At 50.0% G+C, this 144,179-nt stretch overlaps 1 long non-coding RNA gene across 1 annotated transcript; it reads right to left on the reverse strand.

Moving 5' to 3' along the window:
• Nucleotides 1–16,202: 16,202 nt before the first annotated feature.
• On the reverse strand, nt 16,203–93,303 carry LOC145543431 (uncharacterized). The gene is made up of 5 exons (XR_014080712.1): nt 93,227–93,303; nt 49,914–50,178; nt 48,486–48,578; nt 33,610–33,744; nt 16,203–16,734 (listed from the first exon to the last, which is right to left on the reverse strand). It is a non-coding gene; the product is annotated as an uncharacterized LOC145543431 (long non-coding RNA).
• Nucleotides 93,304–144,179: the final 50,876 nt, after the last annotated feature.

Genomic DNA, 144,179 nt, shown 5'->3' on the forward strand with positions numbered 1-144,179 from the left:
CCTGCTGGAGCTGAGAAGAAAATCACGCATTCACTGTTTTTCATTCATTCACTTATTCTCTCCCTCAAAGCCAGGGCCCAGATCGCACAGAAAGGAAGCTGTGGGGTGTCTGGAGGGGATGGGGTGGGGGCTCTCTGGCTCCTTTTCTGGATTGGGCCTTCTTCCACCGGGTGGCGATGGGGAAAGAGCACTGGAAGGTGAGTCCAGACGTCTGGATTCGAGTTCTGGTTTGCCAATAGCTCCTGATATTCCCTTGGGTGAGCGGCCCTTTCTGGGGCTCAGTTCTTTATAATGGGGGCCCCTGGGTCAGGTAGGGTGGGGAGCCTGACAGGCACTCCCACTTCCTCCCACCCTGGAGTCTACCGCACATCATGGGATAACACTCGCTGATGTGGCTCCCCCAGTGACCCCATTTCCCCAAGTTGTGACATCATGCTGTGCCCCCAACTCCCTGATTCTGTGGGAGGCCCCAAGGGTGGGCAGCTGCTGCTCATGTGCCCCCTTCATCCCAGGGATGCCACTGAGGCCAAGGGCGCCCCTCTCATCCTAGCCTGAGGGCAGAGACTCTTGGAAATACCCCCCGCCCTCCATCCAGTAGAAGTTCTTCTTCCATTCAAAGAGACCCAAACACAGAAGCCACCTTCTGGGGCTTATGTCCACCTCTGACCCAGGCAGGGCTACCCAAACCAGGCTGCATCCTCACGGCTCTAGCAGGAACCCGGGAGCTTCTGAGAGGTCCGGGCCTGGGTGTCTCCTTGGCCCAGTCCCAGTAGCAGGCAGACACCAGGCTGTCTGCCTGTATCGGGGCCCCAGGGAGCAGAAAGAAGAGTGGGTGAAGAAATGACCCACATGAGGGACACCCATGGCAGAGTCCATACACGCTTAATGGGTTGAATGCCACCAGTGTGGCAGTGGGCTGTGGGCAGTGCTTGGCCTCATAGATAACAAAGACGAAGCCACATTCAGAGAGCCAAGTACTGCCCTAAGCACTTTACCCCTAACAGCTCTTTTAATCATCACAACAACCCTAAAAAAGCATGTGCTACCACTCCAGTATTTTTGCCTGGGAAATCCCATGGCCAGAGGAGCCTGGCCGCTACAGTCCATGGGATTGTGAGGAAACAGACACTACTATCCCCAACTTACAGGTAGGAAATGAAGCTCAAAGGGGTTGAAGTACTTAGCCGAGGTAAGAGCACAGGGCCAGGTTAGCACCCCAGGGGTCTTGCTCTGACACCTGACCCCTACCCACCACCCTGAGCATCAGAGTGGGAGGCACCTTTGCTCTCCTCCTTTTATGGGAAACAGAGGCCCAGAGATAGGAGAAAAATCCCCCCAAATCACACAGCAAGGCAGAAGCAATCTTGTTGCTCAAACTGGTTCCCCAAGGGCCTGCCCTGAGCTCTCGGCCATATTCAGCCAGTCCTGGGGAAGCCCCGAGCAGAGAGGTCCCTACCACCCAGAAAACCCTTCTCCACCCCACCCTCTCCTTAGCAGAGAAGAAGATAGGTCTCCCAGATGCATGGGGCTGCTCCATGGCTGTTGGTCAGTGATTCGTAAGCCTCTTCCCAAAACACAAATCCCAAGGCTCAGATCATAAAACCTAGTGTGTCGTTTTTATTTATTTATTTTTATATTTTTATTTATTTATTTATGGTTGTGCTGGGTCTTTGCTGTTCTGCATGGGCTTTCTCTAGTTGCGGCGAGCAAGGGTTACCCTCTAGCTGTGGTGAGCAGACTTCTCACCGGGGTGGCTCCTCTTGTTGCAGAGCACAGGCTCTAGGTGTGTGGGCTTCAGTAGAGGTAGCTTGCAGGCTCAGTAGTTGCGGCACATGCATTTTTATTTTTATATCAGCTCGAGTTCTTAGGCATGAGTCTTGCCCTCCTGGAATTCAGCTCGGTTATTGGTGAAACCCTCTATCTGCCCTGAGACCCCCCCACCTGCCTGCCCAGATACCGGTAAACAGGATCCAAACCCAGCTGAACCAAGCTCTGAGTCGTTTTTGCCAGCCAAAAATTTTTTTTCAAGGTCTATAGTCCCCCAGTGCAAGATCTGTGTCTCTATCAAACTGGAAGGGTCCAAGGCAGAGCTATGTCTCCCCCATCTCACTGGGGATTCTCCCAGGAGAGTGTCGCCCCCATCAGACTGAGGGCTTTCCCGGGCCAGAGTTGTGACTCCCTTGTTAGACTGGTTTATTCTCCAAAGACAGCAATGTGTCTGCCCCATCAGTCTAGTTACTCCCTGAGAAGAACGCAGTCTCCCCCATCAGACGGAGAAGGGTCTGGGGCTCCCTCCATCAAGTCCCCATCCTGGGCACAACTGAACCTATACCATATGGCACGAGACCGTTTCTCCCAGAATGAAATTTTGGATGACAGAAAAGCCCCCGTATCCCTCCCACCCCCACCTCAGGGAGCCAAGCCAGAGAGGCCGCTGAAAGGAGTCACAGGGGGGCCTGTCCTGGGCCAGCAGGGCCCAGCTAGGCCCACAGGCTCCTCTCCTTGCCTGCCACCCCCACTGGGCAGCCCGGCGCCCCCTGACCCCATGGCCTTCCATCATGGGAGATCTATAACATTTACAATCCCAAAACAAAAGGCCCCGAGAGCCGAGGACAGAATTCATCTTCCCAGCTGACAAGCCCCGTTAATTAACGACTTAGAAATCGATGACGAGAAGGGACAGGCGGCAAATGACACCTCATCGTGGCCAGGAGGAGGAAGAAAACGTCCGGGGACTGGCGGACACGCACCACGGGGCTGGCGGGGTGCCTGGGAGAGCCACCACACCCATCTGTCACTGTCACTTCAAACGCGGTCAACTACCCCCCAGCCCAGAAATTCTCATTTCCCACTGCAGCAGACCCTCGAGGAAAGGAGGGTAAGGCCCAAAGGTGCAGGGAAGGAAGCAGTGGAGCACCTACTGTGTGCCAGGCACTGTGCTGCTGCTGTTCATTCATTATAACCTCCACCAGCATCCGTGAGAGGTAGGTTTTATGATTCCCGTTTTAGGGATGAGAACATTAAGGGGCGGGAGGAGAGTCAACCTAAGGCTGGCGTTGTGTTTTTAAATATCTGTTAAAAACTTCTTTTAATTAAAAAAAATAAAAATAAGTCAATAATTAAAAAAAAATTTTCCCCCGCTGGTGGTCTAGTGGTTGAGACTCTGCACTTCCACTGCAGGGGGCACAGGTTTGGACCCTAATCAGCACAACTGGATCCCACATGCTGTGCAGCATGGCCAAGAAAAAATAATATAAAATGAAGAAAAATAATTAAAATGTCTGTTAGAGGTTGTTGAAACCGGCCCTTGCATCTAAAGAGGAAACTTGAAGAAAAGAGCTTTGGATGTGAGAGGGCAAAAGATCTGAAACTGAGGCGGCCTCCATCCCCACTGCCTGTGTGATATCAGACAAGCGCCTGGTTCCTCTAAGCCTCAGTTTCCTCATCTGTTACAGAGGAAGAAATAATCTCCACCCGACTCAGAAGACAGAGGGCTCACTAACCCTTATGGATGAGCTTGGGACACACTACACTTAGAGAAGGAGTCGAACAGCATCTTCTCATTGCCAGGGCTGTTGATCACCCTCATTCAAATCTGGAACATGACAGATGTGGCGTGAAATGCTACAAGAGCCAGAAGGACTGTGCCAAAGAAGGGAAGGTTTGCGAGGTCCGAAGGGTGGCCATCACAGAGGCAAAGGCAATAAGAAGCAGGCCCCTTTGTGCCCACCTGTGAGGGGCACCTTTTTCTGAAGAAGGATGTAATAAGGGTACCTACCTTTTGAGGTCACTGTGAACTGGAGACAGATGATCTAAGAGCCCAGCATGGCCTGGGATATAGTAAGTGCTCAATAAATGTTGGAACCTGTGAATGTTCTCTCATTCCCTACACTTCCTCGAAACAAACGCTTGCTGCGACGAGGTGCAGAAGGAGAAAATACAGCACATGGAGCCCCCGCGTGCTCCGGGACTCCAAGCTGAGGGCCCAGGGGAGGGGCATGGCTCCCGCTCTTAGAGGAAATCCCTAAATGTGGACCTAAACCATCACTTAACTTCCGCCATGAGGAGCTCAGTGTCAAGACGAGGACAGAGGTTTCTAAGAGCCCAGAGGGGAATGCTGAGCCCTGCCTGGAGGAGGTGATGTCTGGGCTGGAAGCACAGGCAGGGAGTCGTCACGGAGGGACGTGAGGGCAGGGCACTCAGGCCAGGGGAAGGAGTCCGGCCTAGGGCTGGCACACAGCAGACACCTCTCCTTTCCTCTCCACCTGCAGCTCAGCAGAGTCCCAGCGGTGTCTGTGGAACATGGGAATCCTCTGTGGTTGCTGGGGATATGAGGCTGGCGAACCTGGAGGGGCTGGGACCAAATATGAACAGGCCCAGAATGCCACCCCACACAGTTAGACCTCAGCTTACTTTTCTATAAAATGGAATCAAGTTCCAAAGAAGACATTCAAATGGCAGAGAACCACATGGAAAGATGCTCAATATCATCTGTCATTAGGGAAATAGAGATACAATTTCAGTCTCCTAAGATGACCACCTTAGACAACATATTAAAAAGCAAAGACATTATTTTGTCAACAAAGGTCTGTCTAATCAAAGCTATGGTCTTTCCAGTAGTCATGTATGGATGTGAGAGTTGGACCATAAAGCAAGCTGAGTGCCAAAGAATTGATGCTTTGGAACTGCGGTGTTGGAGAACTCTTGAGAGTCCCTCGGACAGGAAAGAGATCAAACCAGTTCATCCCAAAGGAAATCAACCCTGAATATTCATCGGAAGGACTGATGCTGAAGCTGAAGCTCCAATACTTTGGCCACCTGATGCGAAGAACTGACTCCTTGGAAAAGACCCTGATGCTGGGAAAGATTGAAGGCGGGAGGAGAAGGGGGTGACAGAGGATGAGATGGTTGGATGACATCACTGACTTGATGGACATGAGTTTGAGCAAGCTCTCTAGGAGTGAGTGATGGACAGGGAGGCCTGGTGTGCTGCAGTCCATGGGGTCGCAAAGCATCGAACATGACTGAGCAACTGAATTGAACTGAAGATGGCTATAACAAACCAAACAAAAGGAAACACAGAAAATAAATGTTGGTGAGGAATTTCCTGGTGCTCCATTGGTTATGACTCCAGGCTTCCATTGCAAGTGGCACAGCTTTAAACCCTGGTAGAGGAATTAAGATCCTATAAGCCTCGTAGCACAGGCCCCCCTCCCTCAAAAAAGAGAGAGAAATAAAGAAAGAAAACAAAGGGTGGTGGGATGTGTAGACACTGGAGCCCTCATGCGTTGCTGGTAGAAGTGTAGAATGGTGCAGCTGTTGAGGAAAATAGTTTGGAGGGTTCTCAAAAATTACCCATAAAATTACCATGAAAGTGAAAAGTGTTAATTGCTCAGTTGTGTCTGACTCTTTGCAACCCCTTGGACTGTATCTTGCCAGGCTCCTCTGTCCACGGAATTCTCCAGGCAAGAATACTGGAGTGGGTAGCCATTCCCTTCTCCAAGGGATCTTCCCAACCCAGGGATCAAACCCAGCTCTCCTGCATTGCAGGCAGATTCTTTACCATCTGAGCCACCAGGGAAGGTCAGCAATTCTAGTCCTAGGTGTATATCCAAAAAAGAATTGAAAATAGGCCCCCTCAAACAGATACTAATATACCAATGTTTCATAGCAGCATTATTCACAACAGCCATAGAGGTGGAAACAACTCAAGTGTCCATCAACAGATAAATAGATAATTAAAATTTGGTGCGGATATACAATGGACTATTATTATTCAGCTACAAATAGGAATGAAGTTATGCTACATGCTATAAGACAGATGAACCTTGAAGACATTATGCTAAGTGGGAAAAACTGGACACAAAAGGATAACCATCATATGATTCTGCTAATATGAAATATCTAGATAGGCAAAGTCATAGAGACAGAAAGTATATTAGTGGTTACCAGGGGCTGAAGGGACTGGAAAATGGGAGGTCATAGCTTCACGGGTACAGAGATTCTGTTTGAGGCAATTAAAAAGTTTTGGATATAGACAGTGGGGATGGTTGTATGACACTGTAAATGTAACTAATGCCACTGAACTTAGAAAAAGATTTAAATGGCTAAGTTTATCGTGCATATATTTTACCATAGTTAAAAAACTTTTTTAATCCAACAGGAAAACACATTGGGCCAAGACCCTCTTTGGCAAGAACTCTGCTCTGTCTTTTCGGAATTAAGGGAGCCCTGTGTAGGGTGGACCCTCTATAAAGTGAGAGTGGGAGACCAATTGTACTGTCCCTCTTTCTCTTTGTCAGCTGCCCCCAAGTCCCCAAACTGCCCCCTCTTCTAGCCCAAGGCACGGGGGGCAAGTTGGCCAGAAAGGGGCCAACCTGGGCCTCCTCCGAGAGCAGATGGCTTCTCTCGCCTCCTCTCTCCCCACCCCCGGCCCCCTAAAGAAGAAGAGACCTTTCCAGAATACATCATCTCACTGGTGCTGTACATGTTGAATTTAAATTCATACTTTGTACCACCTTTGATTTCAAAGCGGATTACACCTCTGCGGTGAAAGGCAACCCCAGCGCAGGGCCTGAGCCGGCCTCCTGGGCCGCTGCTGGGCCCTGAAGCATTGTTAACTCCTTCCAATTCATTAGGTCTAATCCTGGTGGCGCTGAGTAAGGGGCCCTGGGCCGCACCCGGCACTCGGGACCATATGTGCCCATTGTATCTCTCAGCTGCTAATCTTGCGCCATTGTGGGCACCAGTGCACTGGACAAGGGCTCTGGTCCCCTACACTCAGCCAAGAGAGGGTCCTGACCCTCAGTGGGAGGGCAGTCGGGGTCTGGCTCAGCTCCACCCCCAACCCACAAGCCTTTTAGAGAGTGGCCCCAGGGAGCACAGGGTGGGAGTCAGAGAGGGGTGGAAAGATGGACACTTGCCTGCCCTGCTAAGGTTCTCTCCACCAACATACACTTGCTTACTAAACACCCAATGTGAATGCACACTCATGTGCACACTTATTCCACACCCACACTCACTCTGCAATACACTTGTGCAACATGTCCACATGCTCACAACACCCAGCAGCATACCTGTGCACCAAGCACATGCGCCACCAGACACAACCACTCTTGTGCACACTCACACAATCACCCTGTGCTCATGACAGTCAACCTCCAGGGGTATCCCCATGTGCCCTACATACTCTTACACCTCACACAGGCAGACATGTACACACCCATGTACCCTCAATATACCTGATCACTCAAGTATGCCCACCCACACACCTGTATCTACCCACTCACATCTACCTGGTCCATTTTACAGAACTTTCCTAGTTTGTTTTTTTAAAAAAAGAGTCCTGGGTATATATTTGGAGAAAACCATATTTCCAAAAGATACATGCATACCAATGTTCATAGCATCACTGTTTATGATAGCCAGGACACAGAAGCAACCTAAGTGTCCATCCACAGAGGAATGGATAAAGAAGATGTGGTATATATACACAATGGAATATTACTCAGCGATGAAAAAGAACAAAATAATGCCATTTGCAGTAACATGGATGGACCTAAAGATTGTTCTACTGAGTAAAGTAAGTCAGACAAAGACAAGTATCATATGATATCACTTATATGTGGAATCTAAAAAAAAGTGTACAAATGAACTTACCTACAAAACAGAAATAGAGTTACAGATGTAGAACACAGACTTATAACACAGGTTACTAGAGGGTAAGGGGGGTAGGGATAAACTGGATATAGGGATTAACATATACACACTACTATATATAAAATAGATAAGTAATAAGGACCTACTGTATAGCACAGGGAACTCTACTCAACTCTGTAATGGCCTATATGGGAAAAGGATCTAAAAAAAGAGGAATAAAAACACATATGTAAAACTGACCCACATTACTGCACAGCAGAAGCCAACACAACATTGTAAATCAACTACACTCCAATAAAAAATTTTTTAAAAGAGCCCCCTCACTCCCACCCCTGTCCCCCACCTATTGCAATGCCCAGGATGTTAGTCCTGGAAGGGGCTTGAATGTGAATTGAGTCCATCTGTCTCATTTACAGATGGGCAGACACCGGACAGCAGAGTGACAAGGCCCAGCAGGCAAAGTGGAAGCCTGGGAGGAGCGGGACCTGCCGTGAGCAGCTCTGCCCCATCTTGCTGGTTGACTTTGAGAAATTCTCTTAAGACCCTAGAGCTCCCTGCTTCCTCATCTAACTAAAAAGAAAATGGCACTTACTTATTTATTTTTGGCTGCGCTGGGTCCTTGTTGCCGCTCATGGGCTTTCTCTACTTGCAGTGCATGGGCTTCTCCTTGCAGTGGCTCCTCCTGTCATGGAATACAGGCTCTAGGTGCCCATAGCTGTGGCACAAGGGCTCAGTAGTAGTTACGACCTCCCGGGTTCTAGAGTGCTCAGTAGGTATGGCTTGTGGGTTTAGTTGCTTCACGGCTTGTGGAATCTTCCTCAGCCAGAGATCAAACCAAAGTCTCCTGCACTAGGTGGCAGATTCCTATCCACTGTACCCCCAGGGAAGTCTAGAAAAAGATATTTGTAAGAGCAGCGGACCCACAGGACTGCGGTGAGGATAAGACAAAACAATCTGTGTCCAAGTGCTTTGTGAACGCAAAAGTGCCCCACACCAGTGTGTGTCCCAAATGGGCTTCCAGGGTGACTCATGAAACAGCAACAATGGGAAGACCAGAACCCAGAGCTCTGGACTCTGCCCAGGCTCCCCACTGCCCAGGGCTTTTCGGGAGAGAAAGAATGCCTTCCCAGACCCCGGGTCCGGCAGGAAGGAGCCAAACAGCCCACAGCTGGGCCGGTCCTTGCTCAGGACGCCCCCACATGGGACCTGAATCTTGAGAGAAAGCAGGTTTTCCAGGTGAAAAGAGTGAACAGGGCATGTCTGGCCACTGATGACTCCACGCCTGGGCTCCGAGGCTGGCGCTCAGGTCTCTGAGAGCTCCCTGAAATGCAGGCTGGCTGCAGGTGACACTCCGCTGGGAGAGGGGGCAGAGGCCACCATGTCACCGCTGCTGTCCCCACACGGAGCCCCTAAGGCCTACCAAATGCAGAGGCCCCGGCCCAGCACCACCTGTCTACCTGCCATCAGTCTTTCTGGCCACCTGTCCACACTTAGGGCTGCCGAGGGAGAGGGCTGAGGGGAAGGTTGGTCGGGGGAGGGGCCGGTTCTGTTTCATCTGATGATTTTCTCAAACCAAGAAAAGGAACCGGCACACACTGGAGTCAGCTCCTACCTCACAAGAGCCGAGCATGTACACACATACACACACACACACACTCTACTTTCCAACTCTGTGTTCAGGGACACCAGAGTTGACAGCTTGAAACCAGCTATGATGGAAGGATTTATCCTACAGAAATGGGTGAATGCTACCAGCCGGGACTTTTTCCCCAGAGAGCCAGTTGATAAACATTCAGCAGCATCCCAGGAAGCATCAGCCTGGAGTCCTGTCTCCTTCATCATCACCGGCAGACCCCCAGCCCCTGTTCACAGTGCTGATCCCAGATCCAGAACGCCAAGGGAGCTCGGGACTCCCAGAGCCACAGAGCCACTTGTTAATTAATTGCACTAATTATCAGGGATGAGGTCGGACATCTGGACCCTGCCCCGGGTGAGTTCAGACCCTCAGCACACTCTGGCTGAGGACAGTTGCCCACAGGGACATCATCTCCAGTGTGTCAGACCTGGACTCCCTCCCTCGAGAGGCACAGAGCTCCCCCCACACTCTGAGCATCCCAAAGGGAGGGGACGCCAGATCAGGCTGGGGTCAGGAGCCCTAAACTACATCCCCACCAAAGGCTATTCGCCCCATCCTAGTCACCTCTGGAGTGAAGAAGGGTCGTGGGGAGGATGCCCTGCCTAGGGCTGGAAGGAGCCCTTTGAGCTGGGAGAGCCACTGGGTCCCTCCTCGGAGCCCTGCTCGTCTCCCCTGGAGCCCATGGACCGCTTGGTCCCCTTCATCCTCAGCACCCAGGGCCACTTACTGGCGTCTCCATTTGAATATTCCTCTAGGTTCTCAGAGGTAATGTTTCTCAGACAAAAGCAAAACCATAAAGATCTATCATCCCTGCTATTCATTCATTCATTCAAAAAACTACTGATCAAACACTGACTTTGAGTCATGCACTATGCCAGGCATTGAGCCTGCAGCTCTAATCAACACATGATATATACATACAATGGATAGTATACAGTCATGAAAAGGAATGAGATTCTGATACATGCTACAACACATGTGGACCTTGAAAATGTTGTGCTAAGTCAAATAAGTCAGACACAGCAAGACCAAAATTGAACAATTCCACTCACATGAGGTATAGGCAAATTCAGGGACAGAAAGTAGAATAGGGGTTACCAGGATTTTTGGGGAGGAGGGAATGGGGAGTGATTGTTTAAGGGGGATGGAGTCTGTGTTGGAGATGACGAAAAAGTATAGGATACAGACAGTGGTGATGGTTACATAACATTGCAAATGTTCCTGATGTCACTGAACTGTGTACACTTACAAATAATTTAAATAAATATTGTTTTATATATATCACACAGTAAAAACACAAAACAGAAATCTTTATCTTCATGGAGCTTAGATTCTAATGGAAAGAGAGAGCAAAAAAAAAATAAGTAAAAATATATGAAAGATAGTGACAAGTGCTATGGAGAGAAATTAAGTCAGAGAAGGGAGTGCCGGGGGAGGGCTATGGAAATAAACAGGATGGTCAGGAAGACCCCACAGAGAGAGAGGACCTTCCAGCGAAGGCATGAAGTGGGTGAGAGTACATGGACGTCTGGGGGGACATAGACAAAGGCCCAGAGGTGGGAGCAGGTCTGGGGCCCACGAGGTACAACAACAGGGCAGTGGAGGGAGCAGAGGGCAGGGGGTGGGAGAGGAGGTGGAGAGGAGAAGGGCTGATGGGATACAGGCCGGAGCACACCTGGAGGACTCATCACACACCCAGCTCACATCCATGAAGCCCTGCTGCACCCCAGGACCTCCTAGGCCCCTCTCCCCAACCCAGACCTGCCCCTCACACACCCAACCCACCTCTCGGGTCCATCCGTCCATGGACCCTCCTCCCATCTCTAAACTCAGCCCCCTCTGTGTTCCCCCCTCAGGTATCTGGATACCCTCCTGAACCCCCTCCTCCCAGTCTCACTGCAACTACACTCAGATGCACACTCTAGTTCCCATCTATATGGCCCTCAGCCAGGCCCCCAGCCCGGGGCTCTCCCACAAACTTTGTCCCCACTTCTCAGATGGGTACATCAAGGCTCAAACAGAAGGACACCAGCTACTTGACCTAAGGTTTCCTAATTCTGCTTCAGCAGGAGGAGGAAGGCTTGAGTCCCATCCCAGAAAACAGTATCTTAAAGCTCCTGGAGGTAGCCCGCACGTGTGTGTATGTGTGCGTGCGTGCGCATGCCTCCCCGAGGCTCATACTCCAGAAGAAATGCCTGCCACAGACCTCAGCGGGCAGAAAAGGAAAGGTGATTGGAGGAGGGAAGCTCCAGCTCGGCATAGCAGCCCAAAGATGTTCTTAGCAGAAGAAAACTACCAGTGCATGTTGAACGTGCTCAGGACCACCCACCCCAGCCCCTCTGGCCTTATCACCCTCTCTGGCTCCCACCTTCCTTCCCCTACAGTCTACTGTCAACCCAGCAGCCACAGGGACCCCATTAAGCCTAAGTTAGATTACGTCTCCCCCGACTCAAACTCTGCAACGGCTCCCTGCTTCCTGCAGAGCCCTCCAGTGACCCACCAGGACCACTCTATCCATAACCAGTGCCCTTCCCTCTCAGCGCCCCCCTCCCACCATGCTCTCCCCTTCTCATTCCACTGGCTTCATTCATTGACTCTCCTCCAGTGCCCCAGGCCCTGTCCTGTTTCGGGGCTTTTGCACTAGCTGTTCCCTCTGCCCAGAAGTCTCTTCCCCCAGAATTCTGCACGGCCCCTCTAGACCAGGTCTTTGCTCAGCTGTCATCTTCTCCGGGAAGCCCTCCTTGACGACCCTACTTAAAACCTATTCCACTCCCACAATTGCCTCCACACCCCTTTTGTCTCTTTCACTCACCAGCTGATGTTATTTACCGTCTCCTTCAGCTTGGATGTAAACTCCCTGAGGGCAGTCATTTCTGTCTCTTCATTGCTTGTCCCCAGTGCTTAGAACCATCCCTGCACCTAGTCTGTTTTCCATCAAATGAATGAATCTACCAGGAACTCCAATGGAGAGTGAAGCTCCCAGGGAAGGCGCGAGGAAAAGGGAAAAAGAAGAAAACTGGCATTTGTCTTAGCCTTTGGGTAGCTCAGATGATAAAGAATCTGCCTGTAGTGCAAGAGACCTGGGTTTGATCCCTGGGTCTGGAAGATCCCCTGGAGGAGGAAATGGCAACCCACTCTAGTATTCTCGCCTGGAGAATCCCATGGGCAGAGGAGCCTGGTGGGTTTCAGTCCATGGAGTTGGAAAGAGGACTGAGCAACTAACACTTTCACTTTTCACTTTCTGTAAAATGAACACCTCACATTCAGGAGATTGATGGTCAGAGAGGTGAAGTAACTCGCCCAGGGTCACACAGCTTAGAAAGCGGGGGAGAGTGAGGCGTCTCTGCTTCAAAACCCATTTACTTGACCCTGTGCTGCCTCCACAATGTCGGCTCTTGACCTCCTGGATACAATCCCTCTGCCCTTCCTCTCTGCCCTCTTTGTTCCACTAAATGCTGTTTCCAACAGTTCTCCCTCCGCTCCTACATCAGGCAACAATCCCATTCCTCACCCCTCCCTTCCCCTCACATCATTCCCACTGGGAATCCTGTTCTGAAAAACCCTGGCCCGAATTCTGAGTTCTATTACCAAGAACCCATGTGACCTTAGGCAAGGTCCTGCCCTCTGCACCCTGTGCTTTCTCACTGGTAAGCTCAGGGGCTGCATTAGAAGACATCTAGGTCCCTTTGCGCCTGCTTGAGATGGGATGACCGCCTCCACGTGCCCCCAGTCCACACGCCCCTCCCCTTTCCCCCCACCCAGAGGACCTGCGCATGCTTCAGTGTTCCTGGGGGCGGGGCGGGGCAGGATGGAGGGGGGCGGGGCAGGGGGAACGAATGAAGTGAACACCCTTGAACCACTCCAAGCTTCAGCGGGTGAGGGCTGCAGCTGGGACCAGGTCGAGGGACCCCACCCAGAGGAAGGGGCCGGAGAGGAGCTGCTAAGGAGAACAGAATTGAGGGAAGACCCTAGGTGGGCATGGGGATGAGTGTGGTCTTATAGCCCTCTCAGAACCCATCAGTTGCAGGGTGATCGCCGCCACCATTATTGAGCGCGTGCTGTGTAACCTGTACCACGTTAACAGCTTCACACACATTAATCTCCTTTCAATCTCCCAGCTATCCTGGGAGGTTGGTCCTATTACTAGCCCCCATTTTATAGGTGAGAACACTGAGGCTCAGGGAGGCCAAGTGACCCGACCATGATCCCACGGACAGAAAGAGGCAGAGTCGGGATTAGAACTCAGTCCTTTCTGAGCCCAAAACCCCTGCCCTGTTTTGCAGCCTTTAGGTGGGGCACCCACCACCCCGCCTCTCCCAGAATGCCCCAGTTCCCTCAGTCTCATATTTAGGGTCATCGATTGATTATTGATGGATGCATTTGTGGTCTGGCTCTGGGGCCTCTCAGTCAGGCCCTGGGCAAGGACAGGAACAGGGGTGGGGGCGGGGGTCCTCCAACCCCAGGAAAGGCCCTCGGGCTGCCCCCACCCCAGCGCCTGCTTCTGGCGGCCAGCACTGCCAACTCAACTCACCTTCCCTCCGCCTCTGGATTTAAAGGCACAGTGACAATTAATCACCCAACGACGTGGAGGGCAGGCTGCAGAGGAGTTAATTAATTAGGGAAATTTCTCCCAGCCCTTTGAAGGTGAAATGTGTGGGGAGGGGACAGGGCCAGAAATCGTTATTATTCAAGCTGAACAAGCTGACTCTGAGAGAAGTCTTCAGGAGTGGCTCCAGGGGGGGCTTTGGTAGGGTGGGGGCAGCTTTTACCATCACCACGCCCCCATTTAGGAAAAGGGGGCTTTTACCAGGAAAGCTCTGGGCATGCCCAAGATGGCCCTCCTCAGCCCAGCTCTAGGCCTCCAGCCTCCAAGGCCAGGGTCTCCCTCCTTTGTCAATGGGATGTGTGTGCATGTTAGTCAGTCAGGCGTGTCTGACCCTTTGCATCCCCATGAGCTGTAGCCCACTAGGCTCCTCTGTCTATGGGATTTCCCAAGCAAGAATAGTGGAGCGGGTTTCCATTCCCTTCTCCAGAGGATCTTCCCATCGCAGGAATCAAACCCAGGTCTCCTACATTGCAGGCAGATTCTTTACCATCTGAGCCACCAGGAAGCCCTGCCAATGGGATGGGGCATCCCTAGAGGCAGATGAGTCTCTAAGAAGCAGAAGAAGAAAGGCAAAGCTGATTCTGGCACCTCTTCACCAAATAAAAGCAGCCAATGATATTGCATGTGCCAAAGCCCCCACCCCTACCCCGTGGAATGACCTGAGTGTTGTTTTCATAGCTTGGATGCTCCAGACACACAGATGCCTGGCAGGGAGCTCCATCAGCCCAGGCTCAGGGAGGAAAACTGGGCAGGGGTGAGCTTGGTCATAGAAGTGGGGGCAGGAGGGTCATAAGCCCCCTTCCCCTCTGCCACTGTGGCCTTGAGGGGTTGATTCTCTTGTGCTGGAGGGGGCTCTGTGCTTTCTGCCAGGCTGGGCAGCTGGCCCTGGGGACACACTCTCACCCACTGATGGAGCAGGTGGGCGGTTGACATGGTCATGAGAGTAAGGGCAGCAGGAAACCCCGTCCCCCCAACCGCACATTAACTATCACCCTCTGCGGCATCAAGACTCAGAAGCTAGAGAGACACTGTGCTAAGAGAGATGCTTGAGACCTGGTCCCTACCTCGAAGGCCCCCACGATGGGGTCAGACCGTCTTATGCCATTGGCAGACAAGCCAAAGTTGAAGTCAACACAGGCCCCGATTCAGAATGATCAGGGGTATCAGGAAAGACTCGATCAGGGCAAACACCTGAAAAACAGTAAAAATCTCAACAGGCAAAGGAATGGATGGAGGTGGCACTCACATGGTGCCTCTGGGGAAGGGTGAGATGGTGAGCAGCCAGCCGCTCTGTGGAGTGGATGATGGGACATGGGGAGGAGAGCAGGTGGGCCCCAGCGGCAGATGGTCTTATATGCTGGGACTGGACAGGATTCAGACAGTGGGAGGGCTTTAAGGCAGAGTTGCCATGACTGGAGAGCTCTGGGCTTGAGAAAGAATCCCCTGGCAGCTGGGGGGGTCAGTGAGTTCACTGGGGAGGGGTGAGGCAAGATGGGAAACCACTGAGGATGCAGGTCTCACAGTCCAGGAGAGAGATGATGTTGGCTTCAGCCAGGAGGTAAAGCACAGGGGAAGCGACTATGGTTTATTGTTCACCTACTATGTCCCAAACATTGCACTGGACACTTTCATCATCTTCTCCCTCCATCTTGGGATTTGTATTATGTCCAGGAGTTGGGGGCAGCTAGGGATCTAATAGAGAAGGAAATGACAACCCACTCTGGTATTCTTGCCTGGGAAATCCCATGGACAGAGGAGCCTGGCGGGCTACAGACCATGCGGTCGCAAAGTCAGACACAACTTAGCAACTGAGCAACAGCAAGGGAGCTAGTAAAGCTGAGGTGAGTAGGTTCTGCACACCTGAGCAGGTGTCTTTTCTCCATTCTCTACTCTCCCCTCCCCCTGGAAACCTCCTTCCCACCCTGCAGGAGGGTCAGGGGCCTGGGAACCCTGCTGGTGCCCAGCTCAGGGACCCCCACGCAGAAATCGTGAAAAGCAATGTCATGCAGCCGACACCACCCCCTACCCCCCCATCCCCACCCCCTCCAATCATTTGTACGACAGGAAAAGGACCTAATCCCGAATCTGAAAAACTATGTGATGGAGGATTTACAGTATTAGAAGGCAAACAGTGGCAGGTGTAATTAGGAGAAAAATTTGTCATGCTCTCGACTTGGGGAAGGGAAGGGAAGGTCTGGCATCACAATCTCCCCGGTGTTTACCCAGTGTGTGCACACACGCGGGGGAGCGGGCGCTGGCCACGGGCAGATTAATATTTGATGCAAGGAAGAGAAACGCATGCTGTTCATGTTTATTTAGGATATTGTGAAATACAGTGAAATTTGCAATTTTATTGGATTTGGGGGGGACGGTGTTTTGGAGAAGTCTTAAGCTGCATGGTAGGACACGCACATGTCTCTGGAGCATACCAGCTTCGGCTTTGGCGGTGAGCCCTCTCGACCCCCCTTCCCAAATCCAAACTTCTAGTTCCATTCCCCCTCCTGAAATGAGAGACGATTGGCCCCAGGGGTATGGGGGGAATAAGAGAAATCTCAGCTGGGCCTCTTAATCTGGAGTTTAGTGGCATGTGGTGGCACAGAGAGAGGCCGTCTCAGGGAGTGGGGGTTCTTGCCGATTACAGTAGGGCTGGAAGCCACGCTTGGGCAGCTTTAGGCACTGGTGTCCGTGGCTGGTGTTAGTGGGGGGTGCCTGGGAGGGGTAGGGAGAAAGGGCAGAGTGAAATAGAGAGTCTTTCTCTTTGTATTCAGGAAACTGGGTGATGGGAATTCCCTGGTGGTCCAGTGGTTAGCCATCAGCACCAAATTTTTTAGAACTGTGAAAACAAAAGAAAGAAACTGGCTGATGGATAGAGCCTTAAAAGGCGGGAGTCTAAACAACTTCTTTCATTCAAGGGTTCAACTTTCCCATTTCCTTTTTCCACATGGTCATCTAGCCTGCGCTTCCACGTCTCCAGTGTTGGGGAATCTCATGAACTCATTCCACTGATGAACACTCCCCATGGAAAACTTTCCCTTAGAAACAGTTTCCAAGGTACACAGTCAGGTTGGTGGCCGGAGGAGGGGCAAGGGTGAGGTCATACATGCTCTCTTTTGTGTTAAAATAAAGGATTTGGATGATAGATAGATAGATGGAAAAATAGATTGATCGATCAATAGATAGATACATATCTGTGATGCACAGTCCATTTCTGAAAAAAAACATAAACATTGGTAATAGTGATTGTTTCCGGAGAGGGAAACTGGATGACTGGGAAGCTGGGAAGTCTGGGAAGGGAGCGAGACCTCCTTTTCACTGTATATATTTGACCAGTTTGAACTTTTCATCATATGCACATAGTACTTTTTGTGAACAAAAACACTATTTACTTTTTAAAAGAGAATATTTTCTACTCAGAGAATAGGGTGAGAAAAAGAGAAAACAGTGTGGTATAAAAAAAGAAATATGGGGACTTCCCTGGCAGCCCAGTGGTTAAGGCTTGCCTGCCAAAGCAAGGGATACAGGTTCGATCCCTGGTCGAGGACCTAAAATACCATTCGAGGTCAAGAAGCCAAAACATAAAACAGAAGCAATACTACAATAAATTCAAAAAAAGACTTTGAAAATGGTTCATATGAAAATCTTCCTTAAAAGAAAGAAATAGGAGAAATAGGGGAGCAGTTGAGATAAAGGACTACGAGGACACTAAAAACGCAAGAGCAGAACACACGCACACAGAGAAATTACACCAATCGTTACACTGAACCAAGGTCCGTCTGTCTCCTTGGAGCTTCTGCCCACTTTCCCGTTGCGCTAGTTCTATCAACTGGGTCACATAGAAATCCCTTCCCTCTGCCTACAGCAGCTCTAATGGTATTTGAAGATAGAATGAAATTCCACAAGAGTGGGTCTGGTACCTATAACCATCTGAGCTGGACTGGATCGAGTCCACGCCCCCACCCAAGCTTCTCTCCTTCACCACATTCACTGCTCTTTTCCTCAAGGGTGTGCTCTGGTGAGGTTGCCACTTCTGGTCTTGCCCCCAGGCTCACGCTCCTCTTAGGCTAGGAGCTCAAAGCTGGGCTGAGCCGTCCCCCATTCAGGGCTGTCTCTGCTGTTGGCTCGCACTCCATGACCTGGACAGAGGCCCAACCTGCTTCAGCAACAAAAACTGTGGACCTCTGCAGCCTGGTGGCCTCGGCGACAATCCAATCGCCACATTTTAAGAATGGGTGACCTGAGGTGTCACAGGATGGGGGACTGGCCTGAGATCATAAAAGCAAGTTTGGCTTTGGTTGTCCTCCTCCCTCGGTGGCAAGCCCTCTGGAAATCCCGCCAGGATGGAACCTTGGGCCAGGTAACTGGGAGAAGTGGGAGCAGTGGGAGGCAGCCTAGCATTAGAAGTGCCTCTGTTTCCAGTATAAACCACCACTAAACCCAAAGAACTGGGCAAGCCAGACAGGGTATGAGGGTGACTCAGGCTTGTGGAAAGGCCAGAGGCCGGGAAGGCATCAGTGTGCAGCAGTGAGAGTGGGAAGGTACGTATACTGATGCTTAGGGTACCCATTTGTGTGCGTGTGTGTGTGTATGTGTACATCTGATACAGCCCCCAGCACCCTCTCTGTCTTGCCTTTATTCAAAAGGTTACCTCTTCCTCTGAACTGTGACCTGAGGTCTCATCTCTTTTAAAAAATTTCACCATTCCCAGTGCCAAGAACCATCGAAGGCATATAGTAGGTGCTCAGTAAACACTTGCTGGACTGAACTGGACTGAATTGAATTTTCCCAGTGTACCAGGGGGGCACAGGTGCCAAGGGTGAAGCCTGGAGACAGTGTGCACATGCGTGTCTGGGGCAAGGCTCCGAGTTTGCATTTGGGTCCATCTACTTGTTGTGAACCCGCCCTAGTGCGAGTGAACGCAAACCACAAGGAGGGAACATGCATTCACCTGTGCGCATATGTGGGTACACACACACGTGTGCCAGTTCCAAAGGCCCTCACAGGCATGCAGAAAGTCCAGTGGCTCCTGGCTTTAGTTGAGCCAGGCTTCTTCCCGGTAAACCTGGAGCAGCTAAAATTAGTATGAAAATGGTACTGTTCAGTTAAAAGGAAGGGGGGTGGGAAGAGATGAGGGTGCCCGTGAGTGCTATTTTATTTCTCAGTGAGAGGATAAAGTGATTTTTCCTACATAATTTTTGATGTAGAGGCTAAATTAGGCCAGAGGAGAGGGACAAAGCAACTTTCGCCCTCATTAGTATTCTGGCCGCGTTGGCCCAGCCACGGCAGTTATGTATTTTTGCAAGTATGCATATAATTTATTGTGGAGAACACAATTTACATGGTAGTCGATGCCTGTTTTATAGCCTCACAAATAGATGTATGAACTCAAGCATATAATGGCCCAACCAGCAGGCGCAAATACGTTCTAAATCTTCTAAATGTGCTTCACAAAAATGTAACTGAGGAATATAAAACAGATCAATTCTTGCATGTTATATATTGGTTTTTGATTTACAAATCTAATCTGGGACATTTCTTCAGAAATGAGGGGATTTTTTCCCTCCTCCTCCTCTTCTTCCACCAACTTCTCTGTGCACAGACCTGGCCTGTTGGTCAGGGGCCTGTAGGTGTTGCCCCCTCCAGAGTGTGCCCACGTTGTGTGCCCACGTGTGGCACATGCTTTTGCCTGGTTGCCCATATGTGCACTCATAAGTGTTAGGAAGCTGCAGACCTTGGGCGGGAGGCATGGAGTTATCTTTGATCCACCTATGTGATGTTCCCCATTTGAGGCTAAAAATTGGGACAGAGGGCTGATAAGAGAGCTCTCTTTGGCTTGCGGCATCTCTCAGATCTAGTCTCTCTGGGCTCGGACCTAAGTGACCTGTTTCCTGAGACCCAGATTGGCTTTGTGACTGACTGGAGCAGAAAAAGAAAGTGGTGAAGGTATTAGAAACGAACGTTGAAATAACATTCTCTGAGTTCCATCTTCAATTTGTATTAACTGTAAATATTTTTATCAATTTATTTTCATGTCTTTTAACTTTTTTTTCAAAGCTCATTCCATCAGTAGTTGAATGGACACATAAACAGTGATAGACTTATAAAACGGAATACGACATAGCAAAGAAAAGGGAAACTCTTGTATTCAAGAGTATGGGTGAATCTCACGCACATGATGTTAAATGCAAGAAGCCAGATCCAAAGGAGGACCTGCTGTAGTGTGGTTTGATTTATATGAAGTCCAAAACACTAACTGAACCAAAATACATTTAGAGATGGCAAAACTATCAAGGAAAGTAAAGAAATACTTCCCATAAAAGTAAGGATGGTTGTTATCTTTAGGGAAGAGAAGCTGGGGGAGTGTTTAAGGGGGCATCTGGGCAGCCGGCAACATTCTAATTCTTGGCTGGGTGGTAGTTCCAAGGGTGTTCCACTGGTGATAAATTTCTGAGCTGGGTATTTGTTTTTACTCACTTTTCCGTACATGTGTTTTATTTCACAATGAAAACATTTACAAAAACAGCCTATAAGGGCTTGTAATTAAAAGCAAATGGCCTTCCCTCCCCTTCTTACTCCCTGAAAACAGTGATGACTAGTGTCTGTTTCTGGTTGTTCTCTTCACAACTCTAGAAATGTTGTGGAACTTCTCTGGAGCCTCTGTACTAATAAAATTTTATAATCCTTTTTATTTCTGTAAGGTCAGTAGTGATATCTCCACTTCTATTTCTGATTTTAGTAATTTGAGTCTTCTCTTTTTTTTTTCTTGGTCAGTCTAGCTAAAAATTTGTCAATTTTGTTGATCTTTTCAGAGAACCAACTTTTGGTTTTGTCGATTCTCCTTTGCAGTTGTTGCTTTTTTTACTCCCCATTTCATTTATCTCTAACCTTTATGAGGTCCTTCCTTCTGCTGGCTTTGGGTCAAGTTTAGTCTTCTTTTTCTAGTAAAGTGAAGTGAAAGTCACTCAGTCATGTCCGACTCTTTGCGACCCCATGGACTATACAGTTCATGGAATTCTCCAGGCCAGAATACTGGAGTGGGGTAGCTTTTCCCTTCTCTGGGGGGAATCTTCCCAACCCAGGGTTCGAACCCTGGTCTCGTGCATTGCAGGCAGATTCTTTACCAGCTGAGCCACAAGGGAAACCCAAGAACACTGGAGTGGGTATCCTACCCCTCCTCCAGCGGATCTTCCCGACCCAGGAATCGAACCAGGGTCTGCAGGCAGATTCTTTACCAACTGAGCTATCAGGGAAGCCCTTTTCTAGTAAGGTGAGGGGTTACTGACTAGAGACATTTCTTCTATTTTAATGTTGATATTTCAGCTATAAATTTCCCTCTGAGCATTGCTTTTGCTGCATCTCATACATTTTGGTATGTAGCATCCTTGTTTTCATTCATCTCAAAGTATTCTCAAATTTCCCTTGTGATTTCTTCTTTGACCCATTAGTTATTTAAGAGTGTGTTGTTTCATCTCCACATATATGTGACTTTTCCAAATTTCCTTCTGTTCTTGACTTTTTAATTACATTCCACTGTCATCAGAGAGCATGCTTTGTATGACTTCAATCTTTTACAACTTAGAGAGGCTTATTTTGTAGCCTAAGATGTGTTCTCTCCTGAAGAACGTTCCGTGAACACTTGAGAATGTGCATTCTGCAATTGTTGGGTGGAATATTCTATTAGGTTAGAAAATAGTGGGACTTCCCTAGTGGTCCAGTGGGTAAGACTCCTCTCTCCCAATGCAGGGAGCCTGGGTTCGATCCCTGGTCAGGGAACTAGATACCACATGCTGCACCTAAGAGTTCGAATGCCACAACTACAGACCCCGTAAGCCGCAATGAAGATGGAAGATTCCGCATGCTGCAACTAAGATCGAGCGCAGCCAAATAAAGAAATAAGTATTTTTTAAAAAAGAAAGAAAATAGTGTCTAGGCCTAGTGGTTTATAGTACTTTTCAAGTCTTCTATGTCCTTGTTGATCTTCTGTCTAGTTGTTCTAGCCATTACATCAATGGGATTTTGCTTCTCACCTGTGTGGTATTCATGATATGCAAATCTCAGCCCCAGTTTCAAGGGCTTACAATCTGGGAAGAAGATGGAGCTTCGGTTCTACTGAGCTGGGCCACCTCATCCCTGCTACCCGAAAAAGGATGTGCTCTCTCACCCTCACACAGTGCTGTAGCCTGGGAGACTACTGGAAACCCCCATCAGCCTTCAATATCCCCCTCATTCCCAGGGTTAGTAACCCTGGGAGGGAGCAAAGCAGAACCGGGAGAGTCTTTGAGACCATGTAGTAGCAGTCAATGTGCCCCTGGTACCAAGGCGGAAACTGAGGCTTGGGAGGGGAGGATCTTGTTTAAGGTCTTTTGGAGCCAGGCCCACTGATGTCTTATCATCTGCTCTGCCCACTGAACCATGACTGACACTCTGGTTATCAAAGAAAAAGGGGGGACCTATTGTTGTCAGCGCTGGGTGGCTCAGCGGTAAAAGAATCCCCCTGCAACGCAGAAGATCAGGAGAGGCCACAGATTCGATCCCTGGGTCGAGAAGATCCCCTGGAGGAGGGCATGGCAATCCACTCCAGTATTCTTGCCTTGGAGAATCCTATGGACAGAAGAGCCTGGCGGGCTACAGTCCACACTGTCGCACAGAGTCGGACACAACTGAAGTGACTGAGCAGGCACACACAGGATGGTGGAGATGAACAGGGGTAAGACAGGTCAGGAGATACATTGAATGGCCATCCCAGCAAACTTAGAAGACTTTCATCCCAGCCTCACTCTGAGCAGTGTAACCTTGGGTAAGTCATTCTCCAAAGTTCATTTTCCTCTGGAAGTATCGCAATCATTGCCATCATTTTCTGAGTCTCTGCCATGCTCCTGGTATGGTACATATAGAATCTCATTCAATCCTCCCTCTAGCCTTGGAAGAGGTCAATACCTTAGGTGTAGAAGAAAACTTGGACTCCCTAAAGCAAAATAACTTCCCCAAAGCCACAGCAATCACCCATCACTTCTCTGGAGGTCCCAAAGCTACAGCCCAGACAGTTTGCTATTTGGCTTCCGTTCACCCTCGGATTATGAGTCTACATACTTAAAGGCAGATTTAAAGCCAGACCGAGAATTAGATGATATTCATCACTGAGATTACTGTTCATTTGGTTAGGTGTGATCACTGCGTGGTCAGTTATCAGGGGGAGATATTGAAGTGTTTCCAGATGAAATGGCCTGCTATCTGCTGATTTGCTTTCAACTACCCCAGCCAAAAAATAAAAAAGAAAGTGAGAGAGAGGGAGTAGATGGAACAAGACGGGCAAAGCTGACGATTGTTGTAACTGAATGATGAGTACCTGGGACTCAAACCACTCTCTCCAGTTTTTACTGTTTGAACATTTTCATAATGAAATACTCACAAAACCCCTCAGGGATTCTGACTCCAGATAGACCCCCATCTAGGAGAGCTGCTGGTTCTCAGATAAAGTGGACACTATTTGAGAACAAGTTCCAGGCCCCTCGGCGTCCCCAGGGTCAGCAAGAGTCTGGTCTCCTGGGGGACTCGGCTGTGTCGTCTGGAACACGCGTGTGGCTGGGTGACTCCCTGTGTTTCTCTTCCTGCCCTGGCCACCTGCCAGCAAAGCCCTGGGGAGGCAGGAGGCCAGCCCCTGGACACTGAGACCCACGGTCCCCAGGACGATGGAGACTTCTCCCTTTGACCCAGGAAAGCCCTCCTGAGGGGCAATGGGAGGAACGGAGGCCTTTGCTTTAAATAACAGAGAGGTAGATGGGCCGGCCCTCCAGTCCAGTTTCCCAGACAAACACACCCCGGCTGGGGGTCTCCACCTGCCAGGAAGGGGAGGGGTTGGAAGGCTCAAGTTGAACTTCCAAGCCTGTATTCACAGCCAGCATCCCCATGGCAACAAGCTAGTTAGAGGGTCCTCAGCACAGCACCCTGGGGCCACTCACCTGCATCCCCCAGGAGGGCAGTATAAATGGGCTACCCTGCCCTCCTCCCACCTCCCAGCTCTCAGGCCTTCCCAAGCAACCCCCACCCCCTCCAACCATCTCCCTGGTGTACAGAGCCCAGCAGACAAAGGCTCCCTACCCCTGGCCCATACAGACACACGTGTGCACAGACGTACACACACACCCATCTGGCTCTCCCACATACACGTCCTTCTCTCTCACACACATACACACTTCTCTCTCATGCATATATCTCCCCGTCCTTGACCTCGCTCTCCCCTCCCACACAGAGAAACTGCTCTACATTCAAGGGAAAAAAGGAGCAAACATTTGCTCCCACGCTCAGACACACACTCACAGTCACACAGACGTTCTCACAGTCACACATGACCTGGCAGGTGTCAGCGGCCAGGCCTGCACCCCCTCCACACACAGAGGAAGGGAAGGTGCAGTGTGGGAAAATTCCAGCCTGAGGAGGTTCTGGCTCTGTTCAGTTCAGTCCAGTCGCTCAGTCGTGTCCGATTCTTTGCGACCCCATGAACCGCAGCACGCCAGGCCTCCCTGTCCATCACCAGCTCCCGGAGTCCACCCAAACCCATGTCCATTGAGTCGGTGATGCCATCCAACCATCTCATCCTCTGTCGTCCCTTTCTCCTCCTGCCTTCAATCTTTCCTAGCATCAGGGTCTTTTCAAATGAGTCAGGTCTTCGCATCAGGTAGCCAAAGTATTGGAGTTTCAGCTTCAACATCAGTCCTTTCAATGAATATTAAGGACTGATCTCCTTTAGGATGGACTGGTTGGATCTCCTTGCAGTCCAAGGGACTCTCAAGAGTCTTCTCCAACACCACAGTTCCAAAGCATCAATTCTTTGGCGCTCAGCTTTCTTTATAGTCCAACTCTCACATCCATACATGACTACTGGAAAAACCATAGCCTTAACTAGACGGACTTTTGTTGGCAAAGTGATGTCTCTGCTAACTTTTAATATGCTGTCTAGGTTGGTCATAATTTTCCTTCCAAGGAGTAAGCATCTTTTAATTTCATGGCTGCAATCACCATATGCAGTGATTTTGGAGCTCAAAAAAATAAAGTCAGCCACTGTTTCCACTGTTTCCCCATCTATTTGCCATGAAGTGATGGGACCGGATGCCATGATCTTAGTTTTCTGAAGGATGAGCTTTAAGCCAACTTTTTCACTCTCTCAGGTATAAGCACACCAGCTCAGCAAGCCCTGCTCCACCACCCAGCAATAGGGAAGTTGCTCTTTGAGCCTCAGTTACCCCATCTCTACATTGGGAATAATCAGACCAACCACCTATGCTGGCTGTAAAGATTAAATCTGAACAGGAGAACACAGTAGGTGTTCAGTAAACGCTTCCTCCTTCTACTCCTGGACCCAGGGCAGTCTCTGCCTCTGGGAGGCTGTGCTGGGTTCTGGGGAGGTAGGATCTGGGAGTCAGACAGCTTGGCAGGTGACTTTGGCCTCTGCCACCAACCAGATGCTTGACCTAAATGGTCATGTAATCTCTCAGAGCCCCAATCTCCTCCTTTCTGGGTGTCTGTGAGGATTAGACGAGTTAACACAGCATTTAGAACAATGCTTGCTATGTTGTTGTAGTAATAATACCACCATTGCTTTTCGGGTGAGTCAAGGGTAAAGAACCCTCCTGCCAATGCAGGAGATGCAGGTTCAATCCCTGAGCCAGGGAAGATCCCTTAGAGAAGGAAATGGCAACCCACTCCAGTATTCTTGCCTGGAGAATCCCACGGACAGAGGAGCCTGAGGGGCTACAGTCCATGGGGTCACAAAAGAGTCAGACACAACTTAGCAACTTAACAACAATAATAATACTATTAATAAAGTGTGTGTGTGTGTTCAGTCGCTCAGTCATGTCTGATTCTTTGTGACTCCATGGGCTATTAATAATAATTAGCAATACTATTACTATTATTACAAAAACTATTACAACTATTTTTACAACAAAACCTGATGCTGATGACAACAAACACTGCCAACAGAGAGTTTACCATGTCCCCAGCTCTCCGTCGATACATGAGCCCAGCTAGTCCCCGCAAACTCTAAGAGGGAAATACAGCCATCATTTCCATTTCACAGATGGGAAAACTGGGGTATAGAAACATTAACAAACTCATTCAGACCACAGAGATGGAAAGTGGTGGCATGGAGCTTACACCCCAGGCAGCTTGACTCTACTTGCCCTGCTTGGCCACACTACAGTGTTGGGAGATGCCACTGTCATTTTTAGAGAGAGGTCACGGATCACAGACTTGCTTAGCTTGAGTGAGGGCTGGACCCCTCACTTGACAGAAGGGAGAAGTGAGTTTTCGAGAGGTCGCCCCTGTCGCATCACGTACCTGACGCCACCTCCCTTCTAGGGGGCTCCACGCTGACCCAGGGCTGCGGAGAATTGGGCAGCAACAACTGGCTGGAGCCTCAGTGGGGCTCTTGTTGGCAGAGACCCCCAAATCTTGCCATAAATCCCTCCTCTACCTCGTTTTTCATCCTTCACTCCTTCCTTCCTTTTCCCTTGCACGAGTCTGACTGAGTCTCAGTTCCTTGGGAGCAATCTTTCATGCTCAGCAAGACTGCCCTCCCCAATCCCATCCACCAAGCTATACAGCACACAGTGGGGCTTCTCTGTTTCCAGATTCCTTGACCTTGGGCGACCCTGCAACCGCTTGGTTTTCTGTCTGTAAGATGGGGGTATCACACTATCATTCCCAGGGCTGTTGTAACAAGTACTTGAGAGAACCTGGAGAAGCTCAGAGCAAGCCCTGGCGTGTGATGCACGCTCAAGAAAATGCTTTACTTCCAGGGCTTCCCTGGTGGTCCAGTGGCTAAGACTCTACGCGTCCACTACGGGGGCATGGGTTCAAACTCTGGTTGAGGGAGGTCCCACATGCCACATGGCATAGCCAAAAAATAAATAAATAAAAATGAAAAATGCTAAAATCTTTAAGAAAGAAGGAAATGCCTTCTATTCTGTACAGTTCTCAGCAGCAGCGGGACCACTGGCAGATCCCTTGCTCCTCTCTCACCCCTCCCCCTCAGGCTTGGCACCGCTGGGGCCCAGGCTCATGCATTTCTTCCCCCCTCCAATGACCCAGGGCAGAGAACCATTTGAGGCTCTATTTGATAAGGCCCTGGCTTCAGAGGACCCCACACATGGCAGGAGACAGAAGCAAGCATCCTAGTAAGTGAGGGAGACCACTCCACACAGAGTGACAAGGAGACAGCCAGCTCCAATGGTCCTCATCGTGGGATGCATGTCAGAATCTTCTGGGATTCCTATGCCTGGGCTATACACCACTTCGTGGGGTTGGAGTGGGCCACAGGGTCTCCTAGGACCCTTGGTCAGAGTGTGGGTGGTGGAGAGGAGGCAGAGCACAGAATCACCACAAGGAAAGGGTCTGACACTCACCCCTTCTATCACCAACTTCTGGAAACAGCAAAGGCTTTAAAAAAAGGACTTTTAGATACATGGACTCTCCAGGAAGTTCCCCTGGAGGAGGAAATGGCAACCCACTCCAGTATTCTTGTCTGCGGAAGCTCATGGACAGAGGAACCTGGCAGGCTACAGTCCATGGGGTCACAAAGAGTTGGACACGACTGAGCATGCACACATGCATGCATGCATGCACGCACTCCACTCCAAGCTAGAAAGTGTCTTAGAAATCAACTTGTTCAACTCCCCATACAGATGGGGAAACTGAGGCCCAGAGAAGAGCATGCAGGGAGTCACCAGCATCTGGGGGGCAGTGTTGCATGTGAGAGTTCCCTGCACAGTCCCTGAGGGGAGAGGCAAGGATGGGGGATGTCCCCTCGCTGTTCTCGAGGCTGCCAAAACCTCACACTGGAGGCCGGTGAACCGATTTTAAGGGGCTGTATTCATCTCCTAGGGCTGCCACAAAAGTACCTTACTCTTGGTGAAACAACAAATATATTGTCTTATAGTTCTCCAGACCAGAAGGCTGAAAGCAGCAGGGTTGGTCCTCCTGGAGATTCTGAAGGAAAATCTACGCCCTGCCTCTCTCCTTACTTTCTGACGCCTGCCAGCATCCCTTGGCTTGTAGCTGCATCACTCCAGTCTCTGCCTCCGTCTCCACATGGCCCTCTCTGTGGGTCTCAAATCTCCTTCTTTCTCTTAAAAGGACATGAGTCATTGATGTAGTTGTTGTGGTTTAGTCGCTAAGTCATGTTCGATTCTTTGCAACCTCATGGACTGTAGCCTGCTCAGCTCCTCTGTCCATGGGATTTCCCAGGCAAAAATACTGAAATGGGTTGCCATTTCCTTCTCCAGGGGGTTTTCCCAACTCAAGGATCAAACCTATGTCTCCTGCTTGGCAGGCAGATTCTTTACCACTGAGCCACCAGGGAAACCCTGTAGGGCCCACCCTAAATGCAGGATGACCTCATCTCAGTTCAGTTCAGTTCAGTTCAGTCGCTCAGTCATGTCCAACTCTTTGCAACCCCATGAGCTGCAGCACACCAGGCCTCCCTGTCCAATACCAGCTCCCGGAGCCCACCCAAACTCATGTCCATTGAGTCGGTGATGCCATCCAACCATCTCATCCCCTGTTGTCCCCTTCTCCTCCTGCCCTCAATCTTTCTCAGCATCAGGGTCTTTTCAAATGAGTCAGCTCTTTGCATGAGGTGGCCAAAGTATTGGTCTCATCTCAAGATCCTTAAATTAATTATATTGACAAAGATTGTATTTCCAAATAATGTCACATTCACAGGTACTGGGGGTTAGGTTTTGGACACATCTTTTGGGGGGAAGACAATTCAGCTCACTAATAAGGGCCTCTCTGGGTCACCATGGAAGAGGGGGGAGCAGCAGGGTGTCCTCACCTGACTCTCTCAGCCCTGCACTGTCCTGGGTCCAGCAGGCTCGAGTGTGCCCTCCTTGCTCATCAGCACCCCAGCATGAGCCCAGGTGTGTGCTGGAGCACCAAGTCCCAGAGGGAGCAGGACACTGTCTGCATGCTTCCCACGTACTGGGGACTGTGTTGGGTGCTGGTGGGAAGCCAGAGGGGGAACTGAGTCCCAGACTCCTGAGCAGAGGGGCCTGGGAGTGCTGGCTCGGGCTGACAGTGCTGTGGGGCAGGGACTGACCGGGGCAGCCTGCCAGGAGGACCAGGAGGAGGTGAGGGAGGGTCAGGAGAGGATGCTGGGTTTAGCCTTGAAGGATGCGGAGGACTTCAAAGGAGAGAGGTGGGGAGGAGGTTCTAACTGTGGGAGTGGGTGCAGGGAGGGTCCTCCCTGAAGCTCCCCAGGCTGGGCCCAGGAGACTCGTGCTACACATGGTGTCCTTGGTTTGTCCTCTGCTGACCCCTCCACCTGGCACTGAGCTCCTGAGAGCAGAGGTGTTTCATACAGCACCTGCAGACAGCGAGGGCTCAACACCTTCGCTGACCGAGCGATGGACAAAGGACTGCTTCCAAAGGGAGCCCCTAAGGGGAAGCCCCTGAGAATCTTGAGGTAAGGGCTCCCCCACTTCATCTTCAACTCATGCCACCATCATCACCATCAGTGATTGACTCTTAGGGTCCTTTATGTACCAGGCAACACACACAGACACACGCACACACACTGTCAAGGATTTGATGCAGCGGGTAAAAACAACATACAAATAGGTAAAGCAAAATTTAAATATGTGAAGATGAAATTGAGACCAAAGAAAAATGTAGTCAGAGGTATTAGCATTGGCCTCATCCATTGAGTACCTATTGTATGCCTTCACAGAGGGGTGACTCCAGCTTCTCAGTTGGACCTGGCCGGGGAAGAGGCTGGTCATTTTAGAATTCCAGGGTTTTCAATCTGGAAAAGCCCCTAGAAGTGCCTGAATTCAATCTCCTACACAAAGAGGAGTGCCCTAGATTTCATTCGTTCACTCATTCATGTGTTTATTCCACAAGTTCTTTATTGAGCACCTACTGTGTACCCACTGATAGGCAGAGACAGGCAGTCTGGACAGAATGGCAGCCGTGTGTTCCTGCTCCATCAATCTCTGCTCTTTACAAAGTGCTCTCCAGGGTCTCTCTCTCTCTCTGGTGGCTCCATGCTGTGACACAGAGCCACCCCTACAGGGAAGCGGGACACAGATGCTGGGATCCAGCCTGCCAGGGCCACTGAATATGAGAGAGGGTGGAGGACAGGCCCGATCCAGGCTTTCTGGAATGGGAACAGGACTGATGTCAGGCATTCAATAGGCTTTTCATGTAGTGTACTTCATTTTATGTATCATAATGCAGCGTGACCTTGGGCTAGATACTCAGCTTCTCTGGGCCTCCCTAAGCTCATCTGTAAAGGTGAGACGATTAAAAACTCAAGGACCTAAATGTGCCAATGTTGGTTTTGACAAATGTACAGTGGTACATAAGATGTTAACAATAGGGGAAGCTGGGTGAGGGGTTTACGGGAACTTTCCACTATTTGGCAACTTTCCTGTAAATTTTAAATTACTCCAAATGTAAAAGTTTAGTAAAAAAATATTAAAAGGCTGTCTCCAAAGTTTGTTGTGAGGAGGACTAACTATGTAATAAAACACATTTTAAGTACTGATTATGACTTAATCCTCACAAAATAGTGATGGAGACTTATGATTTCCATTTTCCAAAGGCCTCAGAGAAGTTCAGGGAGTTGCCTGAGGTCACACAGACAGCATCAGGCAACATCTGGATTCAAACCCAGGCCTGAAGTGCTCCAAAGGCTACACTCTACCACACTCAGCTCCCTCTAACATTTTAGAACTTTCAGTGACAAGGAAATGACCACTTCGCTGGGGGCAGTTCTGCTAACTGGAGCCTGATCACTGTAATGACAAATGATTGCATGTCCTCTCCTTGCTCAGGCCTCGATGCTGAATGACTGGTCACCGCCTCCCCCACCGCATCTCACACGAGCTGACCCATCTCAGCTGGTCTTCGTCCCCCTTTACCTTAAGTGAGAGGCTCAGAACAGGCTCAGGGCTCTGGGTGTGGCCCCTCAGAGCTCAGCCATCCTCTTCCTCCAGGGATCTGGGCAGCACGGTGCAGCTCATGCAACCTGGGAGGAAGGAAGCCTCGTCCTGCTGCTGAAGGAGCCAGGGAGAGCACCACCCTGGCTGCTCGGATGTCGCCAAATAAAAAGACGGCGTTCAGTCCTGGCCATTCTGTGTGTCGGTGTGGTTGTGGGCAGTCCATTAACCCTTCTAAGACTCAGTTACCTTACCTGTTACACAAGACTAATAACAATACTTCCTATCCCCACCTGCCTCCCAGGCAGAGTTTCAGGTGAGATATAATACCCCAGCCCTGCCCATCAGCCCACCACAGTCCCTATACTTCCCAATGGCATAGCCTATGGGACTGCAGCACAGCCTACATAGCATATGTAGCACAGCATAGCCTATGGGACAATAGCATAGCCTATGGGACCTTGGGCTTCCCTGATGGCTCAGATCGTAAAGAATCCACCTGCAATCTGGGAGACCTGGGTTCAATCCCTGAGTTGGGAAGATCCCCTGAAGCCGGGGAAGGGTAACCCACTCCAGTATTCTTACCTGGAGAATCCCCATGGACAGAGGATTCTGGCGGGCTACAGTCCACAGGGTTGCAAAGAGTCAGACACGACTGAGCGACTAAGCACATGGGACTGTGACACCACTTTTCTTGTATCTCTTCCCCCCAGAAATCTGTCATTCCTTCTGGCAGCAGCAACTGTGTTTTATTTATCTTGGGGGTGCTCAATGTCTAATAAGATTGACAGTAGAAAACTTTCTATAGCACTTCCTCTGGGTTGGGCTCAACCCTGTGAGGTAGACACTTTTTTTTTTTAAGAAGATCACTCTGATACATATTTATTCATCCAACAAGCACTTACTGAACACCTACTATGTGCCAGCCATGGGCCTGTAACATGATCCCAACTCTAGCAATAGCTGCCCTCCTGGAGTTGACCTCTTGTGGGAAGAGAAAGGCAGATGGGCGATGGGGCAAGCAAGACCACAGAAGAAAGGAGAGGCCACGGGGGTTCTGAGACAGAGAGAGAGGAACAGTGGAGCAGAAGGGGATGCGGAGGGGAGAGGAGAGAAAAGGAGCAGGCCGGGAGATGCAGGAGGAAGCGTCCGCAGGCATCCAGGTGAGTCAGCAGTGGCCCAGGGGAGGGTGGTTGTGGTGGGGATGGAGAGAAGAGCCCGGGGTCAGGCCTCCTCAGCTCAAGCTGAGAGCTCTGCAGCCAGGGCACCCGGCCCGCATCTCTTCCACCGCCTGGAGGAGTCTCATGGGTGCACCACACCTGCTTGCCCAGGCTTCTCTGACTCTCTGTGCATCCTGCCTTGGGCTCCACCCCTTACCACCCAGGCTTCTGAGACCAGTAGATCCTATTTTTATCCCTATTTTACAGATGAGGAACCTGAAGCACAGAGAAATGTCTGGAACTGTACCTGGCACACAGTGTCCAACATCTGCTCTTGTTAGAGAGATAGAAGCATGGATAGGTGAGTTAATGAGTGGCTCGATGGATGGATGGTTGGGAGGATGGATACATGGGTAGATGAATGAGTGTATGAAGGAACGGGTGGATGGGTGCATATGGAGGGCAGATGGCTTGGTAAATAGGTGGGCATAGGGGTGAGTAGCTCCAGTACTCTTGCCTGGAAACTCCCATGGATGGAGGAGCCTGGTGGGCTGCAGTCTACGGGGTCTCAGAGTCGGACACTACTGAGCGACTTCACTTTCCCTTTTCACTTTCATGCATTGGAGAAGGAAATGGCAACCCACTCCAGTGTTCTTGCCTGGAGAATCTCAGGGATAGGGGAGCCTGGTGGGCTACCGTCTATAGGGTCACACAGAGTTGGACTGAAGCGACTTAGCAGCAGCAGCAGCAGGGGTGAGTAGACGGGGTGGGTGGGCATATGGAAGGATGACTGGATGAGTGGGAAGATGGATGGGTGGATGGGTGGGTGAGTGGGTAGATGGATAGACAGTGGATGTGTGGGTGAGTCAGGAAGTGGATGAAGGAGTGAGTGAACAGATGGATACCTGGACAAGTGCTCCGAGGGTGATTGGGAAAGCGCCTGTGTTATCAAGTCCTGAGAGTGAGGAAATAACCTTGCAACCATTTAAAGGGTGGAGGCATTTAGAAATAGCAAAGGAAACCTCTGCACTAATCGTGGAAAGCCGCTGGAACAGGAGACCGTCTCCCTCCACCCCCGACTCCAGATCCTTGGGCAGGTGGCCACCCCCACACCTGTTATCTCTCTCCTCCCCCGCCCCTGACACCGCCCCCACCCCCCACACCTGAGGATGAAAGGTGGGCAGAGGCAGCGGGTGGGAGGGCGGCTTGCTCCCTCATTGTCGGCGGTAACCTTCCTCCCGGCTGCTTGTTCTGCGTAATGTTACACTTGTCTTCCTGCAACACTTGGATACCCGAGCCAATTTTGTCATGCAAATTAATTCAGCCCATTGTAAATCCCGCGGAGGGAGCGGGTCTCCGAGCCAGCGGGGGCGGGGCTGCGCCAAGAGCCGAGCGGTGCCCCTGGCACCCCCTCCTCAGCCATGGAGGACAGGGGTTACAGAGCTTTGCCGCGGATCCCTGGCCCTTCCCCGCCCCCCAGAATCCCAGACCGTTCAAGCCGGAACAGGCTTCACAGATGATCATCTCCGATGACAGGTTAATAATCTGAGGCCCAGAGAGGGTCAGTGACTTGACTTAGACACACAGCCATCATTAACAGTTAGGGCTCACCTGCTTCTCAGTCAGAATTCCCTCCACCGCGGTTGAGCTGCCCCTGCTATGTCTTCATTGTCTTCATCTTCATTGTCTGCATATGTCTTCATCCACTGGCCACCAGGATGACCCAAATCTCCTCCTCCATCCGATCTAAATTGCAGGGTGACAGTAGGACCTTCCAGGGGCAGGGACCTCCCAGGAGCTAGTCCTGCTACAGGAGGCAAGACGGAAATGGGGACTAGGGACAGGTCTGACTCAGAGAAGCAGGAGGGTCTAGGGAACTGTCCACCGGTCTAGGCAGGTGAAGGCCATGTCCAGGGATGCTGGACATGGCAGGCAGGGCTGCGCTGACAGGTGTTAGTGGTGAATTTGGGGGCTGGAGTGCAAATGCCAGGGGTTTTGCCAAGGAGGGCAGGCTGGCATGAATGCCAGGATGTCACCATCAGCAAAGGCAGGAAAGGGTGGGAGGAGTGCTTGGCCCCTGGGAGACGAGGTGTGACTAAACCCACATAGCTATCTGGAGCCTTGAGGAGGGTGAGCACTCCGTGTGAGCTGCTCTGGGGAGGGCAGGCTGCCTTGTCCCGCTGCAGTGCTGACAGCAGGCAGGGTAGGAGGCGAGGACGGGAGAACTGGCTTTTAGTTCAAGGCTGCAACACTCCAGCCACTTGACATGATCCTGAGCTAATTCTTGCAGCAACTCTGTGAGACAGATGTTGTCCCCACTTTACAGATTAGAAAACTGAGTCCAGGGAGGTGACCTTCTGACTCCCAAGGCCACAGAGCCTGGAGATCTGATTCACAGTTCACTAGATTCGGGCATTCCAGAGGCAGTGATCCTCTCACTCCACATTCTGCCACTCCTGCCAAACTCTGCTACGGGGAATCAGTCCCACAGTGAGCTGCAACCTGGGAGGTTGCAACCTGAGGAACATGGGGTTGATGAGGGTGGTAGTTAACAGCAGAGCCCAACTTCCCCGGAAAGGAGAGTTTCAGGGGCTCCATCAAGGCACAGGATCAAGTCCTGTCTCCTTCCCTGTCACTGAAAACCCTTTCCACCCTGCCCCCCTCACACCCCCAACTCCTGCCTGTTCCTCAGCCTTCATCCCACACTCTGCCTTGCCTCCAGGTCCTTGTGCAGGCTGTTCCCTCTGCCTGGAATGCCCTTCCCCATGTTGTCCACCTTCTGACCTTGAAGGTTTGATTGCGTTGTCCCCTTGACCCTCCTTTCCCCACCCTGGACAGTGTGGCCTCTCCTCCTCTGCGCTCCTGCAGTTCTCACGCTGGCACCTATTACACTCCTTGTTTGTAGGAATTTATATTGTATCAGTCTTCATACTAGTCCTAGAGGGTCAGAGGGGTATACTACCTCCCAACACGTGCCAAGGGCATGATAGAAGCGTGATAAGCATTGCATAATAGAAAGAAGGAAAGAAGGGAGAGAGGAAGGACACGGGATGAAGGAGGAAGGAGGGAAATGGGGGAGGGGAGGGGAGAAGTGGGAAGAGAAGGGAAAGGAAGGAGGAACTGGAAGCCAGTTGGCCCTATTAAGGACGACACGGAGCAGACATAGAGTGAATAAATCCCAGACTTTGGAGTCCGAGAGTTCAGAGTCTTACGGCCTGTTACTTGGTCTCTCTGGGGCACTTCCCTGGCAGTCCAGGGGTTAGGACTTTGCCCTCTCACTGCCGAGGGCCCAGGTTCAGTCCCTGGTTGAGGAACTAAGATCCCACAAGCTGCACAGTGGGGCCGAAAAAGAGAGAGAGAGAAGACGCTTCATCTCTCTGGTCTGTGTTTTCCCCTGTAAACTGAGCATGGGAATGGCTTCCCCTTAGGTAGTTGTGAGGATAACAGAAAAGAAGTAAAAAAAGTTGTGACATGTAAGAAATGCTCAACAGATGCTGAGTCCCTTAACTATCCCCTGCCCAGGGCTGGGCTCTTGCCGAGGGCCCAAGCAGGTGTGTGGGTGAGTCATGTATCAGGAAAGGCTGTGTCTAAGGGCTCCCCCACCATCCACACCGCAGACTGCATGACCAGTGACCTTCTATACTCATTGCATCTGTCTGGGGCCCCTCCTCTTGCCCTGCTTGCATCCCCCTGCCCCATCCCATCACTACATCCCTCTGCTGATGACCCTGTCTGTTTCTCAGCTGGCCTGAGCCAAACCAGATGCAGAGGAGCAATCAACTGCTAGAAGCACTCCCATTTTGGAGTCTGACTCGGGTCGTTCTGAGCAAGCTGCAGACCGGAACAGCGTCAGATACGGGCTCAGGGCCCTGGGGCCAGTGGCAGGGACTTGGGTCCCCTCTGCCTCCCATGGCTGCAAGCACCAGTGCTCTCTCCTGCCTGGCTAGCCTGATGGCGGAAGCAGCCCAGAAGGCAGGATGCGGCGAAGGAGAGGAACGCCCCACCACCCGGGAGAGCTGTGAAACCTGGGCCTTTGTCCAGCTCTGCCTCGGACCTACCATGTGCCCCGGGCCAGCCCCTTCGTTCTCTGGGCCTCAATATCCCATCTGCCAACCGAGAGGAATGGACTCAGGAAATGCCAAGGCCTCAGCTTTATGGGAGCAGGACCCGAGGATAAGGCATTCACTTACAGCTCAGAAACCTCTCTCCTGAACCCCACTTCCCCTCACTGGCCCGGATAAAGGAGGAAGCGCTGAGCTGTACACAGGCCTTAAGGCCATCAAGGAACAGCAACCACACAGGAAAAAAACAGGCTTACTGAGCACACGGCAGGTGCAGGCATTGTGCTGACGTGGACGTGCTTGTGCTCAAGTCGCCTCAGTCGTGTCCGACTCTTTGCGACCCCATGAACTGTAGCCTACCGGATTCTTCTGTCCATGGGATTCTCCAGGCAAGAATACTGGAGTGGGTTGCCATGCCCTCCTCCAGGGGATCTTCCCAACCCAGGGATCGAACCAGCATCTCCTGTGTCTGCTGCATGGCAGGTGGATTCCTTACTGCTGAGCCATCGCGGGAAGCCCCATGGTGCTGACAGGCCTTCTTAATTCATCTCCTCAGTCCTTTTGACCACTCTACAGGGCGGCCCCCATTATTATCCCCATGTCTAAGGAGGGAAAGGGCAAGAGGAGGGCCCCTGTCCCAAGCTCCCCAGAGCCCGGTTCTGCCCACCCCAGTCTCCACTTCAGCATCTGGTTTGGACCCCGCCTGGCTTCAGGGCTTGGCTTGGGGACTTTTGTGAGCCTCTCTGCCCAGACGTGCCCACTCCTCTCCGCTGACTTTGAAGAAGGGTGGCCCATGGTAGACAGAAGGAGGAGTTTACAGGCAAAAGGTGCTCGAGGTGCCCCCACAGCGCCTGGCTCCTCCGAGACACTGGTGCTGGAGGAAAGGCAGGTAAGGAAGGGAGAGGCCCACAGCCCCCAGACGTTCAGGCGACATCCGCCCTCCACATCGCACCCGGACAGCAGTCCAGGTTACAGGAGGCTCACCTTTTTCAACCAAGCCACATGGAGGGCGTGGGCCAAGGTGGAAGTCTCTAGAACTACAAGAACCTGCAAGAGGTCTCAGGCACACCCTTCCCTTCTCTGATCCTCATCCCTGCCAGACGTGGACTTGAACCCCAGGACCATCTCCACCACCAACCGGCTTCACCGCACTCCCCCAGCCCCTGGCAGCTCAGCGAGCCTCCCCCATCCCCCGGCACCTCTGCCCACCCCCCCACCCCCCACACCCCGCTGATGAATACACTAGGCCCAGGGGGTCCCCATGCTGGAGCTCCTCCGGGCCATCCACCGCACCCACGGGGTGCGCCTGGCCGCCCGCAAGCCGGACGCCGCCTTTTGCCAACGTAATGTATGGCCCGCGCCACCGCCGCCCCGTCACTGGGTCCCAGCCGGTCTGCGGAGGCAGAGATAGTCCTTAATGAGAAGGGCCCCGGCTTTATCTGCTTTCTACTTCAGCCATTATCTCCCCCAGTCTATAGACACGCAGTTACCTCTGACAATAATGCTCAGAGGCAACAAATGCTGATGAGTTTTCTATGCAGTCCGTACAATAAGTCTATCAAAACAACCTCGGAAAATTATGAACCCCCGTGACAGACAAATACAACCAGCTCCGGCATGAATTTAGAGCCCCCAACGCTACGTTTCTTTTAATTCTTCAGGCCTCTCTTATCTCTGCTGTTCCTCTTCTGGTAGGGAGATAACAGTAATTCTTCTCCGTGCTGGGTTTTTTTTTTTTTCTCTCTCTCCCCCTCCCCCCTCCCTTTTTTTTTTTCCACCCACTGAGTGAGATGTTTTCCATGTCTTTCTGCTTGCTAAAGATAAAGGGTTAAAGACCAACTTATGTTGGGTGCTGGGAAGGGGGGAGGGGGCACGGGAGGAGGGGGCAAAAGTAATCAGCATTCAAGAGATTGCTATCAGAGAATCGGCAGAGAACAGTAATTTTGCTGGCTTCGGCGAGGGCTCTCTCTGCTCCCCCCCTCCTTTTTTTATGAATGCACATAATGCCTGGAGTGTTGGGGCCAGATAAAAGAATTAGCGGCAGGCAGGGGGACGGAGGCCCGGAGAACAGGGGAGAATTAGAATGTCTATCTTTGTCTCTTCCGGCTCATCCAGCCAGCCGAGGCTCCCGGCTCGTAAACAATTTAATCTTTTTGCTACAGTTAAAATACAAAGACAGCAAGCCTCCTTCTTCCAAATGGAAACGGGAGGAGGAGCAGGAGGAGGAGGATGGGGCTGGGGGGCTAAGGGGGTCCGCAGGGTGAGGGCGAGGCAGATAGGAAAGGGCTGAGGCCAGAAACTTGGCTCCTGGGGGCTTAACCCCTTGGCCTTGAGACCTCAAGAACTGACCCCCTCCCACCCACTCTGCCCCCCACTGGGGACACAGCCTAGACCTGGTTTGGCCCAGCCACTGGAGGAAGGGGACCAGGCAGGGGCTGCAGCAGGGCGGGGGCGGGCTGGAGGCAGTCTTGCTTCTTCAGAGGGTCCCTGGTCCCTTGTCTTTCAGGGAGGTGACAGCTGAGACCATTCATCCCATGCTTCCTCCCTTGGAAAGTAAGGAAAGCCAAGGCCTTTCTTTATTCCTCCTCCACCTCCTGCCTCTCCTCCCCTGGCTCCTTCTAAGCTCTGCTGAGAGTTCTCAAGTCTTGCAAAATGACTTGCTTGCCAGGCTGCAAGCTCCCTGAGGCTCAGGGGGTTAGAGCGGGCACTGTGCCACCGTGTTCCCTGCAGGGGGCAAGAATGGGGCTTTCTGCCCGGAAGCGGGGCTCCAGCTCTCCACCTACTGAGACCAGGGATGGAGAAGGCGAGAGGTCCTAGGAATGGAGTGAGAGAGATGAGATGTAAGGAAGCATCCTTTCTCCCTTTTTCCTGTTCTTTCTCAAATGCACACACACACATAGAGACACACACACACACAGAAGAACAGAACTCAATAAAGAACCTAGTCTAGAAGGAGAAGTTCCTCTGAAAGGACAGATCATTTTGAGGAACTTGAAAATAAGCCAGAAAAGTAGGAGCCTTCTAAGGGGTCCTAGAGATGAGTTTAGAGAAGGCGGGACCCCCCTCCAACCCAAGGGTGCCAGCAGCCCATCTTAAGGGCATCCTAAGGCAATCCAAACAGCCCCCACGTGCTCACGGTAACACCACACTGTGGCCACTCTGAGCCATTTCAGCTGGACTCTTGTCCCACACAACATGAAAAGCTCACTTTCCATAGGGCCAAGTTGGAAGCTGGTTCCTCCTTCTCTGCCTGGTACTCATCCCAGGGTATTGACAGTGAATGCACTGCCCTCTCTTGCTTGAAAGCTCTTAAATGGCCAGGAGCATCCTCCCCACCCCTGTATGCCTGAGCCCAGCACAGTGCCTGGCCAAGCTGAGTGAACTCGTGCTGAGTGATTTGGTAAATGAAGAGAGGAGTGAAGTCAAGGAAAACTGGGCGAGAGCAGGGGGCTTCTTTGGGCACCAGACACACACTTGAGGAGGAGCCACTCAGGCAAAGGATGGGGGATGAGAGCTCACAAGGAGGAGGATGGAGGTGTGGTCCAGGGAGCCAGTCCTTTCTCCCCAGGCTCCACCAGCCGGAGCCATTCAGCAAATGGCAGGAATCAAAGCAGTGATCGAGCCTCAGCCACTGTCCGAGTGAAATCCCCAACCCCTTGGCTTGGGTCCCTTCCCAGGCAGCATGGAGGGAAATCATGGGCCTTGGGGTCAAGGGAGCTGGGGGCACCTTGCAGCTCTAACCTCTTGTGAGCTGTGTGGACTCCATCCAGCAGGTCAATCTCTCTGAGCCTCCTCAGCCCCCTATCTATAAAATGGAAATAATAATGACTTCTATTAACATCTTGGAGAGTTGCGTTAGCACATAGTAGTTGGTCATATCAAAGGAGAAGCAGCAATGCCTTGTGATGACAAGCAGAGCAGACCCAATAAACCAAGAATGCTGAAAATTGAAGCTCAAAGCTCCACAGAGAAGCTTCCATTTACAACGTGAACAACCTGGGGGTTAATCTCAGGTTATAAGTTAGACATAACATATATGTCTAACATAATACATTATATATATATAACTTAAATAACCTGTAACTTAGAGTTGGCCCTCCATATCTCTGGTTCCTGCGCATCTGTATGTATTTACATAGTTCATCCTACCTCTGCCTTCTACTCCCTGGGAAATTGAAACTGGACTGAGCCATGATGGAGGGGATGCAGGGATTGTAAAGTTGCTTCCTCCAGCTCCTCTGTCCCTCCCAGGCCTGGGAAGGGAGCAGTTCAGGAGGAGCTGTTGGGAGACTCCAAGGGAGGTGGGGGCTGGTCACCTGCTCCAGGGTCTACAGCTTTGCAAATAACCTCCAGCCTGCTGGCTTTCCTTCCAATCCCCTCACATCTGTGACCTGGGCTAAACTCTCCCTCTGGTCCCAACTCCAAGCCCAACTTATTCATCCTTCCACACCCTGACTCCAATGTTACCCTGAAAATGACCCCCCCACCGAGTGTAGCGGAGGTGACGTGGGAGCGGAAAGTAGTGTATGAACATGAGTTTATATAAACAATGTTCAAATAATAATGTTTAGTATTTATATCTTCAAACCAGATAACAACTATTTTCAAACATACATGAATTATATGTAATCTTGGTCATGTCCTAAACCAGGATATCCCCAAATCATCCACATGTCAGGATCACATGGGTAATTTAAAAGAATACTAGATTCTGAACCCAAGCCTAGAGATTCTGAATCAATGTCTATGTGGGTGTTTTTAGATTTGGGGGGTGAGAAAGTAGATTTTTTGAAAGATCCCACATGATTCAGTTGAGAAGTCTAATTTGGGATCTGCTGCCTTTAGCAGTGAAGAAAGTGGCTTCACTTTATTCATTAATTCAACTTTTTAAATTAATGAATTCATTAATTCAAAACTTTTGAGCCCCTTCTATCTATCTTTGTGTTGCAGGCAGGGTTTGGGGGACAGGACATAAGCCAAAAAGCCCACAGGGCACAAACAGCAGTGTTTAACCACGAAGATAGTCCCCACTCCCCAGCCTCAATGGAAAAATGCACCCAACACTGATTTCTCCCCTTCTGATATCCGTAGGGCTTAGTGTCTCTTCTCTACTTAAGAACAGAGCAAGTCAAACTCTTTGCCACCCCATATAGTGTAATCCCTCAGGCTCTTCTGTCCATGAGATTCTCCAGGCAAGAATACTGGAGTGGGTAGCCATTCCCTTCTCCAGGGGATCTTCCCAACCCAGGGATTGAACCTGGGTCTCCTGTATTGTAGGCAGATTCTTTACCATCTGAGCCACCAGGGAAGGCCCAAAAATAGAGCAGGAATACATATTAAGTAAGGATCTGGTAAGTGCCAAGCACTAAATTCAGTGTGTAACTATACCTATGATTGAATTTAATCCATACTTTGTATGGTAGTTATTTTTTAAAATTTCATTTATTTGGTTGCACCAGGTCTTGTTTGCGGTACAAAGGGTCTTCAATATTCATTGTAGCATGCGGGATCATTCAGTTGCAGCACACGAACTCTTAGTTGTGGCATGTGGGTTCTAGTTCCCTGACGAGGGACCAAACCCGGGCCTTCTGCATTGGGAGTGTGGAGCCTCAGCCAGTGGACCACCAGGAAAGTAGTTATTATTACTTCATATTATGAATGAGGACACAGAGGCACAAAGAGGCTAAAGAATTCACATAAGTTTACAAAGCTAGCAAGGGGCAGGGTTATACCTTTCCACTGGAATTGTGGGCTGCTTAAGTGCAGGGTCTTGGCTTTCTATCTTTTTTATGATTAATCACAGTGCATACTGCTTAATCAGTCATTCATTCAAAAAACTGATAAACCACCCACTATGTGCAAGGCACTTGACTGTGGGGGGATAAATAAGACCCTGTCCTCAGAGTGCAGTTTAGCAGGTAAACTTGGGCAACTGAACACATAATTCAGAGGAAAGGTATAAGTGCTTCCCAGGAGAGGGGCAGTAGCAAGTTATCAGAATCCGTGGAGAGAAATTCCTTCCAGCTTCAGGGACTCGGAATGCCAGAAATCCAGAGGTCCTTGGCAAGCACTGAGGTCTTATTTCATCAGAGAGGTGACACACCTCACGCAAGGTCACACAGTTGGGTGTGCCATAAATACATGATGAATCGAAGGAGATTATTCACTAACTCCAATTACATCTTAACCGCTAATAACTTGGCGCTGGCTCCCCTAATGGGATTTCCTCCTTGGACATCAACTTTCCCTCCCCCTTCCGCTGACATCGGCCAGTTAGAGAAGGGCAGGTGCTGTGATTGGGGTCACTGTGAGAGCAAGGGATGAGGAGGACCACAGCTCACCCTCATCCAAAGCTGAGAAGGAGGTGATCAGTTTCAGGTGCTCACAGCCTCTTGTGACGACGTCTAAGAGAAGCTCACCCACGTGGCACCTGGATGTCCATGTCCAAGTGCCCCCAACATGAATGCCTACAGCATCCTTTCCGCACCATGTTGAAGACCGGCAGGCGTGGGGAGAGATGTAGAGCTATACAGAGACACACTGAGGCAGACCAGCAGACCTGAAGACAGACACAGACAAGGAGAGGAACGATAGCCCAAGAAACACACGTATACCTGAGCACAGACCAGGTACTGCCACCAAACTAGCTACTGAGAGAGTCACAGAGATCCAGAAAGATGCGGGCAGACACAAAGGAATTCTGGGCAGATTCAGGTATCCACTGATTTATTCCACTGGAATATATGCGTGCTTGAGTGCTCAGTTGTGTCTAACTCTCTGCAATCCCATGGACTGTAGCCCACCGGGCTCCTCTGTCCATGGGATTTTCCAGGCAAGAATATTGGAGTGGGTTGCCATTTCCTCCTCCGGAGGATCTTCCCGATCCAGGGATCAAACCCACAGCTCCTGTGTCTCCTGCATCACAGGTGGACTCTTTACCTGCTGAGCCATCAGGGAAGCCCACTGGAATGTACGAGGCACCTACTGTGTGCAGGTGCAGGGAGCCCTTTGTCCTCACAGAGCTCATGCTCTGGTGGGAGAGAGCAGGCATGGGAACAGCAATTACAATACACGGAGCAAGAAACACAAAGATGAAAAGCAGCCCGGAGAAGCACAAAAAGACAGCCAGGGAGGAAAAGACACAAAGAGAAACCCAGAGGTGCTGAGAAAGAGGAAGGCAGAGGTGAAAACACACAGAAGTGCTTAGAGAGAGCAAGAGATGTGCACAGACACACACACAAACACACGCCAACACCTCTGCTCTGCGTGGTAGAGTACAGAAGAGGTCCCTGCCCAGAGCCCCCTCTCAGTAGACCCAAAGCTTCCTCCCGTGAGGATATGAGAGTGGGGCTTGGGGATGTCTAAGGTTTCTCCTGCAGGGGCCCAGTAGGCTCAGGTGTGGGAAGGGTCAGGCCCCAAGGATGGCCAACAAGATCTGTAGATGTGGGCAGAGAAGAGCGAGATGGCAGCTGCTGACACTACTTCCCATCCCCTACTGTCCCTGGAGCCAAGGCCACCAGCCCAGCCTCTGCAGATTCTCCATGATGACTATCTTTGGGTCAGCATCCCTCTGCCACAAACCAAGAGCCCTTCAGCTGGCTCACTGCAGAGGAAGGGTGTTTCCTGACCTTAAGAAAGTCTCCTCGGGCTTCTCTGGTGGCTCAGTGGTTAACAAATCCTCCTGCCAGTGCAGGAGACTTGGGTTCGATCCCTGGTCCGGGGAGATCCCACATGCCTCTGAGCAACTAAGCCCATGTACCACAACCACTGAGCCTGGATCTGAAGCCCAGGAACCGCAACTACTGAGCCTGTGCGCCTAGAACCCATGCTCCACAACAAGAGATGCCACCACGATGAGATGCCCGCGCTCACTGCAACTAGAAAAAAAGCCCATGCAGGAACAAAGACCAAGCACAGCCAAAAACAAATAAATAGACAAAATTTAAAAAGAAGAAAAAGCCCCCAGTCACCTAACCTGGAACCACGCAGTCCTGAAAGCTAACATCCTTTCAGTCTAACTTACGTCTCTCCAACTGGGGCTTAGGTCCACTTCCAGTGGTAGAGGGCAGGAGCTCAAGGCCACAGAGCGGGTGTTTCCAGGATGCCTCCTTCATTCTGATCACCTGCTCAGGAGCCTGGCCCCCTGGAAGTCACCTAAAGTGGTGGCCCCTCGGAGAGGTTCTAGACCAAGCTTCATTAGACAGAGGGCAAGTCAGGGAGGGGATGGGGAGGAGGAACTGGCCCAAGATTTTGAAGAGGTGGGATTGGAAAGGGATCCTGACTCCTCACAGGCAGGCTAAGTTATTTTAGCCAAGTCCGAATCTGTGCAACCCCATGAGCTATAGCCCGCCAGGCTCCTCCGTCCATGGGATTCTCCAGGCAAGAATACTGGAATGGGTTGCCATTTCCTTATCCTCATGGCGCAGCCCTTTACCCCACAGCCCCTGGCCACTGGTTCCTGGTAGAAGCCAGGAGCCCCTGGCTGACTTGAACCCAAGGGGACACAGTCCACACCCCGAGGACTGGAGAGGGTTTGGATGCAGTCTTAGAGAACATGAGCTTGTCCCAGTACCCCACCCAAGCCCTACACACGTCTAACAGCACAGGGTCAGGCACCCCAGGAGTCACCGACTCCACTAGCCGCCTCCCACCACCTGAGCCCAGGGGTCACCTCAGTTCCTCAGCAGCCTTCCTCCTGCCATGTTTCCATTCATTCAACAATTGTCTGTTGAGAGCCTCCTCCCTGGACTGAGCACTGGGATGTGGAAGTGACAAAAACAAGACTCCCTGAAGGGGCTTATGAACGAGGTTGGAAGCGGCGAGGGAGGCCCACGCAGGGCCAGTAACCTCACAAAAGGCTGAATCAAAGCAGAGAGGCTGCAGGGCAGGGGCTCACCCACCCAGTGCCCCCCCTGCCTGGGGCCTCTGCACCCTACCAGTCCCTTGACCCCTGCTCTCCTACCCAGCGCCGCCCAGCCTGGGCATCCCCCGACCGCGTGTGCCCGGCCCTGGCTACTCTCTGATTCCGCTCGCACCCCGCCGGCCTCTGCCACCTGACCGTGACCTTGACCCTGACCGTGACGCCGTGCTTGCGCTGCCCAACGCCGCCAGACCGCCCGCCTGCCAGCTGGACGGGAGCTCAGTGGGCTCCGCGGCCCGGAGCGCGCCGGCCCTGTCGAGAGAGCGCGCGCGCGCGCCCGCCGCTCCTGGGGCCGCGCAGGAGGCCCGGGCGCGCGCTGCCCCTCCGGAGGCTGTGCCCAGCGCGCCCCCCGCATGTTAAGTGCGGGGCCCAGACTTAAGTAGCAATTAAGGCTGCCAGAGAAGAAAGAGGAGGGCAAACAGCCTGTTTATTTCCCTCCCTTCTCTATCCCCATTACACACACATCTCGTAGATGGAAGAAAAGAGGGTAAGAGTGAGAGAAAAAGGGGGAGGAGGGAAAAAAAAACTAAACCAAACATCACTGCAATTAGGAGAGCCGGCTGGGGAAAAAAAAAAAAAGATATGTATTAAATGGATGTTTCTGCACAAAAACCCCAGGCTGACAACATCTCTGGCCTTGTAAGGGGGAAATGACCGTGCCTCGGTGTTTACATAGCTGAAATCAGGGGGAATTATGCTGTCATACTGACAACTGTAGGAGGACAATTTTAAAATTACACCGTTCAACACCTTTAATGATTTGTAACAGAAGAGGTGTGGCTACTCCTATTAAATGTGTTGCCAAATCAATAAAAGGGATAATTGGAGTTGTTAGAGCAAATTATAGCCGCGTCTCTTCTGTTGCTGTACAATGTTCCCTTGTAAACTGCTATTACAGGCAGTGCCGTATTTCTCTCTTATTTGGCCGCTTTGTAATGAGTTGGCATTTTGCGGCATAATAGTTCCACTTTCTTTTATGGAGCTCTTACTTTAACTTTTTCTCCTTTGTGCAGCCTATAATTTCCTCGCCCTCCCAGCCTCCCTGCCTGTTTTCAGAGGTGGCCGCACTGCCTGTCAGCAGCCTCTGGGTGATAAACTATATTATTTCACATTATTTTCAGGCCTTTTCAATTGGCAGTCGGATGGGGCTGAGGGGTAGATGAGTCTGAAGGGATGAGGCTGTGGAAGGCAGGGAGACAGGAGACAGGGCCAGGAGGAGAACTAAAAATTCACAGAAATGGAAAGGAAAGGGGATGGGCAGGGGGGTCCGAGGCAAATCTGAATCCCAGGGGCGGGGGCCCTGGCCCTTCAAACACAAGACTTGGCAGAGGCTTCTGAGCTGAGCAGAGACTCTGCCTGATGGCTTAGCTATTGGTGTGATGAGGGGAGGGGGTGGTGCAGAATCCTGCCAGACCCCAGATTCACCCTCAGCACCCGGAATCTCTGCCTTTCCCTGCTCCTAAAAGTAAAACCCAATGAACAGCTCAAGAGCAAGGAGCTATTGTTTCTCCCTACCCCGCCCCCATCCACCCAACTTCTCTGCCTGGGCAGAAAGAAGCAGGCCTCCAGAGGTAAGGCCAGGCCACCAGAGGAGTGAATAAGCTGCACTCCTGGAAGCATCTAGGAACCCAGAGGGATGGAGGAGCCTTAGAGGATGGACAGGCTGTTCCCATTACAGACAAAGCCTGAAACCACAGGGAATTCTAAATCACCGTAGTCACAACAGAGGCAGGGAGATGGAGACCATTGCAGGCCTGTTCCTGGGGATGTATCAAGAAACCAGAAGCCTAGCTTCCAGGCCTGAAAGTGCCACCTCTCACCTCACCCACACACAGGCTTTGGACTCTGGCTGGAGAAGACCGTGTCCCTGGGCAGCTCTGGACCAGCCTCGAGGTGTGTACCATTCAGTTCCCAAGACAGAGACAAAAATCCTAGCCCAGATAAACCTGACTCAGTCAGTTCCTGCGTCGGGTTACAGGACAATCAATCGGAATCACTGAGCGGTCTCAGTGAAAGACAATTGGAAGCGAAACACCACTTTATTACTTCCACAGGGCTACCATCCCTGGAACCCATCTGCTGCCAAGCAGCGTGGCAGCGAAACTGGCTCGGATGAGCAGATAAGACTTGATGGTGAGCAAATAAGATCCATCTGCAATGAGCAGCATCAATTTGCTTGCCAACAATGAACAAAGTCCTAATTCTCTATGGTAGGTGCCTTATGGCCTTTGGAGTGTCCTCTTGTTTCTATCCTTCATGGTTCAGGCTAACTTTTTTTTTTTCCCAAGAAAGCAAATGAAAGTCAGCTTGCTTAGGTGCGACAAGAAGAAGTTTTAGATGATTAAAGTTTGAGTGAATGCCATTTAGCCTGTGACAGATTTCCAGGTACCTGTCACCAAGCTCCCTAATTTGAGCAATAATCAGTCCCATACAATCCCAGCAAAATGAAAACGTGTGGACAGTCCCAGAGCATCTGCTTTCAGCAAGAAGGTGACATTTTTCTTTATACTAGTCTGTACTGACAGTACTTCAATTCAAAGAGTTAACTATCAATCCAACCCAGGTTAACAGTCTCTGATATTCCACGCACTGTACTGGCTGTTAGGGATCCAGTGGTGAACAAAAAAGACACCATCATTGCCCTCCAGGAGGACACTGTAAATGCCATAATAAGCAAGACAGGTGTCAGGCTTGCTCCTATGCAGCTTATGGTCTAGTAGCAAAGCTAGACATAAATCAAATCATCATATTAGTATGTAATTGCAGAATGGGATGAATACTGGGAAAGAAATTTAAGCAGGAAATTTACAGTTCATGTTAGGAATACCACTCACTGCAGATGTACTGGGCAGATGGGATTGGAGGGGCCCAAAGCAGGAACAGAAGACTGGTCTTGGTGGGCTATAGTCCACGGGGTCACAGAAAAGTGACCAACTTGGCGACTAAACAGCATTAAAGTTAAATATAAGTATACACTGTGACCTAGAGTAAAGCCTGCCAAAAGACATGAGCTTTATTTTTTTTTGTAGTAGCAAAAAACCGGAAACAACTCAAACGTCCAACAACTGCAGAATGGGCAAATAAACCATGGTCATCCACAGTGGAACACTGTACAGCAATGACAAAGAACAGTCTACTGTTAAACAGCACATGGATGAATCTTGCAACAGAAGAGAAGATATACGGTATGTTTCTATTTATATGAAGTGCAAAATGGGCAAACAAATCTATAAGGACAGCAATCAGATTAACTTATTTTGGGGAGGGATAATGACCATGACATATGGTAAAGCTGGGAACTTTTGTATCTCCATCTGGACGGTGGTTACAATAGTGTAAAAACTCATCAAACTGTGCGTTTCAGGTTTGCACACTTTGCTAAATGTTGCACCTCAAAAAGAGCTTAGTGAAAAGAATTGACAGTGGTTTAGACTAGGAACGTGGCAGAGGTGATGGCGAGATGTGGACAGAATAGAGAGAGAGTTAACAGGTAAGATAATACCTACCTAGCTTGCCTTGCCACAGTGTCCTGAGGCTTGAATAAGATCATATACAGGAAAGGTTGTCAGCCAGTGGCTTTCTTGCTGTGAAAATTCCAACTAAAACAAAAAGAATTCCGGGCTCAGAGCTAATTTGTTTTAGATGGCCCCACAATACCCACCTCTCCCACACCCCAGAGGAAGAGCATAATAAAAGTGTTTGCCTGAAGTATGGGATTCCTTGTTTTATAGAAGATGTAGGTTCAACCGGAAGCCTCAGCAGCAGCCTGGGACCGACTGGGCTGGGAGACACGCAGGGCTTCCTGGTAGTAAAGAGGCCACTTGCTTTCTAGCTGCGGTGTAACCACCAGTGGCTGCCCCCAAGTCCCTCTTTATCCTAATTGCATTGAATCACACCATTTTCCTGTGATAACGGGATTTCCACGGGTGGCATGGGGTTGCAGCTAAGACCGGATGAGGCTGCTGCTAGGGAAATAGGATGAGAGCGCCGAAGGGAAAACCATGGAGAGCTTCCCCAGTGCCCTCCCCCACAGCCACGTGCGGTAGGCACTTCTGACACATGAGGACATTAAAGCTCAGAAAGGGGGAGGGGGTTGCCCAGCCCAAGCTGGTGGGAGCAGAACTAAAATGTGAAATTTAGCTCTGGTCCACTGCCCTGCTGGTCTACCAGTGTTGTCCCTTCTTCCCCACAGCCCAAGCTCTGAAAGCATCAACTATCAGTTCAGTTCAGTCGCTCAGTTGTGTCCGGCTCTTTGTGACCCCATGGACTGCAGCACACCAGGCTTCCCTGTCTATCACCAACTCCCGGAGCTTGCTCAAATACACGTCCATAGAGTCAGTGATGCCATCCAGCCATCTCATCCTCTGTCATCCCCTTCTCCTCCTGCCTTCAATATTTCCCAGCATCAGGTGGCCAAAGTATTGGAGCTTCAGCTTCAGCATCAGTCCTTCCAATGAATATTCAGGACTGATTTCCTTAAGCTGAAAATTCCTTAAGTTGCCATAGTTGAAAGCATCAACTATGGAAAGCCTAATTCACCGTCCTTGACAGACATAGGCCTAGATGTAAAGAGTCACTGGTTAGTAACCTCATTCAGCAGACCCCCCTCCTGTTGATCCCTGGAGGGGTGCCACTTCATGGTTTACTCATCTGAAAGGTCCCCCAGGGAGCAGTGCTGCTCAGAAGGGGAGAGTCCACCATGGCACTCATGATGTGGACATGGCAACCAGTCATATCTGCCCTGAAAGTTTCTCAGGCCAAGATCAATCCGGTCATGGTCCACAGGGTGGAATTGTGGATCTAGATCAAGTTCATGTCTGTGAGCATGATGGGTAGCAAAAGACCCATCTTGAGGGGAAACCTTGTGTTTGCCTTCACAGGGACTCTCCAGTCCACCTGCACACACAGACCTTCCAGGTGAGAAGAACACTTACCCATCTCCTTTATTCTTAGGATGTTGTCCACTCCTCTGGGTTCCAAAATCTGAGGATCTCCCCAGCCTCGGTGGGTGATTAGAAATTCTAAGGCTTCCTTCTGCATGCTCAGGGAACAGTGCAGTTTTGAAATATAGTTCTCCAGTCCAGGGAAAATGTCCAGCTTAGGACGGTGAAGAAAAGTCTCAGTCCAAAGACTCAAAGTGGAAGAGAAAACCTATTTTTCTTTAATACAAATTAATTTTCATTTGGAGTCTTCATTCCACTAGTAACAGGGGAGAAAAAAAACAATTCCATCTCAAGCATTTCTGTTTTTTCTACAGCTCTTTTCCCTTCCTTAGACTTGTAAGTTACAGTGGTGTATATAGTACTGATGTCAAGGAGGGACCATATGACCCACCATGTTATCTGTTCACCGTCTAAGAGGACCTTCTTTCTTGTCAAACTTACACCTTCAGGTCTGTGCTGTTTGGGACCATGATGGAAAGCACATTGGTGACTTGCTGCTCCTATCCTGGGAATGAGATTCCCCCTGAAGCCACAGATGCCAACTGTCTAGAGTCACCTCTCAGCTACGCCCTCTGGGATCTTGGAGCCTCATCATCTGAGGTCCAGCAATACCTAAATTCTCAGCCTGGAAACAGTGTCCATTCCCCTCAAGCACCTGAGGTTTTGAAGACCTAAGCTCGAAAGGCTTCATGATCGCCACTTTCTACCCTGCTGTGGTACTGAGGAGTGGAGGGAGGGGAAGTTATAAAGGCTGAAAAGAAAAAACAGCAAGCATTTCAAAAACACCCCCCACAGGAGTGATATTTACGCAGTAATTTTATTCACCAGTAAACATTTATTGTACACGTAGAATGTGCTAAGTAAAATGCTGAGGTTAGAAAAAAAAAAAGACCTAAAGACCAAAAGTACTGTAGGAGACTGTGATGTAAAGGGAAAGTCACACTCTGGCCTCACACTGCCTAGGTTCTTTCTAATCATGGCTCCATCACTCCAGCCCTGGAACTTCGTGCAAGTTCCATAACCTCTCTACCTTCAGTTTCCTCATCCATAAAATGGACTCAACACATGGTTTAAATGCAGCAATATTTATCTTTTTTAAAGTAACCAAACACAGTGCTTGGCACACAGCAGGTGCCTATTAGTTGTGGTCATTATGCCAAGGAAGCTGTAAGAGCTCAGAGGAGAAGTAGCTGAGTGCCAGGCGACATAAAAGCAACAAGAACTGTGGTCCAGTGGTTAGGAATCCGTCTTACAACTAAAAAAGACGCATGTGTACCCCAGTGTTCATTGCAGCACTATTTACAATAGCTAGAACATGGAAGCAACCTTGATGTCTATTGACAGATGAATGGATAAAGAAGCTGTGGTACAATGGAATATTATTCAGCCATAAAAAGGAACACATTTGAGTCAGTTCTAATGAGGTGGATGAGCCTAGAGACTATTATACAAAGGGAACTAAGTCAGAAAGAGAGATATAAATATTGTATACTGATGCATATATATGTAATCTAGAAAGATGGTACTGATGAATTTATTTGCAGGGCAGCAATGGAGAAACAGACATAGAGAACAGACTTATGGACACAGCAGGAGGGGAGGAGGGAGAGGGTGAGATGTATGGAGAGAGCAACATGGAAACTTACAATACCATATGGAAAATAGATAGCCAATGGGAATTTGCTGTATGACTCAGGCAACTCAGGGGCTCTGTGACAATCTAGAGGGGTGGGATGGTGAGGCAGATGGAAGGGAGGTTCAGGCAGGAGGGGACATGGGTGTACCTACGGCTGACTCTTGTTAATGTATGATGGAAAACCACAAGATTCTGTAAGGCAGATATCCCTCAATTAAAAAAATAAAGTGGCCAAAAAAAAAAAAAATCTGCCTTACAATGCAGGGGACGCAGGTTCCATCCCTCATCAGGGAACTAAGATCCCACATGCCACAGAGCAACTAAGCACACGCACCACAACTCCTGAGCCCATCTGACACTAGAGTCTGTGTGCCGCAGTGAAAGGTCCTGTATGACACAGTGAAGATCCCGTGCTGCGACTAAGACCCAACGCAAACAAATAATAAGTATTTTTAAAAGCAATAATTACGCATTAAATGATTTTTTTTACTTAAAAAATATACTTAAGTATAGAGGGAAAAAGAAAAAAACGGAGCAATCAATCATAGTCTCAACACCCAGAATTCACACTATGAGAATCTTGGGACATCTTTTTTTTTCCCCTAAAGTAAAACCTTAGAGTAAGTTTTCCGTTAAAGTAAAACTTCAAGTGGGCCTTAGAAAGCATCACTACGAACAAAGCTAGTGGAGGTGATGGAATTCCCGTTGAGCTATTTCAAGTCCTGAAAGATGATGCTGTGAAAGTGCTGCACTCGATATGCCAGCAAATCTGGAAAACTCAGCAGTGGCCACAGGACTGGAAAAGATCAGTTTTCATTCCAATCCCAAAGAAAGGCAATGCCAAAGAATGCTCAAACTACTGCACAATTGCACTCATCTCACACTCTAGTAAAGTAATGCTCAAAATTCTCCAAGCCAGGCTTCAGCAATACGTGAACCATGAACTTCCAGATGTTCAAGCTGGTTTTAGAAAAGGCAGAGGAACCAGAGATCAAATTGCCAACATCCGCTGGATCATCGAAAAAGCAAGAGAGTTCCAGAAAAACATCTATTTCTGCTTTATTGACTATGCCAAAGCCTTTGACTGTGTGGATCACAATAAACTGTGGAAAATTCTTCAAGAGATGGGAGTACCAGACCATCTGACCTGTCTCTTGAGAAACCTGTATGCAGGTCAGGAAGCAACAGTTAGAACTGGACATGGAACAACAGACTGGTTCCAAATAGGAAAAGGAGTACGTCAAGGCTGTATATTGTCACCCTGCTTATTTAACTTATATGCAGAGTACATCATGAGAAATGCTGGGCTGGAAGAAACACAAGCTGGAATCAAGATTGCCGGGAGAAATATCAATAACTTCAGATATGCAGACGACACCACCCTTATGGCAGAAAGTGAAGAACTAAAGAGCCTCTTGATAAAAGTGAAAGAGGAGAGTGAAAAAGTTGGCTTAAAGCTCAACGTTCAGAAAACTAAGATCATGGCATCTGGTCCCATCACTTCATGGGAAATAGATGGGGAAACAGTGGAAACAGTGTCAGACTTTATTTTTTTGGGCTCCAAAATCACTGCTGATGGTGATTGCAGCCATGAAATTAAAAGACTCCTTGGAAGGAAGGTTATGACCAACCTAGATAGCATATTTAAAAGCAAAGACATTACTTTGCCAACAAAGGTCCGTCTAGTCAAGGCTATGGTTTTTCCAGTGGTCATGTATGGATATGAGAGTTGGATGGTGAAGAAAGCTGAGCACCGCAGAATTGATGCTTTTGAACTGTGGTGTTGGAGAAGACTCTTGAGCGTCCCTTGGACTGCAAGGAGATCCAACCAGTCCATCATTGGAAGGACTGATGTTGAAGCTGAAACTCCAATACTTTGGCCACCTCATGCGAAGGGTTGACTCATTGGAAAAGACCCTAATGCTGAAAAGGATTGGGGGCAGAAGGAGAACGGGACGATAGAGGATGAGATGGTTGGATGGCATCACCAACTCGATGGACATGGGTTTGGGTAAACTCCGGGAGTTGGTGATGGACAGGGAGGCCTGGCGTGCTGCGATTCATGGGGTCGCAAAGAGTCAGACATGACTGAGCGACTGAACTGAACTGAAAGTAAAACCACCCTATTGCTTTTGCAAGCATTATCCACATTCATTATAAAAATTCAAACAATGACTAAAAATTCCAAGCTGAGAGCAAACAAATTCACTTCATATCTCACCACTTGGTCATTGATGGATTTTTAGGGCGGGGAATGTGGGGGTGATGATGGGGTTGGTGCATTAGAAAGATCACAGGCTGCTGGATGGAGGACAGTCTTGAGGTAGACCAGAAGAGGCAGGAAATGACAAGGTCCCACCCTACACTGGTGACAGTGGGAAAGAAAAGGACAAACTGGATTGGGATGGACAGTGGGGAAACAGCCTCCAGTAGGCACTCTGAACGCTTTCCTTGCTTCCAGATAAGTCCCTAGAAAGCCATATAGCTGGACTGCACTAAGTTAGCCTTCTGCAGGTTCGCCTTCACTGGGTCTGAGCTTTTACACTGTGCCCTCAGCTTTTATTGAGGGCAGATGCCAGAAACAGCCACAAGAAGATCAGGGCTGGCTGCACCTGCTGTAAATCTTTGATGGAAGCCTTTGTCCGCTCGCTTTCTGAGTCCCTGAGCAACAACTTGGGTGATGGCTACCTATTTGAATGTAGTAGCAGGGAATGTCAATCCTAAAGGAAATTAGTCCTGAATATTCATTGGAAGGACAGATGCTGAAGCTGAAACTCCAGTACTTTGGCCACCTGATGTGAAGAACTGACTCACTGAAAAAGACCCTGATGCTGGGAAAGATGGAAGGCAGGAGGAGAAGGGGACAACAGAGGATGAGATGGTTAGATGGCAACACTGACTCGATGGACATGAATTTGAGCAAGCTCCAGGAGTAGGTGATGGACAGGGAAGCCTGGCATGCTGCACTCCATGGGGTTGCAGAGTCAGACACGACTGAGTAACCGAACTGAACTGAACAGGGAATGGGGTTTCCCTGGTGGCTCAGTGGTAAAGAATCTGCCTGCCAATGCAGGAGACCCCTGGGTTGGGAAGATCCCCTGGAGAAGGAAATGGCTACCCATTCCAATATTCCTGCCTGGGAAATCCCATGGACATGGGTTACAGTCCATGGGGTCATAATGAGTCAGACACAACTAAGCGACTAAACCACAGTAGCAGCCAGGGAACAGTTTGTTTCTCTTGGAAAAAAAAAAAAAGTAGCAATTATTTTTCTCCCAGATAATGAAAATGATGTGATCCAATATCTTTCCCCTTTTGCTCTTGTTGCCAAGAAGCTCAGAGCCTAATTTCATGTTATATCAGCTCTATGCCTAGACACCTTTACCTCTTCACTGCTTTTCCATTTTAATTTTGATAACTTTGTTGCAAATGTATCTTTTGAGAAAATCTTTTATGAAATAAGAACTCCCACTTTGAGGCTGGTGGACAATAGATGTTGGGAAAGAGTTTGATGAGTGAATGAAGGAATAAATTAAAAAGTCAGATTTTAATTCTGCTTGGGAGCCAAGCAGGGTGATTCAGAGGCAGATATCTCTTGTGGCTGTGGGTGCAGCCCACAGGAAATAATGCGGCATTTAAGGAATTAATAAGGAATTAATGAAACAGTCTCTTCTGGATTGAGTACATAACTTATTCTCAGAGCCTAAGTGTTATTCAGGAAACAGCCAGTGAAGGGAAGAAACAAAAATATGGTATGAGTGTGTGTGTGTGTGTGTGTGTGTGATCCTCTGAACTACCCTTGGCAACAACTACCCTCTGCCTATCAAATTTTTACCCATCCTTAAGTGTGTAAGGCAAGTTACCCCTGGATCCCAGAATATGATTATAATTGTAACCCATTGCGCGAATGTAGGATCTTAACAAGAGGCTTCCCAGGTGGCTCAGTGGTAAAGAACCCACCTGCAGGAGATGCAGTTTCAATCCCTGAGGACAGGAAGATCCCCTGGAGGAGAATATGGCAACCTACTCCAGGATTCTTGCCTGGAGAATCCCATGGACAGAGGAGCCTGGCGGGCTACAGTCCACGGGGTCGCAAAGGGTCGGACATGACTTGGTGACTGAGCGTGAGTCCACGGTATCTTAGAAACATATTGCCTCTCATTCCATTTTCCAACAGCCCTGTGAAGGGCATGGTACTACCACTGTCTGTATTTTGCAGATGAAAATAATTGGGGGTCTCTAGCTGTGGGGTCCCTTAAGGTTGGCCACTAGCCACATGTAGCTACTAAACACTTGAAATTTGTCTAGTCCGGACTGAATTGGGCTCTCAGTGCAAAATACACAAATGATTTCAAAAACAGTGCCCCAAAATGCAAAATATCTCATTAATAAGTTTTATGTCGATTACATGTTGAAATGACAATATTTTCATTGTATCAAACTAAATAAAATATACTCTAATTAACTAATTAAAATAGACTCTAACTTCGCCTGCTTCTTTTTACTTTTAAAATGTGGCTACTAGGAAATTCAGACTTAAACATACAATGGTATTCTGGTTCAGGGGTCAGCCAAATTTTTGTAAAACATTTCTGTTTAAATAGATAGTAAATACTTTAGAGCCTGTGAGCCATACGGTCTCTGCCACAACTCTTCTGCCACTATAAGTGCAAAAGACATCAGCCACAGATGATAGTCAGTAAACGGGAGTGGCTGTGCTCCAATGATTATATTTACAGAAATGGCCAGCAGGCTGAGCAGGAATTGACTGATTCTTACTCTAGAGCAAAAAGAAGCAACATAGCGCAAGAACTCAGGACTGGAAAGAAGAGAGGTTTGTATTCCGCCTCTGCTTGTTGCCAGCTGTATAACCGTGAGTGGATTACTTAACTACTCCGAGCCTCAGTTTCTTCGTCCACAAAATGAAGATAACTAGTCTAATAGATTGTGGGCAAAGGGAGGAGGGAGGCTCAAGAGGGAGGGGACATATGTATACCTATGACTGATCCATGTTGATGGACAGCAGAAACCAACACCATATTGTAATTACCCTTCAATTGAAAATAAATAAACTCTTTAAAAGAAAGAAAAGAAAGTGGGCAAAGGGAATCCCCTGGCTGTCCCATGGTTAGAACCCTGGATTTTCACTGCTGAGGGCCCGGGTTCAGTCCCTGGTTTGGAGGAACTAAATCCTTGCAAGTGGCCAAGTAGCACTGCCGACAAAAAGAAGATGGGCAAAGAATACCAGCGAACAATTTATAGGATGCAAATGGCTGAGAGGTGTAGAAGATATGTTTAACTTCACTGCAAGAAACAATGAAGACTAAGACAGTAACAAGTTGAAAGGTGTTTTAAAATTATGAAGTGTGTACTTACATGTATGTCTTCCATATAGTTAATGGGGATGTAAATCGATATAACCCTCTTGGGAAGCAATTTGGCAATATGGATCAAAAATCTTTAACAATTTATACCTTTCACTCTGTAATTCCACTTCAAGGAATCTATCTTAAGAAAATAATCAGAGATGTAGACAGAGATTTATGTATAAAGATGTTCACTCTAGTGTTATTTATAACAGTGAAAAAAAAACTGGAAGCAACTTATACATTCAGTAATTAGAATAATGGCTAGATGAATGTTGATTTGATCAATACTGAGCAAACATTAAAAACTGTGTTTAAGATATTTAATTAAAAGGAAAATGTGTCCTTTGTAATGTCAAGTGGGAAAAGAGGTACTGTATAAACCAGGTACTGTATAAAAGAGGACTGTATAAACCATGTTATTCTAAGAAGGAGGTAGGAAGCACATATATTTGCAGAGAAAAAAGGTGCAAAAATGCACAGATATGCTTCCCAGTGTTATCTCAGGGTGGAGGGATTATGCATTGAATCTATTTTATTTCTTTGTTATTGTCTGTGTTTTCTAATATTCTTCATTTAAAATGTACTATAGGTATTTTATACTCAGAAAATTAATATTATAAACACCTTAAGGCCTCAACCCAATCAAAATACGGGCAAAGCATATACATAGATGAGATATAAAAAGGCCAAAGAAGGACTTCCCTGGTGGTACAGTGGATAAGAATTCACCTGCCAACGCAAGGGACACCGGTTTGATCCCTGGTCCGGGAAGATCCCACACGCCTCGGAGCAAATAAGCCCGTGCGCCACAACTGCTGAATCTATGCTCTAGAGCCCACAAGCCGCAACTACTGAAGTCTGCACACTCTAGGGCCTGAAAGCCACAACTAATGAGCCCCTGTGTAGCAGCTGTTGAAGCCCGCTCACCTGAGCCTGTATTTTGTAACAGGAGAAGCCACTGCAGTGAGATGTCTGCATCCCACAACTAGAGAGTAGCCCCTCTGCAACTAGAGAAAGCCCACGTGCAGCAACAAAGACCCAACGCAGCCAAAATAAACAAGTAAATATAGCAGTGTGTATATGTCGAAAATAAATAAAGGGCAAAAAAAAAATAGAAAAAAAATAGCAAATAAACATAACGCTCCCCAATCTCAGTGGTAATCAGTCAAGTTAAAACAACAAAAGTTTTTTTCATACATGAGGTTAGCAAAAATGGGAAAAAGATGTTTCAAAGAATACAAGGCAATGAGGGGCCTCTCATACAGTTTGCAGGGAGCATGAAGCCTTTTTGGAGGACGGTTTAGCAATAGCTATAAAAATGTTAAGGCACATTCTGGCCCATCTGCAATTCTACTTCTAGGTTTTGAGCACATGTGCACTAAAGGGCTGTACTGGAATGTTCAGGGAAACACTGCTCATTACATTAGTATCAAAAAATTGGAAACAGCCCACCTGTCTGTCAATGGGGGAATTAAGGTGAACCCATTCTGTGGAATATTAGGCAGAGGTTAAAAGAATAAGATAGATCTACATGTATTGACATCAATGAGAAAAGAGAAAAGTAGTTTGAACAATACAAAAGAATGATGACATTTAGGGGGAAAATCCGTTTATATAAATATACATATATGTGGTGGTGGTTTACTTGCTAAGTCATGTCCAACTCTTGCAACCCCGTGGACTGTAGCCCACCAGGTTCCTCTGTCCATGGGATTTCCCAGGCAAGAATACTGGAATGGGTTGCCATTTCCTTCCCCAGGGGAATCTTCTTGACCCAGGGATTGAATCCCCGTCTCTTACACTGTAGGCAGATTCTTTACCAACCGAGCCACCATGGAAGGATATATATATGAAAATTCTATCTCATAGCTCTTTGAAGGCAAGGGAGATGGGAAGGTAGAATGTGGCTGGAGTACAATGATGCAACAGGGAGCTTCTCCCTTTGATTCCATAAGCTTCTCTTATTAAAAACTTTGGGTCAATGGCTCTGAAGACAGACTCAGTTTAGTTCAGGTCAGTCTCTCAGTCATGTCTGACACTTTGCAACTCCATGGACTGCAGCACGCCAGGCTTCCATGTCCATCACCAACTCCCGGAGCTTGCTCAAACTCATGTCCATGAGTCAGTGATGCCATCCAACTATCTCATCCTCTGTTTGCCCCTTCTCCTCCTGCCTTCAATCTTTCCCAGCATCAGGGTCTTTTCTAATGAGTCAGCTCTTCATATCAAAAGAACTTCAGCTTCTCCTGTATTGGAGCTTCAGCTTCTGCATCAGTCCTTTCAATGAATATTCAGGACTGATTTCCTTTGGGATTGACTGGTTGGATCTCCTTGCAGTCCAAGGGACTCTCAAGAGTCTTCTCCAATACCACAGTTCAAAAGCATCAATTCTTTGGCACTCAGCTTTCTTTATGGTCCAACTCTCACATCCATACATGACTACTGGAAAAATCATAGCTTTCACTAGATGGACATTTGTTTGGCAAAGTAATGTTTCTGCTTTTTAATATGCTGTCTAGCTTTGTCATAGCCTTTCTTCCAAGGAGCAAGCATCTTTTAATTTCATGGCTGGGCTGAAATCCTGGCTCCCCCACTTATTGCATGAGTCTGAGGAAGTCAATTAACCTCCTCAAAACCTCAGTTTCCTCATCTATAAAATAGGGACAATACAGTACCTGTCTCATGAAGTTGTGGAGGAAATTAAATAGGGCAGTACTCAGCACACAAAGCCTAGCACACAACTACCATCCTTAGAACCATTATGATCAGACACACGGCACTTAAAATCCTTCCATTAAGTACTTGCACAAAGATAGAAATATTAAAAGGACCAATAGATTTATATACATCTAAATGACAGTAAGGATCTCAAACTGCGGAGGGAGCTGTGAAGAAGCAAGTATGTAGCACACAGCAGATTATGAGTTTAAGAGCTTCACCTCTGGAGTCAGCCTGTCCTGGAATCTTCCAGATTCTTCCACATGCTGGTTGTGCAACTTCTCTGCACCTTAATTTCTCAGCATCTCAGTTTCCTCATCTACAGAGTAACAGTCTTACTAGGTTGTGAGGATAAAGTGAACTTATATGGGCTAAGCTTCTTGGGAAAATGCTTGACACAGACAAAGCATTAACTATTCTGGCTGTCGCTACTGATAGTACTGTTAGCCACACAGTAATAGTAGGGGTACTGCAACCACTGTGCTGTGCTTAGTCACTCAGTCGTGTCCGACTCCTTTTGATCCCATGGACTGTAGCCCACCAGGCTCCTCTATCCAGGGGAATTCTCCAGGCGGGAAAACTGGAGTGGGTTGCCATGCCCTCCTCCAGGGGATCTTCCCAACCCAGAGATCGAATCCAGGTCTCCTGCAATACAGGCAGATTCTTTACCATCTGAGCCACCAGGGAAGACCAATCACCACCATGGCTATTGCTAAATGTCTTATTCTCCCCAAGTGGCCCCCGGACTCCTCCAGGGCAGCAACAACATCTCATTCTTGTGAGCCCCTCACCAGTGCCTGGTAGATAGTAGGCACTTGTATATTTGCAAGATTGCTATCACTGCTTTCATTTTATGTATCGTTTCAAAACTGGAGCGAGAGGCAGCCAGAGGGAATGGGAAGAACCTGAGCTTTGGAGGAAGGTGGTCTTGAATTCCAACCCTGGTGCCTATCCCGCCTGGGTGACCTCCAGCTGGCATGTCATTGACTGAGTCTCCCTGATCCTCAGGCTCCTCATTAGTGAGATGGCTTAATAATATCTTATACCTGGTAAGGTCATTGAGAAAATAAAGGAGGTAATTCATGTAACCCCACCTCCCCAGCCCTCAATAGATGTCCAACAATGCTGGCTCCTTAATGCTACTCACTACACTAGCTTCATTAAGGATGGGAAAGGTAAGTGCATACTAAGATTGCTTGGATGTTTGGATCATAATTAGACATCACCACACATCTGTTCTGGAAAAGGAAATGGCTACCCACTCCAGTATTCTTGCCTGGGAAATCCCATGGACAGAGGAGCCTGGCAGGCTACAGTCCATGGGGTTGCAAAGTCAGACACAACTGATTGATTAATACTTTCACTTTCACACATCTATTCACGGTACACCACAACTTGGACCAAGTGCCTAACAGGAAACAGCCACTTAAAACGCGGAATTTGCCAAGTTATGGATAGGTAGTAACTTCCTAGAGGCTGGGTTGTAGAAAACAAGGGTGGGTGGGAGAGGGTAGAATCGAATAATAAAATGAGCAACAATAGCAATAGTGTCTGTGCTGGGCACAGAGCTAGGCATCTCACATCTATTAACGTCTTTGTTCTTTACAATGTTCCTATAAGGTTTAGTTCCCAATGTTTGTGTGTGTATGTGCACGCGCACGCACAAGAGCGTGTGCTCAGTAGCTCAGTCAGGTCTGACTCTTTGCAACCCCATGGACTGAAGCCCCCCAGGCTCCTCTGTCCATGGGATTCTCCAGGCAAGAATACTGGAGTGGGCTGCCATTTCCTTCTCCAGGGGATCTTCCCAACCCAGGGATGGACTCTAGGTCTCCTGCACTGGCAGGCAGGTTCTTTACCACTGAGCCACCAGGAAAGCCCATTCCCAGTATAATAAACCCCAACTTAGAGATGTGGAAATGAGTCTGAAAGCAGTGAAGAAACTCCCAAGGTCATAGATCAGGAAGTGACCGAGCAAGAACCTGAACAGCAGCCTCTCTGTTTCTAGGACTCAAAACACTGAACTTGTCTCCTTTGAGGGAGATAGGGCACATGCACACACACACATACACATACATGCATGCACACACGCCTCAGTCCCCACCCGAGGCATGGATGGGTATGTCTGCAGGGCTTCAGAAGTACTCACCCTTGCTTTGTCTCCTATAGGGAAGGAAAAGGGGCCTCGCACAGCACATCTGAGCAGAACTGAGCCCCTGAGTCCCAGCGTCTGAGCTCCTGGTTCAGCAGGAGCAGCCCTCATCCTTCCTGGACACACAAACATATCTACACCAGTTTTTTTAAGTCTCTACTTTTCTGAATGAGTACACATCTTTACATAAAAATATACACAAAAAAATAAAAATAAAGGCTCCAGAAGGTTGGGGAGCCAGGAGTCGGTGTTCAGGATCAGAGTAGTGAAAAGCAGAAAAGACTCAGCCGTGCTGCCCTCTTGGGGCCGGCAGATGGCGGGGCAGGGGCAGGAGGCCAGGGACAGAGTGGTCCCAGCTTGGTCTAAGCAGCAGCCTTCACCCTCCCAAGACTGGAACATGCACGGGCCCAGGGAGCATCTTGGCACTGGGTACCCTGGACCACCCTGCACTCTGGCAGTGACAGGCTATCTGGTTATCTGGTAGCTAGTCTTCCTTGCAGGGTGGACAAGGTCTCAGCATCAGACAGGAGGGCAGACGTCATCACGATAGAGATGAGAAAACAGGACCAGTGGGACCCATTGCTGGATCCTCTTAGTTAATCTCCGGAAGTTGTGCTTTGTGAATGGGCAAGGGCTCTGAGTAAAAATTTAATGCATGAGAGCAGGAGGGACAATGCAGAACGGAGTGACAAAGCCAGCTGTGGGCTACACGAATCCACACGGTGGTGTGCAAGTACGTGTGTACAGGCACTCATCTGAGAGTTGCAAAGGGAAGACGGCCAGACGCTCCCATGTAACCTTACAGGTTTTTTTCCAGGCCTGAGATCCTGGGTTTTGGTTTCAGAAAGTAAGAAGGAATCAAATGGTGAAGCCATGCCCGCTTTCAAGTGTGTAAGATTCAGCTGGGGAGAGCTCAGAAGCGTCACCAGAGGTATACGTTGTTGGGTGATGGAGCCAGCCCAGAGAGGGTTTCCTACCGCTCCTTTCCCACCTAATCAAACCTCCTGGCATTGACAGAGGGGAATTGGGGGTGGAGAGATCTGCCTCACCATTATCTCTGCTCTCGTGGCACCTTCCCCTCCCTCCTCTTCTCCCTCCCTCCCTTCTCTATCCTAGCTTTGCTCTCGCCTATGAAAAATCAGCAAATAAAAAGTTACATTAACCCCACCCTGACCTCACCGACATAATACACTGCAGGCTGATGCGCTGCCTTTGGAGGCTCGCTGAGAACCTGTCACTCTCCAATGTCCCGAGCACAGCCTGGGGAGCATTTACCGGATAATTAATATATTAAATGCATGAAAAATAGTTACACAGACTTCTCCTCCCCACCCAGGGAAGGGGGGTGGGATGCAAAAAAGACAGATTCAGGCTGTATACCATCAATATAACAGCATCCCCCGAATAGCCGTCATAAAAACTGTTCATAATTTTATAGCTTCATTCCTGTTGGAGCACCATAAAGGCAAGTCATATTTTTTACACTCAGGATGCCCCATAAAAAAAAAAAAAAAAAAAAGGAGCAAGTGAGAAAACGAGAACTTGGCAGGAGGTTCTTTACTCTCACCTGAGGGTGAGGGACAAGAAGGCGTCCCCACGTTTGTCCTCTCTGACCCCCCTTTTTCCACTTTTCTTGGCCTGGCTGTGAATTCTGATGAGTCTATCAATAATTATTAATTGCATGACTTTATTACTTTTTATTTGACCCTTTTTTTTTTGGCTGATTCCGTATTTGCCTTTTTGTGAGGATGGAGGTGGTGGAGTTGGGGATGAAGTACTGTGTCCAAGTACTTCAAGTCCTTCACCTTTCTTCTGAGAGGCTGGGGTATGAGGAGAGAATGATGGGGATCTGGTTGGACTACCTGGGTACATGAAGGTTCAGGTGAAGAAAAGAGCAGGTGCTGTGGATATGTATTTTGTGGGCTATGGTAAGGGCCCCAAACTGGTTGATGGAGAGAGAAGAAAGAAGAGGGGCTGGCACATAGTAACTACAGTGTCCCCTGATCTCCTGACCTTAAGTTGTCCTGGATGAAGTCCTCGAGGTCCCTCAAAGAAGCCCATTGTTCGGGCACTAGACTCTCCTGCAGACCGCTCCAGAGTGGGGGCAGGGAGCATTTGAGATCAGCTACAGACCCAGGCCTGCTCCCCCACCCTGTGAGCAGAGCACTCAGAGCTCAGGAGACTGTCGTTTCCTAGTCAGCCCTGCACTGCCCCAAGAAGGCATGAACAGCAAGACGACCTCTTTACAGCAACATCCTCGAACACATCCCTGGGCTTTCAGAGAGACCCATCAGGCTCCCGATCCCGCTGGCCCCAAGAGGAACCCTTGCGGCCTCTTCCTAACCCTGGAGAAGGAGAGCGGGTCTGGGAAGTGTTTCCCCTCTTTACGGAGTCAGCTTCTGGTAGGAGAGAGACTCGCAGATGCTCATTCCCCAAGCCTCTATGAGGAGCTGCGGACGCATGGGGGAGACAGATACTCGGCGGAGAGACGCGCGAGGGAGGCGTCCCACCTCCTGAAACACACCCCGACCGCCTGCCTGTTAAACCCCGGGGACCTTTGGACCGAGAGGAGAGGCGTGGAGAAGGCAGAGGTGTGAAAAGGGACAGAGGGCGGAACTGCGGGTACGCAAGGCTACGTGGTCGCTGGCCGTGGTGCTGAAAAAGGGAGCTTTCTTGCCAGGCACTGTTTTCCCGCAGGCTTCCAGTTTGACCTTACAGGTTCAGGCTGGCACGCCCCTCTTCCCTGAGGATCTGCTACTATGGTGCGCTTAGGGTGATTTCTCCAAGGCTAAACTGAATGGTGTGTGCCTCCTCTTCTTGGGATTTCTGCAGCTTTTCTGCTTTCATTCGCCCTGCTGTCCCTGTCAGGAGAGAAGTTAAGAGACACTATGTCCCTTCAATCAAGACTGGAGCATCTGTCCCTGCAGAAAAGCCCTCACCCCCAGTTATATTAGCACACATCCCTGAGGCCAAGGGGTCTATCTTCCTCAGCGGTCTGGTAGCTCTGTTGTCTCCCATCAGAGAGGCCTTTTTTTCAGGCTGTTACTCTCATCTGACTGAAATCTCTCCAAGACATACGCTGTCTCCCCATCAGACTGGGATTTTACTATGCCAGGCTTATGCATCTCTCACCAGGTTTAGAGCCCCTTTGAAGCAAGAACTATTTCTACCAACAAACTGGGGTCCTCTCCCTCTCCCTCTCCCTCACCCTTAGAACAAAGGCTGTGTGTCTCCTCTACCAGACTAGAGCTTCCTCAAGGGTAGGTAGGGGCTCAGTTTCCCCAACCAGATTAGAAGCCCTCCACCCTGATCAGAAGCTTGGTTTCTCTCACTGGACTAGAATGTCTCCCAGACTGGGGTCTGGAATCCCCTCATAAGACTAGTCCCTCCCCCCAAACACACACAATAGGCACTATAATTCCTTCTTAAGACTTGCAGCTCCTCAAAGGACAAGGGTTCCACCAATAAACCAGAAGCCACTCAGGTCAAAGCCTGAGTTTCTCTCATAAGATTAGGGGCCTCCATGGTAGGGATTATGACTGCTTCATAGGACTTTAAGGCCCCTCAAGAACAGAGTCTCCCCCACTACACTGGAAGCTCCCACACATGAGGTTTCCCTCGGGTAGGAGGTGTGTGTATCCTTTGTTCGACCCTGCACCTAGGAGAGGTGTTTGGTTCCTGCTGTAGTTGAGTCTGACAACACCATCTGTGAACAGGGGAAAGCAGACTAACATGATCAGTCCCCTCCATGTGCTAGCCATGGTCCCAGGCTTTTCACACCCATTATCTCCTGGCCTTCCCACCATCTTGCATGGCAGGTATTCATATCCCCTTTCCACCGATGAGATGAGACTAATACCCAGGGGTCCTGCTCCAACTCCCTCACCCCCAGTCCTGACCACTCCTATCCTTCACCTCTCCCATGCTTCTGCCCAAGCCTGATGACCCATTACCACAAAAGCAGCCAACTCAAGACCAAAATCCCAGGGCTTGAGAGAAATCAGCCTTCAAGCAAGAAGAAACTGTATATAGGTACTTTCTTCCATCTCCTTGAATATTCAGGATTGTGGGCAATAGGGGGGCTGGGCCTGCAGGTAAACAGGGGACTACATTCTCTCTAGAAGCCACTGTTAGCTCTGTGATTCTGTATGCACTCAGAAAAAGGGAGATGAATGGAGAAAAGGAAGGCCACAGGGGTACTCGTTGTATATCAGATTTTATGATTCCACTTTTCCTTTTTTTTTTTTCTCGCTAAATGAAAACCTAAGCCCTCCTCCTCCTTCTTATTTCCAACTTAGTGTCTCAACATGCTGGACTGAAGGCAGCTATTAGCATCTCTGTATTATACATGGTGTGTGTGTATGTGTTCAATAAAAACAGGTCCACCTCCGCTTCTAGACCAGAACTAAAAATAGAGGGGGTGGGGGTGGGGGAGAAGCATCTCTTCCCCAAAAGGAAAAGCATCAACTAATTTGAAAAATATTTAAGAAACTCTGGGTCGTCATCCACTCGCCTCTCTCTGCTCCATAATTACACTGCAGTGCCTGATATTTTCATGGGACATTAAACCAGGAGTCAGGTGATGGGTTCCTTCCGTCTACGCCTATCCGTTAGCCGCCAGGCCCCCGCGGACCTTGACATTATTAATAGTCCTATTCATTAAGTATTACTCTTGTAGAATGAGTAGCATAATATTGGCCTGGAGATAGGAACAGGCAGAAGGAATAAGTCAAATTAATTTTCCGGAGCAAACGCCCCGGTTCTGTAAATGACATTCTGTACTGTTAGCATTTTAAATGTGGCACAAATGGCAGGAGACACAATTTGAAAGCAAAATACTAGAAGACATGGCTCAGGGTGGAACGTGGCAGCAAGAAAGTCTAAGAGCGTCGGGGACCTGGGGGTGGGAGGATCTGGCCCATGTAGTCATGGGAAGAGGAGGATTTTTTTTTTAATAGGCATTTATTTTAAATGCAGGTGAGGGAGGAGGGTGGTAGGAGGGTAGGTAGCAAGGTCTGTGTGTATGACAGTGTGTGAGTGTGTGGAGGAGTGTCTCGTGGAATAGGAAGGAGGAATCAGTCACTGTTTTCCTTCCCCTTCTCTGATCCCAAGGGAAGGGTTGGAGCTGAGGGCTTTCTGCCACTTACTCCCTAAGTGGGAGGTTTTTCACTCCTTCCAAGCCTTTCTGATCAGGTCTAGGGAAGGCTAACTCATGAATTCTTTGATAGGTAAGAACATTCAACTTGTACAACAATACATGCCAATTCTGAGACAGATCCTGTTTTATATTTTAGAATGGGTCACACACAAATTGGATGGGGCTTCCCAAGTGGCTCAGTGGTAAAGAATCTGCCTTCAATGCAGGAGATGCAGGAGACTCAAGTTTGATCCCTGGGTGGGGAAGATCCCCTGGAGGAGAAAATGGCAATCCACTCCAGTATTCTGGCCTGAAGAATCCCATGGACAGAGGAGCCTGGTGGGCTATAGTCTGTGGGGTTGCAAAGAGTCAGACACGACTGAGTGACTGAACATGCAAGGCAGTGTACATATAAATTGGTTAGCCAAGGCATCATATCCTCAAGGCTTAGACCAGTGGTTGATTGAGCCAGGAGAAGCTCAGATAACTGTGGTATAGTGCAGTTTCTAATAAGGGCAATGAGAGAAGGAAATGTAAAGGCTATAGGGTGCTCAAGATAGAAAGATTCCATTCTACTACAGGATGCTTGCTAGAGGTGATGATGTGAACCTGGGCTTTGATGGATGAGCAGAATTTGGACAAGAAATAACAGAGAAAGGCAATTCAGATGAAGAGAGTGAGATGAACCAAGACTGGAGGTATCTGAGGGAGCAATGTGAAAGAGGAACAGTGGGCCATCGTCCAGGACAGAAAGCTTGGAAAGGGTCATCATTAGAGATGTCATTGGGAAGGCCATTCTCAGAAAGTCCTGCATGTCAGGCAGCTGAAAGTACAGATGCTAGTCTGGGAGGATGGTGCCTTTTTGGAAGTCTGTACTCCTGCCTCATTCTCCCCAAGACACAAGGGCAGGTGCTTGGTGGGAGTTGGGGGGAGAACACTATGGACTGCAGGCCATGCCTTGGATGGTTTCTGGGCCCAAACCATTGCATCCCAGTCAGTGGCTAGGCAAACAAGCCTGGCTGGAAATAAGATTGCTCCTCAACAAAGTTAGGCTGTAGGCAAGGAAAAAGACAAATGTCCACTCAAACAACCTTACTATTCCCACCCGGAAGCCAGAAGCAGAACTTTTTTCTATTTAATACTCACTTATCAGTGGGGTTTTTTGGAGTCTAACTCCCATCACTACCTAAAGTATTCTCAAGTGTTTCAAAGATCCCCAGAGGACAGGCAGAGACTTCTCCCTGGCCTCATGCCTGCCTGGGTTTCTATATAACTAAGTTCCCGTCCTCCTTACCCCATCCTCATCCAAGTTGAAGAAGGCTTTTTTCTCCTCCTCTTTGAGCACGGCAATATCTGAACTTACCTGGATCCTGACGAGGACCTGAGGCCATTCCAGACCTAAGTAAACAAAATTCCTGAGGTACAGACCCTAAAATCCATCCTTAAGGAACTCGAAGAACAGAGATAAATACACAAACAACTTAATACAGTGCAGTGCACATTTAAAATGTTAAATCCAGAATAGCTGTTACTTACATAGCAATATGGAGTAGGAACTGGCAACCCACTCCAGTATTCTTGCCTGGAAAGCTCCATGGACAGAAGCCTGGCAGGTCCATGGGGTCACAAAAAGTTGGACACCACTGAGCAACTGAACACACACACACATGCACACACACACACACACATGCACTTACATAGAAATCAGTATATGCCAGACACTGTTCTAGGTACTTTTGTGTATATTAGCTCATTTAATCTTTATATCAACCTTATGAGGTCAGTACTGTTATCGTAGGGATTAACTTGCACAAACTTACGACAGTAATAAAGTGCCAGGTCCAGGATTTAAATCCAAGCAGCTTAGCTCCAGAGCCTATGCTCTCAATGGCAGCCAGGGCCTAGGGGACCCAGGTCTAGGGGGATAGTCTAGAAGGTTCTTAAGATCCAAAAACCCACATATGTTGGCATCTCAGACAGGGATGAGTAACCATACAAAGAATCTCCCTTCCCCAAGTACAGGGGAGGAGATGCTGCCTGGTCTGAGTTTGGCCTTGGCTTGTCTGGGGCAGAGAGTTACAGAATCAAGATGCTAACTCATCTTAGTCCCTGCTCTGGTACTGGCCCTGTTCATGCTACCAGGAAAAAGAGAGGGGTGTAGCAGGAAAAGCACTGGATTGGGAGTCAAGAGCCTGATCCACCCCTATGGATCTTGGAGAGGCTATGGGCTCTCTGAGCCTCAGCTCCTCATCTGCAAAATGAAGAACTTAAACCAGGTGCTCATCTCTGAGCTCTGGTATGCTCCTAAAGGGATTTTCAACTTTGGAGGCACACTGGAATCACCCAGGTTCTTACTGATTTTTTATCAATAAGAACACCAGCACTTGGGTCACACACACCCCAGGCCAACTGAATCAGAATCTCTTGAGATATAACCCCAACATACACTGGCATTTTAAAAACCTCTCCCAGTGATGTTAATGTGCTTTCATAAGTGTATAGAACCCAGGTGCATTGAAGAACTAAGGCTGTACTCTTCTTCTAGTCAGAGATCTCAAAAACTGGTGACCAGAGCCGTGGTTGGAAGGTTGTGGGGTTTAACAGATAAAAAGACCATCACAGTTGACCCAAGAGTTCTAGAGTAGCCTCAGAATCTACAGAAAAGCAGCCTCTTAAAAATGACTGACTAGAATAAAACCACGATTCTGTGGGCAAGTCTCCAAAGTGAGGACTACATGAAGGTCTCAGGACACAGGGTCTGGCTCATCCTTCTTCCTCCTAGCATTCAAGTCCCTTAATGGCTGGCATCTCTCCCCATTTTGGAGTTGTCTCCCTCCTTAAGTTTCTCCCAGATAACTGGGGTGCCCTCCTCCCTCCAGATCCCATTGGGCACCACATCTTTTGAGAAACAGTAGGGAGAAGGATTTCTTCCACCTAGTTCCAGAGGAGAAGCCACATCATCCCCTTACAGAACTGAATAAATACATTTAGCACCGCCTCTGCCTTTTTTTCCCCAATTTAGTATTGTTTAATATGCATTTAATCAGGCCATTCGGTATTACAGCGGCTATGTAGCGTGACTCCCCCCGCGGGCGCGGGGGGAGGGCGTTATAGGCCATTAGGCTAAAGTAATATGTATGAGGAGTCACTTTTCCCCAGGGCGCAGTAACTATTTTTGCTCCCCAGTCGTCCCCATTAAATCATTAAACCTCATGACTATACTTTCTGAACTCTACCATGATCTTTAAAAAGCCAAGCATTAAAGGGCAGCTGTCACCCTCCACCGCCCAGGCCTCGCGCTTTATGTATTCACAGCATTAAGTCCTTTGTCAGTCTATACATCATTGGTGCTGGGGTGGGGGTGGGTGGGAGGTAGTTACAGCGCTTGAGGAGTCGATCCGGCCCCCAGCTCTCCCCTGGGGAGGGCCCCAAGGGTCTGATGATGGACCGCCCCTTAAGAGAAGGCAGGTAACAACGCAGGGCTGCGGGGCAAGAGGGGCGAGGTTGCCGGCGTCTGGGGGCTGTCCGTGGTGCTGAAGTCCTGTCCCACCGACGGACGTTATCCTCTCTTCCCTTCTCTAACCAACTACATTTGGCTTTCTCAACCGGCAAGTCACTGTATAACCAAATATATCCCCCCAAATCCCTATTTTTCTCCTTATAAAGTGGGTATGATACTGCCCAAGGAAAGCTGTGGAGTAGCAGAAAGATCTGTGGACTAGGACTTAAAAATAGGCTAACCACATTTAGACAAGTCTGAGCATCAGTTTCTTCCATGTTAAACAGTGATAATGCTGGCCACACAGGGTTGTTAGATTTAGAGGATTTATATTTGTTAGTTATTTGCAAACCACAAACACTGCACATGTAATAATATATTAATGTGTTCATGACAAATATTGATATTAATTTTGCTTTTGTTATTTAGTAAATATTTATTTCACACTGTTACTACTATTTATTATTGTTCTTGTGGATAGGTGTTACTAAAGAGCCATTTTCCAGGAACTTCCTTCTGCCCTAGGAAATCTCCTCCCACAGGGATGAAAAAAGGGGACTCTTATCAGCAGAAAAAGAGACCTGGCATGTTTTTATTTATTCCCTTCCTATGAGTTGAAGTAGAGAAGACCCTTGAGTCCCTTCTCCCAAGACTCAGTCCCAACCCTGTGGGGTCCCTACCCAACCCTTATTTCAACTCTCCAATCCTCATCTTTGACACGCAGGTGCTTTTCTTGCTCTGAATCTCACCATCAAAAACCTGAGCAGGGAAGGGTTAAGCATCTCGGCAACCCCCAACAGGGTCCTCCTCACAGGCTGGGAAACAATGGAGCCATCAGTCTATATTTGACCTTTGCTCCTGCAGCGTTTATGACTTATTCCTCTCCTCCACAGCCTGCTGTGATTCAGCCTTCAATCTCCCACCTCTTGCCAGAGCATAGCTGGCCCTCCCCCAACATCCTCCCCAGCCTCTTAGGCCTCCTTCCTTCCCCTTTTCTCACCTTCCTTCTTCACCTCTCCCAGATTCCTTCCTATCTCCTTCCTTATTTGCTTGTATTTCCCCCCTGTATTTCCTTTTCAAGCTCTCCATTCTCTCTTTCTTCCATTCTTTCTTTCTTTCTTTCTTGCCTTTTCTTCTCTTCCCTTCCTTCCTCCCTCCTTGCTTTTTCTTTCTCCCCTTACCATACTAATTTATCTGTGGGCATACAAGATCTGGGTAAGGATTCTTAGAAAAATCTCAACTTGCCCTCTTCTCTCCAGTTAATAACCTCAAACTTATAGATCCCTTTCTGCTCACCCCTCATCCCTGACATCATTATTTCCAAAAGTGGACATAAGTTGGCAAAATGAAGGTGTGGGGAATGGGGAGGGTGCTGTATCGATTCATGAGGTGGGGGCTCTCCAGGGGTAGGGGTAGTGTCACTCAGACTAGAAAAGAGATGAATGGAGGGTCTTATCAAAGAGAAGGGACCCTGGTGGGTAGAAAAAAGGAAAAGAGTATAAGGGCTTAAATATCAGAAAGAACCAGATTCCAGCCCTAGCTCATCCACCTACTAAGTGACCTTGGACAAGCCGCTTATCCTATTTGAGCTTCTTCCTTCCCTGCAAAATGGGAGTTAATAATATCTGCCTTGACTTGGCTTGCAAGGTTGCTATAGGGATCAAGAAACAGAAAGAGAATAAAACTGTGTTGTAAACTGTAGAGGGCTGGACAGATACAAAGTGGAAGGTTGTATTTTTTTTCTTGGAGACTCATCTGGCAACCCTGCTTCCACCCCCTTCCCCACCCCACCCCACCCCACCCCACCCCTGCCTCTGGATGGAGGAAGCAATGATCTATAAGTTTGAGGTTGTTAGTGGAGAGAAGATGGCAAGTCGAGATTTTTCTAAGAGTCCTTACCTAGATCTGACAATGATCCCATAGCACCTTCCTATTTAAAAAGCATTGAGATAGCTTTTTCACTTTTAAAACAGCCTTATGGATGGAGGACATACCATTGGCCCCATTTCATGGATGTGGGCAACAAGGCTTAAGCAGGTTTGAAGTGACTTGTCCAAGGCCATTACACTAGAAAGTAATAAAGCCATGACTCAAACCTAAGTTTTCAGTCTCCAAGTTCATCGCTCTTTCCACCAACTCCTATGGTTTCTCACTTGCCCTGAGGTCTCCCTGGGCAAAAGGGCATTTGTCTGAACCAACCTATTACCTACCTTGCACTGTCTGTTTACAAGCCTACCTTCCTCCAGCAGTGGTGAGTCCCATGAAAGGAGAGAACATGTCTGGTGGGCACTTGGTGAACTGTTTGCCAAATGAATGAATGAAACCCTGCCCCACTCCATCATGTACAGTGTTACCCCTGGGTGCAGGGTTACGTCCCAGAAGGTGAATTACAACTTGGTCCTCTTCTTCGCAACTCCAGAGGACTCTGGGCTCTGGCATGAGAGTCTCTCTGGAGGAGGGGTCCAGCCTGCCACCCCTCTACACACACACACACTGCTCAGCCCCTGCCCCCAGCCCTGTGACAGCAGCCTCTGTAATGAATGACTCTGCAGTGGGGCCCAGCAAAAGGACAGGAGGGCACGAGACAAATCATAGCTGCCAGGCGCTAATCTTCCCCTGGGAAAGTCACCTCCACCCCCCTCATCCATCACTGGGCACTGGGTTGCCACTATACCCCCACCACGTACACACCCAAGACAACTGTGGATGCATGTGAGAGTACACAGAGAGGTGGGCTACAGCATTCACGTGGGAGCCTCTGTACACAAGCAAAGCAGCCCATGCAAAAACCAGAAAAAAAGGCCATTAGCGCTCTATACAAGGCCCCTGCCTCGGTTCTCCCACCCCCAGAAAAAGTGACATCTAATGAACCCATATAGATCCACTGAGCCATACATTTGTTTAATTGCCTAAGAAATGTTTGTTGAGAGTCTATTTCAGGTAAAGCAATGTGGTACAGAGGACACGGAAGTGAACAGAACAGGGTCTATTCATGAAGGAGCTCACAGTCCAGCAGGAGAGCTGAAACAGACCAAGGGACATGGGGAGGAGAGAGACATGGGTGTGAGAGAAGAGGAGGATGGAGAGTCAAGGGAGGGATTTTTCCCAGCTGAAGGTGCAGGAACAGCTTCACGAAAGACCTTGAAGGGTGAGTGGAGTTTGCAAGGATAGGAAGAAAGCCATCCAGGAGCAGCAAACCAGATGAGTCAAAGTGGAGTGTGAAGGCAAAGCGTGCCTGTGAGAGAGGCAATAAGTGGTTCATGAGGGGGCAAAGAAAGAGGAGACTGATATCTGTCCACTGAAAGCCACACGCTCCCCAGCATCCATCGATTCCCAACACACACACACACACACACACACACACACACACACACACACACACACACACACAAAGCATCTCAGCATCATGAGAGGAGCCGGTCCAAATTCTGCCAGAGATCAATGGCATGGAGATGTGTCCAGCCACCGGTACATCTTCAGAGAAGAAGATTTGGAGGCACGGACCTTTATCCACAAGCCATGTCACTGTCAAGCCACTCTGTACATTGTTACCCTCCAGGCCAGTGCTCCCTGAGCACCATTCTTAGTACTTCACCGAATCATGAATTCCCACTAGAATGCAAGCCCCATGGGGCATGGAATATCTCACTCACTGCTAAACCCCTACAGCTCAGAACAATTGCTTGGCACACAGGTGTTTGAATGATTGAGCTCATGGCTTCATTTAATAAGGTGGTTATGCTATAAGAAGACTTCCCAGGTGGCGCAGTGGTAAAGAATCCAGCTGCCAGTGCAAGAGACACAGGAGACGCAGGTTCAATCTCTGGATCGGGAAGACCCATTCCAGTATTCTTGTCTGGGAAAATCCATGGACAGAGGAGCCTGGTGGGCTAGAGTCCATGGGGTCGCAAAGAATTGGACACAACTTGAACATGCACACATAGGCATGCTATAAGATAGACATAAATATTCCCCACCCACCCTCATTTTATAGAAAACTCAGTCTTGGAGAGATTCAAAAACTTGCCAACTGGTCATGCAACTAGCAAGCGGAGGGTCCTCAATGCAAACCCAGCTTGGTCACCAGGGCAATCTCTCTGCCAGCTACGCTAAGAGCAGCGGCCCTGCCTCTGGCTTTTCTATCTCTGCAGTTGTGGTTATGTTTCAAGAAGGTATAATTTGAGCCTTCTTTTTCATAGGCTGCATAACCATGAACTCTGATAACAGGCACTAATATATTTACTGTCTACAGTCACACACCCTCAGTCAGCCCACTTCAAGAAAGCCCAATACAAACAAAAACACCCAATTTTCAAAGTAGGTAAATCTAGGAGTTCTCATCTGCTTTATAGAAAAATTCTTTGCACTATAAATAAGAGGTGTTATCAAAACAGTTCTTTAAGTAGCAGAACTTCCCTGGACACAGCAGTGCTTATCCAAAGGGGAAGGACTGAGTGTTGACACTGACATTCATGGATCGCCCGCTGTGTGCCAGACATTTTAGCTCCTTGCACAGGAGATGGTTTACCACCACTTTAGAGATGAGGAAACTGAAGACCATGGGAATTCCCTGGTGGTCCACTGGCTAGAATGCCTGCCGTGCTTTCACTGCCAAGGGTCTGGGTTCAATCCCTGACTAGGGAACTAAGATCCGATAAACTTCAAGGAAAGGCACAGCCAAAAAAAAAAAGATGGGGGAACTGAAGATCAGGGTCAACACATTTAGTTATTCAACATTTGCTCATTCTGGCTCTATGCAGGCCCTGGGAAAGCAGATATATACAAGCACATCTTTGCGCCTACCCACCTCCCCAACCCCACCCTGCCCAAGGGCACTTGCATTCTAATGGGGAGAGACAGGTAATAAACAAATAAATGAATAAGTGCACAAATCTTCAAGAAAATATCATGTTGCGATAAGTGCTATGAAGAAAATGCACAGGGTGATAAGAGAGTGTCTCATGCAGATACAGAGGTATTTAGGGGACCCCCTTGGGCCCCTCAGCTAGAAGCTGGCTGACTTCATCTCTGGCTCTTCCTCTTCAATACAAAAAAAAAGGGAGGGAAGAAGGGAGGGAAAGAAGGAAGAAGGAAGGAGGGAGGGAGGGAGGGAGGCCTTCAGCCTCCAAATGAGCAGAAATCCAAATGGAAGAGTTGCTAGAGAAACAAAGTGTATTTGAAGCCATTGTCCATCACACACCCATCTGCAATTAGCTCCAGAGCCCTGGCACTAACTCTCTGCAAAAACAGGGAAGTGATCTGTAAAATTCCAGTTCATCCTGCTTGGTGGGAGCCCTGGAGCAAGGAGGTCTGGGGCCGTGGTGGGGAGAGGGCAATGCAGGCTGACGAAGTGAGGCTTGGGGATGGGGATGCTGATGGGCCCCCACTTTGAGGGCTGTGGGAGGAGGAAGTGAATCACCACGCACCGCTGTCTGCTGTGGAGGGACCATGTGAAGGTCTTCTCATGTGCAGGAGCTGGAGGAACTGAGGGTGCAGACGGGCAAAGAGAGCAGGAGGGAGAAGAGGGGCACAGAGCTGGAGAGCGGTGGGGGGAAGAGAGGAGATGAGCAAAGAGGAAGCAGGTGTGCCCAACGTGACCAGGCTTCCCTTCAACCTCCCCCAAAGCTTAATAGATTTCTAAATGGGCTTATTATCACCACCTATGAATTCTTTTAAAGGACCTAATTATCAATATAAAACACCAAACTAGCTAATTAGGTTTACTGAGCGGGCCTTGACACAGGTGCAAACAGGCTCTCCGGATGGTAGTCCTGGTGAAGCCTGCAGACCTGGATCAATGGTTGGGGGGTGGGGAGGGCTGCCCACGGCACCCAGTTAGGCCTGTAACTGCAGGCCCCCTCCTGCCACTGCCTGACCTCTCTCCCCTGGTGGCCTGGAGCCCAGGGCCCACAAAATAGGGTCCAGCTGCCCTTGCACCCCTCTGGGATAGGTGCTGAAGATGAAGCAAGCGGGTGTCCCCAGAATCTAGCTTGGGGGTGCTGCATGCAGGCAGAGGGGTCAAGGAATCAAGCCGTTGGCATTCCTTCCTCCACTCCTAAGCAGAAATGCCCAGGGCAGGGGCTTTACTGAGATGCTGAGAAAATGCACTTGTCTTACACATCATTGAAGGGATTGTGGTGGGGGGAGTAGTAACATGACAGAGATGGCTACGCCCCTCCCCCACTAGATTACAGGACCCCTGTGGGGGGCGAGGGCCCGAGTTCTCAAGGACTGGATGGTGCTCACCTGAAACCCTGTCTCCACTATAGCGATTTCCAAAGTGTGTTCCCCAGACCCCAAAAAACATCAGCATCATCTGGGAAATTGTTGGCTAGGCAGACCATCAGATACCACCCAGGGGTGGGGCCTAGCAAATGGTGGTGGTGGTGGGGTATTATTATTTATCTATTTATTTGGTGGCGTTGCGCCTCGGTTGCGTGGCATGGGGGATCTTCCTTGCATCATGTGGGATTTTTCTGATGAGCCCTCCAAGAAATTCAGAGGCTGGCTCCAGTTTGAGAACTTCTACTCTTGTGTATACGTACAGAAGGAGGTCATTCATCAGTGCAGCTGCCAATGCTGCTGCTGCTGGCTTGTTGGGGGGGGCAGGTGTGGAGAGGCCTGTTTCTTAAATTAAACTAAATGATGGCCATTAAGGGGGCGTCCCCTGCACATAATTAATTCTCCTTTAGCTAAAAGGGGCAGGTGAGAATTGGACAGCTACTGATGATCTCGGCGTGCCGCACCCTCATTCTCCGCCACCCTCCCGTCTCCAGGGTCCTTCTCTGGGGGCCCCACCCCTCAAATCAGGTTCTCCTTCTGTGCAGCCACTCCAGGGGAGTCTGAGCTTTGTTAGCTACCTGGCACTCACTTCTCCAAGTGCCACACCACTGTCCCCTTCTCCAAGTCAGTCACCCCTCTCAACAAGTCTGTCCTCGTCCCGCCAGTCCTCTGCAGACACACGGGGTCCCAATGTCCCTCTCTCATCAGAGCACTTCCGCTTTACCCAGGTTGGCACGTAACTCATGGGCAGAATTTTGTTTACTATTTAAACCATAGGTGCCACAACATTAAGAGATGTAAAAATCTTGGAGCTTGAAATCCACACCCCAGGCCTTTCCAGACTTGACAGACTGACTGAGGGAAGCCAAACTGTTGGGGTGGATCGGGTCATCCTTTCCTAGCTGTGTGACCCCAGATGAGTGCACTCACCTCTCTGAGCCTCATTTCCACAGCTCTCAGATATGGGTGATACCACCCATCTCGTTAGGTTTTGGTAAGGATGAACAGAAACTGTATGTGGGAAGCCTCCAGGCAGAATCTGTTCCAGATTAGACACACTCCCCACCCCCGACTCCCTCCAGTGGGTTCCAGATGAACCCAAATGGGGCTCATTCTCTGGGTCTCAGCAGCTCACCCCCTTTAACTATTAATAAATCCTGGAGTCCAGGTGCTAGGCCAAGTTCAGGGCAGTTCAATAAACCTTTCTGCAGGTACCTGCTGTGTGCCAGGTGCCTTAACAATGGCTGAAGATGCAGAGACAGAGTAAGAAAGGACCTTGTACCCCAGAAGTTCGAGTGTGGTAGGACAGACGCATTTGTAATGCATCTTTAAGAAGAAGGGAAGAAGCAAGAGTGGTGCCCCAAAAGAGAGTAGCCTTGGAGACAGACCTGGGTTCAGATCTTGACTTTGCCACTAAGGAACCAGCTAACGCTGTGATTTTTCCAGTAGCCATGCATGGATGTGAGAGTTGGACCATAAAGAAGGCTTAGCACCGAAGAACTGATGCTTTCGAACTGTGGTGCTGGAGAAGACTCGTGAGAGTCCCTTGGACAGCAAGTAGATCAAACCAGTCAATCGAAAAGGAAATCTACCCTGAATATTCACTGGAAGGACTGATGCTGAAGCTGAAGCTCCAATACTTTGGCCATCTGAGGCAAAGAACCAACTCAATGGAAAAGACCTTGATGCTGGAAAAAATTGAAGACAGGAAAAAAAAGGGGGTGACAGAGGATGAGATGGTTGGATGGCATCACCAACTGAATGGACATGAATTTGAGCAAGCTCCAGGAGATGGTGAAGGACAGAGAAGCCTAGCATGTTGCCGTCCATGGGGTCACAAAGAGTTGGACACAGCTGAGAGACTGAACAACAACGTTGTACAAATTACTTAATCTCTTTGTATCCCGTTTTTCTCCTTTACAAGGTGGCGGAAAGGAACTTCAAAGGATGAGGCTTGCAGATGTTGTGGGTAAGTGCCTGGCACGTGTGGAGGCTCAGAAAATGCTGGCATCGTTATCATCATTATGAACGCAGTGGGCTTCCTCGTCCTTCAGGAGCCCACCCTTCCTCTGCAGGGTCAGGGGCTGCACCATCCGGGTGGCCCCAGGCTTTGGAGTTAACCAGATGATCCTTTAATACACAAAGAAACCCCAAATAGCTTAACCTCAGCCGGGGCACAGAGGGCCTGGCCACCCGGCAAATACTGGCCCTGAATCCTGTGCACCATTATTGCATCTGAAAATCCGTTAACATTTCATACAATTTCCTGCACAGCAGTGCGCTTCATAATGCTGGGAGCCAAGCCGGCCCAGTAATTGGGACTGGAGTGGGGCAGAGTCCAAAGCAATTAATCCAGCCTCCTTCCTTGTTTGCGCCAGGATAAGCCTGATGGGGTGGAGAGTAATTGGAAAGGAGCGGCTTCCATCCCCAACTCGGAATTAATATTTTCCTGTCCTGATTTAATTCCGCCCGGGAACAGTGACACAGAGACACACCGTGTCAAGCGCTAAGTAATCCACCACGAGCCACCTGAGGAGGAGCGAAGGACTTTTCCTTTTCTTTACGGTTGGCGGCGGGTAGAGGGGAATGGCGGCTAACGAGACAGAACCTCACAAGTTGGAGGGCCTTCCAAGGACATCTGAAGCCTAACTCTCCTCTCCCCCAACCCCACCCAGTGCAAGGACACGCCACAGAGGAGACGGACCTGAGTTCAAATCACGGCTTTGGGACCTCCCTGGCAGTCCAGTGGTTAAGACTCTGTGCTTTCAGTACAGGGGACAGGGGTTCAGTCCCTAGTCAGGGAACTAAGATCTCACTTGCAGAGTAGCAACAAGCCAAAAATACATATATATATAAATCCTGGCTTTGGTACTTAGAGGTGTGACCATGGGCAAATCACTTAAATCCCACTGAGCCTCAGTTTCCTCATCTGTAAAATGGGGATAAATAGTACCTCCCATGAATGATCGTCATCAGATGCATTACAATAAATACACGGCACTTAATGCCTATATAATGGTCTGTCAATGGTTGCTATGTTTCCTCTTGTTCTAGGTTTTATGACCAGGAGCCAAGCACAATGGTAAGCATGAAGAATAACACGCAAGGAAAAAAAAAGAAAGAATGCAAACAGAAACAAAACAGGGGCCCAGGGCTTCCCTGGTGGCTCAGTCATAAGGTATCTGCCTCCCAATGCAGGAGACACTGGTTCGATCCCTGACCCTGAAGGATTCCACATGCCTCCGAGCACCTAAACCAGTGCTCTGCAGCTGTTGGGTCTGTGCTCTAGAGCCCGGGAGCCACAACTACTGGAGTCCCTGCCCGGCATCAATGAGAAATCTGTGCACTGCAACTGGAGAGCAGCCCCCATTCACCATACCTGGAGAAAAGCCTCCACAGCAATGAAGACCCAACACAGGCCAAAACAAATATGTTAAAAAAAAAAAAAAAAAAAAGAGGCCCAGCATTGTAGGAGCTTGAATTCTAGTCCCATATAGCTAGAGCTTGTTGTATACAATAGGCGTTTAATATGCACTGGCTCTTTGCCTTGTGCCGATGGCATCCCTGGGCAGGCGAGCATTCAGCTTCTGCCTGATCACTTCCTGTCACTGAGCCTTTGCCCACATGTCAGCCTCCTCCTGGGCTTCTGGCTGCCTCCCTGTCACTGCATGCCCCCACCCCACCTCCGCCCAGTTCTAGCTCCATTCTAGGGCCAGCTGGAGAGAGACACATCCAAGCACAGGATCTGGGTCTCAGGAATGTGCAGATTTCTGCTGGAGACCCCTGTGTGGCTGAGCCTTTTCCCAACTGGCTTGGCAGAGGTCTCATGGGAGGAGGGCTCCCAGCTGGATCCTCTCTCATCCCTGGGGTGCTGTCCCAGGGGCTCGGGCTTGTTACGTGAAGAACCGGGGAGGAATTAACCTCAACTACCAAGGAGGTACCCTTCTGCGTCCCACATCCCACCGGTTCCTGGAGCTCCCTTTCACCTCCCCAGCAAACCATTTCCAATGAACTCTTGTCCCAGAGTCTGCTTCTGAGCAGACTGAGACCGTCGGGTATTCTGTAGACCCTGAGGCCCGCGTGCCCCGCTGCAGGGCCCCTCTAATGAAAGTCAGCACCAAGAGACAGAGGCGGGAGGACATGCCTCCTGACTGCAGGGCAGCTTGAACATCCCAAGGCTTCTGAGATGTTGGCAGAGGTGCTGGGTGGAAGGGCAGATGTTTCCCAGGAGGTGGGGCAGGGGGGCAGACTTATTCACGAGTGAGCTGAGACCCCTACCCACCCAGGACACTCAGAAACACTTACAAACCACCAGGCAGCAGGAATCTTACAGGCTCACAAAGGCGCAAAAACCAGGGAGGTCTGGTTATTCATATTCTGCCCCCCCCCACAACAGGTGGAAGGAAAAGCTTCAAGGGTGGGAAGGAAGACGCCTCACTGGGCTCCCAACTCCCCCAAAAAAGTCAAAGCAGAGAGTTGCCAGAAAAACTGTGTGTTCCACAAAACTGCAGGAAAACACTATGCAAATGTCAAACTGATGAGGAGGTGGGGGAGCAGGCCAGGAATAAACCAAACATTAAATCACATCAGTAGGAGAATAATAGCTAAACTCCTTCTTACTTGTAGCACTCAATTCTGCAGTCGATACGGACCAGAATGAATGAACGGCCTCCTCAGAGCCACATCTAAATTCAATGCGTGCAGCACCCCAAACTCCAAGAGGGGGGCCGGCCAGCCAACGGCAATCCTGCCTCACCCCATATCTTCCACCCACAGGGGTTAATGGGAGGGCACCAAACCTAGGCCCCCAAGGCAGCTAGGGTGTAGTGAGAGGAGCCCTGCACAGGGGCTGGGTGACATGGGGCAAGTCAAGTGCCGTCTCTGAACCTCAGGGAACCAACATGGGGGAAGCTTGAGGGGGTTGATGGGATGCAGGGTCACAAAGGCCTAGTGGTTGGCCACAGTGCATAGAAGGGGGGGAGGCCACTTGAATGGGGCCAGGTAGTCTGTGCCCTGGCCCAGAGTGAGCCTGGGGGCAGAGGAGAGGCTGAAGTACCCAGCTGCAATCAGGTCCCATGTGCAGAGGGTCACAGATCAGCTGCCCCTGTCATTCATCCCACAGCCATTCATGGCTAGAGACTGCATGTCAGGCACAGCCAGTACCTGGGAACAACTACGTATGTGCTGTGGTCCTGCCCTCCATCAAATACCAGAGGGGAGGGACTTCCCTGGTGGTCCAGAGGTTAAGAATTTGCCTGCCAATACAGGGGACACAGGCTCGAACCCTGGTCCAGGAAGATCCCACATGCGATGGGACAGCTAAGCCCCTGACCCACAACTACTGAAGCCCACGTGCCTAGAGCCAGTGCTCTGCAATAAGAGAAGTCACCTTAATGAGAAGCCCATGCACCACAATGAAGAGTAGCCCCCACCCACCACAACTAAGGTAAAGCCCGCAAGCAGCAACGAAGACCCAGTGCACCTAAAAGTAAATAAATTTTAAATGTTTTAAATTTTTTAATTAAAAAAATACTTTTTATAAAACCAAAATACCAGAGGGGAAGACACAGCAGACATATCAATTCAGAACCTGGGAGGATTTCTGTATGCGAGCTCAGCTTCTAGGGCCAGGGGGCAAATGGGTCTTATCCGAGCAGCTCCTGGGAGCCAGGTTGGGGTCAGTACTCATGTTTTCTCACTCCATCCTCAGAAACTCACTTTACAGAGTAGGGGATTGGCTCAGAGTCCCATAGCTGGAAAGAGGATGTGAACCCAGATGTGTGATTTTAGAGACCAGCACTGCTGGTGACTCACCAACCAGGCTCACATAGAGATGAGGATGCCGGTGGTGGAGCTGGGACACTCCTTCCCTCCCCAGGGGGCAGCTTCAGTGCTCCACTGTTGTCTTCAAGCTCCCCTAACAGGTGAAGGACCCCTCACAGCCTTCCTTGGGCTTTATCCCAGCTGTCTCCAAAGGTCTAGACATGACTAAGGGCCAGAAGAACCTCACCTATTCTGCCTTCATCCTCCCCACTGCTCCTGCCCCTGACCTCAGAGACTTCAGTGGACTTCTGTGGCTTTCATCTCTCCAGAATCGATCTCTTTTGAGACTGTACCTCAAATTTTCCTAGGAACCTGCATCCCTCTCCCACTGTGAGTCCATGACATTCTGCAGGGGCAGAGCTAGGGATGCCTGTGGGCGTAAATCCTCCCTCTGCCCCCAGCTAGAGTGACTGGTTCATGAGTGGGCATGTAATTTTAGCTGGGCCAATGAAATTCAGTCTCGAGAATTTTACTCTTACTATTGGAAAGAAGATGTTTCCTTTGTTGAATCATTAGGATGTGGGACTAGAGCTACTGGCAGCCATTTTGTCACCACGAGTAGAAGGCATTGCCTGAGAAAGATCCCTAGAGGGCAAAAAGAACTGAGAGAAGAAGAGCGACATTTGGTAATGTCTGAAGTTCCAGGTCACATGTTATCTGAAGACTCCCTTGGCCTCTTTAATAGTCATTAACCTCCTTTGTGGTGCTAGAGAAGACTCTTGAGAGTCCCTTGGACAGCAAGGAGATCAAACCAGTCAATCCTAAAGGAAATCAGTCCTGAATATTCATTGGAAGGACTGATGCTGAAGCTGAAGCTCCAATATTTTAGCCACCTGATGCGAAGAGCCAACTCATTGGAAAAGATCCTGATGCTGGGAAAGATTGAGGGTAGCAGGAGAGGGAGGCAACAGAGAATGAGATGGTTGGATGGCATTACCGACTCAATGGACATGAGTTTGAGCAAATTCCAATGAAGTGAAGGACAGGGAAGCCTGGCCTGCTCCTGCCCAGGGGGTCCCAGAGAGTCAGACATGACTTAGCAACTGAACAACAACAATAATAACCTCCTTTTTGCTTAAGCCAATTTAACTTTAGGTTTCTATAAGCCTCTTTCCCCAAACTGAAAAGAATTGGGACTAATGTAGGCAACAACATCCCTTGGGAATTGTGCCAGCGTGTGAACCTCTGCCCACTCTCATCCTCTAGAAGGAATCTCAGACAATGGAGTCCAAATCCATCTTTGGCAGTGGAGGAAATTGAATCCCACAGTTTTTTCAAGTCACTTATTCAAAGCAACAGAGCCAGTTAGGGACAGAATTGAGATTCAGATTCAAACCTTAAAACTCTTACTCCTGTGTGCTTTCTGGACAAGTGTGTGATCTGTTTGTCTAATTCTGAAAAGGTATATATGTGTGTGTGAGTGTTTTTGTGTCCTCAGAGAGATACTGAGGTCCCCAAGGGCCAAGCTTGTGCCACTGACATGCCTGACATCTCCCGTGAGTGCATGCTAAGTTGCTTCAGTTGTATCCAACTCTTTGAGATCCTATGGACTGTAGTGTGCCAGGCTCCTCTCTCCATGGGACTCTCTAGACAAGAACATTGGAATGGGTTCCCATTTCTTACTCCAGGGGACCTTCCTGACCCAGGGATTAACCCTCATCTCTTGCATCTCCTGCATTGGCAGGTGGGATCTTTACCACTAGTACCACCCACCCAAGTTAATGCAGTGGGTCCCCCAGGTGATCCCTGGACATTTAGTATCAATGGGCTTCCTGGAGATGTACTCTGTCATGCCCAGTGTTGGGCATCATCTGTTTCAGGGAATGACACACTGTATGCCCAGGGGAAGAGGTCAACCTTTCTGAGGCACAGGCTAATATAAAGTTGAATATAATAAGCATAACGCTAGCAAAAGAGGTATCTTTCATGAGTTATCTCTTGTGAAAAAGTGAGACATTTGCTAAACAAAAGGTATTGTGTTCACTTTAAGAAAATCCAAGACCCAAAATTTAAATTTACCCTATGAATTTAGAGAATAAAGGACAATTTTATAAAAAGATTCTAATTGTTATAGCAGTTCTGCTAAGGATCCAGAGTGGGTGTTTACAGACCTCCCCAGCAGGAAGGCAGGAATGAAAGAAACAAAGATGTTAAAGACAAACGCCCTAAGCCCTACCCACTGACAGCCCCACTGAGAAGAAGGCAAGGATCTCCTAGAGGGTAGAGGAAGAAGTCAGTGGACAACAGTCATAGAGATACATGATTGTGTAGAGGGGGCGTAAACACCTGCGTAAAGCAGCATTACTCCTTTTTTTTTTTTAATTTATTTATTTTAGTTGGGGGCTAATTACTTTACAATATTGTAGTGGTTTTTGCCATACATTGACATGAATCAGCCATGGGTTTACATGTGTTCCCCATCCTGAACCCCCCTCCCACCTCCCTCCCCATCCCATCCCTCTGGGTCATCCCATTGATCCAGCCCTGAGCATTTGTCTCATGCATCAAACCTGGACTGGTGTTCTGTTTCACATATGATAATATACATGTTTCAATGCTATTCTCTCAGAACGTCCCACCCTCACCTTATCCCTCAGAGTCCATAAGACTGTTCTATGCATCTGTGTCTCTTATTCTGTCTCACATATAGGGTTATTGTTACCATTTTTCAAATTCCATATGTATGCATTAGTATACTGTATTGGTGTTTTTCTTTCTGGCTTACTCCACTCTGTATAATGGGCTCCAGTTTCATCCATCTCAATAGAACTGATTCAAATGTATTCTTTTTAACGGCTGAGTAATATTCCATTGTGTATATGTACCACAGCTTCCTTATCCATTTGTCTGATGATGGACATCTAGGTTGCTTCCATGTCCTGGCTATTATAAACAGTGCTGCAATGTACATTGGAGTACACGTGTCTCTTTCAATTCTGGTTTCCTCGGTGTGTATGCCCAGCAGTGGGATTGCTGGGTTACTCCTAATGGCACTGGGCTGAGACCCCCTGCTCTATCCAAACAAGATCCTGAACCCCAAATCCTGGAGCAGCCCGGACCCAAGACCAAGTCCAGGAGGGTATGGTTTAGCACATCACAGTATCCGCTGCCTTCTCCTTCAACCCATTGCTACAGGTCCTCCCCCTGATGGCCATCCTCCTATGGGAGAAATAAGTGTACTTTCCACTCCATTGACACTGGAGTTGATAATATGACTCCTTTTGGTGAATGGAATAGAAGCAGAAGTGATATATATGTCAAGTGATATGCGTGTCAAGCAAAAGCTTTAGGAAAGGATAATGGTAGGATAATGCATGCAGGCAAGCTCAGTCACTCAGTTATGTCCGACTCTTTGCAACCCCATGGACTGTAGCCAGCCAGGCTCCTCTTTCCATGAGATTTTTCCAGGCAAGAACACTGGAGTAGGCTACCATTTCCTCCTCCAGGGGATCTTTCAAATCCAAGGATTGAACCCGCTCTCCTGTGTCTCCTGCAAGCAGGCAGGTTCTTTACCCATTGAGCCACCTGAGAAACATCAAATATTTCCACCATCTTTCTTGCTCTTTTCCCTCTGCCACTGGAATAACAAGTCTTTGATTGAGACTGCTTTTCCAATCTGATCCCAAGAATGAAGATATACAGGGCTGGGTCACAAATGACTCACAGCAGACATGTACCATGAGCAAAAAGTTATCTATTGTTGCTATAAGCCACTGAGATTTGGGGATTGTTTGTTACTGTATCCCAAACTAGCAAAAGCTGACTAATGCAGAGGGCAACATTCACAGCTTTAAGGCCACCTCTGACAACAGAATGGGGTAAGTGGCTCAGATCACGTCACTTCAGATCCATGGGCATCAAACATGTCTGGGAATCACAAGAGATACTCAGTAAAATGCAGGTTCCCTTACCTCCCTCCTGAGCTTTAATAAGTTCATCCAAGGAAGGGCCCAGGAAATTAATATTTTTGACAAGATCTGAAGGTGACTATCATGCGGCTATCAACAGACTATACCTTGAGAAGCTCTGATCTAATGAGTCCAGTCTTTTTGATACCCGAGAGGCAAGGTGACATGCCCAAGGTCACAAAGCGTGATGCCAACAGGAAACAGATCTTCAGCTCTTTTTCCTGAAGCATGCTGTCCTTTCCCAGATAAACAGGGGTGGAGGCAGAAGAGAAAAGAGAAACTCACAGACTGAAAATGCAAGTCCGGAGAGAAAGATCAGTGGAGGCCAGGAATTCAAGTTGAATCAGGGTCCAGATTTCAAGCTGAGAAGGAGGCTGCCCCGTGGGTGGGTGGCTAAGTGGCCCCCGGAGGCCTTCTCCGGAAGGCTAGAGGCGTGGAGAAAGGATTCAACTTTCAGAGCAGGGAGGCTAGAGGAAAGAGAGAGAAAAAAATAAATAAATAAAAAGAGAAGGGGGGAAAAAAAGCCTTCCAGCCCTGGTGAGCCCAAACATCCCCAGCATCACTGCAGGAGCTGCCCCAGCCCTCTTCGATTTTGATGTACAGTTTGAAACAAATCAATAGCAGTATAATAATACTCAGCACGCTGTGTAATTTTTATATCATTAGTTTTCATTTTCCGCTCCCCATGCATCAAAAAACTTACAACGGGCTCGTAAAGTTTATTTAGTATTCCATGAATTCCTAATCAGTTTCATTTCATAATGATTCAGGAGCCGCCCGCTGCCTAGGCCCCCATGTCAAAAAATCGATAAAACCAACATAGTTTTCCTGATGGCGGCTGCAAAAGGATCTATTGTAGGGGAATTATGATTTATGCCCTGGCCTGACCGTGAGCAGCAGCCTCCACCCGGCAGCTCAGGGCTGAGGTCTTCGCCAATAATGATTTATGCACCTTCTGCTGGCCCCACCCTGGCTCCCTCCCTGCCCCAGCTGGCCTCTGACACTGAGGGGGGTTGGGGATGGGGCGGGCAGGAGGAGGCAGGTTCAGCTGGGAGAGAAGGCACAAGGGAGAGGTCGACCAGAAGTCTGAGCATCCATGCATGGGCTCAGCATCTGTCTTTAGGTCCATATACTTACTTCCAGGAAGGCCTGAGCAGAGAAGTGAGGTGTTTGGGGACCCCCACCTGGCCCCAAAGATCTGCAAAGGGAACAGGGCTGGGACAGGGGTGCATGGATGAAGCAGGGGTGACCCTGGCTCTGCAACTGGAAACCTCACTCCCATCCAGTCTTCCTTTCTGGCCTCACAGGTAAGTCCTTGGCCCCCCACCTCAGCCCCATGCAGTCACCTCCTCTCTTGCTGCCTCTGCCCCAGTGGCTCCAAAGAAGCTCAGTGGGAAAGAGGTCCCAAGGGTCATGGTGGCCAAAAGGCCTCAGCTGAATCTCATGGGATGCAGACACAGCCAGCTTCCGGGAATTCTGAGGCTGGAATGCAAGTTTCCCAGCCTCCCAAGAGGAATGAAGGGGTGGGCTTGAGTCTCTCAGGTGCCTTCTTGTCTACAGAGGCAACCTGGCTTGGTGTTGAGAACCCTCTGCCCTCCCATCCCCTTCCTCCCCTGGTGGGGGAGTACTAGGTCTAGGAAACATGATAAAGGGAGACATTCAGTCCAACAACTGGTTTAATTAAGAGTAACCAACCCACCCCAGAAACAGAGATCTCAGGGTGACTCTCCAGGGGACAGGATGCTATACTGTGATCGGGAGCCACCAGAATTGGGGCCCCGGGGACGTGCACCCCCCTCCACCACCTATCAGTTGGCTTCCCTGCCTCCAGGGAGCGGGGGACCTCATTTAGGTGGGTTGAGAGGGGCAGATGTTCAGGGGCTGGGCATCTGCGGGACTCTGTCCCCCGTGAAAGGGGGCGATCCAGCCTTAGACCCAAGTTAGAATATGTGTCCTCTTCTTCCTGCCTTCGCTTGCCTTTTCTTTCACTTATTCGCCAAACACCAGGGAAAAGACACCTCACAGCCACTCCATCTACATGTGACTCAGAGATAAGGGGCTCGCCCAACCTTGCACAGGTGAAAAGGGGCAAAGCCAGGGTGCTAAGGAAGGTTTTCCAGGTCTAGGGCACACCCTGCTCCACCACACCCAGTGACCCCCTCCCCATGCCTGGCCTGTACCCCCCTCTCCCCCATCCAGGCTCTCCCCTCCCCCGCCTCAATCCCACGCACACAGCAGCATGAAAAGAGCCACACTTTGGGACCAGACCTGGATTCAAATCCTGATTTCCATCATCACTGGCTGAGTGACCTTGGGCAATTTAATTAACCTTTCCGAGTCCGGCTTCCCTCACGTGTGAAAATGGGAGTCATAATTTCTGCCCCACCGATGGCGAGGGCTCAAAAGGGCAAGTATATAAAACACCCCAACCCCTGGGAGGCCCCTGAGAGAGGCTTCCTGCCCTTCCCCCCACTCCCCTTCACCTCTCAGCCTCACTCACATCCCCAGCGGAAAGTCACCTGTGTGGTGCTGGGGGTCAGAGGAGGCCTGGACATGTCCCCACTTGCCCAGAATAATCAAAAAACCGAAACCCAGCCAGGAGTTGGCATCCATGGGCTCCGGGCTGTGTCACTACTCCAAGCTGCGGTCCAGCTTCATTTACGCAAATCTGAGCTGAGTTCCTGCCAGGGCCCCCGTCCCCGGCTGGGAGACAGAAAGGAGCCTGGAGCCTGGCAGCCCATGGTCTTAGGAACCAGCAGCTTCTCCCAGGTCAGGAGCCGGAGGGTGGGAGGGGCTGGGTGGGTAGTGGAGAGAGAGCCTGGATCTGGGTGGGAGGAGAGGAGGGACCCTGTGCTGGAGAAGCCCTGCCTGAACCCCTCCATCCCCTAAAAGGGGAAGCTGGGTTTCTCCCCTTGCAGAAGAGTCCAGATTCTTCCCCATGGAAACGGAGACCCTGGAGCCTGGGCACTGCTCCAAGGACGCAGGTTTTGCCACCCCTGCTCAACCAGAATCGGCAGCCAACAGGCTGCTGTTGGCTCTCCCTAGCCTCGCTCCTTCTCTGCCTGCTTCTGTCTCCTGGGCTCTGTGTCTTGGTGACTTTCCAACCCTCCTGCCTCGTCTCTACTCCTTTCCTCCATCACTGACTTCAGCCACTAGGGAAAATAAACATTTCATCCTGCCAGGCCTGTGGGGTCCTCACACCTCCCCCACCCCAACGGGCAGTGCTAAAAGGCCTGAGATTTCAGGGAATAACCTCTCTCCCTGGATCCCCTTTCTGCTGCCAGATCCCCCCACTTTGTCCCCTCAGCTGTTCTGTCACCCCTGGGCTCAGTGACAGTCCCTACTGGGAAGGTAGGCAAAGTGGGCCAGGAGGCTAATGGACAGCCAACCCAGAGCTGGACATCCAATGGCCGGCACCACAGCATGAATGCCAGCCTGCTTCTGGCAGCTGAGGGCACTAGAGGTGCCCGTCTTCAGCCTCTTCTTCGGACCCCCATAAACACACACGGGCTCCTCAGCCCAAGGGGCCGGCTCTGCACAGCTTTGCTGGCCCCCCTGCCCCGCCCTCTCCCTCTGCCCCTGCATGCACCTCTGATTCTGCCAGAGACCAGAGTTTCAGCTGCTCCAATGCCTTGATGACTGGGTCCCACTCAGGCTCTCTGAGCCTCAGTTCTTTCATCTGTGAAATGGGCTCAGTGAAAGATTTCCTGTCAGGGCCAGGGGTCAGGGTTGACTCATGTGCTATGGGGACTGTGACGCTTTCTTTAACCATCCTTGGATGTCATCACACAGAGCTCTTCCCCGGGTGACCCTGTAAGTTACAAAGCTTTCCCGCTAGTAGAGTCACTGGAGATCAGAAGCTTGTTTCGGGGACACAGAGAGTCACAAAGAAAACAGGAAAACAGAGGGACTTCCCTGGTGGTCTAGGGGCTAAGACTTCTCACTCCCAATGGAGGGGGCCCAGGTTCCATCCCTGGTCAGGGAACTAGATCCCACATGCTGCAACTGAGAGTTCACATGCCCCAGCTAAAGATTCTGTGTGCTGCAACTAAGACCCAATGCAGCCAAATAATTTTTTTTTTTTTTGAAAGAAAAAGAGAACAGGAAAATGGAGATCTGGCTCTGCACTCCTTAGCCATGTGACACTGAACAAGGACGCTCCTTGACCCTCCTGAACCTTAGTTCCCTGTCTGTAGTGAACATCGTGTTTTTCCATAGTGTTTTCTCAAGACACCTGGAAAAGTTTGGCTGGAGCTTATGAAAAGCAAGTTTGCCCTTTATTAGATGCCAAGTATCATGCATCTCTGTTTCCTGTGGCTCAGACAGTAAAGAATCTGCCTGCAATGCAGGAGACCCAGGTTCAATCCCTGGGTTGGGAAGATCCCCTGGAGGAGGGAATGGCAACCCACTCCAGTATTCTTGCCTGGAGAATTCCATGGACAGAGAAACCTGGTGGGCTCCAGTCCACGAGGTCCCAAAGAGCTGGACACGACTGAGCAACTAACACTTTCAAGTACCATGCAGGGCACACCCCACGCAGCATCTTTTTCCATTTCCTCCACACCACCACGAGGCAGGCATTATTACCTACTGATGATAAGGCCCAGAGATGGGGCAGTGACTTCCCTAAGGTCTCACAGCAAGAGCCAGGGTTGGGAATAAGTTCTGTTTGCAGGTGGCTGGAGGCCCAGGTGAGCTCCCTTCACCCAGATTCTCCCCTTTCCCAACCTCCCAGACAGGGGCTTGGGCATGGAGATGCAGTATGTCACATGTACAAGGTGGGAGGCGGTTTGCTGTTCCACTTCAGGGATGAGGAAACTGAGGCCGAACAAGGATAAGAGGCTCAGGCAAGGACACGCAGACGGGAGGGTTATAGACTCAGCTGGAACCACCAGCCTACCTCTGTTCTCATCCTGCCCATCTGAGCCACTTGGCATTTAGAGGTCAAGACTATTTATTTACTGGCCTCAAATCCCAAGCCCTAACCCAGCCATGACTAATGTTGTCTCCCTTCCCACCCCGTCCTCAGGGATGTGGCCCTGGACAGACACTCCTTCAGGTCAGGTCCAGCAGAGGGGGCTACACACTTGATTGCTTTCACGTCTATGACACTGCAGGTCAGATCTCACTACACCAAGAGCCATTACAACAAAAGAGCCCGTCTGCCATTGCAGGAGGCACAAGAGACACAGGTTCAATCCCTGGATCTGGAAGATCTCCTAAAGGAGGAGATGGCAACCCACTCCAGTATTCTTTCTGGAGCATCCCACGGACAGAGGAGCTTGATGGACTACAGTCCATGAGATCGCAAAGAGTCAGACATGACCTAGCCACTAAACAACAACTCTACCAAGATTTTTTTCCAAAGCCAGTCCAGGAGGTATGTAGTCAGCTCATATAGCACCTCCTCAAAGGACTGGGCAGAACGGTAATCTGCATGTCCTCATTTCACAAATGGGGAAATTGAGGCTCAGAGAGGGCTCACAGAGAGGAAGTGGTGGATGGCCCATGTCAGTTTGGCCACAAAACCTCCAAGGCTCTTTCCACTCTCCAGACCTTCCTAAGCCAGGACTTGACACGAGTTCCTGGGCCCAATACACACAAGGGGCTGCTCATATTTCTGCACACTGACAAACGCATGTGGCACGGTGCCCACCCCCCACCGTAAACATGCATATGGCACAGACGTACACCAGGTACACATGCACACTCTCACGGGCACACACAGACCTCGGGGCAGTGGTCCTCCACTTGGGATGCACACTGGTATCACTTGGGGACCTTTTAAACACACCTGTGTCAAGCTCCACCCCCAGCGATGCTGATGGCATGAATGTGTTCAAGTTATCTACTGCTGCATAACAAATTACCGCCTACATGTAGCACCTTACAACAACCTTTCTTCTACAAGGTTTCTGAGGGTCAGGAATCTAGGAGCAACCTTTCCATCCCACCTCCCCTGGAGGCCATCTCAAAGACTCCCATCCACAGGCGCGGGGTCTGGCTCCCAGCCCATCATCACCCCTTCGAGGTGCCTCTGGGTCTGGCTTCAGGCCTGTGTGAGCACGTGGGTTTGCGTGAGCATGTATCCACACAAACTCATCTGCTTACCAGTCAGGACTCCTGAGCAGAGGGATCCGTCTTCTCTGTACCCCTCCAAAGTCATCTGTCTGTCTTTCTTTCCCCTTCTCTCCCCTCTTTATCTTCCTTCTCTTTTCTTGCTCTTTATTTTTAATGTCTTTTTAAATTTTTTACTTATTTATCTTTTGTGACTGCGCTGGGTCTTTGTTGCTATGCACAGGCGTTCTCTAGTTGCACACGCGAGTGGGGGGCTACTCTCTAGTTACAGGGCACGGGCTTCTCATCGCCGTGGAGCCTGGGCTCTAGGGCACGTGGGCCTCAGTAGTTCTGGCAGGTGAGCTCTGTAGTTGCAGAGTGTGGACTTAGTTGCCCGGCGGCAGGTGGAATCTTCCTGGACCAGGGATTGAACCTGTGTCCCCTGCATTGGCAGATGGACTCTTAATCACTGGGCCAACAGGGAAATCCTTTTATTCTTTAATATCTCTTTTTTTTTTTTTTGGCCGCACCGCCAAGCATGTGAGATATTAGTTCCCCAACCAGGAATCGAACCCATGCCCCCTGCAATAGGAGCACAGTCTTAACCACTGGACCGCCAGGGAAGTCCCTCTTTTCTTGCTCTTGACTCTCTTCTACCGCCCTGTCTCTCTCCAGCCTCTCTCTCCCCTTCCTGATCCTGCAGTCTTTATGCCCTCTCCCTCTCACCCGTCAGGAGGCCCAGCAGCATCTCGGGGACAGCTCTAATGCAGCAGCCCTTCCTTGCCCACCTCCAGGAATCCCGCGGGCCGGGCTCCTCTGGTCTCAGGGGGGACTACTTCCCTTCCCGCAACTTTAACTTCCGGGGGGAAGCGGACATGGATAATGAGTAGTGAGCAAGCACCAGGGAAGAGCCAGTCCTCGGTCTGCATCTACTTCCTAACTCGTCTGCTTCTCTCTCCCCATCCGCTGCCCGTTCGCTGCGGGCCCGACCTATAGGCTTCCAGAACCTTCCTTGCTCTCCACACTCTCTCTGTTTCTATTTCCATCTCTCTCCCTCTCTCCCTTTCTGTTGCTGTGACTTCCTCGTGGAGAGAAGCGGGCCCTGGCCACGGCACTGAAGGCTGCGGAAGCAAGGAGAGTAGCTCTGCCCTAGTAACACGCGGCAGAGACAACTCTTCTCAGGAATTAATGAGACCACCAAGAACAAAAGAGGCAACGACCAGCAGAGGCCAGAGAGGCGGGGCCCAGCGAAGCCGTCCCGGCAGAACCGCACGCCCTCAATAATAGAGTGAGGAAAAATGGAGTAGAGATCCCTGTGGTAAAAACTATTAGAGGAGGCGAATTATAAAACTATTAACCAGAATGTAACTCCCAATTAAAAGATGATTTAACACTGGAACCTGATGGATGAATTTTGATTAAATGGAGAACTATTAGGAGCCCAGGGATAAGGCTGCTCCTGCCAGTTCTAAAAGTTAAAAGGCAGTTTGATATAAAAATTTATAAATTAAGGTTAATTACTTTAAATAACATGGCTGCAAGCAATGAAAGGAAATTTGTCAGAATCTCCAGAGTTTGGGGCGAGATGGATACAGATGTCCTGGCTAGCCCCTGGGAGCTTGGAGGTCAGGGTAGGGACGGTTGAGGCCAGCAAGAGGGCAGACGACATCCGCATTCCCACCAGGCCCCCCGAGGAGCCAGGTGCTGCCTGAGGCACCAGGGGTTGGGGAGGGGGGTGCCCTCCTTGCCCTCTGCTCCAAGGCCACAACAAGACACACTGGTTCTGGGAGATGGGCAGGAAGGAGGCCTCAGGGCCCCAGAACTGGTCTGAAGAGCTAGTCTCCTCTGCGTGGGGAGCCTTCCCCCTGTTGGAAGGGTCACAAGCAGGACTGGCTGTTTACTGAGCACTCAGCAGGGGTGGGGGATCCATCACCCCACCCCAGTCCTGCCCCGGCTGGAGGAGTCACCAGCACCCCCATGCCTGACCTGCATGGCTCTGCTCTGTACCCCACGACCCCACCCCATTAGTCTTCATGGGCAGGACAGGGCCCTACAAGGTGATTCTACAGGGTGCGGACTCTTCTTCTCCAATGCCCCAGGGGTGGTAGACTCTAAAGCCACCCCATAGGCCATCCCTTCCCTGGGGCCCCAGAGCTTCCTTGGGTGGAAGGTCGTGCTTCCAGGAGGTGCGGGCGCTGTGCGTGCCCAGGGCAGTCTGAACCCTCTACCGCCAGGCAGTCCTCTCTGGTGCTCTGCCCTGGGAAACCATCCCCTCCTCAGAGCCCGGCCTGCCCCAGGAGGATGTCCCCAGCACATCATGGCAGGGGGGAACACTGTGTCCCTGGGAGGACAGGACCACAATAGGACCACAGCGAGGGACATCCCCCCGCAGAAGACGGTGCTCAGCTCACAGCTAGGCGACATTAACACAAGGCTGGTTCCCAGGGTGGGAACGTGGGCATTCAAGCCGGACTCCTCAGGTTTCAGCTTCAGTTCCAACACTTACTAACCTACATTTTCAGGATTTACCTCACCAGGCCTCATCTTCTCATCTGTAAAACAGAGATGGGGACTTCCCTGGTGGTCCGGTGGTTAAGAAGCCACCATTCAATGCTGTGGACGCGGGTTTGATTCCTGATTGGGGAACTAAGATCCCACATAAGGTGGGGCAAAGAGCCCACGTGCTGCAACAAGGATCACACATGCAGCAGTCAGCACCAGAAGCAGCCAAATTAACAAATGTTTTTTTAAAAAATAAATAAATAAAATGGAGACAATCTCTTCTTGCAGGACAGCCAGGCAGATCAGAAGTAAAGCCCCAGCATACAGCGGGTGCTCATTAAATGGCCATGATTCTCATCCCCTGTCCTCACTTCTCATCTTGTAAGAGATATTATTATCCAGCAGAGCTTCCCCCAGGCTTCCTGGCACAGGTGTATGTAAACCTTTTGCACACACAAGGTAAAGACACCTTATTTAATCTTCCCATCACCCTTTGCAGTCAGTCGAGTCATTGCTCCCATTTCACAGATAAGGAAACTAAGGCACAGAGAGGTTCTGTCACAAGCCCCAGGCCTCACAGCTGGCAGTGGCCAGTCTAGAGTCAGGTCTTTCAGCGACTTGACCCCCTCATCTCACACCACCTCCCAGGGCACTGTGTTAAGGCTTTTACATTCTCTCTTGCTGTGCCTCTTACTATAAACTTCAAATAAACCATATGGAAGTAGAATCAACAAGAAAGGAAGGAGGGGTGGAGGTATAAAGGAAGTGGGTCAGAAAGGGAGGGAAGGAGGAAGGAAAGAAGAAAAAGGAAAAGGGAAAGGGATAAGTTGATGAGTTTTACTTATTTATTTACTTTTTTGGCTGCACGTGGCTGTCTTTAGCTGCAGTGAGCAGGGCCTACTCTTCGTTGCAGTGTGCAGGCTTCTCATTGCCATGGCTTCTCTTGTTGCAGTACATAGGCTCGAGGTGAGCGGGCCTCAGTAGTTGTGGCTCTCGGGCTTAGTTGACCATGGCACGTGATATCTTTCTGGACCAGGGATTGAACCTGAGGCCCCTGATTTGGCAGGTGGATTCTTAACGACTGGACCAACCGGGAAGTCCCAATGAGTTGTTTTTTGTTTTTGTTTTTTTAACAAACCTCCGTGGGGTTGGAAGTCAGGTGTTTAAGTTAACCTTGGGTGAAGGGAGGAAACACCAGGGAGGTTCTTTGGGGCAGGAGATGATCTGCTTCAGACATGCATGCTGCTTACACAGATGTTTTCACTTTGTTAAAAATTCATCACTCTGTGTGCTGATTTGTGCTCTCTATATAAAAAAATTATTATAATGAACAACTTTTAAATGAATATGATAATATGTAAATTTTATGATATATGAATACTGTAACAAAACTGTTTTTTTTTTTAATACAGTATACCAAAATCTATGACAAACCTAGACAACATATTAAAAAGCAGAGACATCAGTTTGGCCGACAAAGGTCCGTCTAGTCAAGGCTATGGTTTCTCCAGTAGTCATGTATGGATGTGAGCGTCGGACTATAAAGAAAGCTGAGCACGGAAGAATTGATGCTTTTGAACTGTGGTGTTAGAGAAGACTCTTCAGAGTCCCTTGGACTGCAAGGAGATCCAACCAGTCCATCCTAAAGGAAATCAGTCCTGAATATTCATTGGAAAGACTGATGCTGAAGCTGAAACTCCAATACTTTGGCCACCTAATATGAAGAGCTGACTCATTGGAAAAGACTCTGATAATGGGAAAGGATTGAAGGCAGGAGGAGAAGGAGGCAACAGAGGATGAGATGGTTGGATGGCATCACCAACTCAATGGACATGAGTTTGAGCAAACTCTGGGAGATGGTGAAGGACAGGGAAACCTGGCATGCAGCAGTCCATGGGGTTGCAAAGAGTCAGAAACAACTTAGCGGCTGAACAACAACAACATAACAAGAGACAGTCCTGATGTCGCTTAGCAGTACATAGTATAGACCAAGCATGATAAGACTGAGACAGAGCCAGAGTAGCTCGTGGTTGGCCTTGGGATGAGTCCATCATGGATGCTTCTCAGAACTGGGGTGTCCTGTGCAGGTGAGCTGTGAGAGAGGGGCAGGAGATGGGGAGTGCCTGTCTCACCATACACACTGGGCCACATCACTTCCACTCTCTGAGCCTCCCTTATTTTTGTTAGGAACAAGGTGAGGGAGGGGAGGAAGGGGAGAGCAACCTAAGGGGCCTGGCCCAGGCAAAGGCTTAGAGGAAAGGAGAGAGGAGCCCCAGGCATGAGGAACAAATTGGAGCTGCCCTGAGCTCAAGAAAGGGATCAGGGTGCTTAGATCTGGGGATGATGCAGAAAAATCTCCCAAAAATCCTGCACAGAGAAGTATCATTGCAACTGACACACAACTATCAAGATCATGATGATCTCTTTCATGGCGTTACTGTTACTGCTACTGTTGTCACTGTTGTTCTCAGGGAAGCAGTGGGGTGAAGTACAGCTTCTCCCAAAGTGAGTTCCAAGGAATGCTTCTCTCACAAGCTTCTTCCCAACAAACTATCTCACAGCAAAGAAGTTCATACTAATTCTGCTCTCCTCTTAGAGCTCCCCAAAGCACACCAGCATAATAAAGGCTCTGAGAAGTCCTGAAGCTTTTTGAAAACAGCCTTCTCTAAACAGAGTTAATCATGGAACTCTTTTTTTACATAATAATTATTAATACCGCCCCCCCCCAGGAATTGAGGCTTTGTGGATTACAACTTGAGGAAATAGAGGGAATAGAAATCTCATACATTCCAAAATAGGTCAGACTAAGCTCATGTCAGCCTGTTTCATGTGGCCTTGAGGGATTTGGTTCACCCCTCTGTGCCTCAGCTTCCCCAGCTGCTAATTGGAGCAATCTCAAAATGTAGTGGTGAGGTTTAAATCAAATGTGGCACGTAATGGAATTCCCTGGCACTCCAGTGGTTAGGACTCGGTACTTTCAATGCTGGGGTCCAGGTTCAGTCTGTGGTGGGGACATGAAGATCCTGCAAGCCATGTGGTGCAGTCAAAAAACAAACAAAAAAAAATGTGTCACATAAGAGATACTCAAAAAATGTATGTCCACCAATTTTACAGATGAGCTAACTTGCCCAAGAGTACAGAAGCAGGGAGCAGCAGCCACAGGGTACCCAAATCTAGGCCTTCTGTTTGGGGAGGTGGGCTCAAACCTCTGCCTGTGTTGATATGTGGGGCAAATGAGGTCCCTTTAGCTGAGGAGTCCTGGTCTGAAGTGTAAAGGATACAGGATTAGTTCCTGACAGGACAGCATGACACAAGCCCCGGATCATCTGAGCCTGAGTCATGACTCCACCACTTACAAGCTCTGTGACCTTGGGAAGGTCACTTAACTGCTCTGGTTTCTGCATCTGTAAAGCAGAGATTAAAACAGTACCCTCTCCAGAGGGTCGTTCTGAGGCAGAAATGAGGCAAAGCGCTTAAAATAGAGATTGATATACAGGCCCATGAGACATGAGCTATTATTTTTATTTTTTTATTTTTTATTTATTTTTTGGCTGTGCCAGGTCTTAGTTTGCAGCATGTGGGCTTTAGATCCCTGACCAGGGATCAAACCCAGGCCCCCTGCATTTAGAGCCTAGACTGTTAGCCACTGGAGCACCAGGGAAGTCCCAAACTATTGTTTTTTTATTACTCTTACTGTTCATTGCTGGACTGCAACTCAGTTGACAGAAGGAGGGGAGAATTCTTTCTCCCACGGGGTCCTGAAAAGAGGGATGGCAGTACCCCCTCTGCCAGGACCCCTCTTCTGGGTCTGTCCTTCCCCAGATCCCAGCCATGCCTGGGGCCCTTCCTGTCCCTGCAGAGATCTCACCCTGGATGCCCACCCTAATGGGGCTGCAGTGCCAAGGGTGAACCTGTGATGTGCGGGTCTTCACGGGCTTCATCTCACTACAGAGTTACTGTGACCACACCCTCACCCAGCTCCTGTGTGAACAGTGGACTCGACCTCTCCAATCACCGTCACTTCCATGGCACCTCCGAGATGAACAACGTGAGTCTTGCATCCAGTTTATCGGTGGAGAAACTTAGGCACACAGCACAATGAAGGCACCCCCTGGAGCCCAATTGGAGGGCCATGGACCTAGATTTCCTGACCTCCAAACCCTGGGTTTTCCTCCTGTACATTGCGGTAAACCAAACCCTACCTTTCCAGGTGGCGCTAGTGGTAAAGAATCCACCTGCCAATACAGGAGACACAAGAGACGCAGGTTCGATCCCTGGGTTGGAAAGATCCCCTGGAGGAGCCCATGGCAACCCACTCTAGTATTTTTGCCTGGAGAATCCCATGGACAGAGGAACCTGGCGGGCTACAACCCGTGGGGTCACAAAGAGTCAGACACACATACACAAGGTTACTCTGAGTTGTAAGGTTGTTCCCTTACCAAAGAGCCCCGCGTGCTAACGGGTGAAGCCCAGGGAGACAGTGAGCCATGTCGTTTACTTGTCCTTGGCCTCAAGGCACCCCTGCCCCTTTCTCTGCATACCCTCCAGAACACCTGCCACTCCCTCCCGTTTCAGGCCTCCCAGGACCACGCTCCCAAACAGCGAGTCACACTGTCATCTGGACTCTGAAGGCTATAGAGGCCTGGACCTGTGCCACCTTTGACCCCATAGACAGAGCTGAGCTATAGTACATATAATCACGTTCCAGCCTAATGAGCCTCCTGGTCTCCCCCAACACAGAGTTCAAAGACCATGGTGGCCCCATCCAAAGACACAGCTCTAGGGTTAGAGGCCCAGGGTTAGGGCCAGAGTCACCCCTTCTGTTCTCTTTCTCCCTCATGTGTGCTAAGTCACTTCAGTTGTGTCCGACTCATTGTGATCCTACGGACTGTAGCCTGCCAGGCTCCTCTGTCCATGGGGATTCTCCAGGCAAGAATACTGGAGTGGGTTGCCATTTCCTTCTCTAATATGTGTATATATATATATATATATATATATATATATATATATATATATATATATATATATGTAATACACACATGCACACATTCGTGAGACAAAGTGACATTTATCTGAATCTTCTTTTCCCATCTCCCACTCCCTCCCACAGCTCATTCAAGGTGCCTCAACCTCCCCTGAAGCCCTCACCAAACCAACCCCTGCAGGTGCCTACCTCTCCTTGCTCTCCCCTCTGCCTTTTATCCTTCTATCCTATCCAGCCAGGAGGGACACTCTGTCTTTTCTGAAGGAAATTATTCTAAGGTTTCTGGGCTTCTTTCAACTTTCTTTCCAATCCACTATGCCCACCCAAGCTACTGAAGCCCAAACAGGGCTAAACACAGAAAATTCCTTGGGGACAGAGGAAAGGTAAAATCTGGGGACCCTTGAGTGTAAACTTTTGGGGAGCCTGTAATAAATAGGTAGATGTTATTACCAGGCACATCAACACACAATTACTGCCAGTCACAGTTTGCTCCTCAGGGAGCTTCCAGTCAAGTTGAGGAAATAACCTGAAACAATCAGACAACATTGAAAAATCTGACCTGCCTGTAACAGACATGCTGTTGTAGGCTGGGTGTTTGTTCCCCACAAAATTCATATGCTGAAGCTCTAACGCCCAGTGTGATGGGGTTTGGAGATGAGGACTTTGGGAGGTAATTTAATAAAGTCAGGAGGGTGGGGCCCCATGGTGGAATAAGTGCCTTGTGAGAAGAGAAAGAGACCAGAGCTCTCCCTCCCTCTCTGTCCACCATGTGAGGACACCAGAGAGAAGGTAGCCATCTGCAGCCAGGAACGGGGACCCTCCAGGGAACCAAATGAGCCAGTGCCTTGACCTTGGACTTCCCAGAACTAGGCAAAATACATTCCTGTTGTTTAAACCACCCAGTCTGTCGTGTTTTGTTATGGCAGCTCAAGCTGACAGAGATATATGCCTTCTGAGAATACCCTGGTAGTCCAGTGGTTAAGACTCTGCACTTTACTGCAAAGGACCCTGGTTCAACCTCTGGCGAGGCAACTATGATCCCACAAGCCACACAGCATGGCCAAAAAAAAAAAAAAGAAAAACGTGCATGCCTGCTGGAAGAAGTGGTCAGGAAAGGGGTTCAAGAGTGGGAAAGACTTGAGCTGAGCCTACAAAGAAAGAGATGAGTCAGCCTTGACCAGGGGGCAAGAGAGGGCATTCCTGCAGGGCACTCTGAGTTTGCACAGGTGCAGATAAGAAGAGGCACCAAGAACTGACCAATCAGGAGATGAGAAGTTGAGAGTCGCCGAGGCCGGAGAGGCAGGCTGGGATCACATCACAGTGGGGCTTGAAAGCAGGCTAGGAGTCAGAGCTGTGGACCCTGGGTAATGGGGAGCCTCCATGGCTTTGATGCACAGGAATGAAGCAGTCAAATCTAAGTTGCTGCTGCTGCTAAGTCGCTTCAGTCGTGTCCGACTCTGTGCGACCCCATAGACGGCAGCCCACGAGGCTCCCCCGTCCCTGGGATTCTGCAGGCAAGAATACTGGAGTGGGTTGTCATTTCCTTCTCCAATGCACGAAAGTGAAAAGTGAAAGTGAAGTCACTCAGTCATGTCCGACTCTTCACGACCCCAAGGACTGCAGCCTACCAGGCTCCTCCGTCCATGGGATTTTCCAGGCAAGAGTACTGGAGTGGGGTGCCATTGCCTTCTCCCAAATCTAAGTCATAGGAAGCTAACAGGTGGCCAGGAGAAAAAGGTGGTGGAAGGAGAATTCTGGGGCAAGGAGCCAGTGAGAAAGGCTGCAGAGGTCCAAGCGGGGGTTACTGGAAAACCAGCCAAGGGCAGGAGTGGTGGGGCTGGAAGGAAGAGCTGGATTCACATACTGATAGCAACCAGATGGGTGGGGTGGGGCGAAGGGAGAGAGACGCCTGATTCTAGTGATGGCTGCTTCCCCAGCCTGCATCTCTTACTGCCCCTGCCGACCCCCTTCCCATCCCAGTCAATCCCAGTCAAACTGTCCTCTGCCTTTTCCCAACCTTGACTGCCTAATTTATCCAGTCCTGTGTGCTCCTCCACCCTCCATCATTCCCTGTGGAGACCCCAGACTCTGATCCACGGCTTCTCTCCTCACCAAACCCCCCACTTGCTCTTTCCTGCCCTTGAAATACCAGGGAATTGTTGCTGGTCAAGTGCTGCTCAAAGGAGGGAATCACCTGTGAAACATTTAGCACAATGCTGGGTACACAGTAAGTACCCAGTAAGCACTAATTCATTTTTACGTAACTGGTCCAGGACTTCACCAGTGGTCCAGTGGTTTAGACTCTGCCTCCCAATGCAGGGGGCGAAATTTTGACCCCTGGTCGGGAAACTAAGGTCCCTCCCATGCCCCAGGGTGCTGTCAAAAATTGACTATAGGGGCTTCCCTGGTCGCTCAGTGGTGAAGAATCCACCTGTCAATGCTGGAGACACAGGTTCCATCCCTGATCTGAGAGGATCCCATATGCTATGGAGCAGCTAAGCCTGTACACCACACCTACTGAGCCTGCACTCCAGAGCCCGGGAGCCACAACCGCTGAAGCCTGTGCCCTGGAGACTGTGCCCTTGGCGAGAGAAGCCATCGTAACTAGAGAGTAGCCCCCTCTCTGCAGCTAGAGAAAAGCCCATGCAACGACAAAGACCCAGCACAGCCAAAAACATAAATAAATTTAAAATTTTTTAAATTAAATACATATATGAAACAGATACTGTGCCGAACACTAGGGATGCCAGACACTTATACATTAAGGAGGGGCCCCTGCTTTCAGAGTTAACCAGATATGCAAAGAAATGAAGGCCTTTTGAATTGCAGAGACAAAAGAAATAGAAGACACCTCTATACCCTCAGGGTAACCCCATCTTGGGGCTCAGTCTCTGCCTTTCAAAAGCTTAGAGTCTAAAGGAAGAAACACAGACACCTACCCTCTCTCCCCCACCTTCCCAACCCCCCCACCCCATCTGCAATCCCACCCCCACCCCCACCATCTACCCCGAGAGCTTCCTTTCTGCTGAGTGCATTGGACTTTGCACAATGAGGGCTCCCCGCCTGGGCTGTCCTTTCTGTCTAAGCACCTGGAGAAGCACTTGTCTTTTTTTTTTTAATATATATATATTTTAATTTCAGCTGCACCGGGCCTTAATTGCAGCACACGAGATCCCCGTTGCCACATGCAGGATCTCTAATTGCAGCAAGTGAACTTGGCATGTGGAATCTAGTTCCCTAACCCCGGATCAGACTTGGTCCTCCTGCTTTGGGAGGGCAGAACCTTAACGGGTTGGGCCACCAGGGGAGCCCTGAGAAGCCCTTTGTCTTCTTTCGTTTGTTATCTCCTCTGAGAAGCTTTCCTGGGTCCCCATCTGACACAGGAGGGCTCCCATCCTTGATGTTCCCGGAGCACTTTGCTTCCTCTTGCATCAGATCATTCACACTCTGCACCAAAGGAGACCTGTGTGTGTGTGTGTCTGTGTCTGTGTGTGTCTGTGTGTGTTTGGGCGTCTGTCTCCAAATCACCTGCCTGTGGCCCACAAACCGCCACACATGTGAAGGCAGAGGTCAGGGCTGCTCCACAGTAAGCATCTTGGCACACAGCTGATGCTGAACAAGTGAACACATGGATGGACTGGCTGAGGGTGAGAGAGACAGTCTGGAGACCTTGGTCTGCTGGAGAAGATGGACACTGGGTCAAGCCGCGGTCCTCTGACACAGACCTAGGATGATGATAACTTCCCATGGGCCTCTGAGAAAATCCTGGCACCAAGAGCATCCCTGCCTGCCCTGTCTCTACATGCCAGCCTGCCCTTGTGACCCACTCTAGATAATCAATAGCAGTGCCCTCTGTCCTCAGGACTGGCTGTCTTCCCCATCTGGGCAGCATGCCCTGGAAAAACCACCACAAATAAAACATATATCCATTGCCAGACAAAAGAGCAGGAACATATGACAAGAAAATCACAGAGTGTGTCCCAGTGCCCTCTGGAACCAAGTCAGGACTTTGCCCATCCCTGGGATGGTTCATACAGGCAGATCAAGAGCAGCATAGATCTTCAAAACAAGCTGGACCAGTCAAGGTCAAGGACCCAGAAGACAGAGAGTGGGCTCCGCTCCCTTCTTCCTAAAGGTGTTTAGGAGGGTTCTTCCCAGAGCCCCAAGAGCAGCCCGTAGCAGTGCTGAATTCACATCTTGTGTGATCTTGGATAAGACATGTGGCCTCTTTGAGCCTCAGCTTCCTCATCCAGAAAATGGGCATGATGACAAGTCAGCAAAGGGCTGCAGTGAGAATAAATAGGAGCTTGCATGGGGCAGAGCTTTGTAAAGGGCACAAAAAAGAGGCTTGGACCCTGTGGATTGTTTTAGCGTTACTATTATCAGAGCACAACAGCAGAGACTCAAACCAGGACCCCGAGGCCAGTGCTGCAACCCCGCCAAGGGGCCCCAGCATCTGCTCTGAGCCAAATTTTCTGAAACAAGGTCCAACCAAGGCAGAGAACAACTGGGGAGAGGAGAGAGAAGAAGGGCGTGCATGTGCAAGTGTGTGTGTGTGTGTGTGTGCCCGTGTGAATGTGGGTGCACAGGAGTGTGTGTGTGCCCCGGGGTAGGGTGGGGAAGGGATGGAGGGGAGGAGGGGAGAATTGAGAAGAAAAGAAAAGCCCAGGGAAGAGAAGGACTGAGGTATTCGGTTACATGATCTAAATTCTAATCAAACATCATTTAAAGCGTGTTTTATTTCAGCCTCGGGAGAGCTGGTCCCTCCTGGCTGCTCACCATGGCAACGGGCCGCTCATTTCAGAAGTGTCATGCCACATTATCGTCCTGCCGCCTCACACGCTCTCGCCGCCTGACAACTTCGCTCTGCCCCTTGCGACAACCATCCCCGCTCAGCCGGTTTATTTTTGGTGTCAGCCGGCCCCCCTCCCCTGCCTCCCCCTCATCATCAGTGGATTGAAAGACAACCTCAGCCCTCCAGCCGGTGAGCATCGTGGCCTATTTGGTGATAAGAGATAATTTGAGGAGATATTTGCTTACATGTGTATGAACATTTTGCTGCATTAAGACAGTTCCACCTGGTGCGTGGATGGGGATGGGGGCAGGTGGCCAGTGCTCAAGCTGACAACACCCTAGGCAAGAGGAGGGGGTGGGCACCCCTCATTTCTTGAGGCCCCCCCCAAACTGGGAGTCCTAGGAGAGTCCCCTCTGATTGCAGTCCCCAGCACCATCACTCGCTGTGTGACCTTATGCAGCTCGCTCCCCTTCTCTGAGCTTCCCTGCCCTTATCTGTCAAAAGGTGGGGCTGAAATCTGGGATTCCTGCCAAGGACCAGTGCGGGGAAGCAGAGGGCCCAGGATCCAGAAAGAGGACAGCCCCCTGGTCTGGTCACCACTATGAAGGTTGATGAAGGGGAAAGAGGTTAGCCTGACACCGCCCACCTCCGTCCAGGTGACTAACGAAGAAATGGAGGAGGTGGGGGGGGGTGGTTTCCTGAAGTGATCCAGGATCAGACCCTGTCCTGGGAAGGGCTTTTCTGGGACCCCCTTCTCTGCTCTTCACAGAACAAGAGACATCCTTTCAACATGTTCACACACACAGGCTCCCACATGCATCTCCTCTAGATCAAGGGCCACCTGGAGGTAAAGGCAGACTCAGAAGATACTGGGAGAAAGATGTGTACCCTGAGACCCCAGTTTAGAAGATAAGACCGTGTCCCGAAAATAATGGGCTGAAAGGCAAGGTGGCCCCACCCAATGCCTCCACCCACCAAACATCAAGAATAATAATGGTGTGTGTGTTAGCTGCTCAGTCCTGTCTGACTCTTTGTGACCCCATGGACTGTAGCCTGCCAGGCTCCTCTGTCCTTGGGATTCTCCAGGCAATATTACAGGAGTACGGAGTACGGTATCCATTCCCTTCTCCAGGGAATCGTCCCAACTCAGGGATCGAACCTGGATTTCCTGCATTGCAAGCAGATTCTTTTCAGTTTGAGCCACCAAGGAAGCCCTAATAATAGCATACCTATGGCTGATTCACATTGATGTATGGCAGAAACCTACACACTAATGTAAAGCAATTATCTCCAATTAAAAATAAATAAACAAAAGAATAATAAAGAAGCTACTTGTATTGAGGGCTTCCAGGGGCCAGGCCCTATGCTGAGATTATAAGGGTTTGGAGACCCCTCTCGACATGCTGTTTCCTCCTGCCCCACCCCCATAGGGGAGGAAGCAGGTCCAGGAGAGCTTGTTGGCCCAGGGGAGCTTCTGCCTCTATTTACTCATCTGTCAGATGGAGTTAATATAGTTCCTACTGCACAAGGCAGCTGTCAGGATTAAGAGAAGGCTTAGCACAGTTCGGGGCACATAGTCAGTGTTCAATGATGACAGCTATTTGAAGTTGTCATAGGAACTGGGGTATGAGGAACCAGGGCTTTCTGAAAACGGGCCTCACTTCCCCAATGCCTCAGCCTATGTGCACCTGGGTCCCATGGCTGGTTTTGCTCCCACCAGGGCTCCATCCTAGAGAGGATGAACCCCTAGGATGCCTACACCTGCCCTCTGGCACCATGGAATTTCTCTAGTAGGGGTCTTTGGCCTCTCCAGGAGTAATTCAGACCATGGAAGGTAATCTCTCTCCCACCATCTGGGGCACCTTCTTCTGGAACCTGAGGATTCACAGCCCCCACCCCACCCTCAGGGACCCTCTTCTGTCTACCCAAGATTGAGGGAAACTGTCAGCTGAGAACTCTGACCTCCACCTCCCACACCTGACTACCCTCTGCCCTGACCTGCTGTCCCACCCAGACTCCATAGGAGAACTGGCCCAAGGAAAACCACATGAGGGAGGTGAATGTCAGCCTCCTTTCCCATCGAGTGCTGGGTCATCTCCCCAAGGCCTCTGCAGCCCCCTTCCCAGTGAAAGAGAGCGGCCACAGAAGAATCTCTCTAGGGTCAACCGGATTCAGGTCCAATCCCAGCTCCACCACCTCTCAGCAGTGGAGTTTTAGATCAGGGGCCCAGCCTTGGTGTTCATATCTATAAAAAGGGGATAACAAGATGTATTACATAGGGTTGCTGGCATGATGAAAGGTATACTGAACACTTAGTAGGCATCCAAGAAAAAGCAGCTGTTATGAATAAAAACCACCAAAGCTGCCCCAAGTAGAGCCAGGGAGCTGTTTCCTTCCACCCTCTGGGGGTCTCTCTGGCCCAGCCCTGGTGCCCTGGGCTTACTCCTCCCCCACCTTCTCCTGACTCTGCCTTCTCTCTGCCGACTTGAGCCTGGGAAATGACGCTGGGGCAGGGCAGGGGGCGGGGGCAGTCTGCAATGTCATGCCCCTACTCCAACAAGGCACGCATGCCCCAGCCTGGGCCTCTTTTTTCTCAGCAAAATAACAAAATGAATCAAATTACTCATCTCAACATTCCACTCACATGTGCTTGGCTCAGAACTGTGGGAGAGATTCAGGGGTCTCCGGGAAGGAAGCTTTGCCCAAAGGAGGGAGGGGTAGAGGGGTCAAAAAGAAGGGTTATCAAATCACAGCCACATTTCTGTATTTTTTTTAATATGATGTGTTAGTGAAAGCGTTAGTCACTTCAGTCATGTCCAACTCTGCAACCCCATGGACTGTAGCCCACCAGGCTCCTCTCTCCATGGGGTTTCCCAGACAAGAATACTAGAGTGGGCTGCCATGCCCTCCTCCAGGAGATCTTCCCCACCCAGAGATCAAACCCAGGTCTCCAGCATTTCAGGTGGATTCTTTTCTGTCTCAGCCACCTGGGAACATGAAGAGCAGGAATTATTTTCATGATTATTTTCGTGTATTATTTTTAAAGCAGCAGGAGGTTGCTGGATGCCAACATTTCCTGTGCCCACAAACTCCCCCACACCCAGTACCCAGATCCCAGAGCTCTTGGAGGCAACCTGCTGGGGACTTAGGGGGCTGAACACAGGCTGGGGGTCCCGCAGACCTAGTTCCTCCCTGCTCATCCCTCCCCAGAGGCAGGGTCTGCCGCAGGTCACTTAACCTCCTGAGCCTCTGTTTCCACCTCTGCATTGTGGGCAGAAGGCCGACCCGACCTCAGGACCCCTGTGAAGAGTTACGGTGCCTCCCGCACCCTGTCCTGACCAGCAGAGGGTCCCTCAGGTCCTCTGGCTGTGGGCCCTCGCCTCTCAGATTCTCCCCTGAAGCAGCTTAGGGCCCCAGAGCGCTTAACTTCCCCAGATAGGAACGAGTCAGAGAAGAGGTGCTGGGCGTCCGGCTTTTCTCCTCCCGCGCGGCGGTGGCCGCAGGGGCTCAGGATTCAGCCCGGACTCGGCGGGTGCCCTCGACAGGCCCTCCCCCGCAACCCCCACCCCCGGGGCCTTGGGGGAAGGGAAGGGGCCGGCGCCTCCCGCTCACCTTCTGACGGTGAAATGTGGCCATTTACCTTCACGCTTCAATGCCAGCCCCTAAATCACTGTCTCCGCGCCCGCGCTCAAGGTTGCTCCCCGAGCCGGCCGCCAACAAAGCCGCCGCCGCAGCCCGGGACCCGGGCGCCGAGCCCACCCCACGCCCCGCTCCCCACCCCCACCCCCCCAAGTCCCGACCCCCGCGGCAGCGAAGACCGGGAAGGGCCGGCTCCCCGCCTCATCCTCTGCGCCCCTGCCGCCTTCCTCTTTCCTTCTGTCTCTGTCTCCATTTTTTTGTCCCAAGGCCCTATCTCCGGGACGAGGCATCCAGAGGCTCGCGGTCCAAACTCACCAAGAAACCTCAAGTTCACTCCCCTGTGGTAAATGTACGGAGTAAGGAACACCGGCTTGAGTGAAGGAGGCTCTTACTGTGTAGCTACTTTACGCTTGGGTCCCTCTGCCCCGGGAGTCCCCGGACTGCAGAGTTTCTGATGCAGGGACGGCTTCGGGAGTGACACTGATAACGCAGGACCGCGTGCGCATCTCACCTGCAGCCGCAAACACTTCACCCATCTCTGGCTCTGCTGTGACACGGCTTCATTAGCCCCGCTCCCTTCTTTCCCCTCCGCGATCTTTCCCTCCCCGATCTTTCTTTCCTGTCCTCCGGGATCTCCATTTGTCTTCCGTGCAAAGAGACAAGGGATGGGGGAGACGGAAGAGAGTCCAAGTCTTGGGCACACAGGACACGGTAGGGGAGGTGAGGGGGCTGTTTGGACAACGGGGAGCTGTTGGCTCAGAGAACCAGGACCGTGGCGACGAGGTCTCCGTCCCTGCCAAGGCCTGACGTTCCCCCACCTGCCAGTCACGGGAGAGGTCAGCCCAGGGGGAAACGCAGACGGAGGGAAGGAGCAGGGCGGAGGTGATGACCCGCCCCCCCCCCCAGCCGCCCCGCTTAGGCCCCGCCCTAACCCGGAAGCGAGGCGCTGGGCACACCAGGGCTGGGGTTCTGCCCTTGTGCTCCGAGCTCTCTGTTTGCAGTGTCCATTCGCTCTGCCTCGAATCTCACTCATTTGCACCCTTTTGCTTTTTTCTCTGTGTGGATCGGTTAGATTGGCCTCTCATCTGACTGACGGAGACTGTGCTTTCTCATCAGACCAGAGGCACCCTCCCCCACCGCCAGGGCAGAGGCTGTATTCCTCCCCAACCACCCGACCCCCCGCCCCGCATTAGATTGCTTGTTCCCCAGGGGACCCTCCCCCATTTGCCTGAGAGCTTTCCTTTGGCAGGGGATCTGTCCCCCCATCAGATTTGGAGCTCCCCAGAATAGAGGCTTCTGTCCCCCACCATCAGACTATGAACTTCCCCAGGTCAAGGGAGTCTCTCCTCTCCAGACTGGGAGTCTCCATCCCTCCCACCCCACCCCCACGATCCTGCTGACCACAGCTGAGCTCACGTTCAAAAGCCCTGGGTCCTCCCCAGTTCTCAGGCACTGAGGCTCTAGGATGCTCCCAGTTTTAAAGGATGGATTCAAACCCAGCTTCATTGTGGTTTTGTTCTGTGACCTTGAACAAGTCACATGACCTCTGGGGCACATACTGCAAGTACTCAGGGTCTTGTGAGGCTTCAAGGAGACCATATTTGGTGAAAGGGCCAAGGCCAGGATCTGGCATACAGCAGGTGTTCAATAAATGCTGTCTCATTCTCTTCCCCTCACTAAGCTGAGGAGTACATCTCAAGCCAGCTCAGGCTGAGAGGACAGAGGGGAACCAGAGTTGGAAAAGAGTGTCCACAAAACACACACACACACACACAATCCCATCAAGCAACTGGGTAGTGGCCTCCTTCTTTAGGGGATGGGGCGGTGGCAAGGAGTTAAATGTATTAAGCAATTTACAATTAATATAGAAGTCATTCCAGAGATAGCTACTAGAAAGAGTACAACAGGGCAATTAACCCACTAATACACTAGGCTATTACATCGCTATGTCTCTTATTTTAGCCCGAGGTGATTTGAAACGCATTGGATTAAAGGATATTACAGGAGATAGCATGAAAAATAGCTTAATGTAATGAGCCATCCCGTGATGTCTGCTATTAAAGATGATTTGCAGTTGAAAACTACAACATACAGTAGTTCAGCTATTTGAGGACCGAGGGGGTGGGGGTGGGGCAGTGCTATTAACCCTTCCCTCCTTCCAGCTGCCCCTACCCCCACCAGGCCCTCCACTACCTTCATGCCAAGATTATCAAGTGCATCTTATTAGGCGACAATGGCTTCATTGGGAGATTGGAGACTGGGGCCTGAGGTTGATAAAGAACCAATAATCTGCTAATAACCTTTAAAAAATAGATTCCCCCAGGGAGCTGTACTAATGGGCTGAGGCTGGGGAGGGAGGTTGATTGGCAACCCGGTGGCTAATGTGGAAAAGGGTGGGGGGATCAGGGTTGGGGGAGGCCTCCCTGGGCAGGGCCAAGATCAACATGAACCCCAGCCCTGGCTCCCCTGACTGAGAGGGCAGGGAGGTGCATGGGTATGGACTGATGCTTAGAAGGTATGCCCAGGTGTACATGTGTGAATAATTACAACACACAAAAATAATTTTTCTTATATTTAGCAGATCTTTGTATGATGCATTGCAGCTTTTAAAGGGTATTTCACATGCATTAGTTCTCCAGAGTTGACAAGCATCCAGAGAGGCAGGTGGTAATAGACCTTCAGGAGAAGGCAATGGCACCCCACTCCAGTACTCTTGCTTGGAAAACCCCATGGACGGAGAAGCCTGGTAGGCTGCAGTTCATGGGGTCGCTAAGAGTCGGACACGACTGAGCGACTTCACTTTCACTTTTCCCTTTCATGCACTGGAGAAGGAAATGGCAACCCACTCCAGTATTCTTGCCTGGAGAATCCTAGGGACGGCGGAGCCTGGTGGGCTGCCGTCTATGGGGTTGCACAGAGTCGGACACGACTGAAGCAACTTAGCAGCAGCAGCAGCAGGACAAAGACATGTGAATCAGAGAGAGCAAGTAACTTACCGAAAGTTAACTCAGCCAATTGTGTCATAAAACAGGAATCAACAAGAGGTTTTCTTATTTCAAAGCCTGTGCTTAAAGCCAGGCCACTTTAGCTTATGACCCTTCTACCAGCCTGCTCCAAGGTCACAAAGGCCTTCTTTTATGTTTCCTTCTTCTTCTAAATGTATTTATTTATTGGCTGTACTAGGTCTTCACTGCTACGTGCAGGTTTTCTCTCCTTGTGGTGAGTGAGGGCTACTCTCTAGTTGTGGAGCACAGGCTCTAGGGAGGCTTGGTCGTTGTGGTGTGTGAGCTCTATAGTCATGGCCCCCAGGCTTAGTTGCCCCACAGCATGTGGGATCTTCCAGGACCAGGGATCGAACCTGTGTTCCCTGCAATGGCACCAGACTACCCGGGAAAGTCCCTTCTGTTTTCTTCCAGAAATTTTATTGTTTCCACATCTTACATTGAGGTCATTGATCCATTTTGAATTAACTTCTGGGTATGATCTGAGGTAAGAGTTGATGTTCATTTCTTTCAGTTGGACCATGAGTGTGTTTGCACATCCATGTGTGTGGACAGGTGTGTCTGGAGTGGAGTACACACACATGAGCTGGCTGCCACACAGAGAAAGCTGCCTAATCTGAGGGCACACATGTAGAAGCTTAAGTGAAAGTGAAAGTCGCTCAGTCGTGTCCAACTCTTGTGACCCCATGGACTGTAGCCTGCCAGTCTCCTCTGTCCATGGAATTCTCCAGGCCAGAATACTGGAGTGGGTTGCCATGCCCTCCAAGGGATTCTCCTCCTCCAACATTCTCACCTTCAATGAAAGTCGCTCAGTTGTGTCCAACTCTTTGCGACCCCATGAACTATACAGTCCATGGAATTCTCCAGGCCAGAATACTGGAGTGGGTAGCCTTTCCCTTCTCCAGGGGATCTTCCCAACCCAGGGATCAAACCCAGGTCTCCCGCATTGCAGGAAGATTCTTTACCGACTGAGCCACCAGGGAAGCCCAAGGCAGACACATATAGAGACACGCTGAAGGTCAAGGATGCGTGAGCACAGTGGGCAGGAGAAGCCAGCAAGTACCCCAGAGAGGCTGTGACACAGGCTTGTTTAGGGAAGCATCATGTGAGTATGTGCTGCCATATGGCTGTGTCTGTCACTGTACCTGTGTCAGTAAATGGGTATCCCCGGGCATAGATCAGACTATGTGTATGCTCACAGCTGTGGGTGTCACTTAGCGTATATGTGTGTGGTCAGCATTTGTGGACATGTCATTGTTGTAGCTGAATCTGTGTGTGTGTGTGTGTGTGTCTATGTGTGTGTGTATGAGGTTGTTGGCATGTCTGGCATTGTGTGTCTGTGTGTGCACCCCATTGTGCGTATGTGCTGTTGTGTACATCTGTGCATGCACACCATTGTGTGTGTGTACCTGTATGTCTGTGCATGCACACCGTTGTGTGTGTGTGCTGGTGTGTCGGTGTGCATGCACCATTGTGCATGTGTGCCAGTGTGTCTGTATGAAAGCATCATTGTACGTGTGTGCTGGTATGTCTGTATGCATGCACCACTGTGCATGTGTGCTGGTGTTTCTGTGTGCATGCATCATTGTGCATGTGTGCCAGTGTGTCTGTGTGAAAGCATCATTGTACGTGTGCGCTGATGTGTCTGTATGCATGCATCATCATGCATGTGTGCTGGTGTGTCTGTGTGTGCACACCATTGTGCATGTGTGCTGGTGTGTCTGCATGCACCATTGTGTGTGTGTGCTGCTGTGTCTGTGGGCATGCACCATTGTGCGTGTGTGCTGGTGTGTCTGCACGCACCATTGTGTGTGTGTGCTGCTGTGTCTGTGGGCATGCACCATTGTGCATGTGTGCTGGTGTGTCTGCACGCACCATTGTGTGTGTGTGCTGCTGTGTCTGTGGGCATGCACCATTGTGCATGTGTGCTGGTGTGTCTGTGTGCATGCACCATTGTGCATGTGTGCCAGTGTATCTGTATGAAAGCATCATTGTACGTGTGTGCTGGTGTGTCTGTATGCATGCATCATCGTGCATGTGTGCTGGTGTGTCTGTGTGTGCACACCATTGTGCATGTGTGCTGGTGTGTCTGTGTACATGCACCATTGTGCATGTGTGTTAGTGTGTTTGTGCATGCACATCATTGTGCATGTGTGCTAGTGTGTCTGCATGCACCATTTTGTGTGCATGCTGCTGTGTCTGTGGGCACACACCATTGTACATGTGTGCTGGTACCACTGTCTGTGTGTGTATGTCACCGTGCCCATGTGTTGCTATCTGCACTTCCCCTGGCACTGCCACCTCCAACAGCTGCAGGGCCAGCCGGGAACAGCCCCCTTGCCCCCTCCCTGCTGTCTTTTATCATCATTTGCCACGAAAGGGAGCCCAGGAGGATGGTGATAAATAAGGGCCACTTAAAATATGAGACGACCACTCTGACTTTGGGGAATATTTCTTCTGTGGAGCAGCTGGTGCCGCCTCTGTCCTTGTGGAAAAGGGTCCCAGGGGCAGCAGCCCCTGCCCGGCTTCCTCGAGCTCCCTCCTCTCTACTCCCTCCCCCGCCCCTGCCCTCCCGGCTCTGGTCTTGGAGGGTTTGGGAGCATTTGGGAGGCCTGGGAAGGGGAGTAGAAGGGATGCACCCCGAGGCCAGTGCTGTCAAGTCAGAGTGGCCCTCAGCTTGCCCTTCCTCGATGCTCTATGAAAGGCTGGGTGTCAGGTGAGAGGGGGTGGGGGAGTACACGGCCTCCATCTTATGGGGTTCCCCTTCTAACTCCCTTTCCTTTCTAAGTTCAGGTGAGGGGACAATTGAGGGGACAATTGAGGGGCTCCAGAGAGCTGAGACACATGGAGAAAAACATGTGGACACACTACCCAGTCACATAATTTTCAGCATCCACTATGTGCCAAGCCCAAAGAGAAAGACACAACAGACACATATCCCATGCAGAGAGAACCATGAACACACACACAATACTTGCTATATAAAGACACAAGCAGATGTGCAGAAAGACTTGTATGTAAGACTTGTTCTGGGAAGATATGAGTTCTAGGAAGAGGAGAAGGAGGAGATAAGACTTGAAGAAGCCAGAGAAGGAAAGAAATATTTAAAAATACAAAAACATGGATGTGAGGATGTACAACTGCACCAGGATAGAGGTAGCCCCTAGGTGGGAGGCAGAGGTGGGGCTAGGGGTAGAGGACCGCCCTGTATGGGAGTGCAGGTTGTTGACTGCCCAAAGGGCAGGCAACAGCTAAAGTCCAGCCTTTGCTCTACTGACCAAGCCACACCCTGCTATGAGGCTGTGTCCACCAGGAGGAAGGAGGCCTTTTGATAGTTCACAGAAAGCGCCCTCCACCAATCTTGCCCTGTACCCACATGAAGGCTGTACCTTCTGGAAGGCTGGGCTCTCCCAGAGCAGTCACATTTTCCTAATTCTTACAGAGATGCCTCTTGGACAAGCCAGGCCCTGAGAGGTGGGGCTCCTTCAACTGTGTCTGGAAGACATCGTTTGTTTTTTTTTAAAAAAAGACCTCCCTGGTGGTCCAGTGGTTTAGAGTCCACTCTCTAATGTGAGGGACATGGGTTCGATCCCTGGTCGGGGAGCTGGGATTCCACATACCTCGGAGCAACTAAGCCCACAACCACAAGTACTGAGCCCACGAGTCACAACCAAAGAGAGGCACGGGCACGGCAACAGAAGATCTTGCATGCCACAGCGAGGGCCTGGCACGGCCAAATAAATTAAAAGGGCTTAGAAGATTAATTTTAAAACAATAAAAAGGTGACGAAAAGGAGAAACTGAGACAGAGGAGAAAGAGGGAAAGAAGGGAAGGAAGAAAGAAAGAAGAGGAAGAAGAGGAGCATCAAACCACAGAGCTTTTCTAATCAAAGAACTTGTCACTGTCACTCTGCTAGTTGAGATGCCAGGACTAATCTGGGCCTGCCAGCATCCAGGGTTGGGGGTGAGGGGTGAATTAGAACTAACAGGTCACACACACACACGCGCATCTCCCTTGCCCACCCTGTCTCCCTTCTCAGCCTACACCGTGGCCAGGGACCTGTCATGTCTCATTTCCTTCTCCTAGACCTAGTGATGGGAGCTGTGGAGAGGTGGGGGGGAACCCCCCTGAGCTGACCTTTTCTCCTTCAATTTCCCTCCCAAGCTCCTCAGCCATCAGCCACAGGTCCGCTGGCACCCTCAGATTCCATAACCCCCCGACACGCACAGAGCTGTGTCACCCCCCATCAGGGCCGTCTGGGAGGAGATGGGGCAGGGCACAGCTAGCTTCTTTTATCTGGGGCTTTCAATCCCCGAGCTTCCCCAAGTGGGCACCCTGGAGTCTACCCACAGGCCTTCCGACACCCAGAGCTTCAGATCTTTAATCCCCACCCCACGGCACCCCCCAACAATACCCTCCCCCCACCAGTCCTCCCAAACATTCTCCAAGGCCCTGGAACACCTTTCCCGTCTGCCCCCTCTATGGAAGGGAAAGTGGAGGAGAGCTGACCTTTACTGAGTACCCACTGGGGACCAGGGACCCTGAGCCCCAACTGTACAATTTGATGCTCACAAGAACCCTTTGAGATGAGTTTTAATTCAGAAGCTCCAATTTATAGATGGGGAATCCTTGCAGCTCCCCCAGGAAGCAAGAAAAGCAACCCTGGTGTCTCGACTTAAATCCTGCTCTTTCCACTACAGCATCAGACTCTTTCCTGGAAATCTCTCTCTCCCCAATCTTCTCAGTCTGATTACCCTGTGCCAGGCACTGGGCTAAACAAATGACTGCATTATTTCGTTCAACCCTACACTCACCCATAAGGAGCAGCTATTAGTATCCCCATTCCACAGATGAGGAAATCAAGGCTCAGAGCAGCTGAGCGACTCGCCCGAGGTTATGCAGCATGGGAATGGCAAGGCCAGGACACAAACTGGATCTCCTGACACCCAGTGAACACGCTTTGCCCAGTGTGATGAAAACACGGATCCTGCTACTACCTCCTGCAGCCTAGAGCTGGCAGCAGGACTCCCAGTGCAGGCCCCTCCACTCCCCAGGGCCAGCAGAGAGAGATTCAAGAGTCGAAGGCGGGGTGCCCAGGCCTCGGCAGACAAAGAGGAAGGAGGGATCAGGGTCGAGCACTAAGCATCCTCTATCTTCCCAGGAGCACCAACCCCATTGTCCCCACAAGTGCCCTCAGATTGTCAGAGCCAGAGCCTCATCTGGCCCTCAGAATATATGGCCACAGAATAATATGACGGTAGGGGGAAGAGAGGTGGGAGGCTGGGGCGGAGGGGCAAATGAAGAAGGATCCACACAGCCCCCAGAAGAAAACTTAATAGTCTGGGGGCTCCCTTGGGTCCTTCTCATTTAAAAAAAAAAAAAAAAAACTCTATTTAAATGCAAATTTGTGCCGGAGCTGGGATGGGTTGGCGGGAGGCAGAGAAGTATCCAGACGCTGATACAGACCGCCACTGAACCTTCTCCCCAAGCTCACCTCGCAGTCTAGGGCCCTGTGCCCAGAAGTTAGCTTCATCCCCAAAGATTGCACCCTCCCCACTTCCCAGGAAAGCCTGGTTCAGCTTAACCCTTCGCCACCTCGCTGTCTCTCTTTGTGTCTGTCACACACACACACTCCCTCTAAGCTATAAATAGAAACACGTGGAGCACAAGGAATTATACCCAATATCTTATAATAACATATAATGGAATATAATCTACAAAAAAATCTGAAGTCACTATGCTGTACTCCTGTACTGTATATCAATTATACTCCAATTAAAAAAAGAAAGAAATGTGTCATTGGAGGAAAGGTGGCAAGCTGTAAGCCTAGATTACAGTTTTCTCCCTAAATCCAGGAAAGCAGGGATCCTCACCTTACATCCCTCCTCCACACACCTTCCTCCAAGAAAAGAACTTCAGTTTGAAAAGAAGAAGCAGAACTTATACACTTGTATCTAGTTTTGGCCCAACCCTCTATATCTCCGTGCTGTGCTGTGCCCAGTTGCTCAGTCCTGTCCGACTCTGCAACACCATGGACTGTAACCCACCAGGCCCCTCTGTCCTTGGGGATTCTCCTGGCAAGAATACTGGAGTGGGTTGCCATGCCCTCCTCCAGAGGATCTTTCCAACCCAGGGATCAAACCAGCATCTTCTGTGTCTCCTGCATTGCAGGTGGATTCTTTACCAACTGAGCCACCAGGGAAGCCCCTATGTCTCCTACCCCCCCTCAAACTAGAAAACCTTGAATCCCTCTCTCTCTGTGCCTCTCCCTCTCTCTCTCTCTCTCTCTCTCTCTCTCTCTCTCACACACACACACACACACATACACACACACACACCAGGTTTCCAACTAGACAACAGAAGACAAACCCAGCCCTCAAAATCCAATTCTTGTGGGAAACACAGTCACGGGGTGGGGGATGGAGGTTGGCAGCTGGGACCCCCACCTACCCAGCACCCACATCCTGGCCCTGTCCCCCTCCCAGAGAGGAAGATCCCTTTGCTCCCCCAGCGTCAGCAAGCCCTTCATCCTGAGCTCCATCCCCACCCCCACCTCTCCAAGCCCATTACCTCCAGGGATAATTATGTGGGTGATTCGCTGGCCCTGGAGGGCTCTTCAGCAGTAGGCATTAACTCTGGATGAGAGGAGCGTTGCCCCTGGCTACCACCCTGCTCTCCCCTCTTCCTCCCAACTAACCAATGATGGTGTTCATTTAGAGGGAGATAAGGAGAAGCTGTGTAACTCCATCTAGAACACGTTTACCTGCCCCCAAACTTTCTTTTTCACTTCCATTTCTGTCTTTATCAGGGGAAACTGAGTCAAGAGCCTCCTCCCGAGATAGACACAGGGGTAGAGACTCCCCCACACTGCCTGCAGGCCCCGCCTCCTCCTTCCTGCTTCTCCCCCTCTGCCGCCCCACCAAGCTTCCTACCCAGGCAGATCTTTGCTGCTCCACGTTGGGTAGGATGAGCTGTCCTTGCCCAATACTGCATGCAGGTGGCACGGGGAAAGGAGGTTTGGGATTGGGGTGGGGCATCCAGGAGACCCGTTAAAGCTTCCCAGCCAGACCCAAATTTCAGGCTTGTCTGCTCATGCCCTTGACAGTCAGCTGTTGAGAAGAGAGTACAGCCAAGGTCAGTTCAGAAAGAAAGTGAAAGTGTTAGTCACTCAGTCGTGTCCTACTCTTTGCGACTCCACGGACTGTAGCCCGCCAGGCTCCACTGTCCATGGGATTCTCCAGGCAAGAATCCTGGAGTGGGGAGCCATGCCCTCCTCCAAGGGATCTCCCCAACCCCAGGGATCAAACCCACATTTCTTATACCTCCTGCATTGGCAGGCATGTACTTCACCATCTGAGCCACCAGGGAAGCCCATGGTCAGTTCTGCTGCTGCTAAGTCGCTTCAGTCGTGTCCGACTCTGTGCGACCCCAGAGACGGCCGCCCACCAGGCTCCCCCGTCCCTGGGATTCTCCAGGCAAGAGTACAGGAGTGGGTTGCCATTTCCTTCTCCAATGCATGAAAGTAAAAAGTGAAAGTGAAATCGGTCAGTCATGTCCGACTCCAGCGACCCCATGGACTGCAGCCTACCAGGCTCCTCCATCCACGGGATTTTCCAGGCAAGAGGACTGGAGTGGGGTGCCATTGCCTTCTCCACATGGTCAGTTCACCCACTGCCTATTTCCCGGGCTTATGGCCCACACTGGGCTCCCCTCTGGACACCACGGGATTTTCCAGGCAAGAGGACTGGAGTGGGGTGCCATTGCCTTCTCCACATGGTCAGTTCACCCACTGCCTATTTCCCGGGCTTATGGCCCACACTGGGCTCCCCTCTGGACACCACGGGGCTCTTGGCATGGGAGGAAAGGCCTCTGGGACCAAGAGTGATCAGAGCAAGTGTGGGGACCTTGAGTGCACAAGACAGAATAGGGGCTGGAGGTCAGGGACAGGTAGAGCCCCCTCCAGCCTCCTTCCGAGAAAAAACTCTGAGTGAGAGAGAAGGAAACAACCACGAGGAGAGGAGGACTCATGGACAGCTGGGGCTCAGAGATCCTCTGCTGAGACAGAGAAGGGCCCAGAGAGGAAACGGCATTGCCTTCTGTCACACAGAGTCAGAGCTGGGAGGAGAAGGCGGGAACCTGGGCTCTTGACTCGGAAGCCACAGACTGACTTCAATTTGATGGAAAGAGTTTTTTGGTTTAAGATTTTTTATGTGGATCATTTTTTTTAAAGTCTTTATTGAATTGGTTACAATAGTGCTTTTGTTGTTTATGTCCAGATTTTTAGGTCTGGTAGCAAATGGGCTCTTAGCTCTCTGGGCAAGGATCAAACCTGCACCCCTGCATTGGAAAGCGAAGTCTCAGCCACTGGACCACGAGGGAGGTCCCTGGAAAGAGTTCTCTATGTACAGTTTGCACACCCACAAGTGCAAGCAGTGGCCAGCATGTGCAGGAGCCTGGACGTATTCGCTCACACAATTGCTCACACAATGGTGTCTGCACGTGGCAGTTTGTCTACATCTTCATGCTGTTTGTGGGTGTGAGAATGTCTATGCACGTGGGGCTGGATCACACTCACGGGTGTGTGCAGAGGGTGGGGCCCAGGCCCCCCACCTGCAGGTTGGGGAGCAACAGCCTCCACTGCCCCACTGGCAGGGGTCCCTGTGCCCAGGAGCTGGCTGAGCCTGGGCAGACCCCGGGCCCCAACCCCTTCGGTTCAGCCGCTCCCTGCCGGAGGACCCTCCTGGAGGAGGCCAAGCTGCTGGTGCGATGGTAGAAACAATTAACTGGAAGAGACAGCTCATACCCAAAGGAAAACATTTCCAGATATGATATTACAGCCTCGCCCTCAAAAATGGGACTTTACCATGAGGGAAGACAGTTTATTAGAAGACACATTTTTTAATTTAATTATATAATCTTTGGGGTTTTTTTTTAAGTGGTATGGAGTGGGGGAGGGGCTGAGATGTTGGAACCCATCCTTTACTTCCTGTGTGTGACCACTGGGACACAGCATGTGAGTGTAAATGAGGAGGTGACTGCAGACGTCTCGGGGATGGGGCAGACCCAAATCCATCCTAGAGCCCCCAGTATAACACTGAGATGGCTCCAGGGACCACGGGGCAGGAGAACTGGGAAGGGAAACCACAGGCCAAGTCCACTGCCACCTTGGGGATGGTGAGGGCCCTGGGCTCATACAGGCGATCCATCTCACTGGCCAGATGAGGCCGTGGTACACTCCTGCCCTCTGCTTGACACACATGTACACATAGACTCATACACACCCCCTCACCCCACCCCCTCACCCCCACACACAAACTTATACCATGGAGCGGCCAGGAAGGCCAGGCAGTCACCCAAACCAGACCCCCAACCATCTAAACAGTCCCAGGAGAAGAAGGAAAATGAGGCTCCTCCACTTAATTACCAAACAGACTTCTTGGATTTGGACAAGTTGCCGACCCCTCCCAGGCTGCAGTTTCCCCATCTTTGGGGAAGGTGGGATAGATGGTTTCCAAGAGTCTTCCCAGCTTTAACCCCTGTGCCTTGAATCACCATCCTTTGTACATGCCTCCTTCCTCCTGGACTTTCCCAAGGGTGGGTAGCAGGCCCTGGTATCAGACAGTCATCAGCTCCAATGCCCACCCACCACTTGCTAAGTATGTGACCCCAGGCAAGGGACCACGTGTCTCCATGCCACCATGTGCCCAACTGTAAAGTGGGGAGAGCAACTATGCCATAAGATGCCAGCCAAACCTTCTGCCTACCATTGAAGTGTGGGACTCAGGGTCTCCATCATGCTCATGGGTCCCCAGGAGAGACCATGAAAAGCCCTCGAACGTTCCCCAGGGATGAATATAGCCAATATTGGCAGGAAGCAGACACATTAAGAGGACCCCAGGTGGTGCTAGTGGTAAAGAGCCCACTTGCCAATGCAGGAGACGCAAGACATGGGGGTTCGATCCCTAGGTCGGGAAGGTCCCCTGGAGGAGGGCACAGCAACGCATTCCAGTATTCTTGCCTGGAGAATCCTAAGGACAGAGGAGCCTGGCGGGCTACAGTCCATGGGGTCGCACAGAGTCAGACACGACCGAAGCGGCTTAGCACAGCACCTCTTTTAGGGGCCTCATTCCCTCTTCATCCGACTGCCCAGCTGTGGCCTCTTCCACCCTCAACCCCATGACCTCTGACCTTTCCCCCCGGCCAACTCTAACCCCCTCCTCCATCATCCAGCCTCCTCCCCGGGTCCAGGGTCCTCAAGGTACAGAAACCCAGGGGCCTGTGTCTTCAGCCCAAAGTGCTGGTGCTGCCCAGCTATAGGAGGGGGCCCGGGGAGGGGGGTGCCCAGGCATGGGGGCATCTTTGGCGGCAGCAAACCTCCCCATTAGGTACTAAGGTAGTAAAGTCCTATCAAGTCACAGTGAAAAGGGGCGTAATTTTCGCAGAAAACAATGCAGGTGATGTATGCCAGAGACTGCCACACAATAAAACTGTAGAGGAACGCAGAAAAAATGCGCCCAGTCAATACAATAAAATCAGCACAAATACACCCGTGTAAAGCAAATAAATCTCCCAATCCAAACATTTTACAGCATGCACACCACAAAGAGGAAGGCGGAGAAGTGAGTGTGTCTGGGCCGTTCAAGATTTTCCCAGAAATCTCTAGGGGAAAAAAACAAAATGACCAGTGAGTTCCCCCCTCCTCTGCCCCGCATCGCCCCAACCACTGCCCCCCATCCCAGTAAATAAATAAACACATATGAAGGACTTGGGGGCTGGTTTGCATTTCTGGCCTCAACCGGCGAAAGCGACTGGGAGCTGGAGGCCCCCAAATTACCATTCATCTGGCCTTGTTGTGGAAATTTTCAAGGGATTTGCAGTAATTATACGACAAAATGCTTGCAAATCTCACTCATTGCTGAACAGAAACAGGCGGGTCAGGGATTGAACACTTTCAGCTGGGTAATTTGTAAATGTCAATCAGGCAACAGGGCAGAGAGAGAGAGAGAGGGGGGCCAGGAAAAGACTGTAGCAACCTCAGTGTAAGAGGTTTCTTCACCCTCCCCAAGCCAGGGATGGAAAGAGCCAGGCCCAGGCCAAAGTCAAGGCAGAAGGTTTGGGGTGGGGGGTTGCCAGGGAGGGGAGAAGGAGGAGTTAGGAGAAGCCGGGAGAGGAAGGAGGAAAAAGACAGAGCCCAGAAACAGACACACACACAAAAGAGGCTGTGATGAGAGGGGAGGGGGAAGTTGTAGATGGAGAGAAAAGAGAATGAATCAGGAAAAACAGTTTAAATAAAACCAGGGGAGATTAAATTAACTGATACATACATTCCAAGAGGTAGGTCGCAGGAGCAGCCATAAATACCAGCTTCCTATCTCCCCTGCTCAAGACAGCGGGGAGAGCAAAATAAAATTAAAAGATATAACAATAAAAATTACAAATGCATCTTGAGGACCCTGTCCCCGAGGTCTGTAATGGAGGCACCGAGCTGGGTGAGCTTGGGGCATAGCCTCCACTCAAGTCAGGGGAGCTTCAAGGTGGAAGCCGGAGGAACATTTTCTGTGTGGCTGCTCATTCCATGTCTGCAATTTTATACAGCAGACATATGGAGTGCGCACTACATGCACGTGAAGGATGGGGGTGACCGCCATGACAACTGATGAGGCACTTGATAAGGTTTTTCCTGGTCATCGCCACCCCTGGAGGGAACTAGGTTTTTATTCCACCAATTTTACAGGTGAGGAAACTGAGGCTTGGAGAGGCTGTAATTTTGGCTCAAGATGACTTGCTCCTTAACAAGAAGAGCATGGATTTGAACCTAGGCTCACTGACTCTACATCCTTTCCACCTCTGCCTTCAAGGAGCTTATTCCTACCAGCTTCATTTGAGGAACTAAACACACTTTTCGAGCACACACCTGTCACACCACCACTACGTTGTGTGAATGGCAAACCTGACAAGCTGTGAACAGAACAAGATAGCATTCTTCTGAAGCAGGAATGTCCAACTCTCCAGATTCCGAGGATCTTTTTTAGCATCCCAAAGTTATTTGACACCCCATCAACCACATGCACTCTCAGGCGCACTGGATGGTTCTATTTCTAAACACCTGTAAATTGAGAAAAGCGCCCAATGACCCAAAGCTACAATAAACCCAAGCACACTTTTAAAGGAATTTTAATTTTCATCACCATATTCTTGGGGGAAAAAAATTAAAACACAGGCAAGAAAGACAGAAGTCCTGCATCTACACTTTTGTCATGATCTCCAAAGGGAGTTATGTTGACAGCCATAGGGCCACTTCAGCAGAGTCGGAAGGTGTTTCTCTTACAGCTTTAAACTGGAGTCTCATCTGCTCGCACTGCCTGGAGTGCGCCATTCACTCCTCGGAGCAGCAGCAAAGGTGCTCGGGCTCCTACCCTGTGCTGAGCACCGCTCTAGAGACTGGAGTCACAGTGGCGAACAAAACAGGGGATCAAAAGCCTGCTGTCCTGGAGCTCACCTTGCATTCATCATTTTCTCAGTCTTGAAATGATTTTGTGAGAGGCACAATTACATGCCTCGTCTTTCGTGAGTTAAAAGTGTTAACTTAAAACAACAAAAAAAAAAGTGTAATTATAGAATGTAAATCACATAACCCTTCTGCAATCCTTTTTGGCATTTCTTCCTTTTTAAATGCACTGGAGGGATTTCCCTGGTGGTCCAGGGGTTAAGAATCTGCCTTGCCATGCAGGGGACACGGGTTCGAATCCTGGTGGGGGAACTCAGATCCCACAGACTGAGGAGCAACGAAGTCTGTGAACTCTAGAGCCTGCGCTTCACAGCTAAAGAGTCCAAGTGCCTCGACGAAAGATCCCACATGCTGTAACTCAGACCTGAGGCAGCCAAATAAATAAATAAAATTTTAAAAAAATTCATTTGAGTCAGTTCTAATGAGGTGGATGAACCTAGAGCCTATTATACAGAGTGAAGTAAGTCAGAAAAGAGAAAGATAAATATTGTATACTAACGCATATGCACGGAATCTAGAAAGATGGTGCTGATGAATTTATTTTCAGGGCAGCAGTGGAGAAACAGACATAGAGAACAGACTTACGGACCCGGGGAGAGGGGAGGAGAGAGAGGGTGAGATGTATGGAGAGAGTAACATGGAAACTTACAATACCATATGGAAAATAGATAGCCAAATGGAATTTGCTGTATGACTCGGGGGATTCAAACAGGGGCTCTGTAACAATCTGGAAGTGTAGGATGAGGAGGGAGACGGGAGAGAGGTTCAAGAGGAAGGGGACATATGTACACCTATGGCTGATTCATGCTGATGTTTGACAGAAAACAACAAAATTCTGTAAAGCAATTATCCTTCAATTAAAAATAAAATTTTTTTTTAATGTATTGGAACCTCAGAAATAGAAGAGGCCTATAGGGAGATTCTGGGCAGGGCAGGGCACTCAAAGTCATCCATCTCACAAAATGTAGCTGCTACCTTCCTGGATGCCAGAGATGGCCAGGGTGAGACAGTCACCGCCCAGAAGGCGCTGACACCGACCAGCCTCTCCACCCACAGCTGACTCACCTCTTCCTCCCACCTTCCTTCCCCTCCTTCAGCGAACATCATGGTTCTGGAGTTAAGAGACCCTGCTCTGATCGGTTCATCCTCCAGACTATTTGCTCTTCCTACCACCACCTCTCAACAAAAAGAATTCCTGGAGAGGGAAGGCATCAGGAAAATCTGCAAATAATCCACTTAGCTATGACTGCATGGATAAGGTCACTGCAGAGTACAGAAGCCTTGAGTCTCTCCTCCCCAGCATGGCCATAGATTGTGTGAACCTGAGCAAATGTTTTCATCTCACTGCAACTCTTTTGCCTCATCTGTAAAATGGAGATAAACACTAGCAGCTGCTCTAGCAGGGCTGTTGTGAAGACTCAAGGACACAGGGCATGTGCTCGGTAAATGTTAACTATTATGATTATTGCCTTCAAGAGAACATAAAATCCGGGGGCAGGAGAGAAACTGGGGGCAAAGCTACAGAGTATCCAAACCTGTTGCTGGCAGCAGAAAGTAGGAGACCAAGTCTCCATCTGCCAGTCCCTAGTTCTGTACTGGCCTCTCTCTCTGAGCCTCAGTTTCCCTATCTGTTCGATGAAGAGGTGGGGATATCTGGGCTGGAAGTGTCTCTTGTTCTAGACATTAGTGTTGAAATGAGATAGGGCTCAGGAGAAGCCCAGACCAGCTGCAGTCCTTTACCAAAGGTGGGATGTCCCTGGATGGGGCTTTGTCTCTATGGCAGGTTCTCCTGGAAATGTCAGGCTCAGAGGGGTAACCTAAGCCAAATGACCCCACAGACCCATCACGATCAGTCGGCAGAAGGCTGAGCAGGGGATGGGGAGGGTGGCACCCTACCGTCTCACCTGCCATCTTGGAACCTGGTACCTGCTCCTTCCATTAGCTCCACCCTCAGCTGGATTTAATGAATCTGAGAAAAATTATGAAGTCCCATAAAGCCACAAGTATCATAAAAACTATAATAAAATTGAGAAAAGCTATTAAGTTATAAATACAACCAATGCATGCAACATCACTCAGTCGGGGAGGAAGTCGCTATAAAATAAAGTCATTGCACAAGTGACTAAATCTCTTAATTCACAAAGCACACGCTTCCCTTTACTGAGCCCAGCTCGGCTGTCTCCGCCAGGAGTTTTGTGTCGTGGGGAACTTTGCGTGGCAGAGAACGGTGGGCGGGAAGACAAAGCCAAAACCGAGAGCAGATGACAGAATAATAGAGCAGGAGCGAAGGAGGGAACCCAGGCGGCGGGCAAGATCTAGGTAGGAGGCCTGGGAAGTAGGAAGCCCTTCGGAGTCCTCACTGTGCGGTGGGATCGTCTGGATCCCAAATCCACCACTATTTACTCTGCCAGCAGCCAAGGTGAAAGCAGGGAAGGAACTGCACGGGAGGGAAGTTTTTAGCTAGTGCTTTGATTTGTGGGCTCCGGGACCCCTTGATTCCGGCCGGGAGCCCACCCCCCCTCTTAGCCTGGGACTAGCGGCAGCACCCCACCCCCCGACGCACACACACCCGTCTCCCCTGGCGCCCAGTCCCCCGGGCACATCTCCCAGGGGCGTCCCCCCTACCGAGAGCCACCCCCGCGCTATGAATATTCATAGCTGTAATTAGAGAGCGCGCCGGCGCCCATGATGGTTATTGTGCGTCCAATGAAAACAAACACGCTAATGAGCAGCTTTAATGCGGGGCTGGCGGCGCGGGTGGGGCGGACCCCAGCGCGCCCCTCGCATGGCCCGGAGTGGGAACCGGGAGCACGACCAGGGCGCTGGGGACGGAAAGGAGCGAACCCCGAGAAGGGTGTCAGAAGGGTCTAGGAGAGGGGGAGCAAAGGCGAGAGAGGGAGCGCCCCAAGGAACCCCGTCCCCGGAGGGCGGGCCGCTGTGTGCTTTCACACCGCGGAGACACCTCTGGGGAGGGAGTCCCGGCCTCGAGCAGGGGCTCCTGAGACCCCGGGAGTTAGAGCTACACAGGCCCGGCCCCAAGATGGGACGCCGAAGCAGCCGGTACGCCCCGAGCCCCGGCCTCGCTGGACCCGTGGATTCCAAAAGAGTGCATTTTTAAAGGTTTTTGCGGGTTGCCCAGGGCCTATGTAGAGACACAGAGGGGCTTCCCAGGGGTCTCCGTGGTAAAGAACTCGCCTGCAATGCAGGACGCCCAGGTTCGATCCCTGGGTGGGGAAGATCCCCTGAAGAAGGAAATGGAACCCCACTCCAGTATTCTTGCCTGGAGACTCTCATGGACAGAAGAGCCTGGCAGGCTACAGTCCACGGGGTAGCTGAGTCGGACACTGACTGAAGCGACTTAGCAAGCACAGGGCCTAAGGCAGCCCCGGCCTTGTCCTCCTGGGAAGGGTGGAAGGAATGCCTGGAGCGCTCTGGGCCCAGGACCCAGGTACTGGAGGCGGGTTGCTGAGGCAGTGGGGTGGAGGTGGCCGTGGGCTCCAGGGAAGGCAGCCCCAGTGAAGAGCAGGATATGGAAACAAAAGGGACCTAAAGTCCACCAACTGACCTACCGGGTGCCCTTTTCAGTAAAAAGGGACAGGGTAGAGGACAGGCCGCCCTGTTAGCTGGGCACTAAGACACACATTAACAGAAGTGATCAGGCACCTTCTCATCCATGCAAGGAGCGGGGAGGCACATACATTAGGAAACCCCTAGGAGGGACTTCCCTGGTGGTCCAGTGGTTAAGACTCCATGCTTCTAGTGATGCTCTGGGGGCCCCTGAGGGCCAGCAGTAAGGAAAGGTCCACAGTCATGCTACCGCACGAAGCTTAGATAAGAAGGACGGTGAGAAGCACAAGTACCCTGGCCTCTTATTGGCCTTGGCATCCACCATAACCTGGACAGGGCACACACCAAAGGTGCTGCCTTAATGTTTGGTCAAGTAATGAAAGAAGGGGGAATTCCCTGGTGGTCCAGTGGTTAGGACTCAGCTTCCACTGCAAGGGGCACGAGTTCAGTCCCTGGCCAGGGAACTAAGTTCCCACAAGCCGTGTGACATGGTCAAAAAATTTAAAAAAAAAAATTTTTTTTTAAAGAATGAAAGAAGGTAGAGACTGGAAACAGGGACTTGATATGGGAAGACAGAGAGCAAAGAAACGATCTAGGAGATGGGGGATGAAGCCTAGACCAGTGGTCCTCAAGTTTAGCATAATCAAATCAAATAAGGATTTCTTACAGCTACGCACACAGAATTTTTTGGATCAAATTTCCATAGTATTATTGTGGGGAAATGAACAGGATGGCACCAGTCAGCCTTTCTCTCCCCACGCTCTCACGCCCTCTCACCCCATGTTCTGTAACCAATGACTTTGCACCATTATGTAAACAGCTGAGAGCACTTATAGAACTGCTCATGCGCATCAGGAGGTAGCCGCTTGGCCACAGGCTACTTTGTGCGGTACACCAAAGGTATGAGCTTCACCATGAAAGCCCTGGCTGCTGCTGCATTGGAGCTACACTGGAGCATGGTTATGTTATATGAGGTTATGTTACGGCTGCTGCTGCAGCTGCTGCGTCAGCCAGGAGAGAGGCTGCATTATGGCTGTTCACACTGTCTCCGGAACCCAGGGTAGGCAAGGTGAGCTAAGAGGCTGGAAGGAGACTTGAGGAGCCATAGGAAATGCAGACACATTGAGTTCCTACGGCTCCTCATCTTGCCTACCCTGGGTTCAGGAAATAGTGTGAACAGCAAGACAACTGGCATCATGAACAGGATCAGCAATACAATTATTATGATAGCCAAAAAGCAGAAACACAAATGTCTACTAAGTGATGAATGGATAAACAAAATGTGGCATACACATACAATGGGATACTATTCAGCATTAAAAAGGACTACGCTGCTTTTATACTGCTACCATATGTATGAACCTTGAAGACATCATGCGAAGTGAAAGAAGCTGGTCACAGTGGCCCACATGTTATATGAATCTATTATATAACATTCTGGAAATGTCCAGAATAGGCAAATCTACTGAAGTCAGAGAGTAGATTAGTACTTGTCTAGGGTTGGGAGATAAGAGAATTTGGAAGTGACAACAGCATTTCTTTCTGGGGTAATGAAAATGTTCTCAAATCAGTGTTGTACATCTCTGTGAATATATTAAAAGGTTTTGAACTGTACACATTTTTTGTTCTTTATTGCACCTGACAGCATGTGGGATCTTAGTTCCCTAACCAGGGATCCAACCCTAGCCTCCAGCATTGGAAGGGTGGAGTCTTAACCACTGGACCATCAGGGAAGTCCTGAACTGTAGAGTTTAAATGGGTAAATTGTATATCTCAACAGAGCTGTTAACAAAAGTTTATGCTAAGTAAAAGAAGCCAGACTCAGAAGATCGTCCAAAATAAGCAAATCTATACAGACAGAAAGTAGATTAGTAGTTGCCCAGGGCTTGAGGGAGGGAGAGGATGAACTGTAAACAGACGTCAGGGATCTTATTGGGGTGATAGAAATGTTCTATGACTGGGTTGTGGCGATGGTTGCACAACTCAGTAAATTTCCTAAAAAATCATTGAATAGCATGCTTTAAAAGGGTGAATTTTATGGTATGTGAATTATACCTCAGTAAAGTTGTTTTTTTTTTTTTTTTAAAAAAACACAGATTGCTGAAGCCTTCTTACAGTTTCTGATTCAGTAGGTTTGAGATGGTTGGAGAATCAACCCGATTATCTGGTGACAGCTGAGGCTGTTCCACCCCAGTGGGAGGAGGTCCCACCCCAGTGGGAGGACCGCTGGCCTACAGAGGTGAAAGGCTAAAGCCAGGAAGGGGAGGAGCCTGTTAAAACAACAACAACAACATGGACACCACCTTGGGCACACCTCTCCACCCGGCCCACACCCCCGCCTCCCTTGTAACCCCAGCCGATTACCGGGAGGCGCTGTAATGGGCTGCAGGGACCCGACCTCCCCCAGCGTCTGGCAGACAGGCCTCCGCGGCAGACAGCGGCAGAGTTCATTTCAAGGCAGCCTCTTCACCATCAACCGAAATTGGCAGCGTAAATAGGAATCCCTGTTTATTTGCCACTTACCTCTGTCTTGTTCCGCTTAAATACTGAGGGGAAACCGGAGCCATTAGGGTCAGAAGAAAATTACAAGCACGCAGCGTCGCTGTGGGTGGGTGAAAATGATATTAGAGATTGTGGGGCGGGGGGGGGGGATAAACAGAAGAAGGAAGGAGGGAGGGTGGGGAGAGGAGGGAAAACTGCCTTGCACCAACAGAGCATGAAATAAAATAAAATTAAATAAAGATCTGTTTGGTGGGTGGGGAATCTATCCCGGGAAATATGGGTGGAGTTTTCAGGGGAGAGGAGAGTTGGGTTTTTTTTTTTCTTTTTTTGTAAAGCCAGAAGGAGGAGATGAAATTCTTATTTCTGTTGTCTGGCCTGATGAGCAAAGTTGAGTGTGATTCTTTTTTCTCTGGGTCACCAGGAAACGGGCCTAGGCAGGGGATAAAAGCCAAAAGCAACCATCGCTCCCACCTTGGGATGGGGTAAGGTAATCTCCCCCCACCTCTGGGGTCTCGGCTCCCCTCCCAGGGGCCTCACACCCAGAGGCCGCCCCCTGCTCCCCCACCGGCCCCCACCCCCTGGCGGCATTAATTGGAGGCCTGAGCAGTACCACATTTATTACCTCCCCTCCTGCTCCACACTAAATCTTGTGGCAATGCTTCTAAAAGTCAATAAAACGAGAAGGAAGATGCGATAAAATTAAGGTGGAAAGTGCGATGGGGAGAGGAAATGGGAATCTTCTTTTTAATTTAGCTTTAATTTTAATTTTTTGTCACCTCTCCAAACAGCCTGCGTGTTGCTGCAGTGAAGGGGTAGGGGACTGGGGGAGAGGCTGGCCTGGCTTTTTAAGGCCAAGTAGCTGTGCTTTAGGCTGGGTCTTGGGGTGGGGGGGATGAGGAGGGGGCTACCTGTCGTGGAAGCTACAGCTGGGAGCAGGCAGGAGTTAGGGGTAGGAGGCTGCCTGCCAAAACCTTACCCAGGAGGCACTCCTTTGTTTGTGCTCTCAGCGCAGCCTGTCCAGACCTAAGGGCTTCCAGCAGCTGATTTTGTGCACCCTGAGAGTAGGACCTGGGTCTGGATGATTTTAATCATCCCTTTACCTGGTACCTGACACGTAACCCCTGGTGGCTCAGACCATAAAGAATCTGCCTGCAATGCAGGAGACCTGGGTTCAATCCCTGGGTCGGGAAGATCCCCCTGGAGAAGGGCATGGCAACGCACTCCAGTATCCTTGCCTGGAGAATCCCATGGACAGAGAAGCCTGGTGGGCTACAGTCCATGGGGTCGCAAAGAGTCAGACACGACTAACAGCGTGTTAACAGCGATTAACACTATTAGTACTTACCTGGTACCTGACACGTAATAGTGATGCTGATCTGATAATGATGGTATCAGCATCATTGCTCCAGCATTGTCCTAAACACAATTCACACTTATACAATTTCATCTTATTCTTTCCATCAATGCTATGAGATAGGTACCATTACAAAGCCCCATTTTACAGATAAGGAGATTGAGGACAGAGAGGTGAAGCCCCTTGACCATGGTCACAGAGCTTGTGAGTGGCAGGAGTGTTATTCAGGAAACAGGTGTGGATAATTCTTACTTATCAAGTGGATGAGGACATCCCTCGTGGTCCAGTGGTTAAGACTCCACGCTCCCAAGGCGGGGGGCCTGGGCTTCAATCCCTGGTCATGGAACTAGTTCCTGCATGCCCCAACTTAAAGACCCAGCATGCTGCAACGAAGACCCAGGGCAGCCAAATAAATTGTTTTTAAGTGGGTGGATGAAGGCTTTCAGTGGTTAAAAAAAAAAAATCCACCTGCCAATTGCAGGAGACACTGGTTCGATCCCTGCTCCAGGAAGATCCCACATGCTGCGGAGCAAATAAGCCCATGTGTCACAACTACTGAGCCCGTGCTCTGCAACAAAAGAAGCCACTGCAATGAGAAGTCCGCATGCCACAACTTAAGAAAGCCCGCGTGCAGCAACAAAGACCCGGCACAACCAAAAATAAATAAATCTTTTTTTTTTAATGGATGAATTAATGAGTGAATGAAACTTTGAGAACGCTGACAAATTGCCAGAGGTCCTGGAGTCCCCACACACACACTGAGCCCATGAACACTGGGGCTGCAGAGCGAGGCAGAGGCAGCTGGCCTCAGAGCTCTGTGGAGCAGAGGCTTCTCGGTGTTGGTGGGAAAGGCCTTGAGCTCAAGTCAACATTCACTCTCGCATGATTTCTGTCCCATTTTTAGGAAGGATGGAATCACACTCCATCCCTCATCTCTCTCAAACCAGAAGATGTTTTTCTCACAGAGGTCCAACGGGGAGACAAAGGCTCTGTGGCTCTGACTGTAACCTCTTCCCAAGAACGGGAGCCCCGAGGCAGCAGCATAATTGAGCCTCCTGTCCCCCGGCACCAGCCAGGGGTCAGGAAGGTTCACAGCAGAGAAAAGTCAGGCCCAAGGAGAGGACGGGCTTCCCTTGGGTCACACAGGTGGTCCCCTCTCCATTCCCGGAGGTCTGCTCTGTCTTTTGTTATTTGATGAGAGTCGCAGAGTCAGTATTCTTCCACATCCTAAGTTATCTTATGTCTCAGGCCTTGGTAACAGCCCTCCAGGAGATGGGTAGGAGGTAGAGGCTGTTTCCTCTACACACAGATGGGGAAACTGAGGCTTAGAATTGTCTCCAGGACCACATACTAACCCTGGCTTCAATGCCCAATGAAGGATTCTGACTGTTGTCTATCCTCAACTGAGTATGAAAAAAAATTATGTTTTCAGAAGATATTTTCCTCTATCAAGCTCAGGTTCTGAAGCAATCCTGTCTCCTCCTTGCCCCACTTCCCCATCCACTGGGCCTCCTGAGTGGCCCTGCCCCACCCCAGGATCGCCTTTCTGTATTTCTGAAGACTGGAGGAGGCCAGAAAGGATGGACTTCTTGCCCCAAATATTGTTCCCCTCATCAAAAAACATACTCTCAAAGATTACTTGACAGCATGGAGAAGCGCACGAGAAGTATTTGTAAGTTAAAAAGAAATCAAGCTACCAAATGTCGTGCATAGTATAATCCTAATTATGTTTTATTTTATAGTTTATGGCTGTATTTGTGTTCCCAGGTAGCTCAGCTGGAAAAGAATCCGCCTGCAATGCAGGAGACCCCAGTTCGATTCCTGGGTCGGGAAGTTTCCCTAGAGAAGGGACAGGCTACCCCCTCCAGTATTCTTGAGCTTCCCTGGTGGCTCAGTGGTAAAGAATCTGCCTGCAATGTGGGAGACATGGGTTCTATCCCTGGGTTGGGAAGATCAGCTGGAGAATCAACCCACTTCATTATTCTTGCCTGGAGAATCCCCATGGACAGAGGAGCCTGGTGGGCTACAGTCCATGGGGTTGAAAAGAGTCAGATACGACTGAGCGACTAAGCACAGAAGGCGAGAAGGATATACACCAAAATACTTATAGTGCTTTTGTTTCCTTCCTTAATATTTCTGTATTTTCCAAAATTTCTCAAATTTTTTGAGAAAATGTGTTCAGTGAATTTTTAAATTTGCCTTATTAGGTTACATTTTTTTAAAATATTGATGCCCTTTAGCTTGCTGGCTCCGTGGTCTCATAAGCATCAGCCAAGAACAGATCACATACGTGTGTGTGTGTGTGTGTGCGCACGTGTGCGTGTGTGTGTTGGGGGTCCCAACTCCCCCACCCTCTCCCAGTGACTGCTGTTCATCATAACCAGGACAATTAACCATCCCTTATTATTCACACGTCATGATTACTAATCACCCTTATTAATATCCATGCTTTGCAAAACCATGAGGCAGCTTGGCTGGGATGCTTAGAACTCTGCAGGAGTCCAATCCTGACCCCAGGCACGTCCCTTCCTGTCTTGTGCCTTCACCTCCCCCTGAACTGGGACGATCTGCCCCTTCCTCATCCCTCTTCAGTGACCACTGCCCTCTGCTTCCCTTCTTTGCCCACTCATGAGAGCCTCACACCCCGAGAGGACCACCTAATTCCCAAACCCATTCACCACCTGAATCACTGACCTTTCTCCGACTGGAGCTGAAATAAGGGTCTCTTGCTATAGTTGATCCCTTTTCCCTTTTCTCCCACTTTGTTCATAAAATGTATGCTCTACCCACAAACAGACATGTTAAGGCTAAAGCCTGAACTTCATGGTTCTACCACTTACCCATTCTCAGTCTCTAAATCTTGCTACCTGTTTGGGAAAATGCATTAGCAATTTCACATTAAGCTGGCTATTGATAACCTTGGCCATTTGGCTAACACTAAATCCCCTGGACAAGGTTTGAAACAGATTTATTCTCCGGGTCACTTCAGCTCTTGATTTTTGATGTGGTGGTGGCTATGCAGTAGTGAAATGGGCCCAGACCACGTGCACACAGGGAATTTACCCTGCTGGTAAATTACTGGTAATTTACCAATATACCAGTCCCCAAAGAGGTGGTGTAACCTCTCCTAGGTGGAGGTGAATTTAAATCCACAAGAGATGGTTGAGTGACTTCCCTGATGGTCTAGTGGCTAGGATGCCAAGCTCCCAATGCAGGGGGCATGAGTTCGACCCCTGGTCAGGGAACTAGATCCCACTTGCTGCAACTAAAGATCCTGCATGTTACAGCTCAAGACCCCACATGCCATTGCGAGGATCCAAGATCCTGAGTACCACAACTGAGACTTGGTGCAGTCAAAATTTGAGTAAGGAGAAAAAAAAAAAAGAGGTGGTTGGAGCCTCCTCTGCACTGATCATGCTATAAGTCAAGATACCAAGGACTGACTACCACCGAAACCCCGACTGAGAGACTGAGCCGTGGTACCCTACCTGCACCTACTCATGGAACATACTGGGGATGAAGACGATAGTGGAAGCACCTTGAGCAAAATACTCACAGCAGCTGCATTTATTACAGTAAGAAATTAGACACCCCTCACATACCCAGCAAGGAGGGAGTGACTGAAAGAGGCGGCATCCATCGAAGTGATGGGACACCATGTGGCCGTTAAAATGACCACTTTTCAGACTCTGCCACCCTGAAAATGTCTGTGTGCCTGGTCGTTAGGTGAAAGTAGGAAATCCAGAGGGCACACAGCCCCCAGGAAGAGTGCCCTGCACCAGCGCAGGGGAGAACTGGGTTCCAATCCAGCCCCATTGATTAACGCTGTTCATGAGCCTTCATTGTTCCTTGGTAAAAGGCAATCAATGCCCCTGCTCGTGACGGGGTGTTGTGGGAGGGTTAAATCAGATTCCAAAGCTCCAAACTTTCAGGGTAACAAAAAACACCCCCAGAAGGCAGTAAAAATCTAGAAAGAACTGACCAAAATATGAACATTTAGAAATGAAAGTTCTTGGAATTCCCGTGGTTAGGATTCCATGCTCTTACTGCTGGTGGGGTGGGGGGCCCAGGTTCATTACCTGGTCCCTGGTGGGGGCACTAAGATCCCACAAGCTATGGTGCAGCAAAAAAAAAAAAAAATTTCTTTAGATCCTTTTTGGAATAAGTCCATTTAAGAAAACACACAGGGATTAAAAAAAAGAAAGAAAGAAAAAAGACAAGACATGGTTTGAGAGGAAGAGCTCCAGAGCTTTGAAGATTCCCCATGGAGGACAGGAGACCCAGGAAAGATTGACTGGGCTCTGAAAGAAAGAGGGAGAGGGACTTCCCAGGCGGGCCAGTGGTTGAGAGTCCACTTGCCAAGGCAGGAGACACAGGTTCGTTCCCTAGTTCAGGAAGATTCCACATGCCAAAGAGCAACTGAGCCCATGGGCCACCACTCCTGAGCCCATGCTCTGAAACAAGAGAAGTCTGAGCACAGCAACGGGGAGCAGCCCCTGCTTGCCACAACTAGAGAAACCCCACACCCAGCGATGAAGACCCAACACAGCCAAAAATAAATGAATAAAATTTTTAAAAGGAAGGAAAGAAAGGAGAGAGAAAGAAATATGGGTTCTCCACCTACCCCACCCCCGGGCCCCCAGAGAGGACCAAAGCCACACTCCGTGGCTGGGCACGAGAAATCTGTCCATCTAAAATGAGGAGGAACAAAAATCATTCCCACCCGGCTCAGCCCTCAGGAAGCACCAAGGAGCCTCAAAAGTCACACGGGAGATGGGGGGAGAGAAAGGCAGCGAGAGGGAAGGGGTGAGAGCTGGAAGCAGCCAAGGGAGGAGGGCCCAAGTGTCTCCTCCTGTAGCTTGTGTCCTGCCCCCGTCAGGGACGGCCTCTGCCAGCCGGCTCCAGGAACGAGAAATAAAGAAGCATCTCTGCTAGCTGGCAGCCGCCACCTCCTCCTTCTCTCCTGCTGCCCAAACAGCATCTCCTTCCCTGGGTATCCATTTGAAGAATGAAGAGGCTAGTAAGCCCAGTTTAATGTAAATCACTCGACCTAAGTATTTCTGGCAGAGAACAGGGTCCTCCCCAGTGTGTATATGCCCTGGGGACTTAAGAAAGACATGGGACCCCAGACACCCCCAAGGCTAGACTGTCCCTCTTTATTATCCTAGCACAGCCTGGGGACCACCTTGCCTCCCTGTCTGAACTTCCTCCCACCCCACCTTCTTTCTTCAAGGAGTGGGAATGGGGTTAAAGATACAAGGTGAAGTTGAAGGAGGGGAGGATGAAGCAGGGAAAGGGATGCTCTTTGGAGGGAGGTAGTGGAGAAACATTTTCCTCCACTGTTGTGTTTTAAGGGGAAAGGGAAAAAAAGAGGAGGGTCACCTTGAGGGAGCAGCTTCCTCAAAGCAGGAACTGACAGCATTTTAGTAAGGATTCAAGTAATTCAGCCTCCTCCTCTCTTCCCAGTGCACTCTAGTTTTTTATTGTGTTTTCAGTTCTTTATTTTTGGCTGCGCTGGGTCTTCATTACTTCATTGCAGGAAGCTGTGTGGGCTTCCTCTAGTTGCGGCAATCTACTACTCTGTTGCACTGAGCGAGCCCTGGGCGTGTGGGCTCTGGAGTTGCTGCACAGCCCACAGGCTCAGCTGCTCCGAGGCATGTGGGATCTTCCCGGACCAGGGATCGAACCCGTGTCCACTGCATTGGCAGGCAGATTCTTGACTACCAGACCACCAGGGAAGTCCCACTTCTAATAAGCCGGGAACCGGGTCAAGGCCCTTTCAGCTTCATCTCACCCACCTGTGCTCCAGGAAAGCAGCCTCTTTGCACTTCGATGCCTGTGTCCCCAGCGTGTTCACCTCCAAGCTCTACTCCTGCTAATTCCTTCCGCCAGGCACCCCTTCCCTTCCCCACCAGTCAGAGTCTCATAGCACCCCCTCCTTCACAAGGCCAGGCAATCTCTCAACTAGAAGCGCTCCTTTTTGTCTCTGCTGTCTGGGAAAGGAATTACACTCTGGGATTTTCTGCTCACACCCCGATCCCCCAGCTGAATGCCATCTTGCTCATTCCCTGTGCTGCCTTTCACCTAATCAATCAATCAACAAGCTAAGAAAAGTAGTTGGGGTGGGGGATGGGAGGCCACAAAATTGCCCAAATCCCAGGTAACTGATCCTATCAATGAAATTTGGATTCACAGTGCAAGGCACATCACACAGGTCACCCCCTGAAAGTCGCATTTCCACCCTGCAGAGCAGATCCTATTGCCATCCCACCCTGCCCAGGATCCACGCCCCCCACCCCCGCAGCTGGTAAAGGATTGGAACCCCAGGCTGGTTAACCCCAAGACCCATGTTCTTCCTATTCTGTCACACTGCCTCTTACAGGTCTTTTCTGGGGGAAGAGGGAGCTGCCCCCAATCCGAATTCTCCCAGAAGGGAGATGATTCCTCTTTGCTTCTTCAGTCTCGTCCAAGCTGAACTCTGACCAGCTCCACCACTCAGCCAGCTGTTGGGCAGGTGGGGTGGGTGGGGGTTGGGGAGTCCCGGGCACTAACAACATTAATGGAAGTGACCAAGCACCTTCTTATAGGCACAAGGAGCTAGGAGGCACAGACATCAAAAACCTCTGGGAAGGACTTTCCTGGTTGTCCAGTGGTTTAGACTCCATGCTTCCAATGCAGGGGCACAGGTTCAATCTCTTATCAGGGAGCTGACCTCCCTCATGTTGAATGGCCAAAAAAATCTTCTGGGATAGAGTCCCACTGTATTACTTATTCCTGGGTCAGTCTGCAGCTTAGCAGCAGGAATTAGCCTGGGGGGAGAGGCTGCTGGGGGAGAAGGAGGCTCATGCAGAAAGAGACGCTCACAGAAGGGAGAAAGGACACCCTGACCTTGGCAGACATCCCCACCAGCCCCTAGTCCTGAGCTGGGATGGGGAGAGGGGTTGATCCCAACTCAGTCTCTGAAATTTCTCTCTTGACTTCCTGCGTGTGTGCTCAGTTGCTCAGTCATGTCCAACCCTTTGTGACCCCATGGACTGGGACCCACCAGGCTCCTCTATCCTTGAGATTCTCCAGGCAAGAATACTGGAGTGGGTTGCCATTTACTCCTCCAGAGGATCTTCCCAACCCAGGGATTGAACCCACATCTCTTGTATCTTCTGCATTGGCAGATGGATTCTTTACCACTGGGCCACTTGGAGAAATGCTACAATTCTCCCCTGGGCCCTTATCTTCACATCTCACCCTGCAGTTCAGTCCCAGCCCCAAGGCTCCAGAATAGACATGCTGACATGATTTTCCAGGTACCACACAGCCATCTGATGGCTTACCTGAACTCAGGTAGCCTGCCGGATGGATGGAGCACAAATGCTGGCATCTCTGTTACACACACACACACTTACACACACACAGTTTAAACTGACTCTTCCCCATGCATTATCTTAATTGGTTTAAACCTCAGAACAGGGTCCTGGGAGGTGAGCAGGGCAGATGTCTTGAACCCATTTCATAGATAAGGAACCTGAGATTCAAGGAAAGTAAGCAGCTGAATCAAGGTCACACTGTCCAGAGCTGGTGACCACGTTACTGACAACCCAACAGCCATTCAATGCCCGGGTCAGCACTGAGCACTTTCCATGCATCTGACAGTCATACAGCCCCATGGGGGAGACGTTATTATCATCCCCATCTCCCCATTTCACAGATGATGAAACACACACTTAGAGTTGTTAGGTGATTTGGGGAAGCCACCTGGATCCAAGCCTTAAACTGCCTGGCTCCATGGACCCTCCCCAGGGTGGGTCCCCTGAGTCCCCAGCACCTGTGACAGTATGTGACCCACTAAGGGGCTCGCTGAATGTCTGCAGCACATTTGTCCACTGAGTTGTCCCCCACTGTCCCCCACTTGCTTGATCTTGGAAGAAAGTAGGGAAAACCACTAGACCATTCAGGTATGACCTAGATCAAATCCCTTATGAGTATACAGTGGAAGTGACAAATAGATTTAAGGGACTAGACCTGATAGACAGAGTGCCTGATGAACTATGGACAGAGGTTCGTGACATTGTACAGGAGACAGGGATCAAGAAAATCCCCATGGAAAAGAAATGCAAAAAAGCAAAATGGCTGTCTGAGGAGGCCTTACAGATAGCTGGGAAGAGAAGAGAAGCGAAAAGCAAAGGAGAAAAGGAAAGATATTCTCATCTGAATGCAGAGTTCCAAAGAATAGCAAGGAGAGATAAGAAAGCCTTCCTCAGTGATCAGTGCAAACAGATAGAGGAAAACAACAGATTGGGAAAGACTAGAGACCTCTTCAAGAAAATTAGAGATACCAAAGGAACATTTCATGCAAAGATGGGCTCGATAAAGGACAGAAATGGTATGGACCTAACAGAAGCAGAAGCTATTAAGAAGAGGTGGCAAGAATACACAGAAGAACTGCACAAAAACGATCTTCACGACCCAGATAATCACGATGGTGTGATCACTCACCTAGAGCCAGACATCCTGGAATGTGAAGTCAAGTGGGCCTTAGAAAGCATCACTACGAACAAAGCTAGTGGAAGTGATGGAATTCCAGTTGAGCTATTTCAAATCCTCAAAGGTGATGCTGTGAAAGTGCTGCACTCGATATGCCAGCAAATTTGGAAAACTCAGCAGTGGCCACAGGACTACAAAAGGTCAGTTTTCATTCCAATCCCAAAGAAAGGCAATGCCAAAGAATGCTCAAACTACCGCACAATTGCACTCATCTCACACGCTAGTAAAGTAATGCTCAAAATTCTCCAAGCCAGGCTTCAGCAATACGTGAACCGTGAACTTCCAGATGTTCAAGCTGGTTTTAGAAAAGGCAGAGGAACCAGAGATCAAATTGCCAATATCCGCTGGATCATCGAAAAAGCAAGAGAGTTCCAAAAAAACATCTATTTCTGCTTTATTGACTATGCCAAAGCCTTTGACTGTGTGGATCACAATAAACTGTGGAAAATTCTTCAAGAGATGGGAATACCAGACCATCTGACCTGTCTCTTGAGAAACCTGTATGCAGGTCAGGAAGCAACAGTTAGAACTGGACATGGAACAACAGACTGGTTCCAAATAGGCAAAGGAGTACGTCAAGGCTGTATATTGTCACCCTGCTTATTTAACTTCTATGCAGAGTACATCATGAGAAACGCTGGGCTGGAAGAAACACAAGCTGGAATCAAGATTGCCGGGAGAAATATCAATAACTTCAGATATGCGGATGACACCACCCTTATGGCAGAAAGTGAAGAAGAACTAAAGAGCCTCTTGATGAAGGTGAAGGAGGAGAGTGAAAAAGTTGGCTTAAAGCTCAATGTTCAGAAGACTAAGATCATGGCATCTGGTCCCATCACTCCATGGGAAATAGATGGGGAAACAGTGGAAACAGTGTCAGACTTTACTTTTTTGGGCTCCAGAATCACTGCTGATGGTGACTGCAGCCATGAAATTAAAAGACACTTACTCCTTGGAAGGAAGGTTATGGCCAACCTAGATAGCATGTTTAAAAGCAGAGACATTACTTTGCCAACAAAAGTCCGTCTAGTCAAGGCTATGGTTTTTCCAGTGGTCATGTATGGATGTGAGAGTTGGACGGTGAAGAAAGCTGAGTGCCGCAGAATTGATGCTTTTGAACTGTGGTGTTGGAGAAGACTCTTGAGAGTCCCTTGGACTGCAAGGAGATCCAATCAATCCATCCTAAAGGAGATCAATCCTGGGTGTTCATTGGAAGGTCTGATGTTGAAGCTGAAGCTCCAATACTTTGGGCACCTCATGCGAAGGGTTGACTCATTGGAAAAGACCCTAATGCTGGGTAGGATTGGGGGCGGGAGGAGAAGGGGACGACAGAGGATGAGATGGTTGGATGGCATCACCGACTCGATGAACATGGGTTTGAGTAGACTCCAGGAGTTGGTGATGGACAGAGAGGCCTGGCGTGCTGCAATTCATGGGGTCGCAGAGAGTCGGACACGACTGAGCGACTGAACTGAACTGAACTGAACTGCTTGATCTTGCTTCTTCAGGACCGTTCCTGTCCTTCTCTCTCCTGACTCCTTACGCGGCTCCAGCCAGATATTTGACATTTCTCCCCCAGGAGTTCAGGGTCACGGAACCCCCAGGCCCCCTAAGGAGGCTGGAAAGACAATCTGCCACCTCCCACCCCACACCTACCAGCTTTCAGGGATTTGTGGTTTGATGCAATGACACCCCTTGCCTCAGTTTCCCCACCTGTACCAGAGCTGTAGGCAAGCAGACTGCTGGCAAAGAGGCCCTCTACCTCCTTCCACCCCAGGGGGTGCTGGGATCCTCTTTCTCTCTTGAGCCCCACAGAACCCCAGACATGCAGTGAGGGACCTGCAAGCGGAGAGACCAGGACAGGTATGAGGACTGGTCAGGCCCACCTCCAGAGTATGTCTTCCAAAACAGGGAGGATGCTAAATCTAAGGGCAGGGGTCTCTCAGGGAAGATCCCCCACAGGGTGAGGTTTGAAGGTCCCTTTGGAACACTGCCAACTCCAGCTGCCCCAACCCCAGGCATTAATCAACCAACATCACTGAGAGTTCACTGGGCCTGCAGGCAAAGAAAGGGTGAAGATGCCACTCCTGCCAACCACCAGCCAAGAGAGATGCTTCACTTGGGCACATAATGCTTCTCTGGGCACAATCTTGTTTAAGCTTGCCAGCAACTCTGAGAATTATGTCCATATCACAAAGAGTAAAGCAGAGGTCTCAGTGGCCTGCCCCTTGTCACGTGGCTCTGTGTGTGTGTGTGTATGTGTGTGTGTGTGTGTTAGTTGCTCAGTCATGTCCGACTCTTTGTAACCCCATGAACTCTAGCACCCAGGCTCCTCTGTCCATGGGACTTTCCAGGCAAGAATACTGGAGTGGGTAGCCATCTCCTTCTCCAGGAGACCTTCCCAACCCAGGGACTGAACCTGGGTATCCCACACTGCAGGCAGATTCTTTACCATCTGAGCCACCAGGGGAGCCCCAGTCACATGATTGGGACACAGCTAAACTAGAGACAGATGCAAGGCTTTGGGGGCCTGTGCCCACATCTTGTTCTGAGAACAAAGCTGTTCCCTCACCAACATCTCCCAAGCATTCCTTTTTTAAAGATTTGTATTTATTTTTTTTTGGCCGCGCTGGGTCTTCATTGCTGTGTGCTGGCTTTCTCTAGTGGCCTTGAGCAGGGACTACACTCTAGTTGCAGTTCACAGGCTTCTCATTACGGTGGCCTCTCTTGTTGCAGAGAACGGGCTCTAGAGCGTGGGCTCAGTAGTTGGGGCACATGGGCCTCTTTGTCCTATGGCAAGTAGAATCTTCTGGACCAGGGATCGAACCCGTGTCCCCTGCATTGGCAGGCAGATTCTTAACCACTGGACCACCAGGGAGGTCCCCAAGGCTTCCTTTGATAGAGGCTGGATGCCTTACACATTCCTCCTACCCCTAGCCTCTTACCTGTCCTGGGGTCCAAGAGCACATGAGGTGGGCCCTGGGTTTAGAACCCTGGGCTTTAGTGGTCAGTGACAGGACTGGAGGAGACTCTTGAGAGTCCCTTGGGCTGCAAGGAGATCAAACTAGTCAATCCTAAAGGAAATTAACCCTGAATATTCATTGGAAGGACTGAGGCTAAAGCTCCAATACTTTGGCCACCTGATACGAAGAGATGACTCATTGGAAAAGACTCTGATACTGGGAAAAATTGAAGGCGGGAGAAGAAGGGGAAGACAGGATGAGATGGTTGGATGGCATCCCTGACTCAGTGGACATGAGTTTGAGCAAACTCTGGGAGATAGTGAAGGACGGGAAAGCCTGGTGTGCTGTAGTCCATGGGGTCACCAAGAGTCAGACACGACTTAGCGACTGAACAACAACAGGACAGCTGGCTCAGGCCCCCCCACCCGACCTTCACCCCCGCACAGCACGTGTCTCTCTGTGCTTCCCACTGCCACCCTCCCAGTCCCCACTGCGTGCAGCCCCGAGGATGACCAGGAGACCAGAGTGGGAGGAACAACGCTCCTGACCCCCAGCCTGGCTGTGACCTCTCCAATGCTTGTCACCTAGCCCCAGCCGGGCGTCAGGTCCAGCGAGACCCGCTTCCCCTCCAAGTCACCCCTGCCGTGCCCTCTGGCCAGGCCCCACCAGGCGCTCCAAGGATTGACTGATGTCAGAGCGCCACCTAGTGTGCCTGGTGGGCGCCCCGGCCCCGCCCAGGACCCGCCAGGTTCCCTTTACCTCCTCTAGGGTGGGTCAAATGCCAGGAAGGGTCTCTACCCTGGCTGGGACTGGCTTCCAAAGAGCCCCAAATCCTACTGCTGACGTTCTGTGCTGTGAAACTATTCTTCCCATCACAGAGAAACCCTGGAACCTAGTGAGGGCGGTCCCCTCACGATTCAGAAGCTTTGCCCCATCACGGGACAGCACTGCCCGCAAAGCCCTGGCTTCATACTGCCTGTAAGGCTTAAAATGAGCTTTCCAATAGTTTAATCAAATTGCATTATTTTGTGTCCATCGGTGAAAAGCAAATTTCCCAAATTAAGCCACAATTATGGTAAACCCTCCTTGTGTGCGCTCAGTTGTGTCTTCTTGGTGACCCCATGGACTGAAGCCCACCAGGCTCCTCTGTCCATAGAATTTTCCAGGCAAGCACAGTGGAGTGACTTGCCATCCCCTTCAAGTCTTGATGTTGAACAAGAGCCTCAAATAATGAACAGTGTATGGAGCCTGTGCTCCACACCACCCCCACCCCCAAATACAGTCAAATGAGCACAGAGCGTGGGCAGGAAGGTCAGGCAAACGTC

Source organism: Giraffa tippelskirchi, chromosome 3, assembly GCF_054371585.1.
Source record: "Giraffa tippelskirchi isolate mGirTip1 chromosome 3, T2T-mGirTip1v1.2.pri, whole genome shotgun sequence".
NCBI classification, from domain to species: Eukaryota; Metazoa; Chordata; class Mammalia; order Artiodactyla; family Giraffidae; genus Giraffa; species Giraffa tippelskirchi.